The 117,152-nt window shown below is 37.5% G+C and overlaps 2 protein-coding genes across 6 annotated transcripts; one reads left to right on the top strand and one right to left on the bottom strand.

Moving 5' to 3' along the window:
* Positions 1–15,394: 15,394 nt before the first annotated feature.
* On the top strand, positions 15,395–52,648 carry CERKL (CERK like autophagy regulator). 4 transcript variants are annotated; one of them, XM_034428783.3, is made up of 13 exons: positions 15,395–15,863; positions 23,484–23,726; positions 31,938–32,069; positions 36,015–36,078; positions 38,151–38,293; positions 42,335–42,409; positions 42,853–43,030; positions 45,557–45,625; positions 46,081–46,106; positions 46,181–46,289; positions 47,950–48,046; positions 49,432–49,604; positions 51,004–52,648. In XM_034428783.3, exons 1-13 carry the CDS (start codon positions 15,605–15,607, stop codon positions 51,083–51,085), a joined length of 1,650 nt encoding a protein of 549 aa, XP_034284674.2. In that variant the 5' UTR covers positions 15,395–15,604; the 3' UTR covers positions 51,086–52,648. The 4 variants fall into 4 exon arrangements, with proteins under 4 accessions (XP_034284674.2, XP_087738195.1, XP_087738196.1 ...); XM_087882070.1 differs by having other exon boundaries at positions 15,434–16,208; XM_087882068.1 differs by having other exon boundaries at positions 15,497–15,863; positions 46,084–46,106.
* Positions 52,649–55,079: 2,431 nt separating this feature from the next.
* ITGA4 (integrin subunit alpha 4) lies at positions 55,080–107,723 on the bottom strand. Of its 2 annotated transcripts, none has more exons than XM_034428772.3 (28): positions 106,744–107,723; positions 105,610–105,731; positions 97,145–97,251; positions 96,761–96,887; positions 95,497–95,564; positions 94,188–94,317; positions 92,669–92,754; positions 88,666–88,728; positions 88,435–88,572; positions 86,768–86,879; positions 85,778–85,872; positions 84,577–84,667; positions 81,251–81,296; positions 79,553–79,707; positions 77,467–77,624; positions 75,528–75,677; positions 73,979–74,055; positions 69,270–69,420; positions 67,089–67,187; positions 65,767–65,846; positions 64,886–64,975; positions 62,645–62,735; positions 61,620–61,727; positions 60,122–60,241; positions 58,190–58,309; positions 57,812–57,910; positions 57,221–57,340; positions 55,080–56,558 (listed from the first exon to the last, which is right to left on the bottom strand). In XM_034428772.3, the coding sequence occupies exons 1-28, from the start codon at positions 106,929–106,931 to the stop codon at positions 56,457–56,459; spliced, it is 3,093 nt and encodes a 1,030-aa protein (XP_034284663.2). In that variant the 5' UTR covers positions 106,932–107,723; the 3' UTR covers positions 55,080–56,456. The 2 variants fall into 2 exon arrangements, with proteins under 2 accessions (XP_034284663.2, XP_087738193.1); XM_087882067.1 differs by having other exon boundaries at positions 107,177–107,424.
* Positions 107,724–117,152: the final 9,429 nt, after the last annotated feature.

Genomic DNA, 117,152 nt, shown 5'->3' with positions numbered 1-117,152 from the left:
GGAGCAACCCAAGAGCCCTGCACCGGCTTATCTCAGGGCCCCACAATCAGGCCACCCACGTCCTGTCATCTGCCTTGCCTCATGGCAGCGGCTCTGGCAGTCCCATCCAGAAGGGCCCCGTATGGCCCACTTCTTCTGCTTGCTCGTGGCTGCAACAGAGCAGGCGGCCGAGCGACGTGCCAGTGCCATTGCCACGAGGTGAGGTGGGGGAGTGGAGCTGCCCCATGTGCCCCCCACCAGCTTACCTCAGGACCCCCACAGCCAGGCTATCCAAACCAGGGGTGAAATCTAAAATTTGTTACTACCGGTTCTGTGGGCGTGGCTTGGTGGGGGGGGTTAATGTGACTGGGTGGGCGTGGCCAACTTTTTTTTTAACTTTTAAAAGCATTTTTTCTACAACTTTAAGAGGTTGCAGAAAAAAATGCTTTTAGAAGCCTCTGACGATCAGGCAAGTCAGCTGGGATTGCCAGAGGCTTTTAAAGGCATTTTTTTTTCCTACAACCTCTTCAGCTGAAGAGGTTGCAGAAAAAAAATGCTTTTAGAAGCTTCTGATGATCAGGCAACTCAGCTGGGATCACCAGAGGCTTTTATAGGCATTTTTTTTTCTACAGCCTCTTCGGCCAAAGTGGTTGCAGAAAAAAATCACTCAGATTCGGACTGGGTTGGACTCCGACTGGACAGAGTCCACTGAGGAGACTGGGGCTAGTCTTGATGGGGACATCTGGGTTTGAGCCTGTTTCATTGGATGACATGGACAGGATTATGGGTAGGCTGGGGTCCTCCACATGTTTATTGGACCCTTGTCCCTCCTGGCTAGTTTCTGCAGCCAGAGAGGTGACTGGAGACTGGATCCAGGCTGTTGTCAACGCTTCATTAAAGGAAGGGGTCTTCCCCGCTGCACTCAAAGAGGCAGTGGTTCGACCCCTCCTTAAGAAGCCTAGCCTGGATCCTGACATTCTTAACAACTATCATCCAGTCTCCAACCTTCGCTTTTTAGCGAAGGTTGTTGAGTCCGTGGTGGCGCAGCAATTCCCTCAATTCCTGGAGGAAACAGACTACCTCGATCCTTACCAATCTGGTTTCAGGCGTGGTCACAGCATGGAAACGACATTGGTCGCCCTAGTAAATGATCTCTGGCGGGCCAGGGATGGGGGTTGTTCCTCCATCCTGGTCCTTTTTGACCTCTCAGTGGCTTTCGATACCATCGACCATGGTATCCTGCTGCAGTGGCTCAGGGGGTTAGGGATAGGAGGCACTGTTTTACAGTGGTTCTCCTCCTACTTCTCTGGTCACTTGCAGTCTGTTTGGGCGGGGGGTCAGGGATCCTCCCAGAGGCCCCTCACTTGTGGGGTGCCTCAGGGATCGGTTCTCTCCCCTCTGCTCTTTAACATATACATGAAACCGCTGGGTGAGGTCATTCATGGTTTGGGGTGAGGTATCATCAATATGCTGATGATACCCAGCTTTACATCTCCACCCCTGACCACCCTAGGGATGCCCTTTCCGTGATGTCCCACTGTCTGGAAGCGGTGTGGGTTTGGATGAGGAGGAACAGACTCAAGACTCAACCCTTCCAAGACTGAGTGGCTGTGGATGCCACTGGGATCTGGAGGTTCCATCTTTAGTGATCAGGGAGAGACCCTTACTCCCTCTGATAGGGTCCGCAACTTGGGTGTCCTCCTGGATTCTCGGCTGTCCTTGGATGATCATCTGACAGCCATAACCAGGGGGGCCTTTGCACAGGTGTATCTTGTGTGCCAGTTGCACCCTTTTCTAGACCGGGATGCTCTCGCCACAGTCACTCATGCCCTTGTTATCTCTAGGTTGGACTACTGTAACACCCTCTACATGGGGCTGCCCTTGAGATGTGTCCGGAGGCTCCAGCTAGTCCAGAATGCAGCCACACAGGTAATTATGGGGGCTTCTCGATACTCCCGTGTAACACCTCTCCTGCGTGAGCTGCATTGGCTGCCGGTGGTGTTCCGGATTCGTTTCAAGGTGTTGGTGCTTACCTATAAAGCCCTTCATGGCTTAGGCCCGGGGTACTCGCAGGACCATTTCCTGCCGCTCTCCCATTGTCCCGTGCGTGCTCACAGAGTGGGCCTCCTCAGGGTGCCGTTGGCCAAACAATGTCGGCTGACAGTCCCCAGGAGGAGAGCGTTCTCTGTGGGAGCCCCGAACCTCTGGAATGGATTGCCCACCGAGCTCAGGACAGCCCCCGACCTCCTTTCCTTCCGTCGCAAGCTGAAGACGTGGCTCTTCTGTCAACTCAACTGATCTGTTTGGATGTTCATTGTTATAATTTTAAACTGTTTTAATTGGGGTGTTGATTTTAATTTTATTTTATTGTGATTTGTTTTGGAAATTGTCATTTTGTAAGCCTCCTTGAGTCCCTCGGGAGAAAGGCGGCATATAAATTGCAATAATAAATAAATAAATAAATAAATAAATAAATAAATAAATAAATAAAAGCCTCTGATGATCCCAGCTGAGCCGCGTTATCATCAGAGGCTTTTTTTTTTTACTTTTAAAAGCATTTTTTCAGCCAAAGAGGTTGTAGAAAAAATGCTTTTAAAAGTAAAAAAAACAGCCTCTGATGATCACGTGGCTCAGCTGGGCATGGGGGGGGGGCGCAGGGATTTTTGCTACTGGTTCTCCAAACCACCTGCCGCCATCGCTACCATATCGGGCGATCCAGTCCAAACCGGGAGCATTTCACCTCTGATCCAAACCCTGACATCTGCCTCACCTCGTGGCCATGGCACCAGCATACCACTTGGCCTCCTGCTCAGTTTGCAGCCACAAGCAAGCAGAAGAAGTGGGCCAGTGGCCATTTGGGCTCCTGCTGCACATGGCTATTGATACTGCCACCACAAGGCAGGTGTCAGAGTGTGGGTGGCTTGGCTGCAGGGACCCTGAAGTAAGCCAGTGCGAGATGCATGGGGCAGCTCCACTCCCCACGCCTTGCCTCATGGCAGCAGCAACCAGACGGAATGGGTGGGCAGCCAGCTGCAGAGGCTCTTAAGTAGGGCTTCTTTGGGGGGTAGGGCTTATATTAGGTACACATGGAAAACATGCTAGGTCTTATTTTCGGGATAGGTCTTATTTTCAGGGAAACAGGATATTACTGCATGTTGATTGGAGCCTTTTAGGCCCAGTGAATGTGGAGGCATCAACTTTTAATTATTTGTTTATTCATCACATTTATATAGCTGCCCATCTTACATACGTGACTCTGATTGGTATACAATAAAAGTGCACATTGATAGCACTTTGATGGTGCCATCGATGTTGCAGTTAATTTCTAGTTGTTCTATCTTGTACATTTGTTTTTGCTACTGATAGAATATAGGGTTATAATTAATGGATGCCAAAGCAAAATCATAGTTCCTCACCTGAGTTTATGACTCATGGGGGCTTTGAATCAAACTCATTATTTTAGTATTACATGAGTGAAGATATGAAAAAAGAGCAGTAATAATATATAGAAGGCAAATTAGATAAAATGATAAATTATTATTACAAATGAAGGCAAATATATATGTCCCAGGATAATGTTGCGGATTCAATCTGGGTTGGTCATTGTCTTCTGAGCTTTTGGATTTATGCTAGAGCCCATCCTCAAGGAACTTCTCTCTCACCAGAATGTGTGCTTTGGACTATTCTATTGTTGCTTGGGGTGTTGATGGCCGGTTATTAAGTTGTTGGCTGTTATTTCCTTCTAGTCCTTGGTTCCTAAATACCTGACAAACTGGTGGTAAATCAGCACTCCTGTTGACTGATAAGGGGCCTGTTTCCCAGGCTTCAATCATTTCCCTGGCTATTTTTGTACCTGCTCAGCCAACAATTTTAGTAGTTAAGAAATTGAATATATGTCCTTGTTCATTGCAATGTGAGGCTACCAATGAGTTCAGGTCTCCTTGTCTGACTGCTCACTTGTGTTCAAACCACCAGATTGCAAGAACACAAGCACACACTTCTTTGGAAGTGTGGAGAACAGATGAGGTTGCAGTATGCTATGATAATTTCTGAAGATCTAACCCAACTGGCAATGGAAATTGATTGTTTTTGGCAGCTGCTTCTTCTAGATTTGTGATGGTGTAAATATGTTATTCTCCATGCACATCTGAAATATTTAAGACAAGCTTAATGAAAGCAAATAAGATACTGAAGATTTCCAGTACTGTAGGTAAAAATAAAACAAACAAGAACCAGAATAAAGTAAGTCGCAGAAACAAGTTAAATATTGCAGTTGCCTAATTTAGCTATCCCAGAGTTCCTTCTTTTATTATCATTGCAGATGGTAAACACATCTAAGATGAAACTCATTTCTGTCCCAGTAGTTACATGGACTTGTCTATATGCAGTAGTTGCTAGGAGTCAAGATTGACTGAATGTCACATATATGGCGCTTGGATTTAGCAAAGAAAGTGTAAGGAGACCTGTATCAAGGTTCATTCACTGAAAAGGGAAGATCCCATTTCTCAATTCTTATCAGGATGACATGTAAATTGAATGTACAAGATTTGAATGTAAATTAGCAATCTGAAGGTTCATAGCTAAATGTCTATGGAGATTCTCAGTCATCCAGGTCATAGTTGTCCCAAAGGTGTTTTTTCAGAGCTGAAGAAGTTTCTTGGATGGGAAGCGAAACATCTTCAAAGAAAAACCAGAAAGTCCAATTGCCTCTTGAAAAGGTACCTTTGGGACAATCTGAAGGTCCTACATCTACTTACTCCATGACAGCTCTTATAAGTATCTAAGGGCTTTGGAAGAGGAAACAATAAGAGAAAATTGCCTTAATATAGTAGCAGGAATATGTAGCCTTATATCTACTTTTCACGCATATCTCATCTTTATTCTACGAATTTCAAAGAGTTGTATGGAAAGTTCCCAGAAATAAAAAGAAAAGCCTAATGTAGCAGACAAGGCATATACATATATACATATTCTATAGACACATGTATGTGCATATTTAAATGATTTATTAATTATTTATTAGGTTTTCATCCTACTTTTATTATACATAACTCAAGGCAATGAACATATTCAACACAACTTGCTCCTATTTTCCCCAAAACAACAACACTGTGAAGTGAGTTGGGCTGAGAGAGAGAGATTGATTGGCCCAAAGTCACCAAGCTGGCTTTCATGCCTAAGGTGGGTCTATTCATAACTCATAGACTCCTGGTTTCTAGGATAGCACCTTAACAACCACATCAAATGTGCCATTAAGTTGGTGATGACTATTCATTTTATCCATTTGTATATTAAGAAAATTTATATGACTGCCCAACTTACTCATAGTGACTCTCACAAAAGTAAAACCCAAATACAAAACCCAAGGAACCTCCACTCCCATGGTGACAACAATCAAACCATTTGATCTGCTCTGTATCACTCTGGGATCACCAAAGAGATAGAAACACACATACTAAGCATAGAAGCATCTCGCTTAATGGTGACTCTAAGTGGCTTGCAATTAATAGAAGAATAAGATAAAACATTAAAACAATGAACATTAACACTAGAAAAATCATCTTATACCTATGTGTAGGAGTATACATACATCAGAGGTGGTATTCAGCTGGTTCGCATCAGTTCGTGTGAACGGTTGGCCAAGGTCACCAAACTGGTAGCGCTGGCTGGCTGGCCACACCCCCGAACTGGTCCCCCAGTCACTGCTCGCTCGCGCATGTTTGTCACCACGTTCTTCATGCACGCACATCCCATTACCTTGTAAGTCCAATGGGATGCACATGCGCGAAGAACATGGCAGCTACGACAGCAGCTTTTTCCGCAACCTCTGGTACTTTTCAGTGGCATGGGAGGCTTCTTTGCCAGCCGCTTTCCAGCAGTGCCGGCTGGCTGGGGGCCACCGAAAACTCCAGTCAGCTTGCCTTCCAGACTCTGGACCAGCTGCCGCAGAAGGTAAGCAGCCCGAACAAAGAGGCGGTGATGGGGGAGGAAGTGGGGCTAGGGCTGGGGCTGCTAAAGAAGAGGAAACGGGGGTGATTGGTGAAGGGAGAGTGGGGGTAGATAGGTGGAAATTCCAAAAATTTTCCTACCTTTTCCTATAGGCATGTTTAGGTGGGGGGGGTGTCATGTGACTGAGTGGGCATGGGCATGGGCATGAGTTATGTCACATAGGCCATGCCCACTCAGTCACATGGCCCCCTCAGCTACACCCACCGAACTGGTAGCAAAAATATTTGAAACCCACCACTGACATATATACACCTCTACATACAGGTATAGAATGAGAACAACATGGATCTGGTGTAGAGATGATGTAGTTTTGGGAAAAAATGTCTTAAGAATAACTTTGGGCACCATGGCCTAGCTGTTCGATCACCATCTTATTCTGTTGTGAAATTCTCCTTAGTTTTATTTCTAGAACTAAGTCCTGTCTCAGAACCATTTGAGCTAAACATTAATAGGCTTTAAAAAAAAAAAAAAAAAAAAAACCTATACAAACTGTATTTCACGGGTCAGAACCTGTATTCAGATGAAGATTCTGAGTCCTCCACCCCACCACTGCAAAAGAATGAAATGTAGTAGCTGGAGAAAAGTTTGACCTCACCATTTTATATCCACATCTATATCCATATCCATAATCATTTGATAACAGGGGTGGAGGGAGTCCCCTGCTCAGTGCAGGAATCCAAATTAAAGCTTGCCAGACAGACGGATGTTTAGCTTCTACCTGATCACATCCCATGAAGAGGAACCACCAACTCCCTGGCTAATTGGTTCCACTATTGAACTAATCTTATAGTCAGTGAGTTTATTTTTTAAAACACTTTATCAATATCTCCCTCCCAATAATATGAAACACTTTTTACATTTCATTATGTTATTTGTCAGATTTTTCTAACCTGAGATTATTTTCATATTTATTTCTGTTTTCTATAGTATTTGACTAACCCATCCAATTCTGTATTATCCATAAATTTGAGATGCATGCTGCCCACCTTCTCATCCAAATCATTAATAAAAATGTTAAAGGGGACCCAAAACAGAACCCAAAAGAGCTTTAGATCAATATGTCTCAAACTTGGCAACTTTAAGATGTGTGGACTTCAACCCCTAGAATTCCCTATTCAACATATGATTCTATTCTGGGAGTTGAAGTTCTCGCATCTTAACATTGCCATGTTTGGGAAATACTGGCTTAGATGCTTTTCTTCCTCTCCGCTTTTTATATTCTGCCTAAGCTATGGCTGGGAACCAAAGATGCACACAAGTAATTTGCTACACCACAAAGAATTCTGCAGCTGTGCTTCTCCAAAAGCAGCCATCTTGCATGGCAACTAGTTGTTTAACTGGTGGGGACCCTCAAAAGCAGTTTGTGATGTAGTACAAGAGATAAAATGAATAAAATAAAATAAAACCCAGGACTGTGTCTAAAACAGTGGTTTGGAACCAAGCCTATCTATTAACCACAAATTATATATGAAAGATAATTGATAGCTAATTATACAAATACAGTTGCAAAAAGCATAGTGTCCCTCACTCCTTTAAATTGCAAGATAGAAATTTGCAACAGAGCAGAGAGCATTTATGGTTCATTTTTAACTTGTTCCAAAGAGTTACTCATAAATGGGGAAAAGTGGAATAATTTTTGACCGAGGGGAACATTGTTTGTGTTTTATTCTTTTGCAGGAAGTGATTTTATTACAAATAGAAGGATTCTTCTAAAAAAAAAAAAAAAGAAGAAGAAGAAAGAAATGAAGACATAGGGGAAGAAAGACAAAATACCAGAAAGAAGACCACGAAGAACAATGCTTAAAAATGATATGTATATGTTGTATGTTATGTGAATATCATATATGTGTTATAATAAAATTACAAATTTAAAAAAAAGAAGAAAGATTCTTCTAGCCAGTCAAGGGGCAACTCACATGCCACCATCTTTTATTCAAAGGCAGGCACAGATGTTCCTACTGCAGGGGAGATTTTAATTTATGAAAATGATATTTTTTATGCATGAATGCACCCTACATAACACACACAGCTTTCATCTGATGAGAGAAAACTGCAGAACCAGTGCCAATGTCAGGAACAGATTCTGCAAATTTAGTTGCTTAAATGTTTAATGAATATTTGGAAGGAATTGGGGAAAAATAGCTTTTCAATTATCTTGTCCTTTTTTTGAAGCTAATCATTTTCACTCTTCTATCCAATGTAATTGACTTTAAAGTCTTGTCAAATGTTTGTGCTTGCAGTATTTCAAAAGAAATAGTGATCAAGAGAACAAACAAGCAAAATTACATGGTAAGGAGGTATTTGGGTTGAGGGAAATCAATTTTATGTTTTCCAGAACTTTTTTTTCAAACCAGTTTTTTTTTCTTTAGGAAGAATTTATTTTCCGTTCTATCATAACACTGATAATAACTATGTATCAGTGGCAACAGCAATATCAGTAATGATATACAATTGTGCTGAAATATTTGATGCTACTTTTGCTAACATGTTTATACACTACCTTTAAAAATATTATTATTTTAAGAGCCGTGGTGGCGTAGTGGTTAGAGTGCAGTACTACAGGCTACTTCTGCTGATTGCCGTCTGCCTGTGATTTGGCAGATCGAATCTCACCAGGCTCATGGTTGACTCAGCCTTCCATCCTTCTGAGGTTGGTAAAATGAGGACCCAGATTGTTGGGGGCAATAGGCTGACTCTGTAAACTGCTTAAAGAGGGCTGTAAAGCACTATGAAGTTGTATATAAGTCTATGTGCTATTGCTATTATTAGAAGGCGTTTCTTTGATTTTCAGATTGGTATCTTGTATTTTGACAAAATGCATTTTCCAGTAGCTGTGGCATAAACCCTATCTATGTTCCTTAGACAATTCAGTTTTTGCTAAACCCAAACTAAAACATCATTTGTCCCAAATGCCTTATGTCCCATGTAAGATCATTTGGTTTGATCGATCTTGACTGATTATAGGCCATTGAGCTGGTGCTGATTTTTAGCAATAGCACAGATAAAGCTTCTCCAGGATGTCCTGTTCCCAACCTGGTTCTTCAAGGTCTTCCAATGGTGCATCCATTTCTGTTGTAATGAAGTCCATCCATATCAGTGCTGGTTACTGTCTTCTTTCCTTTCCTTCTACTTTCCTAGCATTATGGACTTCTCAGGGAGTCTTCATATAATGTCTCTCAAGTACAATTAGAATCTGATAATTTGAGCATCATGTCAGGAATTGATTTGTTCAATTATCTATTTGTTGGCTATCCATAGCGTCTTCAGGAGTGTTCTCCAACACCAAATTTCAATATTTTTTCTGTCCCACTTTTTGAAAATCCAGCGATTGCTTCTATGGTGTGTCACTGGACAAAACATTGCCTGCCATTCTCATTTTGTAAGTTTACACATCTTATAACACCTGAACATCTTTTTCAGGATCTTCAATGCTATCTTATAGAGTGCTGGTCTGTGGCATATTTGTTAATTGAAATTTGATCCTAAAAGATAAAATTTATCCACCATTTCTTTGTGAATTCTAAGACTAGTTGCCATACCCAATGGCATTAATTTGGTTTCTTTACATTTAATCATAGTTCTATTTTTTTCAAACGGGCTTCTTGGTTTTCATTACTAGAGGTTGCAGATAATTTTCATTTATGTATTTAGCAGAAAGGTTGGATAAATGAGGAGAGAATATATAGTCTTGCCTCATCCTTTGCCACCTAGAACCAATCGGCGTTACCATATTCCATCAGGACTGTGGCTTTCTGTCCTCTGTAAAGGTTTTGCATGAGGACAATGAGATATTCTGGGATTCCCATTTTCCTGAGGACATTCTACATTTGACATGTTGATGCAGTTAAAGGCTCCTCCATAAGCCGTGAAGCATACATTGTCTTCTTATGGGGATTCTTTGGCTTTCTAAATTACCCAGTATGTATCAGCAATAATGTATGTTATTCTTCTGACTTTTCTAAAGCTATCTTGAATATATAGCATTGCCTCCTACATGTGGGGCTCTAATCTGCCTTTGATGATTTTAAGCATTAATCTGCTGGCATGGAAATTACCTTCCGACTCTGAGTCACTGCCCAATTACTTTAGGGGTTTTTCCCCCTCTACAGATCACCTGAATCTGGACAATGGAGGATCCTTAGAACAGGAATGTTCTAGGATCAGATTACTTCCAGGGTTGGCTAATTCCAGAAGACTTTAGGATTTAAATGGCTGTGAAGTGAGAGGTTACACCTATTAACATGAATAAGGCCATCAAGCTAGGCAGTGGAGAATAAATTAAAAGGACTGGATGAACATACAGAACAATATAAGGTACAATATATACAGAAAAAGGAGAAGAAAAGGTGAGCTTTCTTCTGTCCAAGCACCAAGGTGTGAGGCAACAATATACTCTAATTTATGAAGCTCAAATTCTATGTTTAAGTAGAGTTCTTTTTACAGAGGGTTTCTATAAAACATGTGTCTATACTGTTTATTGTTAATATTACAGTATAGATATAAAATTGTTAGTTCAATTTGGATTTTGAAAATATTGATTCTCGTTGAATGCAATAGGCTATTAATGACAGAGGCAAATTTCCAACTGACCTTTATGAAACAGAGTTTCCCCTACTGTGTGTGTAAATGTCATTATTAATCCTCCGAGAGAGAGAAAAGAAAGGGATATGTTTCTCCTTATTTTAATATGCAAAGTTTATTGTACCTTCAAAAAATGTAATAGCCTTCACTAGTTGTTGACTGACATCTTAAGAAAATATACTTAATGATCTCTATATTGATTACTTGAATATTTTAAACTAGAAAGATTAGGCAAAAGTGCCAAGACTTCAGTATAGGGTAAGGAATTATTTATAGACTACGGCGTGCCAGATTGTAAATGTAATGTCATTTAAAATCATTTGTACTTTAACTTTCTCAGTCAGGCTCACAAACTCTCCCATGAGAACCATCTTCTGCTTGCAGAAATACTGTCAGTAGGGAGAGAGAAGAGTATGGGGAGAATGCTATAGGAACAAATAAAGCCTTTTCCCCATTATCTCTAAATAGAGACGCCACATATAAGAAAAGCTAGGTAATAAATTAATAATGCTGTCTGGATATTCTAGGACAGAAACATGACCAATGAACATGCTAAAAGATTATACCAAAAATAAAGCCCCTTTGTTGGTGCAAAAAATATAGCCAGATAAGGCAAAAGCATTCAGTAAATCAGTAAGAAATGGACACATGCTACACATGTTTGCAAATACTGGAACCATTCTAATGCTGGCATCGGATCCAAAGATCACTGCTGAACAATTGTTTTCTTTGCATGTTGGCCTACTTTGCCCATTGTGAGCAGAATGATTCTACAACAGGCCAAAATACTGGCTTCTCTGTTCAGTGCAACCTGCAGAGAGATACTAACAAAGGACTGGGCATTTCTACCTCCCTTATCCCCATCTTGGAGCTTTTAAAATCCCCCCAGCTGAACATAACACTGTAAAGCTTGATGGAGAGAGACTCAGGAATGTCACAATTGTAAGCATACATGGGGCTAGAAGGAAGATTGACATTTTTACCTCCCCAGGTGAGAGATGGAAAATGGATTGAGAGAGGAGATCCAGGTGAGGACTAGGAGGATGGCTAGCTGCCAACTAATATTTCTAAATTAATTGTCAGGAATCCCCTGTTGCCTCTGTGAAATGGAGTTCTGTTTAGCCTTGTATGTAATTATTTCTGTTTTAGGCTTTATTTTCCCTTTGGTTTTGAGCTGTTAGATTAGGTTATTTATTTATAGTGTTTAATATTGTTTGATAAATATATTAATGATACTTAATATTAATTCTACTTATAATTTTTCCTTTTCAATTATTCAATTTATTGCTGTTCTTCTGATGTTTTGAGGCATTTCGGGCAGTATCTACAGTAGTAGGACTTTTTTTTCAATTGAACTATTGAGCAGTATATATTTTAAATGAATATTAATATTATGTCATGTATATTTTTATTGTTAATTGGATCCTGATATATACAAATAAAAAGAAGTCTTCTATTTGTGCAATTCTGGGAGCTTTTGTTTATGAGTCACTGTGTGATACTATACAGGTAGTGGTGGATTAATTAGGATAAACATTCTGGGGTGAGGTTTTGGCCAAACCTAGACTCATGGACAGTTGTACTTCTTATATAAAAAAAGAAACAGATTTGGATTTGTTTTATTGTGGACTATCTTCCCCTGGTTCACGGGTGTCAAACTCGATCGCGTCACATGATGTATTGCAATGTTTTTTCCCTTTGTGGAGCCGAGGTGGGCGTGGCCTGCACATGTTGCATCCGGCCCATGGGCTGCCAGTTTGACACCCCTGTCAGCGGGCCTAGTTATATGCTGTATGGATCTAGATAAAGCTCACATAGAACTTAAGTGGAAATTTTTGGGTCTTGATGTTCAACCAGGTAGTTCCACACAGAAAGGTACATTAGTCTGATTTCATGCTTTGCTCCTTCCTCACTAGAGGAATATATAGTATTACAATATTATTTTTATAGGATCATCCTTGTGTAGATTCAAACACCTAGGCCAAGTCTCTGGCAAGTGTTAGATTGCTCCTTATAGTATATCACACCTTGTATTGTGATCTCAACCATCCACTTATTAGCAAGCTTTCTTACAGATCACAATCAGTAATTACAAATCAGCTGCTGCAAGATCACCACACTGAAACTTCTAACAGACAGACCACAAAGTTCTTAGCTGCAGCTATGATAATTAGAAACTGATGAGGTCCTTCTATAACCCGTTAAGTGGATGTAAATAAAAGGTTCTCAGCTGCAGCAGTGACAATCAAATTGGGAATTTATACAATTTGTTCTTTGTTTAAAATCAGGGCATACAATTATTGGTGCAAAAACCATACCCCAAAATGACTGTTAAAACAGAAAAAAAAATCAATAACAGACTTCTTGGATTGTATAATTGACAAATAATATCACAAACTGTGCTTTCCCTGTTTCTTTTCAATTGCCTCTGGAGCACAAAAAATCCTGGACATTGAAGCTCAGAGAAATATAGTCATCCTGGCCTATTGACATAGATGAGCTCCTAGAACAGTATGTTCCAGATTATCAAGTATTTAAAGACAGAAATATCTAAACACCTTGGGGAAGGGGGGAAGATATTTATTCAAACAGGATTTGGACACAATGGTTAACTATGAAAAATTTACCCAAGTCCTTTATAATGAATCTACTTGAATTTGCAAAGCTATTGAGTTAGAAAACATATTATTTGAATGACAATCATATAAGAAAGAGAAAATCTTGACTGCACAGTAGATGAACACCTATTGGAATAATCAAAAAGCATTTTTTGTGCATGTACAGAATCTAACAAATTATATATATTACAATCCTTTATTTGAACAAAACAGTACAATTGAGAACTGCATATGTGGAACTGATTGAGCCAAATTGTAAGGGTGACAAAGACATAATTTCCATTTTCTTTATTGATTTCTTTTCTACTTTTAGCATATGATGTTATTAATGTTCTGTGTTTTATATTTTGTTTACTGTGATATGGCCTAATGGCTACTTAATAAAGTATTGCCATGTTTTTCACAATTATTGAGTGTCTTATTCCATGTCATCCCACCATTCTGTGCACAGTGTAAAATTCAAATACCTTTTGTAACATTTTGTTCCTTGCCAATTTGACTTACTCATTGTGCTGACTTTTGTTATGGCTATATACTGTTGTTTGTATATTTTAGCTTCTTTTAATTATTGTAAATCTTACTACTTTTCCCTCCCCTTCTCCTGCAGTCCATGGCTATTTACAAAATAAATAAATATTGTTTCTAAGAATGCCTCTAGGCCACATTGGGATTAAGAAACTATTTTACTCACAACAATGACACTCAGAATGGGTCCCTTGCTTTGTAGCTTCTGCTTTGCTTCTGCTTTTTTCTAAAGTATTTACAAAAAAATCAAGCCAGTTGTAATACCATCTCTAAAAGCACATCCTCTCCCTCTCTCTCTCTCTCTCTCTCTCTCTCTGTCTGTCTCTGTCTCTCATCTATGCCTGTGGATACTGTCTCTGCATTAAACAAGAATGACTTCTATAAATTAAACAGAAGTGTTTCTCTACTCCCAATAAAAATATGGAGAAATGTTTTAAGAAGAAAAATGTTCCATTTGTAATTTTTATATGTTTAGAATATATGTGAATTTCTTTAAGTGACACTTTTCAATTATTTGCGATTACAGTATTCAGTACTGAGGACAATTTTTCTGCTTTGTTTGCTTTTCACAGAACATTTCTTTCCATTCTCTACTACAAAAACCTGAAGTAGCTAGTGGAAAAATAGATGTATTTGATGCCAGAACAAATCAAGTATTGATTGTATTTATTCTCACAAGAATTACTTTTTTGTAGGATATTAAACAGCTGGGCTTATTCTTTAGTGTACAGGTTTACAGATAAGCCTGCATTTTCAGATACTTTTCCCCAGATAACCAGAAATGAAAATACTATGAAGTACTACCAGTCCCATGCATAGGAAGTACCTGATATGACACACAGGATGACACACAGGATATGTCTTTTCATGGGAATGTACCAGTGACCTTGCACTTCACCACTACATCCTTGGTGGGGCAGCAGACTAAAGCACTGTTAAATAACACCAGCTGCCTGCAATTACTGCAAGTTCAAATCTCACCAGGCTCAAGGTTGACTCAGCCTTCCATCCTTTCGAGGTAGGTAAAATGAGGACCCGGATTGTGGGGGCAATAAGCTGACTTTGTATAAATATAGAAAAGTATGAAGGCTATTGCTTAACGCATTGTAAGCCACCCTGAGTCTCCGGAAAAGGCGGCGTATAAATCGAACCAATAAATAAATAAATAAATCCTTTTGCGATCTGGCCTCAATTACCGTTGTTAACCGAAGTCTACAGATGAAATTGAGAGAGCAACATCTGCAGATCCTCACCTGCGTCCTGTCATAAACTCAATCCACCCTACCTGAAGCCAGGCTTTTGACATTTACTCCGAAAGAAGTACTCAGCACAACAACCCACTATTTAGTTGGAGGGAGGGAGGGGGCTGAAGAAGCTTCTTGGATGAGAAGCGAAACGACTTCAGAGAAAAACCAGAAAGTCCAGTTGCCTCTTGAAGAAAAAAAAAAAAAGCACCCTTGGGACAACTATTTGTTTGGCAACCGGAGAAAGAGCGGCGTTCCGCTTTTGTCCTGCTTTTCGCGGGCTTGACCACGTTGCCACGAAACGAGCTTTTTATTCGCCGTTTTGCTGGCATTTGGTTTCCATCCCTCCTCCGGCCCTCAGAGATCAATCTGAATTCAGCCTCCTCCCCTCACCCTCACACACACACAGTTACACACCCCGCGCGCTCTGCAAGCGCCAGAAAACTTTTCTCTCCCTGCTGGCGAGGCTGGGGCGTCGGTCGCGCGCCTACTCAGGCACAGGGAACGCGCCTTTAGGCCTCTCTTTCGGCTCCCCTCCCCGCCCCCTTCCGAAGAGGAGGAGGAAAGCAGCTCGATCCCTTGGCAGCGGCCGCCGGGACGCTTCTGCCTCCCCCCCACCCTTTTGTTCGGAGGAAGGGGACGGGCGAGATGCCCCAACTGCACAGGTCGAGGAGAATAGGCTGCGCCGAGAGCCCCCCGGAGGTCTCTGAGGGATCCGAAGGAGGCGCCGGGCACGTCAACCCCGGCTACTCCAGCGAGGATGAAAAAGGGAACGACGCGGCGACAGGGGACGTAGAGGACCAGCCGCTGCTGAGGGGAATTTTTGAGGTCAAGAAGAAGAGCTGCGACGTGGTGCTGAGCGCCCAGAGGCTTAGCTGGAGCCCTATCACGCCTGAGAGCCCCCTAGGTGAGGGCTGCGCCTCTTCTGTGAGGGTGTCAGTGAAAGAGGGAGAGTGTATAATGTCCCCTCCCTCCCTCTCCATTTCCCCATCCCACCTGGGACAAGATTTATCAGAGACTAGATTTATCCCTACGTAAGTTATGTGATCATATTCGCTGACTTTAATGAAAGTTGAACTCCCTGCCTCAGAAGTACAGGTAGTCCTCAACTTACGACCGTTCGTGCCACACCCTTGCTAAGGGGATCCCTGCAGCTGTTAAATTTTAGCCACGTGGCTGTTAAATGAATCTGGTTTCACCATCGACTTTGAAGTTCACCAAAGGCGATTGGGACGCTGCGACCATCATACATGTGAGTCGCTCAATCAAGCATCCGAATGTAAATCACGTGAATGCTACAACGGTCGTTAAGTGTGCAAAACGGTCCTAAGTTGCCTTTTTTTCCAGTGATGTAACTTCGAACAGTCACTGAGTGACTGTTATAAGTGGACTACCTTGTAGACATTGTTCTGTTTTAGTTTTCTCTCCAGCCCCTTTTCACTGAATGGGGAGGTCAAGGGGGGGAGTTGTGTGGGGTGGGTGGTAGGAGCAGCAAAGCTGAAAGAAAGTTTGGTTAACACGAGTTTGCCAATGATGGGCTATCTAGAATGTAAAGTTGGGTATAGAACAGGGTACTCTCAAAGAGTGAGAATCTTGGTTTGTTTCGCCTCTCTTTTCTATCTGCAAAGGGATATTTGTGGGGGGAGGGGCTCCTGCTTTCAAACTGCATTTTTACCTAAAGAACACCTTGCTTCCAATGCAAGGTTCAGAAGAAATACAGGCATTTTTACTGAAGGTTAAGTTGCAACCACTTTTGCCTATTTTATTGCAAAAAGGAAAAAAAAACTACTCTGAAAACCTATTAAAATCAGGTGTGTCTTTCCATAGTAAGGCTAAAAAGTGCCTTTTGGAAAGAATCCTGGTTTGAGTTAAATTAGTTTACCCAATGAAGCCTTGCAGTCTTGTATGACATGCAACTCCCTCTCATGCAATCTCACCAGCAAAGGAAATATTATTTTACTTGTAAAGGCTGACATTTCCCTTTTCTGCTTTCCAATTGAGCTTCTTTTTCTTAATCTTAACCCTGCTTAAACCTTAAAAAGAAAATAGGATGGCAGACTAGTGGCTGAAAGAAAAAACATTGCTCCATTTTTCTATCGAGGGAATAGCTGTCCCTTGTATTTGCTGTGGTAGGCAAGTTTTACGCAAATCATACTGTTCTTGCCTAATGCCAAGGTCGGTGTGGTTGGAGCTGATCATGAAATGCAGTGTTTTCTCCAGGAATAGGAAAATGTAAATTTTCATCACCACTTGGAGCTTTTCAATAGGGCATGGTTTATTAGGGTATTGCTTATTTATTTTACAGCATTTCTAAGCCACCCAGTTCCCAATGGGTGTTGGGAGGCAAATAAAACAGCAGTTCAATACACTAAAAATATAGTGGAAAAAAGAAAACATCATGGCACCCCACTTCAGTTCAGAACAGAGTTTGTGGCAATCCTCAATCTTGTGTTTCTTAGTAGCTTGGTGAGGGGGAAAGGTTTGGTAACCTAATTCCCAGAATATGCCTGCATAGGACTGAGATAAGTAATAGAGTGGTCATTATGGGAAACTGCCAACTTATTCTGCAGGGCTGATAGGGTACTAGAGGAAAGCCCATGGAGACATGCTACATGATGCCCTTAGGCTTAGCCAGAGGAGGGAATTCAGGGAGTTGATGAAATCAAAGCAAATCAGGCTCTTAACTACAAGCTCCACCCCTAACAATGGAGTGACTATGTACTATTCAAAGTAAATGAATAGGGCTCTGCATGTAAGGAATTACACATGGAAGTCTGCATGCAATCCACAATCTTGTGTTACTAAGATTCTGTTAGAATTCCTGTCATGTGAGAGGACTTCCATTTGCATGATGAAGGCTTTTTTCTCCATTATTGTTGATAAACAATTAACATCACAATATAGAGTAAACTTGTATCTTTAAATTTTAAAAATAATAGCAGATTCATTTTCATGGAAATAAATGTTCTTAATGGTTCTTCCCATTAAGGATACTTTAGAATATTAAAATATTTAAAATATGCCCCTGATTATCTTGCATTGTGGTTGTTGGACCATATTTTATTTGTGTTAATGTCCTATCCAAAATATTGCAATGTAAAAAGCCTATATATTAAAATTAAAATAGTAAAATGACAGTTATCTTTGTTGACTTGGTCAGCATAGCAACTTATAGGCAAATCAATTTGTTCTATTTTTATTTATATCGGAACTTTAATCAGTGTATTATTTACAGAAAACGTGAATCCTGTGAAATATAGCTTACATAATTTAAAATGTGCTGAACTTTTTATGTATCCTTAGCTTTTGCTGAATAAATTCTGGTAGTCTTTTGAGTTATTTTTATGTTCTTATGACAATGTTCTGTTGAAACAAATGTGTTACATTACCTCTATGTTTGATACATACATTACCCCTCTACCATAAGGGTCTGCCATTATGTTAGACACCAGCTGATTTTATGATAGTATCAGATTTCTTTCACATATGTTTGTTTTGTCCAGATGAACTCAAAGAACATCTGTTACTTTTGTGGTGGTATCTGCTGCTTCCTTTCAGTATTTGACCTTTTGGTTAATTATAGCTAACAATCTGCAAAATGTTTAGTATTTTTCTCCTATGAGTTTCTTTGGAGGGCGGCAGAAATGAATTTTACTAACCTTAAAGTAACATTTGCATATTTAATACTTAATCATTCAGGTTTTTTTAACTGAAAATATCCAAAGTATCAGAAATTAGGATTGTGTACACTTCAGAATAAATTAGGAAGAAGCTTTTCAGACCTACCATGAGCATAGCATTCATTAAAGTAGCCCACAGTTTGAATGGTGTTTGTGTAACCTTAAAATAGATGCAGATGCTTTAAAAAGCTGACTCATTAAAGGTAAAGGAAACTCTTAAAGCAGTATTATTTTTTTTCAAGTTTGCATAGAAATCTGATACTTGGCTACTTTGCTGAATAGAAAAAGGTAGCCTGAAATATTTTTAAATAATTTTTGGACTGTATGCAGCTTTAATGAAAAGAGAATATTATACTTTTTTCCATTTTTAAAATAACTGTAAGACTATAAACATTCATAAAATTCCCAAAACTATAATAAAATATTTCAAATATTTTAAAATTATAATTATAAAATTATAAATTTTAAAAAATCAGAGGTACTAATAATAATTGGATCAGACTATAATGATACAATCAGAAAAATTCTGTATTAATGTGATATTTCAGGGCATTCAAATTTACCAATAGTAGGGAGGCCATGATAGTTTTTATAAACTAGTATTTGATACTTGGAGGGTGAAGATTTTCAGGAAATCTAAACTCGTAAAAACATACTATGATAATTAACATAATTATGCAGTATGCAAGCACAATTTCTATTTGCCTTGAACCATGAGATGGGTGGCATATACATTTAATAAATAAATGTAATAAATAAAATTATTATTTCTGAGCTCCAATGAGTTTCAAAAATTTAATTCATGCTTTTATGTACTGTTTAATACAGTATTATTGTTTTATTTTTTTTAAGGTAAAACTGATCTTAAAAATTACAAATTACTCCCATGCTTACTGCGTGTGTAATTATACCAATATATATTTTTTTAAAAAAATAAATGGAAATTGATAATGTGGGGTTTTTTTAATGGTAGCGTTGAAATTAGTTTGCTATATTCACTAAGTGGTGATAGCATCTGTGGTGCAAAAGAAAGTATGCTTAGATTACTTTGCAGACCTTTTAATCTCTGAAACAACAGATGTTAGTCCTATCTAGCAATGTGTATCATGGAAACAGTGATTTTTTTTCAGGGAAATAATTGATGAAGAAATGACATAATTACTGAACCCAAGAATATATATTTGTTATTTGTTGACTGATATATTTTGGTTATGATGATATTTTTGGAAAACAATATTATGTAAAATATGAAACGAAATACTGGAAAAGAAATGGGTTATAACAAATGCATATTTTGTCCCTCCTCCCTAGTTTTCTGATATTTCTGTGCTAATGATTATGGACTGGAGCCTAATGTTCATACACAAATGTTAATAAGATAAAGCCAAATTTTATGGCTAATTTTATTCTTAATGAATCTTTTTGTAATATTGCAAGTATCTTGCAGTGGGACATAATATGGAAGACTGTAGGGAAAAGAACACAAAATTTAAACTGAAATATTTTTTTGTTGTCTGAATAATAGTAGTACACATTATTTTGTGATATTTGATGTCCAGTACTGTACAAGATATAGTTTTTAAAAATTAAGTTCATAAATTGTGCTTGATCTAAGAAAAGTAAACACCAAATTCTCCTGCATCTTACCTCTAACACAAACCAAAGTGTATGTATCCTGTACATATGTATTGCATATGTAATACATACTGCATTCTCTAAATGTATGTAAAGCAGCTCACATTCTAGGATAAAAATGGTGACATTAGTTTTCTTTTACCAATTCTGTCATACAGTTAGGAGATACCAGGTAATGTGCATAATCAGTGAATAAGTATCTTTGCTTAGTTTACTTTTAATGCTACATAGTTTGAAACATTATTAGATTTTGCACTAGTTCCACTAGCAATAGTTCTTTCTATATTCTTTCTATAGAAGATACTGTGAGAGGAAACATTCATTCTTTTGTACAGAGAACATTATTGTGGAATTCTGAATGGTATCAGTACTACAGTTTCTTGCTATGAATGTCAAGAGACAGTAGCTTTAGATGCTTTAGATGGATATGGCTATCTGATTTCTCTATAAAATGTTTGACATGCATTTGATTCATATGCAAGTATAAATTTACAGGTTTCAGATATTAAAAAGATCAAAGTCAATTTATTCAAATCCTTAAATAGCATAAAGTATAAAGTAACACAAAATTAATTCCATAATTAATGTTTTATCTATATTTATAGGTGTTACTAATCTAAATTTCTCTAATTCAAAGTAAGAGAATCCATTTCTCAGCAACTATGATTTGTGTCTTGTTAACAATACCAGTTAGTAATCAACTAATAAGTAGGTTCCTGTAGGTTGTTGAAATATTTTCATATATCCAAATATACAGCCCAATACAATGGAAGGTATTGATTTTAATGGATTGCCCAATCGAATGTCCATTTGTTTGCGCAATCTACTAAAAATAGTACAGTGCCAACAAACTGCATTGGATTATGTATTCGGTTTAGGTTTGTTCACTTTTATAAGAACATAGTTCTTGAAGAATGTACATTCAGAATTATATTTCTTCCTATCTCTACCACCACATGTCTCAAAAAGTGTAGAATACAACCACCACTCTTAATATTTTTCAGAATTCATGTAGCTTTGTTGATTCTTTTGTTGCCTGGCAGAGGTGATACTTGTAAATATTTGCCAACTTGTATAGTCTTTTTGAAACCAAAAAGAAGCTGTCTCTGTGCCATGTTGGCCGAAGCTAAGCTTCTCCACCCACAGATCCAACATATATTAAACCATGAAGAAAGAAAATTTATCTATCTTTATAAATGGTCCTTGGAGTTAATTTCTTTCAGATGATATTTACCTAAAATGATTCTCTTCTGATCAGTTTCCTTCCTTCTGTCCAATTTTTGCATCCTAAATTTTAAAAGCAAAATAATAAGAATAAAAAATATCTCCTTCCCCTTTTATCTCAGAGAGCAAATCTCAGAGAAGTAAAATATGACTTGTCAAATAAGTTTGGTTAATAAATAAAATTAAAAATTTGAAATGTTTGAAAAGGTTCAGGTACTTATGAATGATATGCTTAACTAAAGTACCTAACACATGCTAATAGAAATTAATATCATAGCCAACCTTATTTTTGTATTATATTTGAAGAAGTGGACATGTGCAGAAACTGTGAGTACAATTAATGTCAAGCAGATAAATCCACCTCTAATCCTGTTTATGCTCTACATCAGGCAGATGTGCCAAAATTGATGTAGACAAGCTCTTGGCTTACAGTAATATTTTAAAGAGCTACTGTATGTAGTATTGTTTTTGCTGGGGCTTTTCTTAATGTTAAGTGTGGTTAAAAAGAGAAGAAAACCTAACAATGTAAGCTACTTTAGGAAGGTTTGTGGCCTGCTCTTATGGTGACAACAACAATAGCAGGGAAGACTATCTTTGTTCCTTGTAATTAAATTGATTTTAAAAATACAGTGGGAAGTGAGCGCTGAATCAAGTAAATAGCATGATATCTAATGTGTACTTAAATCCCCTGTAAGAACAGATGGCACCCTATATCCTACTAGGTAATATGAGAGGAGAGTTAATGTTTTGAAACAGCTAGCAATAATCAGTATCATACTAATGAATGGACAATTCTTGAATGGAAAAGAAAAGTTTGCAGTATAAATTTATAAGCCAGTTTTAATTAAAAATTTAAAAGTTTTCATTTTTTTAACTGAATGAGAATTTGATGGTGAAAGTCCATTCTTTCAGGTGAAGTTAAAATTTTTGTAATTTCCTTCTAATTGAAATTGTTTATAACTGTTTAAAATAACTGTGTAGCCATTTGAAATTGGGTCTAACACTATGATATCCTTGTTTATAGAAAAGTTGTAGAACTGCCAATTCCAGATAGTAGTCTCCATAAGACCAATTACATTGGAACTTCAAGAGGTGTTTGTAATACACTAACCATGATCAGCATTCTATTATTTTAATCACTGAAAAACAAGATCACTACATTTTTTTGGATGTGGCAGCAATACAAAACAACACAAGAGACATTCAGTGTTTCTATGAACTTCATGTAGTAAGGAGATTTTTTTAAAAAAATCTCTTCCTATCATGATTTTGTTGGCTGTAAACCTTTGGCTATGTCATTCAACCTGCAGTTAGATGAGTCTTAATGGCTAAAAAGATGTGTGAAAATCAGATTATTTAGGGCTGTGTTTCTATAGATACTGTTCATTTGTGAGAAACTTGGACATGTGCAAAATTTACTGATTTGGGAACTTAATGTTCAGGAAAATTTTGTTCTGAATGAGGTTGAACCCTCTTTATTAAGAAGTAAATCCTTTGAACGAGAATCAGTTTGTGATGTCCCAGATGCTTATTCCTGAATTAATGAGGTTTATATTGTTTGCAGTTACTTCCAGTTCTTCATTACTTGATGGAGATCATTTCACAAGGATTGTCTGTCAGTAACTGTCCCAAAGAGGCTTTTTCCAAAAGGCAACTGGACTTTCTTGATTTTTTTTTCCTGAACTGAAATTTCAGAACTGAAGAAGCTTGGATGGGAAATGAAATGTTTTCAAAGGAATAAACCAAGAAAGTCCAGCTGCTTTTTGGAAAAAGCACCTTACCTGCATAATTGAGAATTTCCATAGACTGTCAGTAACTACTTATTGTAAACTTATGCTTGTTTCATCATGAGAATAAATAGCCCCCTAATGTTTCTAGTAAGCAATCCAATTGTGTGTGTATGTGTACAAATACATAATACTCTCTCACACTTATATATTAAGAACTATACATGATTAAGATGTATTCATTATTTTCCTTTTTTGCAGGAGGTTTCAGTATTGGTTTACAGCGTAAGGAAAAATCTGTTGAAATGAAAGATGTATTTTCCATAAAATTGAAACGGCGTCGTTTTGCTGGGCAAGAAAAAGGAGGCATATTATTAGGAATTACTATTTTTGTGTGTTTAAAAAAAGAAGGCAATAAACTTAAAGATGCCACCATCAATCTAGGTAACATGAGTGAAGACCATTGTTACTTATGGTATAGGTCTTTGAAGACCATTTTGACAGGTAAGTAATTTTCATATTTTCAAAAGGTTTTGTGATAAAAGATATAACAGCAGTATTATTGTTTTATCAAACAATACATTCTACTGTCTATAGAGATTCTCAGTCATCCAGGTCATGGTTGTCCCAAAGGTGCTTTTTCAAGAGGCAACTGGACTTTCTGGTTTTTCTTTGAAGACGTTTCGCTTCTCATCCAAGAAGCTTCTTCAGCTCTGACTGGATGGTGAAGAATGGAATCCTTCCATTTCCCACCATCCAATCAGAACTGAAGAAGCTTCTTGGATGAGAGCGAAACATCTTCGAAAAAACCCCCAGAAATTCCAGTTGCCTCTTGAAAAAAGCACTTTTGGGACAATACATTCTACTGACTTTAGAAGAGTTTATGTCCAGGTAAGGATAATTAAGATTTACATAATTTTCTTAGCCATACATTATATCTCCTATAACTTATTTGATTCATGTTGATATGGTTATTATGATTTTTATTATTACTGTTATTGTTTCCTTGATATACATTTCACATGGTGAAATTACACAGATTTTATTTTGTATATTTGGTTCATAGGTAATACTAAACTCCTAATTTGTGTGCATGAAACTCAGCTCTTTTCTCTGTCCCTGTGTTCAACAGGAGATGAGAAACCTTTCCTTCTCTTTCATTACCTGCAATTACTTATTATTTCTGAATCCTGTAAAATTATATCATCTTCAGGTCATGCATTATATTCCTGGCTTGTTTTCCTAACCCATGGGTGACCAACCTTTTTACTCCATTAAATTTTATTTGCATTGATTAGTAAAATACTAGTTGTGACAATTGATGTGTTCACACCTGATGGGATTTAGGTTTCTTCTCAAAGTTTACTGTGCCTCTACCTGCCTATCTATAATTTTGACCTTACAAATACAAGTAGATTCTCATTCTCCCTTGGACGTGCACTACAGCTCTACTTTTGCTTCAAATTGATTGGTACTTGGGAGGAGAAGGCATGTGGTTGAATAAATTTGTTCTTGTTATACATCTCCCCTTCTGCCTAAGCAATACATACTACCATCAGTTAGCAGAACTCTTCCATAATTTTTGTACCAGTCTGATGGGCAGAAACAATTTGCTTAGGAAAGGGACCTGCAAGCTGCATCCAGAATTCATTGTTTTCAGATTAAATAGAATGAACAATTTATAGTGGAAAAACTTCCAGTCTCCTTACAGCCATACTAGTAGGATGAGAGGTGACTTCTCACCACTCTAGTCCCATAGTGTTAAGTTATAGTTTAGCAGTAATGATAAATTGCAGTTTAATGATAATGAACTGTGTTCATATTATCAGGCCATATCAAATTAATCCAATATATGCAAAAATCTTTTGTCCTTGCACACAGTCACTTTATCTCAAACTATCTTGGCTTCCTCTAAAATTGGTACTCATGGTTTATCGATTATCATTTAATGGATGTTCACAAAAAAGGCCTGCCAACCCAGGGAAAAAGATTAGATATAATTCTGTTGTTTTTGATGCCACTAGGTGGGCTTTTAGTGAATTCTATTTAGGTTCTGTGCTTTTGTAGCTTTTAAAATTTATTCCAATTATTTTTACATTTGTTTTATGCAACTGTTTTAGAATTAATTTTTTAAACTGTTTTAAAAATGGTTTAGCTGATTTGCAAACCCCCTTTCTGTTTTGAAAAAATGAATGTCTTACTTATTTTTAAATGATAAAGGAAATTGTATCTGACTTGAGCAACATTTTCTAAACCATGTTTCCCATGAATTAATTGCTACTGTGAAGCCATCCTTATAATAACTAGTTTTCTGTTATAACTGAGTTTGTGCAGTGTTGACTTATTTATTTACTTGTTCATCCATCCGATTTGGATGCTTCTTGACCCCAAGTGATTCCACATAGCTCAAAGAAAAAAAAACAGCCTGACAAAAACACAATAAATAGGAATAGAAGAAAAATAATTATTAAAAAAGATAACTATAACTACTGATCCAAAAATCCAAACCACACACCAATGTAAAAGGTAATGGTTCCCCTCACACATATGTGCTAGTCGTTCCCGACTCTAGGGGGTGGTGCGCATCTCTGTTTCTAAGCCGAAGAGCCAGCATTGTCCGAAGATTTTCTGTGGTCATGTGGCCAGCATGACTAAACGCCAAAGGTGCACAGAACGCTGTTACCGTCCCACCAAAGGTGCTCCCTATTTTTCTACTTGCATTTTTACGTGCTTTTGAACTGCTAGGTTGGCAGAAGCTGGGACAAGGAACGGAAGCTCCCTGTTACACGGCACTAGAGATTCGAACCGCTGAACTGCCGACCTTAGCCACTGAGCTACCGCGTCCCCCTGATATTACAACACCTCAAATAAGGAGTCTCCATCTCATCCATCCTAAGGTTTGGGAGAACAAGATTTTCAGGGTCTTCCAGAACAACATCAGGATTATTTTTGTTTGTTTCAGGGGTCTATTTCTTCATTGACATGACAGTTTCTTTATCTCTACATATGAGAAGTAAAGGAATTGGAGATGACTTTGTGGAATGACTGTCTTTCTCAAATGTTTCTCACTACTCCCATAAATCAAGATCTGTAATGCCATAAATATTTGCAGTAATTTGGTATCATAGAAAAAATTATGATAAACAATATTTTCATTATCTTTTGGTCCAAAGACCAAAAGCAAATTTAGGAATAAAATTAAGATAATATTAACATGAATAAGCAAAGTTTAAAATTATGTTGCAAATTATATACTATTAAAAGTCAGATAGAATTAAAATGTTTTACCTCCTTTTTTAAGCGATTAGGTTTACAGTCCTAAGGGAGGGAATTGTATGATTGGGAACTGTACCAAAAAGCCTCTTCAGCATCCTTGATCACTCCTGCCATTTCCTGATAGCATTTTGTGATTGTGGTACTTTGGTTGAACCTTATTAATCCTGCTTTAATACACAGGATTGTGTTCTCATTTATTGAGTTCTTTTTTTATGCTAATTTCTTTTCTCCATTTTTCAGTATTTCAAGTACTGAAATAGAATCATACATAGTTATATAAATAGGTACTTTATATTACCTGACCTTCAGTATCTCATTTTGTATCAAAAGACTGATTATTAATTTGATTGTTTATAATGTTCTTATTAAGTCCAAGCCTTCTAATGGCATTGTAAAAATAGATGTTACTATATCTGCATGTAATCAGATTGTTATAAATGTTGGTTTTATAGTAAAAAACATAAACATAAAAAAAGTTCTGTAGTTAAAATTGAATATTAAAGATTCTGATATTAAGGATTCTGTTATACCTCACAACCAGTTTCTTACAAAAAAATTAAGATATTTATCCTATCTTAAATATTCATTATATTGGTTTTGCACATGTCCCAAAATTGAAACTATACAGAGATAGCAATAATACTTTTGTTGATGAATAAAAGTCTACTTTGGTAATATTTCTTTTGTTTGTTTTAAGATAACAGGTTTTAATATATCAAAGATGATCGTGTTGAACTTTATTATGATTTAATGTTCATTGATTATGCTTTGATACTTACTGTAGTGCACATTGATATGTCCCATTAACAGTTTTCAAAACTTTTAAATTAAAACTAGGCTTTGCAGTTCACTGGGATACAATTCTAAAAATATTATGAAAGATAATGTTGCTTGTTTTATGAAATATTGCTATAAAACATTATAATCAGAATAGGGTAGTTTCAATACTTTCATTATATGTATGATGAGGGCTTCTAAGATGAAACTATATCATTTGTCCTATCTTTCAAAATCTGATTTCTAGAACAAGTTAGCTATATATATATATATATATATATATACACATACATACATACATACACACACACACACACACACACACACACACATATATCTAAAGTGGTCTTTTCAGAATAAAAGTAGAACGGTAATTGATATGAGTAAATGTTATTGAATCTCTTTTACAGGATGCCTCCCACACAAACTTTAATATGGGTGTCTAAAGCTTCATGCATGAAGTCTTAATTATCCTATTAATGTTATACATTAACAGTTGTAGCATCAACTATGTTTTATCTCTAGTTAGCATGAAAAATGTTTATTCGTGTCATTATTACTGTCTCTATGTAGCAATTTTCTTATTGCTGGTGGTATAAAAGATTAATAATATATATGACAGTGACATCATTTCGGGCTTCGAACTTTGGTAAACATAAACCTGCTGCCATAAAACTAAGTACTGAAAGCAGCACAGATGTGTGTCTGAGGGTAGCGTCCCTGCTGCCCTAGGAGTCTTTGTTTTCAGAACACCCTGATTAACCCCTACTTTTCATGGTTCATTGATTCATTCACTGATAGATCAAGTTTAAACTAGCGCATATTAGCACATTTGTTACCAGCAGAGGAACAGTTGGCTATTCTCTATAAAAGCACTACTTCAGTTTGGGGAAGAAAGCTACAATAAATTCTTAAATTAAATGTAGGTTATGATGCTGCCAAAGCTGTACAGTAGCCTCTATATGTTTATAGTGGGAGTTGAAACACTTAACGCTTAATATTTAAACATATTAAGTTGTTTATTAAAAGTTGGCTGAATAATCTCATTGGGGAAGAGGAAAATATGTTAGATGATTTTATGAGGTATGCCACCCAGAGCCACTTTTGAGATGGGCAGCTGTAGAAAGCAAATAAATTAGGAAATGCTTAGAGTATTATTGATACTTTGATAAGGTATTTGCTGATTTAAAGTTCAGTGCTATCAACCTTAGCTATTATGATTCATCAGACTAAGAATAAGCCTTGTGTCTGCAAAATCCTTCCCTGGCACTCCCTCCCTTGCCCTCCATTTAGGTTATTAAATGCAATGATTGAGGGAGCTTACAGAAGTAATGAGAAGGGCAGCCTTCTTTTCCTGTTTCCACACACTGATTATTGTGTTAGGACCTGAGTTCCCAAATCTAGAACTCCCTCTGTATGGTTGCTAATGTTCATTTGATTCGCGTCTACTCAGTCCTTCCCTGCTCATTTCCTTAACCCAAAATTTAGGTACTGCCTCAGATACACTTTTAAAAGTTATTTACAACCCACTTCATTTGTTGTGAAGAAAGACAATCATCCCACATTTAGAGATGCAGAGATGAGCATGAGAGCCTCACACATTGTAACACCCTCCATAAATGAGAGTGATTGTCTGTTGCAGAGGGCCTCTTCTATTTCTTTAATGAAAGCTCTTCAATATATTGTAAACTTTGCTTTTTCTAGAGTCTTTAATTGTATGACCACTTCAAGAGATAAAACAACCTGCCTGGTGCAGGCCATTATTTATGTAAGGCAGATAAAGGAGTAAAGTGGAACTCTCGGTGCTTTTCATAATACTGGAAGAGGCTTAATCAAGTTTGTCTGACTGGTTAATGCTTATCTGGAACGGGCAATTTTAGACTTGCAAACTGTATTTGGATTTGTTTTTTGTTTAATTGGAATAAATGACAGATTCTTCAGCTGGAGCTAGTCCAATGATGTAGACTTAAAATTCATCATCACTTCAAAAATTTATTCTGAAAAAATCCCAAAATAAAATAAAACTCCCAGTTTTTCAAAAACAGTTCTGTTCCTGATTATCTTGAGGTTTTCTTCATTTCTGAGTTCTATTTTAGAGTCCTTATATATGGAAGGAATGTTACTGAAGCTGTGAGATAATTGGAAATAAGTGATCTTTGCTTACTAAGCACAAATTATCCTGACAGCTATCAGTAAATTGAGAAATATTTTCTGCTTGTCCCACAAATGTATAGGCTTTAAGGGCCATCTGGATGTTAGGTTAAGAGAAGAAGAAATAACTGATCTAGCTGAATGCTTGAGGGAAGGGGACCAATACATTAAACAGTGATTTGGACTGCTTTATAAAAGAAAATTTAAATAAGCATTCAAGAATAAAATCAATTCACACTTGACAATTATGAATACATGTGGAAGGTTGGTAACCCAAACTTAATGTATGTGAGAAAAGAGAGACAGGATTCTTGGTAGAATGAATCATTTTCTGTGAAACACAGAAAATACATTTAACGTTAGGGAATTAAGAGCACTAGAACTTGTATTCTTGAACCTCATTGTCTGCAGCCTTCTCTTTAGAGAATAAATCTTGATGCACCACAAGCCATATCATCCTTAACAAAAGACCAAGAAGACCTAGTACAATCTGTTACAGTGTATAGGCAAAATCATCAAAGAAGCTTACAGGTAGTCCTTGACCTACAACCATTCATTTAGTGACTGTTTGAAGTTACAGTGGCACTGAAAATGTGTCTTACGACAGGTTTTCACACATATGACTGTTGCAGCATCTCCATGGTTATGTGATCAAAATTTGGTTGCTTAGCAACTGGCATGTATTTGTGACAGTTGCAACATCCCAGAGTGATGTAACTACCATTTCTAACTTCCCAGCCAGCTTCTGACAAACAAAATAAATGGGAGAAGCCAGGTTTGTTTATGACCATATGATCCCCTTAACAACTGCAGTGATTTGCTTAACAACTGTGGTAAAATGGGGCACAACTCACTTAACAACTGCCTTGCCTAGCAATGGAAATTTTGGGCTTAATTGTGGTTGTAAGTTGAGGACTACCTGTATTACTCTGATAATTTATCAGTATATTAATGATTGAACTAGAATTTCTTAAATTGCTTAGGTTACAATAGGTTCTCAAATTAGGATCGGTTTTCACCACATCCATCCAAATTGAAGAAGGGTGCAATTTTGATACTTTTAAACAAAAATTCAAACAAGAGATTAAAGAATTGGACACAATTGCAGGTAGCGGCTGCACACAAAAAAGACACAATATAGAACTCAAGTTAACTTTCAGTACTGGATTCAATTTCTTTGTCACATAATGCTAAGGCAACAGTTTCTTATACATCTATAACTTGTCCTGGCAATTAATAAAAGTGAAGGATGAACTTTGGATCACATAAACAGTAACTGGTATTTATACTGGATAGTTCAGTGCACTTAGCATTGTATCTTTTCAGATAAATGCTTGGAGAAGAACAGGAAGTCAGAACACACCAACATTTGTGTATAGAAGAAGAAACTATGCCAATTGCGTACCCTTGTCACAGTGTTTTTCAGTCTGGCTACCTTCTAGATATGTATGAACAGTCACTCCTAGATATTCCCAGCTAGCACAGCAGGCAGTGACAATTCTGGGAAAGTCTGTAGAACTGGAAGGCACAGTAGCAGGGAAAGATTGCTTTCTCAGAACTTACAAATCAACAATTTCAAGATTTTAAAAATGTGAATATGAACATTTCTATTCTACTCGGGCAACTTTTTTTTCATGACTCCCAATTTTACTTTAGTTGAACTGTAATAGTATTGTATTATTATAATTATAGTACAAAAGAGAAGAATTGAATTGTTTCATTATAGCTTCTATGTTTACTTCTCTGGGTTTTTTTCTTGCTCAGGATGGATAAATTGGAAAGTTAATTTTTATACTGCAGAAGAAATGCCCTTTTGCTTTTGTGAAATCCCACCAGAAATAAATATGAATAGAATTTGTGATGAATGAAATTAGTTTTGAGATAAAGATAATTAATAGTTTATTTTAAAAAATTAAATAGGAAAATAACCTCAAATTTTATTTCAAATGTGAATGAAATTGGTTTGATTTTTGCATATCCTTTCGCCCTGTGCCCTTTTAAAAAATCTTTTAATCAAGGGCAGATTTCTTTTGCACCTGCTCCTTCTGTGTGGCATGATACATAATCTGCAAATCCTGAAAATTGTAGTATCAAATCTCTACACCAACTGTGAAGGAGTACTATTATCAAATCCTTGCTGAGAGGCACTTCCTCCTATTCTCCCAGGAGACAATTCTCTTCTCAATTTATCACTCTCCCTCTTTCAGGTTGAACTGTGACCTAAAATCTTTTTTTATTATAGCTGCTGCATTGTGCTCTTGATGGTGACTCACTTAAAGTAGGTATTGTCAGCTATAAACACACAAGTGGGTCAGTGCTCTAGTTGTATCAGGATTATATTGAGAGTTGGATATAAGTAATGAGCATGCTGGTTCCCTCCCCTCACCTCCTGCCATGGTTACGAAGAACTCTAAAAGCTGTATGGTTCCAAAAATGCATAAATATCTGCCTGTTACCTATGAAACTGTACTTCCTGTTATCAAAGGTGCTGTGACATCTGTTTGTTTTTAGGGTTTCCAAATCGGCCAAAGTCATTAAAGGTATTTATCAATCCAACTAGCCATAAAAAAGAAGCTACTCGGATTTATTATGAGCAAGTTGCTCCCCTCTTCAAACTGGCTGACATCATGACTGACGTTACTGGTAAGATGCTTTAGTAGAGACTTCGGTTTAATCCATTAATACATTGCAAGACTCACTAATACTGGAGATATTTGTGTTTCAGTGGACAGGCTGACAAAATATGACCTACTGAATTTTCTAGAGCTTATTTTGGGAAAGGAGATGATAATACCAATAGTAGGAAAGCAGTCTGTCAATCCAGAGGCCTGTTTGCACAAGTTTGTCCCCCTATTGAGCAGAGCACATTGCTTATCAGAGATGGGACTGCCATTCTATGAAAGTTCCTTTGCCTATTTTTGTTTTAAATATTTTTATTTTGGAAATATGATGTTGGCTTTCAATATTTATTGAATATTGGACAAACCATGTCCCTTGGGTCATCAGAAATATTTCCTTACCTAAACAGAGAAGCAGAGTGACCACAGGTGGGTAAAAAAGCAGTGGGAGTGGAAGCAACTTCTGACTTCCTGCCACCTTCCCCATTGAATTGCCATGTAGGAAGCTGGCAGAGAGCATTGGAAATCTCCCTTCCCTTCCTCCCTCTGGGGGCAGTTGGGTGGATGACATACATTGGGAATGGTGTGCAGGGATTCCTTTCTCCCTCTTCCTCCCACCCTTCCCATCAGGAGAATAAGTGGCTGTAGTTGGATGGGGAGGAAGTGAGGGATTGTGTGGGGGGCTGGGAAATTGTTGTGGAACGTTGAAAATTATTACGTGACTACAGCAGCAGCCCAGCAGCACTGAAGCAGCCACATCTCATGCCCAAATTTCATTCCCTTGGGAGTCACGGGTCCTAGGTTACGGACACACAATTAATCCCTTTCAGGTACCTTGGTTTAAAAATGGTGTGCCCCATGTTACAGCTGGTTTAATCTATTGTGGTGGATAACATTAATTACTAGTTTTAAAGTAGAAGTGAATTAAATTTTTAAAACTGAGACGTTCACATTAAATATATGCCATATATTAAAATTTGGTGATATGTAATAATAATTCAAAGAATACTGCTGGGTTTATTGGCTAGCACTCCTCCTTCAGGAGAATTCAACAAATTACAAGGACTTCAGGTTTATTGAACTAGTTATTTTTGCAACAGTATAATTTGATAATCATACATTGACAATCACACAGGAATATATTATTCCAAAAAAAATAAACAGAATAGTGGACTACTTAAACATAATTTAAAATAATTCTTTTTTACATATTTGAGTGCATTGTACAATAAAAATAAGTTAACTAGACTACAATTATTATTTTTTGTAGTTTTAGGGTTAACTAGATTATAATGAATGTTTGTGGTTTAGAACTTTGTAAAGCATGCAACCATGGAAATAACTCAATTCTGAAGCTTTGTAGTCGAGGCAGTTTAGCTTTGGCAGACTTGATTACTTCTACTTCCTGGAGCTCCCCCTAGGATGAGTCATAATTAAAATTAACAATATTTCCTGCTTCATATGCAATAACAAAGCAGAGTTAGTTGAAAAAAGAACAAACACTTCATATCATCTTATTGAACTACTAAAATGGACTTGTATTTTAAAGTGCAGCAAAGCATCATGTTCCAGCATACCCTATCTCATTGCAGTCATAAACTCTGCTTTCTATTGCTTCTCTTTGATTCAGCAAGAGAAAAGGATGTATGCCTTTATTATATTAATTATTCAGTAGTCAATAGATTGGAATGTATCTATTGTACAGTCTATTGTATGCATTAAGTTCTGTTATCTAGGCAACTAAGCCAGTTTGATGTGATAGTTAAGGCACCAGGTTAGAATGGGTGAGTGACCTTGGGCCAATCCCTTTCTCTGGGCTCCAGGAAACAAGCAATGGCAAAAATCTTGCCAAGAACACTGCAGGGACTAGTCAAAGCAATTGCCAGGAACCAACACTTATTTGATTGTGCACACATACAGATAATTGGAAGGTTGGAGCTGAGCTATAAATATATCTTCCCAATGTTTATGTATCCCAGTGATACATAAAATCACTGTATTGTTATTTCAATGTTCTATCAACTCATCTGCTCAGCTTTGAAGTATGCACAGAGAATGATAGTGTCAAAGTGCTGCTTCTGGGCTTTGCACAGAATTACTCTGGCCTTTAAGGTTTGGATATGGTGTGACACATGCATAATTTAATTGATGTTATTTTATATAGTAATTTGTTTTCTCACCCTCAAGAACATTTTTACTTATTATAATGAATTAGGTGAGCTATAAAAATAAATCATATTCAATCATTAAATTTATTTAAAGTATAATAACTAAAAATATTAAAGCATATTAACATTGGGATTTTACAGTGATGCATCATTTATCCAGTGAATTTAAACATCTACAGAAGCACTGGAAATGATGTTACATACTACACCAAAGACAGCTAAGCATGAAATATTAATGTAATCTTGGATATAGTAATGTACATTGTTACACAAAAAAAAAAATCCATCTGGAATTGTCATATCAGTCACCAGAAACCTTTGATGAGTGGATACAGCTGGGCTGCCTCTTCTGGCAACCATGGCCCAGAAAATTGTACATGTGGTTATAATACTTTATACCATCTGCATTATGCCACTTTATTCTTTATTTGCTGGTGTTTATTGTACTGCACATAATAGCAACCAACAGCAGCAATATACATTTAAAAATTCATTTCCTCTGAGGCCACAGATTCTGATGTGTATGTGATCCATCAGCTTCTTATGTTATTTTATTTTGTTACTAGGTTCCCAGCTTTATTCTTTTCACACTTCATTTGTTCAAACTGAGGCAAAGATTTATATTTTATATACTAATAACTAAGATAATGGGATTATACGTAATAAAACTATTTCTATTAGAAATAACATCTATTTTTTCTTGTTATAAAAGAACTAATAAGTTCTCCATAAAAAAGAAGCAGGTTCAAAAAGTTGTATTTATCATGGAATCTTATAGTGCCTCAGGATTCTTTTAATTTAGAAATATGTTTTGTAATATATTACAAGACTTAAGTTGAGCTCATTACTCATTATCTGAGAAAGTTTGTCAGTTCAAATTTTCAACATTTCAGTAGCAAAATTCTAATAGATGAAACCATTTTGTAGTTGGAAGAAATCATATTGATTAGTTAAATAACTAAGTGTTAGAAATTCTTGCCAATAGGCTGTAGATCAACTTATCAATAATGGTACACAAAATGTTTTGAATTACGCATTTCCCATTTGAAACCATTGTTTCAAATTCAAAATAGTTGCTTGCATTTGAAAGAGGTGATTTTGATTGTTTTGATAATATTTTAAATATTATAATATTTTAAACTCTGAATATTTAAAATACCCCAACATGATTAAAATATCCCATCCTTAGTGTGAAACAGCTATTTCAAATGCTTTATATAAGAAAGAAACCACCAGGCAGACATTGCTGATGGGGAGGGGGGGCGTAATGGTCAAAAGGCTATTCTTTTGCAGAATTCTTGTCCTTAGCATGTAGCACTACTTCCAGCAGAGCATCTGATGATGGTTTGTTCAAGTCTGTGGGCATGCAGAAGCAAACAATATTTCAAAATTAAACTTGGTTGGAACTTGGAGACTCTTTTTCTAAGGAGTGGTGGAAGGAGGGAATTCACTGAGTACCCAACAATTCTCTGGAAAGCGATTCTAAGAATTGTGGATGAATATACATGTCCCAGGATAATGTTGCAGGATCCAATCTAGGTCAGTCACCAGGACCAGAGGTTTTGTCTTCCAAGCTTTCAGACTCATGCTGCAGCCCATCCTCAGGGAACTTCTCTATGTGCTCTGGGCTGCTTTGTGTGTGGTATTTATATGGTGGCTGTTGTGTGTAGCTTTTAAAATGTAGATTGTGTTTTATAGCCAGCCATCAATACCCCAATCTACATCTAAAAAGCTATGCTGTTTAAATGGGTATTAATTGTTTTAGTTTTACAATGAATTATGGGGTCTTTCTTTTTACATAGTTACTGAATATGAAGGTCATGCTCTTACACTGCTCAAGGAATGTGACCTAAATTCTTTCCATGGGTAAGATTTTTTAAACCTTCTTCTTCTTACTGTAAGGATGCTGTTACTTTGAGCAAAAGGCTGAAGAGCACCAGTCTTTTTTTTTATAATTTGTGGAATGTGTGCATTGTTTCTTTGCTTATACCCTGTCCAAATTACACAGACTCTGTGTAGCTCACGTAAAATTATACTACCATAGAGCAACAATTTAGTAAAGTGCAATAAAACCATAATTTAAAAGAACCTGCAAGAGAGACATCTCTCATCCTAAAGGAAGGAAAAGCCAATTTTTATAGCTTTCCTGATATTTGAAAGTATGGGGACAAGATAAATTGTTCCAGAGAGTCAGAGCACAGGAGGTTCCCACAGAGTTGGCCTGCTTTGGCTTATCATCCTCCTGACATTCCTAGGGGAGAAGCCACAGAGCATGCCTTCTTGGGCTAAGTACACAGGACAGAAACATTTCATTCAGAATGGACTTTTCATAGACATTGTGGATCCAACCTCTATAGGGCTTCATCAAAAACAATCAGCCATCAGAATTTTGGACCTGGGTTGTAAGTACCTTTTGGAAGGTCCGTCATAACTTGGAATGGTTGTTAAGAGACTAGTCGTAAGTCAAGGACTACCTATATTGGTAGTCTTCAGAAGCCGCCCCAAGTAATGCAGTCTTGAATTACTGAAGGGCTTGTTAGGGCCTTATCCTCCTCTAACAAAGACTGCAATTGATGTATCCATTGAAGCCTGGCAAAGAATCTATCCAATAATCAGGTAAGAGTATGAATTTGGGAGACCCTTAAGCTGTTGCTCTGCATGTTGAGAGAGAAAGCAATCCTATGTAGGACCAGCATCAGAGCTACTAGGGAGTTGGGATCATCTTAGCCATCTTTCTCCAATAGAATGATGCCCACCTTAAACAGAGGCACTAGATGACATTCTGCCAGCATGGTAAACATGGTAAACTTATCACTATAGTACAGGCCTTAACTTGGCTTTCAAGAGCAGTTCTCCCGAAGTAGTTTATAGTCATAAAATACAGTGCTAAAAACTCATGCAATAATAAAAGTGGGCTCAAAATGAATGTCCCTGTGTAGTCACCATTATAAGTCATAATTGATTAGAAACCAATTTTTGATATAGAAGTTCTAGTATGCAAAAAGAATTACATCAAATATTCTCCTGAGAAGAATTACAAAGTCTTTCAAACAATGTATTAGAGCAGCAGTCCCCAACCTTTGCGGCTTGGCAGCTTTGCTGAGGGGGTGGGGGGAAGGGGAACTGGGCTGTGTGAGTGGCAGGCCGGTGTGCATGCAGCCCTTGCGTGAGTGGTGGGCCGGCATAAGTGGCGGGCTGGCACGCATGCATGTGAGTGTGTATGGGCACGCTCCAGCCAGCTACTCATGCAGCCCAATTCCGAATACGCCACGGCTTGGTAGTGGACCCCTGTATTACAGCTTTTCACAAAAAAATGCAACAAGTGTCTGCAGAAGTGAAAGGCTAACAGAATCTGACTCCTTCTCATTTACATTATTATCTGCTTACATCTGCAAATGTTTTCAGTAGTATGCCATACAGTTTGCATGCCCTTTTGGCAAATTATTAAAAGGGAAAATGTTCCGGAAGTAAAAGAGGTCAGAAAGGTATCTTACTAAATAACTCTTGACTTTTATTTGATATATTGTCTAAGGCATTTCATCTGATAGAATTCATACAATATTTATACAAATATTTAATAATGATGAGTTTTTGAGAATTTAATTACTGTTACAAACGAGATGGCTTTTTAATTACAACGAGAACTGTATTTTATATAATTCAGTATTAGGATGCAATGCAGATTGATGGTGGGGAAAAATGGAAAAAAGGGATTGCAAAGGAGGAAACTGTGATTTTTTTTTTTAAGAAAAAGTGTATTGGGTGACCATTCTTATCAGACTTCACTAATAAAAAAAATGTCAAGGTGGAAGTTATTTTCTCTGTAGAGATAAAAATTAAACTTGGCTAATAAGCTACCTGAAAAAGTTAATAAATTTCTAATATCTAATGCTTGACTCTAAATCGTCTTACAGGAGTATTATTTAATTATTTTGTAGGGTGGTTTGTGTTGGTGGAGATGGCACTGCCAGTGAGACTGCTCATGGTCTTTTGGTTAGAGCCCAGATGGATGCTGGAAAGAACTGTGATAATGTACTTGTACCAGTCAAATCACAACTTCCACTTGGGATAATACCAGCAGGTGAGAGTACATACCAGTAGTTGTTAATATGAAGAAGGTTGCATGAATAAGAATCTCTACTAGATTTTATAATAGGTATTTTGATTTTTTAAAAATGCATATTGTTTTGCTATTACTTTCTTACCCTTTGCTTCCGATGAACCCATGATACATGGCTTATCTTGTTAATTTAGTAGTCTTTAGCTATGGGAATTATTTTCTTTGTCATTCTCACACAATTTTAAGTATGGCTCCTATAAAATCAGTCCTTGCCTTTAACTTAAGAACTATTTATGGAAGTACTGTATAGCAAATGTACTAGCCCCTATGTCACTTTATGAACAATGCTGAAAAGACAGCAAACCTGAATCATCTTGGTTAATTGTTGAGAGATCCATGTGCATAGAGATGGCAACTCTGAGTGAGAAGGTCCCTCTCTAGCAGTGGTGGGTTTCTACTGGTTCGCCCCGGTTCAGGCGAACCAGTAGTGGCAGTGGTGGGAGGCTCTGCCCACCCACCCAGACGTCATCAAAAACGCTCTGTGCATGCGCAGAAGCACCGCACGCTTGCAAGCATGCATGCCCGTGAACTACCGATAGTGAACCAGTAGTGCCGGGATTTGAATCCCACTACTGCTCTATAGCCTAATCTATCACTTGGGGTCACAGAGAAACATCACAGTCTAGTTCAGATGTATACATGTACATGGCGAAAAAAAAGAACCTTGAGAGTTTACAGGATGGGTGGCATAAGGAACAAAACTGTTACAGAATTTGGTAGTCCTGCTATAGATACTTTGAAACCTCCTCCCAGAGGGGAACAACAGAAAGAAACCATGAAGTGGGTGTGTGGGGCTCTAACAATACTTCCAGCTCTAAGCACATACTGTAGCACTTATAAGTAGTATCCTGAATAATGGGAAGCAAACTTCCTATAATCGTCTCAGCTGTTCTTACTACTCCCTATATCCATGATGGCGAACCTATGGCACGCATGCCACCTGTGACATGTGGAGCCATATCAGTGGGCACGCATGGATTGCCCTAGCTGAGCTCCAGCGTGAATGCGCGCGTTGGCCAGCTGGTTTTCGGGCCTTCTGGGCCCACCAGAAGTCAGGAAACAGGCCATTTCCGGCCTCCGGGGGGGGGGGGGGTGTTGCAGAAGGCTGTTTTTGCCCTCCCCAGGCTCCTAGAAAGCCTCTGGAGCCTGGGGAGGGTGAGAAACGGGCCCACTGTGCCATCACGTGCCAAAAGCAGGGGGAGCGCGGGGGGAGGGTCGCATGTGCGGGGGGGGCGCATTGAATTATGGTTGTGGGCATGCAAGTGCGCAACCCCCCAGTGCGACCCCCGCTTTTGGCACGTAACGGCAAAAAGGTTAGCCATCACTGCTCTATATGGACCTTTTATCTGAGTTTGAATGTTTGTTTCATATATTTATGCAAAACTTAAATGACTAAACCTGAGTTTAACTGTAAAAATAGAATTTTAAGGAAGGTGTTTTATGTGACCCATTTCCTAAATTTTAATAGGGCCTGTATGCTGTTGTTTCCCATATGTATATCCTCACATACATTATACTTCCTTGGGTAAACGTGTTTCTATATGAGTCTGAGATCTAAATTTATACTATAAATTTATAGTATACTATTTATGCTATAGACAAAATAAAAGAGATCAGATGAAGGATGGCTGTAATTATTATATTACAATAGTGTTTATTTCTCTAATTAGTTCCTTAGTTTTTATTCACATAAAATATGAATATGAATAATAGCTAAGGAACTCAATAGACTTATTTGAATAAGGAGTGAAAAAAAATAGAAAGACAAGGGAAAAGGAATGTCATTGCTATAAAACAAAAGAAATTTATATATTGACTATATAATCTTACAGCCTTAAATCAGTCATTTGCAATGTATTTCTGCTTCCAATTAATTTGTGGAGAGTAAAATATTGTTATGAGACTTAGCTTCCATTATGGCTTGGGCAAAGCATCACAGTGTTGGTGCAGTTTTCATGAGACTCTTAGATATGCATGACTAGGAAGTCATTACATCACATTTATCTATTTGGATGAGGGACACATTAACAGACTTATGAATATTCATGATGTCTGGTTAATTAAGTTAATTGTTCTGCAGGAGTGCTTATACTTCCAAGGACATTTCCCTTCAAAATTTCTGTCTGGTATCTTATCAGTCATGCTTTGCGTAAACTATAGATACTTTTGTCTTTATTCTTGCTGTTTGGTATTGGGAATGAAATATTAGTTAATATTAGTGTTAAGCAGAAAAGATTGTAGATTGTATCACTTCTTGGAATACGGTTTGGAACATGGTGTGAGAAAAAAATGCTGCAGTTTAAATATTTCTACGATAGCTATTAATAAGTAGTTCTTAATACTGCTACCCAGAGCCACCACTAGGGAAACAGGAAATTTTAATTCTCCAAAGGAGTAATAGCATAGCAATAGTATTTAGACTCACATACCACTTCACAGTGCTTTACAGCCCTCTCTAACCCGTTTACAGAGTCAGCATATTGCCCCCAACAATTTGGGTCCTCATTTTACCAACCTCGGAAGGTTGGAAGTCTGAGTCAACCTTGAGCCTGATGAGATTCGAACAGTCAAATTGCAGGCAGCCAGCAGTCAACAGAAGTAGCCTGCAGTACTGCAGTGTGATGCAGTGACACACTGTGTCACTGCATCACTGCGGCTCTTTACTTTCAGTTACCTGTCAAGCCTTTACTTTCAGTTTCCTGTCAAAACTTGCAACTGTAAATATTTGATCAATATTTATTATATATTAATATATTTTCAATACCAAATAAAAGTTAATCAAGAGAATAGTCATTGTAATGATAAATAAAACTGATGCACTACTAAAACTCTTGTTCCTGTAACCTTTAACTGTGTGAAATGGTGTATCATAAGGAAAGACAAGCTTTTCACAAGCAAAACAAATGGGGAAGCCGATAGGAATGGGAGGGAGGGAGGGAGGGAGGGAGGAAGGAAGGAAGGAAGGAAGGAAGGAAGGAAGGAAGGAAGGAAGGAAGGAAGGAAGGAAGGAAGGATTTCCAATGCTCCCTGCCAGCTTTCCACAAGGAAACTCAATGGAGAAGCAGGCAGGAAGGCGGAAGTCCCTTGGTTCCAACTGCTTTTTTGCCCACCTATGATCATTTTGTTTCTCTGTTAGGTAGGTTAGGCAATATCTCCAAAAAAATAACTCAATAGGGCAAGGAATATTTAGTAATGTATAATTCTCAAACTTTGCTGAGAGAAGAAAAATATGAAATAATTAGTTAGGGTTTGAACAAATACTTTTTTCATACATCGCAATATGGTGTTATTTGTTTAATTGGTGAACAATAGCTGCTTCACATAGTGCAATATGTCAAACCAATCATTAGGCCAAAATTGCTTAAATTGGGAATTCTGGGATCTTGCTAACATAGTTTACTGAATCCAAAACTCATTGGTTCAGTTAGTGCAGAAATGGAATAACAGTTCTTAATAGTGCCATCTGCAAAACCAAGATATAAATGAAGAGTGACTTCAGTGTTACCTTTTAAATAGTTGGATCAGGGATGGGTTCTACTCACCTTTACTACCGGTTCGCAACGGGGCCGCGCACGCATGTTTGCTTTGCTTGTGTGTTCACGCAATCTTCTGCGCATGCACAGAAGCTTTTGCACATGCGCAGAAGCGTTCTGATGATGTCGGGGTTGGTGGGTGGGGTCTCCCTCCAGTTTTACTACCGATTCTATAGAATCGGTCCGAACCGGGGGCAACCCACCACTGAGTTGGATCCTCACTTGAATTAAATGCTCAAGATTGAGAAAAGATATGGTCAATAAACTTGATCTGATTGTTGAGTTTACAACTGTGCCAGTATTGAAAATGTGTATTTACATACAGAAGCAAACCATGGTTTATTAAATCTTTCTTTACATTAATTTGGAGATCATTCTACATTTATAAATTTTGTATAACAATTCTTCATGTTGATTTAGAGAATTCATCCATGAATATTTTTAGTTATTTTCTCTTTAATATTTACAGGTTCCACCAATATTTTGGCACATACTCTGAATGGAATCCAACATACACGAACAGCAACATTGCACATAATATTGGGTAAGTATTGTACACCTGAAATTTTAGAAAGGAATAGAATAATAAATATCCAGTGGCCTTGTTTTTTTATACATGGAATAAACAGGCGTCTATCCAACATTTGTCAAAATTATGATTCAGATCTTCTGTGGGATGGAACATGCTTTCTGAAATTTATTTTTATTCATATTGCATGCTTTTAATTTATTGCAATGTGACAATTTTATTCGGTGCTGTTTTCGTTGACGGAGTATGTGTCCCATTTAAGTGCTGTCCCTTGGAGGCACACTCCTCTTGACTTATACACACACAGGAATGCACTCTTGTGTCTTGTACAAGATTCTAGGATTTTGATCCTCCTGCCCCTTTGCAATTAACATAGAATAGAGCTAGGAAATGAGTCCACTTATAAAATGTATGTATATATATGTATATGTGTGTTTGTATTAATGCTACAATATTAGGGCATCTAAAGTCAGTGGATATGTGCACCTTCAGTAGCCCTATCAAGCTACTTCGCTTTGGATTCTCTTCAATGTTTGGCTTTGGATCAAGGACTCTAGCTTTGGCTGAAAAGCATCGCTGGATTCCACCAAATCAGCGTAAAGATTTTGCTGTAATCAAGACCCTAGCAAGCCTCAGGTAAGATGAATTTGAAATCATTGTGGTATTATCGTAGGGACAGTTTTAAGTGAGTAATTATGCTATGCAAATTAGATTATTTGCATTCTAGTTTTAGCAATTCCCAAAAATCTAAAACAACAATTTTACATTGTGATGAAGAAAAAACAGCAGACCTCTTGTGAGGAAACCAGAGCACCAGAGCACGAGTGCCTAGAGATTCAGTGTCTGCTAAGCATAAGGCTGCTCTGAAGAAAACAGGGAGGGGGAGGATTGGAGAAGAAGAAGGTTGAGGGAGCTGGCAGATGCCAGAGGATGACAAAGAGAAGCCTACAGAGAAAGCACCTGCTGGATTATCGGGCCTCCATAAACAAACTCCCCCACCCTTCTGTGCTTCCTGGCTGGGACTCAGCCCACCACCCAGGCAGAGGGAAGAGGGCTGGTTCCTCATGCTGGAAAGCCTTACTTAGAGGGAAAGAAGGGACCAGAGACTGTTCCAATAATGGCACTGCTGGTGTGAGAGCAGGTGAACAATCCTCAAACTGCTGCTGTCAGATCCACTTAGTTTCTTGGTTAGATATTTTATTTTGACTGTTACTGTGAGTTATTGGTTTGGACTGATGAGGTTAGATCTCTCTATATTTTCAACCCCTTGAATGCTCAAGGGATTGGGAAGAATAAATGTCAGTATATGTTCTCTATATCTTGGAGAGTTTGTTACTCGCTAGTCAGTTCTTTAACTCTCTGTCTACAAGGGTCTCTGCCACATAGGTTAATGGCTAATGTTAAGGAGTAATTCTATACCCATCTGTCCATTCATGCCCATCACACTCTTCCTTTTCAGTAAGTGCAGTTATGTAGAGTGAGAAGTAGTGAGATAAAGAAATTAAAGGCATGAGTTAAGAAAAAAGAAAAGGAATTCTAACTAAATGTAGTTTACAGTACTATTTACTATATCACTCCATACTTTTCTCTGCAGCCCTTCCTTCCTTTCCCCACATTCAGAGAATGGTTGCCTTTTCTTCAATCCTCTCCTTCTCTCCCCTTAAAGGATCTTGTCAATTCCTATTTAATGACTTTTCTTCTTTCACCATGTACACTTTTTTATTGCCTATTTGCACCACATTGAGCTGATTTTTTAAAATGTTTTGTTCTGCCACGACCATTTTCTTTTACTTCTGTAGAACAAAGTAGACAGAAGCACATTTTTATATAAAGTCATTTTAGCCACTTTTAACAAATATTTATTCTATACACGAGAGCTTTGGTCTTTAGTTTATTCATTTTTATATTCATCACTCCTGATTGCATCATATAATCTGTCTAATATTTTCTGCAAATCATTTATGTTCCCAGCCCACAATTCAGCATCATCTTTATATCTTCATACACCCGATCAACAACATCTCTTAACATTAACACTCAGGTGTTTGTTGTACATTTGTCCATAAATACATTAAATAACAGATTATTCTGCATCCTTGTCTTGCTCTTTGCTCATTGTTGAATCATTCACTAAGCATTCCGTTTGTTCTCAAATATTTATTTATTTCCATTGTATACCGTTCTTGCAAAATATTGTATATTTCAAGACTATTCAGTTTACCATGTACTTTCTGTAAATTAGCAAACATACAAACTTCCCTTTTTAACATTCATACAGTATGTTTTTCAACGATTTGCTAAAATCATAAAGAACAAGAATTCCGGCCTGATGTATAACATAAAGGCACACTGCATTTCTGAAATTTTGCTCACTATCACACCTTGTACTTTTTCAATCAGAATTCTTCTAAATACTTTCTCGGGGACACTTAGCAAACAATCCTCCCATACTTTTTTTCCTGAAAACACTTGCTCTCTTTCATGTTGTATGAAAAACATTAATGCCTTATAATTTTTCAATGTATTGACAGTATTATTTCCTTTGTACCATTTTTTTTAGCATTAATGTAGCATTTATTTCAACCCCACTCTTCAGTATGTCACTTTCCTTCCTGTACAAATCTCTAAAATATTCCTTTGCCATTGCTTTACTTTAATTTCATTCTATTTAATCATTTTTAATATTTGTTTTACATTTACTCTGCCGAGGGCTCCTTGTTTAGCGCATTGAGATGCTTCCATTAAAAAGAATCAGAATTGTTCTGCATTTTTCTGTCTCTTTTAAAAATTTTTTTACTGTTCCTTGCTCTCTTTGACTCCATTCTCTTTCACTGTCTTTTGGAAGTGATTCTTACTTGCTTAATTTTTCATCCATAGCCTCTTTCATGTCTTTATTCTACCAAGCGTTGTTTTTCATATTTCTGTTCAGTAGTTCAGTCTACTCCATGGAACTTCAAGATCTTCTTTTCTTACATTCATTTTTCATTCATTCTGTTGAGGATTTAGTCTGTCTGTCTCTCAATACTTTATTGAAACAGGATTCATACTTTCTGTTCCTGCAGTTATTCTAGTATAAACTCTGTAATATACTGTTCAATATACAGCCTTGATATTCATTTTGTATATTTCTTTGTATGGAATTAAATCTTGTTCTGTCTGTAGACCAGAAGATTGTGAAATATCATTCCTCCCACTGAAGCATCTGCAGCAAAATGCACAAGAAAATGATAGGTAAGTAAACTAGTTAGAGGTTAATGAATGCCGAACTTCATTTTGTCCATAATATTAATTCTGATTAATTTAACTATGAGGGTTCATATCATTTAACTAATTTGCTAATGTTGGTTAGATTGCATTCTGCATTCAATGTTTTCCTAAAAGGGCCAATTTAATATACCTGAAAGAAATTTTAGGGAATCATGTTTCATTTAGATTTTGCTGTGCTGTAGGTAGTTTACCATTGGTATATTTTGTCTTAAAACATGAATAAAAAATAATCATGTTTACTTCAACAATGAAGTGTTCTCTCAAATTATGTGATTAATACAGGATTTAAAGCTTTTCTTTCATAAAGACATTTTTGCTTTAATTCAGTGTTAGATGTTTATTTTCACAACACCACAAGCAAGCTGTGTTTATTTATTTATTTTGTCATCCTTTAGTGACTTTTAATTTGTTATTTTTAGAAGGAAGGAAGGGAGTCTTAAACCAGGTAAGTCTGCAAGTTTAATCATTCATCAAACATAATTAGGGTTACTTGAAGTTAATACAGTATGTTATATTTAGACCTCACAGATGAGTGGCAGAGAATCGAGGGTCACTTCCTGAACGTGAGCATTATGGCAATCCCTTGTCTCTGTTCAGTGGCACCAAGAGGCTTGGCTCCTAATACCAGGTCAGTAAGGATTTGTGCAATTAAACTAATGTCCTTAACACCTTTTTGTAGAAGCTTGGCTTTCTCAGATTGCACGCAATCTAGAACCTCAGGGTTGGGAGAGCATGATGAAAAAAAAATTGAACAATGGTTGATTCTGCATCTTTGGGAATTGTAATCAGTTTTTGTTCAGGCAGATGCGGTCATCCAACTAGAATAATCATTGGATAATTATGGTGATTAAATTATTTTAGAAGTCTGATTTAAGTGGTAGTCACAAGTAATAATCTCCTTTGGGCTTTGTTAATGGGGAAATCTAGACCTTTGGTTTTCACTGATTAAATTCAGTTATTGTGAAAGCTAAATGTAAGTGCTAAAGGGAAAACCTGCATGCACAAGGAAAAGCAAAACGAACTGACAACGAAAGACCAGAATTTCATTTCAACCTTGTTATTTTTAGGATCTTTGACATTTGCCAAACATAGTTCAGCTGCTAGATTACTGTGACTCTTGTTAATTTTATGATTCACCAATACCTCAGCAGGCAGGGAGAATCTGTGGCCCTCTGGGCTTCGCTAAGTATAGCTTTTAGCAACTCCAAATGTCATAATCATAAGGGAAGAAGGCTCAAAATCATGAAAACTAGTTGAAACCTTCAAAAAATGAAATAAATAGAAACCTTTTAATGTTTCCACTTTGGAGTTACAAACCTTAGAGTTGTGTAACTTTGGGTTGGCTAAAAACTGCACCAGCCTTTGAATGTTATGGATGGGGATAACTGTGCAAAGGAAATTGGGATTACAGAAAAAAGTTTTAAAAACAGGTGAGGGAATAAATTTATTTTAATTAATTGTGTAGTAAAATATTTTTATTTTATTTATTTATTAAATTTAAATGCTGCCCATCTCTCAGTTTGAGGAAAATATGCCAGTTATGCTTATATAGTAGTTATCCACAACTCACATCTTTTTAAATTCCCTCATAAAAATATATGAGTAATATTACTACTAGTAATTATAATAAATATTCCATATATTCCGTACACTCACTGGCATTGTTTTGGCTGCAAAATCTGAAAGAATGGTTCAACTAATACCCTGGCAGACAATTTGTGATATCTTGTGATAGCTAAGACCACTAAAAATTGATAAAATGTGTAATATCAAGATTTTCCACAATTTATAGTTCCTTCTATAAATTCTAGTTCCTTCTAGAAACTGGGTGACTATGAGTTTTAGTCCCATCTTAAGCACAAAGCCCTAAGAAAGAGGCAATGGTAAACCAATTCTGAAAAATCTTGCTTAGAAATTGCAAGGCAATCTCTGAGAATTGGACACGATTGAACAGATGGGGGGGGGAATCTTACTGTTTCTACAAAGTTAAAAAAAACTAAGACCACACACACACATCTTAATTCCTACTAGTCACTGGCTATTGTTCCAATATGCCAATTGTCCAGAGAAAAGCTACAAATATTATCGTATGCAGATTCTATGCAGTTATTTTCTGGGAACATTAAGGTTGACAATGTCATGCATTGAATATTATTTTACTTTTAAAGACAAAGATGAATTACTTGGGTTATTAAGGTAGATTCCTGATTATACTATATCATCTTCTGATTAATTCGTTGTAAATTGCATTATTTAATTCATGCTTAACTGAATGTTGTCATTTCTAGATTGGATGATGGAAGCATAGCTCTTATAACTGTAAGGAATACTTCCCGGCAAGAATTCATTAAACATTTGAAAAGATATGCTAGTGTGAAAAACCAGGTAAAGGGTTTGCAACCTGATGTTATTTGATTTAAATTTTCTTAGCAATTGCATTCACCAAAAGTCAAAGAAAGAAATAGGAGGAGGAGGAAAAGTCGCATTTTAAAAGATAATATAATAAAACCAGACAAAGATTTAAGGTGAAAGATAATTCATGATATAAGATTTTAATGCTTTTGTAAAGAGACTTAAACTTCCTGTCAGAATACATTAGCCTACCTTTTTCTGATTTTGAAAATCACCAGACTAAGTCCGATTAGCCTATTTCTGTCCATCTGTTACAGTTTTATTATAAATGGTTCTTACATACATGAGGTACTACAGTACAAATCTGCTAAACTGATTTTTTTAAGAATCCCAAAATGCTATATTTAAATATAGACTGTGCTATATTTAGGGCAAGAGAAGGGTTGTTACATTTTGTAGATTTTTTAAAAATTTTTCCTACACAGTGTATAGCTCTTCCTGACAATGGAAGTGACTAGATAACCATTGTATTTCCTTCCATGGTTTTTTATTTTGATATCTGAACCAAGTACGGTACTTCAGTTTATCATTCTCACAATAAATCGCAACAGAAGCCTTGATTTGTACTTGGCTTCTGATTATTGGATTGCTTTAGCAGATAGCAGATAGTAGATAGCTATATTGTCATGAAAACAAGTTTGAGCTTCTATAGTTTTGAAGTTGCTGCTAGTGATAGGAAGAATCAAAAGAGAGACTCTCCGAGATTATGGTTTATTGCAATCCTGTAAACACCTTTCAGATAATTGATACAAAATATGATAACAAACACTTCTACCCAGCATTTATTCAACACAGTATATTTGGTTTGGATTGCAGGAGGAGAGGTGGAAAGAATCTGAGTCTATTTCCACAATGGGATGTATTATAGGACTTGGTTAATAAGTACCAAGGATCATTCCTTTATAGTTTGGAAAATATAGATCAGGATTTATGGGTATTCAGCATGGTTCACAATAATGCCACAATACTATAAGCCTGGTATCCAAGGATGAGCTAAGGATGAACTAAGGAAGGTCAATCATCCAATGCAGAATTAAGCATATACATGTTTTCCTAAGGTGTGTTTGGGTGAGAGTACCATTTAAGTTTTATTTCTTGATTTTACCAATGCTGCAGAATCAACAGAAAAAATAAAATCACATAGCAAAATGTAGAATAATTTTTTTAAAATTGAAACTTTGTTTTGCAAATTCCATTCTCCAAAGCCCATTCAAATTTTCTGTAAGAATGCTAAAATGTTCAGCTATATTATTTTGTCTTCTAGCATTAGTTTTCCACTCTATAATGGAAGCAGACATATGACAGATCTTTGCAGATACCTAATTTTTCAACTGTAGTGTTTATGCTTTGTATTTTAGTTCAGCTTTCCTTTTATTGATACTTACATTGTTGAAGAAGTAAAAGTCTGCCCAAGAATTGGAATGAAACATATCCCTGCAGATAATCTAAATTGTATAGATTCTGAAGAAAATACTTATCCCTGGAATATAGATGGAGATTTAGTGGAATCGGCAACAGAAGTTCATATCCGGTAGGATTACATTTTGTCATGTTTGAACAACAAGTGTTGGTAATTCCTTTTAGTTTAGCGTAAGCTTTGTGTGGTATATTTCCATATTCTATATTGGATAATGAGAAAATTCACAGTGAGCCAGTGTTTGGTTCTAATTTCTTGCAGAAAGATATTTGTCCTAAGATGATCTAGGAGTAATGAGAAAGTTGGAGTATTTAAGTGGCTTGTCCCTTTAAAGTTTCACCGCATTATATTTTTCTGTCCACTGCTGTATGATGGCCTACTTCTCTTCTTGGACCATAGCCAAATGTTACATTTGATGCAAAGAGCATCTCGTAATGGGAAAACATAATCATGCCTATCTCTACCTGACATTTATATGTCATATTTGCATATGAGCAGATACATCCAAACACAATCTGTAATCTATAGACTTGAATTTTAGAGTTTATGGTTTTTATTGTCTGATACCAGAATATCTAGCTGCAAAGTGTACAGGATTAGGCAAGACACTCTGGCATGCCAATCCTTTATGACACACATATTGAAAATGTCAGTTTAGAGCTTAATGTCAGGTAACAAATATCTCAGTACTATTTTCCAATCAGTAAGTTTTTTAAATCAAACGCTGTGTTTGTGTATATCCTTGCTTGTTGGAATCTGGAAGTATATCTGGAGGTAAGTATATTCTCCAGTTAGACTTTATGTATACAGGTAATCCTAGAATTATGACCACAATTGAGCCCAACATTTCTGTTCTTCAGTGAGACATTTGTTCAGTGAATTCTGCCCCATTTTGACCTTTCTTGCCTCAGTTTTAAATGAATCACTGCAGTTGATAATTTAGTAACCCAATTGTTAAATGAATCTGGCTTCCCCTTTGACTTTGCTTGTCAAAAGGTCACAAAAGGGGATCCCATGATCTTAGAACACAGCAATACATCGGTTGCCAAACAGCTGAATTTTGATCACATGACCATGGGGATGCTGCAAAGGTGGTAACTGAAAAACGGTCATAAGTCACTTTTTTCAGTACTGTTGTAGCTTCAAATGGTCACTGAATGAACTGTTGTAAGTCAAGGACCATCTGTACTTGCTGCATTCTGTTTAAAGTCTGTCAAAGTTGAGAAATGTGGCTGAAGCTAATTTGAGTTACAAGTTAAAATAAAAACACACAAAATAACAATCAAATTCTCAGCAATACATCCATGCTTTGGCGCCTTCAGTTCCATTTTCCTCAACTTATTTGTTATACAAATAAATTACAAATACTTCCCCAAATTGGATTCCCATTTGTGTGAAGAGGACTATTTCTTCTATTTTTTTCCTATACATCTACAATATTTTTTTCAAAAACACATAAACAAAAAGCAGTAATACGATTATAATTTTTTTTCTGTGTTTCTTTCATTTTCAGGGTACATCCCCAGTTGATTAATCTATATGGAGGAAATGTTGTTATTTTGGATGATCTGAAAGAATCCTGCAGTTGTATTTAGAAATAATCTATGAAAAACAGTTACCTACTTTCCACCAATCATATTGATATGATAAAAATTGCATATAGAATATGGAAGTCGGGATGATTCAAGTTAGAAGTATGCAGTGTACTGTATCTTAAGATTCAACTCAGAACAAAGTTCAGAATCATGGGAAATACCTACTTTCTTATCAGAACAAATGCTGTTGCTTTCACTTTCAGGTTGGATTGAGGCATATTTTGCAATTCCTGTTTTGGGTTTTGTACACAAATCACACCCCTGTAGCTTTGACAAATTTTCAGGAATATTTAATTAGGGAAGAATTGGGGGAAAATTTTAGAGAAATAACAGACTTTGGGGAAGTCGGCTCTTTCAGTTTTAAAATTATTTTAGGTTTGTGTGTGTAACTTCATTGTTTTCAGACAAAACTAGAGGGTATTTATCCCTAAAATCATAGTATCATTTTTTAAACAGCTAGGTCAAAGTGATGAGGAAAAAATTCACTGACTACCCCCAAGTGGATGGTGTCCTCTGCACAGGAAATGATCTTAAAACATCCTACCTGTACTATACCAGGGCTTTTCAAACTCTATTTTATGGAAGTCTAGCAATCTGCAAGAATGCGATATACCATAGTTCCACGAGAGAATTGGATAAGTGTTCCCCCCCACCCTTTGGGTAGTTACCCATAAACCCATAACCCAATCACAACAGGGACATTTAAATAAATTAAGAGGGTTTAACCTACATTGAGTAAAAAAAAAAAACCTTTATAGCAATAGCACTTATACTTATGTACCACTTCACAGTGCTTTACAGCCTTCTCTAAGTGGTTTACAGAATCAGCATATTGCCCCCAACAATTTGACTCCTCATTTTACCGACCTCGGAAGGTTGGAGGGCTGAGTCAACCTTGAGCCTGGTGGTATTTGAACTGCCAAATTGCAGGCAGCCGACAGTCAGCAGAAGTAGTCTGCAATACTGCACTCTAACCACTGCACCGCCGAGGCTCTTTATGATAAGCAGTTTTGAAGTAATAAAGGGAAACGTTTGGAAAGCATTGTACTGATGGCAAAACAAAAATTCATTTGAACACAGCCATTTTTCTATCACTGAGCTTTCCCTCTCGATCAGGAGTTTTGAATTTGGTTCAGGTCTTCTAAAACTTGATTATAATGAATGAACACATTACATTAAACTGGGCATTCACCTGACTTTTTAAGAATATCTTAAGGACTCTTTTCTAATAATTCACAAATTACAGGATGTTTGATGTGAGTTAATATATAAAATTACCCAGTTTTTAGTTGAAATAGAAATATATTTGCATACTGAGAACATTTTTCAATTTCTTTAAAGCAGAACAACTAAAATAACTAGCTATGAATTGAATTATGATTTTATATGAATGTTGAAGTTGGCATATCAATTAGACATGTCAACATAGTTTTAATGGTAATCATTTGGCAGATTTTGGCTGATTTTTGAAATAGAAATCAGTATATTTGTACATTGTGGCCTTATATTAAGCCTGTTCCTTATATAATTCATTCGTAAATAAAATCCAGCAAAAGCACCAAATAGCATTGTTTCATTTTGTAAAAAGTACACCTATTTGGAAGATGACCATATCTTGGAAACATAGTAAGGTTCTTCATTGCAAGTTCTTTTACTCATATATATTTTGATTATTACAACTATCTGGGCTACAAAGTCTATTCCCTGCTTGCTATATGGCTAGAATTTTTCTTCTGTTCAATTGTATCCAGTTTTTGGACTTTCCGGACAGTTTTCTTGGCAAGATTTTTCAGAAGAGGGTTGTCATTGCCTCCTTCCTAGGCTTTGTGCCCAAGGCAGGGCTAGGACCTGAGGTCTTTCAGTTTTTACCCTGGTGCCTTACCACTAAGCCAAACTGGCGCTCTGACTAACACAATTATTAACATCACTGGGGATGTGTAGATTCTTTGAAAGAGGGGTTCTGTAATAAATGGGACTGCATTCAATGCACTCCTTTTTAATGATTAACTCAGCTGCCTTTTTCATCCAGCTGCTCCCAGTTGTCTCTGTGCATAAACATCCATTTCATGCAAATGCAAAGTAAGATGGGATCAGCTTCTGAAAGACCTGCCTGCTTCAATAATTTCAAGATTGGATTTTCATGTATGGTTCCATTCACTGGGAAGACTTTCATAGATTTATCACAGCCCTAGTATTTATAAAATAACATAACATAAATGACTTAGATGAGGGAATAGAAGGGAACTCATCAAATTTGCAGATGACACTAAGCTGGCAGGAATATCCAATGCCCTGGAAGACAAACACAGGTTCCAAAAGGATCTTGACAGACTTGAACAATAGGCTCTATCCAACAAAATGAAATTTAATGTGGAGAAAAGCAAGGTTTTGCATTTAGACCGGAAAAACCAAAGGTACAAGTACAGATTAGGTGAAAAAAGAATAACAGACCTTGGAATCCTAGTGGACGATCACTTAAACAAGAGTCAGTTTTTTGGCAATAGCCAAAAAAGCTAATATAATCCTTGGTTGTATAAACAGAGGCATAGAATCAAAATCACATGAAGTATTAGTATCGTTTTATAAAGCCTTAGTAAGGCTACACCTGGAATACTGCATCCAGTTTTGGTCACATTACAAAAAAGATGTTGAGACTTTGGAAAAAGTGCAGAGAAGAGCAACTAGGATGATTAAAGGCCTGGAGACAAAAACATGAAGAATGGTTGCAGTATTTGGGTAAGAATAATCTAGAGAAAAGAAGGACTGGGGGGACATGAGAACAGTATTCCAGTATTTGAGGAGCTGCCACAAAGAATGGATCAACTTATTTTTCAAAGCACCTGCGGGCAGGACAAGAAACAATGGATGGAAACTACAATGGAGAGAAGCAACCTAAAACTGAGAAACTTCCTAATGGTGAGAGCAATTAAGCAGTTGAACAGCTTACCTTCCGAAGTTGTGGGTGCTTCATCACTAGAGGTTTTTAAGAAGAGACACAACAGCCACTTCTCTGGAATGGCATAGGATTTCCTACTTGAGCAGGGGGCTGGACTAGACAGCCTCAAAGATCCCTTCCAGCTCTATTCTGAATTGAAAATTGAATTATTTATTCAATTTGTATAGCTGCCCATCTCAAACCAGTGTCTCTGCATGGCAGACAATGATTAAAACACTGCCAGAAGAAATGAAATACAAATAGAAACCAAGGTATGATATACTGTCAGTGTCAACATTACCACACACTTGGGATCTGAGGCCCAGGCACATTGCTAGCTCTTCAAAGCCTTCCAGAAGGTCAGCAAGGTTGGGGCCATCCTAATCCAGAGGATAGGTGTTATGGCAGAAAAGGGACATCTCATGGTGACATTCCTTGGCTGACGGGACCCAGAGCATGCCGATCCTGCTGGATCAGATTGGTTGGGCGGAAACAAGGGGAGAAGACAGTACTTCAGTTAAATCTCATAAAGGCTTTAAAGGCAATAACCAGCACCTTGAATTCCACACAGAAGCATACTGGCAGTTCCCTGAAGCAATGGTGTCACATGTGCCAAATAGCCAACATCATTTACAACCTGTGTTTCTGCATTTTGTATCAGCTGAAGCTTCCAAGTGCTTCTCAAGGAGATCTTGAGCACATTGTAGTAGTTCCAGTAGGGCTTAATACTTTTTAAAGATGGAAAATACCATACAAACATTTATGTCTAATACAGAGGTTTGCAGCTTCTGTACGAAAGATTAGTAAGCAAATTACAGTGATAATTTACATTGTTAACATGGAGGGTATAGGAGAGATTGTCAGAAAATAAACTGTTCATTTTTAAATAAGACTCTCTCTTTCCAGAGAGTTAAATGAAAAGAACATTGTAAATACCAGTGTTCATAAGTAAATTATATAGGGAAAGTCTAATTGTTAATAATTTTGATGTTTGTACATATTCACTTTAAAAATGTCACAAAAATTGTATTTAGGAATTAATTCAAATATCTACAATTATTTGACAGCTTCATGTTCCATTTTATTTAATATTTTATTAGTTCAATGTTGGTGATTGTTCCTTTTTACAGTGTAGGGTATACAGTGATAGAACAGATTGGTTTTTTTAAAAATAAGAGTCTTTAATGCATTCATGCTTTCGAGCCTTTGAGGTACAAATGATGTTCAAATAATAATCATCTTGGGGTTAAAGTGCAGTACTTTACCATCTTCTTAAGTCTTATGCTAAACATTCTGAACCTGTATAATGTGTGCAAGAAAATACATTTGTCTAAAGATTAGACATTAGATATCAGGCAAAGATTCTATTTCTTCAAAATACAAAAATAAATAAAAAGATTGCATAAGAAGTGGTAACTGCCATTTCCCTGATTTTACACAATGGGAGGACTTCTCCAACCCAGCCAGGTAGAACCCTCAAAACATGGTTGAGAGTCACACAACAACAAAAATTTCATACAGACCTTGAGCCCAAAGCTCTATTATATCATTTGGGTTTTCAGTTCAAGATACATAGGAAGAGCTCACAAACCAAGTTAGTTTCTTCCTCTCCACTGACCTGACCACTCATTCCCTGCCAAGGAAGCCTTTTCTCTCAGTAGGGTCCCTACTAATAGAGAGTGCCAATATTCCAGGGTTAGTTGCATGGTAAGTCTGAACAGATACAATGGAGGGGACATCCAAGATCGCATGTTGTTCCCTTTTCATTAAAAAATTTCCTCCTTTCACTGGAGATCCTACATATAAGCATAGTTCTTCTTGAAATGTGTTTGAGTATTAGTAGCTTGGGTTGGTAATTAGGCTATTGGTTTGAGCTCCGAGCTTGACAATTTGGTTGCAAACATTTCATCACAATTCGAGGAGACATTGTGAGGGCGTTTTTGAATTGTTCTTTTTACCTGGACGTTCCCAATATTTCCAGAGCAACGTGGAGAAAGTAGAATAAAAATTGTCAGCAGCCACTAAATTTGCAAATCTAAAAAAACGATGTCACTGGTTTCATTTTAGGAACTAGAAGGGGAGAACCCGGGTCTACATTGTGTGGAGACTAAAACTGGTCTAATTTTGCATCCTCCTGAACACTGGAAAGTCTTGGGAAGCGAGGTTATACATTCGCGATTCAAGTATGATTAGTACAATACTCCTTCTCAAGTACTTTTTAAAAAGCAAGGAGCAATTCCTAGTGTTTCCTTGTTCTTGCATTTTGAATTTTTCTTTCCTTTTGATTAGAACTCTTGAAAATGTTTATCCTTCAGAGTTTTCTATGATTTGTGCTTTTGGAAGCCCGTTTTGATGGCTATTCCTTTCACATATGACATGGGGGCTTATGACTTAACAGTTCTTGTAGCAGATAGTTCTTAACTTCTACCAAACGTTCTACTCTGAGGCATTATTGTGAATATGTTTAAAAAACTCCAAACTTTCACTTCCATTTTTTTCCTCGGGAAAACGTTTGTATTTTCTTTTGAAGAATCCCATCTGGAATACACAGTTCCAAAAATAGTTACAAGGTTTGCAATTTCAAAGCACTAATATGTATGCATATTTATATTTTAGAAAAAGAACATTACCCATTGTTTTAATATACCAAGATTCAGCTATACTCAAAATACATCCCAAAGTTTAAACATCCTGAATACAAACTTATTTTTACATTTAAAAAAACAGACGTATTTCATCCAGCAGGAGGATCCCATGAACCAAGTAAAAAGCATTTTTCCTCTAATGTTTAAATCTGTATCATTTCCCAAATTGCAAAGTGTTTAAAATGAAACAAGAGCTCTTTATCTGGGAAGTGAGGTAACCTAAAATCTCTTGGGTTATATCTGATTACCACTTTCCCCCCATAAATTCCAAAGCCTCATTTCTCCTTCCCCTTTGTCATCTGTCCAAATGGCTATTGGAATTCTCTGCTCATTTTATGCTGTCAATTTCCCCAAATCACATTAAAGTGTAACAAGCTACATAAAAACCACATTTGTTCCCGAATGCCAAATAAAAATCATAGCAAAGGCTGTGTGTTCTAGAGTACACTGCAGATTTCTTTTAGTGTTTAGAAAAGCTATTTTTATCCTTTTGGATGGATATCTAGCCAACCCATTAAAATGCACCAATGTGTGGATTAATACTGAAATACATACCTTCCATAAAAATAATATAAGAAGCAAAAGCAAAAAAATTCCAAATAGGGAACCTATTGCAATAAGCAAGACACTGACGCTATGTTTTGTCTTCTGGTTATGACGTCCCTCCAAAATGACCTGTAGAAAATAAAACACACAGAGTTATTGCAGGTAGAAACAAGTATTTGGAATACTCTTTAGGAGACCTTTGTTTCACTTCTCACAGTAGTACAGTCTGGATTTGAGCTGTGACTTGTTTACCTTCAAGGTAGATATATAAAAGAGCTTTCATAGAAGTCAAATGCCACTGATTTCAGAGGTATGCTTTAATTCTGATTACAGCATAATTTCTGATGAAATAAACATGCAATAAAGATTCTGCACTTATGACACTGCAAATTAGGCTTTCTTGCAAATAGACGCAAACAACATAATGTGCTTCTTCACAACAGCCCTTGGTTTAGATCTAATAGAATAGGCATCAGATACTGAAATAATGCAAGAACTAATACCAAATGAATGATAAATCATGTTAGAAAATATATCCAAGTAGATCTGGGTTAATATTCAAGTTGTCCAGTGTTTCCTCCCCTTCACTGTCTTACTTACATGAGTGGTTTGTTTATTTTTGTGGAGTTCAATAACTTTGGGGTTTTGATCTGCTGAAACTTCTCCTTTTATCTCAAAGGTAAGCACTGAAGCTTCATCCTATTGTTAAGTTAAAAAAAACATTTTAAATGAGCTGCTCTTTAAGGGTTCAAATAAAACATAATATGAAATAAGTGAGGCTAAGGAGGTAAGGTGGAGTCTCTACATTGTACAAAGCCTATTCAAAATTATATGCTTTTCAACTGAGGGTATTCAGAGAAAGAACATTAAGCAACTAAATCTGATACTGAAATATGACACTTTGTCTGTGGTTCTCTGACACTTAAGAATATGATTACACAGCCTTCAGTATGATAGCACAAAGATTAAAATATTTACAATGCTTAATAGTGAAGGTGTTGCCTCAAGATGAATATGAACTGTCGATTCCTTTCCACTCTCCATGTCTCCAAATTTGCAAAATATTTGCAAACATAGTGGATCGTTCTTCATACAAAACTTTGGGAGAGAAAGAATATAGAGATGTATTATGCAGAGTAAAATGAGTGCAGCACACACAGATATATATGCAAAATATACATATACATATGTACAAAATGTACATATTCTGTACAATGGACAGAATATGATTTTTTATTTACTCCTTCCTCAATCCCCCACCTAACCTGTTGGCAGACTGCATGAAATGGCAAGTGGCTGAAGTCAATGCTATCTCCACTACTGCCAGCCTTATGGGATTTACCAGACAGGAAACCATGATCCGGGTGACCGGATTCTATTTTATTATAAGGTTACGTTAACATAATCTTGCAAGTCTGAAAGTGCTTCCCTCCCTCCATCTCCTTTACGGCTCCCAAATTAGGGAGGGTCTTTTCTAAGCCTCTTGCCCCACACATTCCTGCTGTGGGATAGGTTGTCTTTTATATGACTGTTCCAGGGGTGAAATCCAGCAGGTTCTGGAGAACCAATAGCGGAAATTTTGAGTAGTTCGGAGAACCGGCAAATACCACTTCTGGCTGGCCTCAGAGGGGGGGGGGGAAATGGAGATTTTGCAATATCCTTCCCCCAGCAGTGGGGAGGGAATGGGGATTTTGCAGTATCCTTCCCCTGCCACGCCCACCAAGCCACACCATACCCACCAAGCCACGCCCACAGAACCGGTAGTAAAAAAATTGGATTTCACCACTGGACTGTTCCATTGGTTAGGTCTCATTGTCTCCCAATTCATTCCTATGTACCATTACAGCTACCTATCAGAAGATAGGGATTTGGGGGTCAGAAGGACGGACGAGGAGCAATTGCTCCTGCTTTGGTGTGTTAAGAGATTTCATGAGTAATGTAGGAATTCAACATCATGGTTCACTCCAACTCATGAACTCTCACAAGTGCTCTAAGAAGTTGACAGGGGCAGACTAGCAAGGCACTACCTCACATTTCGCATGCTACCTGACAGCCCTCCCCATAGATGCTTTGCTTTGTTTTGCTGCAAATGTTACCCTAATACAGGGGTATCAAACTCGCATCGTCACGTGACGTATTGCGATGTTTGCCCCTCTGCTAAACCAGGCGTGGACATGGCCAGCGCATGACGCATCCGGCCGTGAGTTTGATAGCCCTGCCCTAATAGCTGTGATTGTGGTGGATGCAAGATAGTGACAGAGGCTTCTTCCCAGTAAAGCAGAGCTCTCCCTCTCAGCTGGTCAGGCTCTGACAAACTCATCAGCATTATAACCTTTGCCCCAGGGACAGCAATAGGTAGTTCTTGTTTTCCTTGGGCAGATAAACCTACCAACCCAGCACATTGTTTCTTAGGACAGTACCACTGAGACAGAAATAGTTTTGTTTGCGTAGACAGAACGTGTGTTTTGCTGAGCTACCTTGTGCCAATTCCTGTCTGGAAGAAAGCAAGTTAATCTGCCTCACATATAAGCATGGCATAAAGCCTTGATAGTAATGTATTTCTAATTCATGTCAGGAAAGACCTTTAGAAGGCGGCACTGGTTATCACTTGTCAACTGAAGCCTCAGCAAGGGTTATTGCCCTTTTCCTTAAGTCTTCGTAAGTTTGTTTCCAACTGTTGAATTCCTAGCAGCACAACCTGCCTATGTCTTGTGGTAAATAAATGCCCTTGGGTGTAAAGTGACTTGTTCCCAGATAGCTTAACACTGAAATGAGACATAAATTAAGTTATTTTAGCATAATCAAGCTGCTCTGTGGTTCTGAAAATCTGCTTATAAGGCAGAAATATGCAATAGGACGATATTACAGCTTTAATAAATCAGTAAAAAAAACAAAAAACAGTGAAATTACCAGTGGCCTATTGTCAAGTTTTGTGAGGAATGTAATAAGATCTTGCACCATATTTCCCTGTTCTTCTGGTAAAATACAGTCTCTCCTATGACTTTCATAGGTACATTGTCCATCAGTGGTCTGCAAATGAGCAAAATCATAATTGTCTTACATTTTGATATCAAAGAAATTTGTAGACATTGCATATAAGAACATAAACAAATCAGCTCAGTAAAAAATTACTGTTTTAATAAAACATTCTTAAATTAAAATAAAACAAATTGAAGTAATACTGGGAAGAGCAAGCTTATAGCTAAGATTTAATACTATCTAAATTTGACCCATACTTTAATCCATGTCTTTAAGAAAAGGGGATATAGTTTTATAACAGGACAGTTATTTTATATTTTTATTATTAAATTTATTTGCTGTCCATCTCACAATTTGAACTTTCAAGATTTCCTAAGGCATTTCATAGGATAGGAAAGCATGCAGTGATAACAAACACAATTCATAAGGACTCATAGTGCCTATAACAAGTCTTCATGCCCAAAATATGATTCTGTATGGGAAAAAGAACCCCAAATATTCTATGACCAACTGCACTTTATCGTTGATGCAGAATCACTGAATCTTTTCTCCTAATACGATCCATGAGAAAAGTTTCAAATTCCAAATATACTGTTCTGAGTTGGAACAGCTGTGTCACTTGTGCTGGGAGTATTTTGAGTGTGAAACCATTGCCCTGACCTCAGAACACTTCCAAAGTGACTGAAACAATGCAAACCAGCTGTTTTGAACTCAAAACGACTATTTGGGACTTACCTGTGTTTGAGAAGTTTTGAACCTCCCTGCCTAACCCTCTTTCCCTTTCTATGGAAGTTGTGTAAAAGTAAATCACATTACTTCCGTATTAAAATTATGTGCTGATCTTGAACAGGACAGCTCAAAGGCAGGATGCCAATTACAGTGTAAAAATCCACATCAGGGAGCCACAAACATTTCAGGCAAGGCAGCATCAATCTTGAGGCAAACGCCTCATCAGGAGCATCCATGGGATGTGTGTCAAAATGTGCGAGAAGACAGGTCATGAAACCAGACTTGTACTTTTTGTACGGTTTTTGTGACCTTGAGGCATGTACAAAAGGAATGTGTCTTGCATCATCCCTGCTATCTTGCAGATTGTGATTCCTTGTGTTGAAATTAAATTATTCACCTATTCTTATTTTTTTTTATAGTATTTTCTGATGATGTTTTCTGCAGGCAAAGCAACTCATCAATAAACAAAGATCCTTAAGCCCCCCCACCCCCCTTTGCCTGTTGTAACATACTCTCCCCTATGCTGCTTTACACCTTTTTCCATCATTGGCACTGCTGGTTTGTTCTTCCTCTTAGATCATAAACGTCAAAGATAGCATATCACAATCGTTCATAAAGATTGTGGGAAGCTAACAACTGCATAATTTGTTATGCTGTATCACATTTCATGTTCCAAATCCAGAAAATAAATTAAGCATACCTTGACATCCAGTATATTAAACAGCTTGGTATCTCTTGGTAGGAAAGAATTGGGTATCTGTATCAGCAGATTTACATCGGGAGCCAGACTCACTCCAGGATTACTGACCTTTGGTGTAAGGAGGGCCAGAGTTGAATTAGTATTTTATCTGAATTGGTATCAGAACTATTGCACCCTATCACCTTCCTCCAGTCAAAGCTTAAAACAATTGAAATTTTAGAAACCTTCACTTCCAAATGTTGAATTCTGAACAGATAGTTCCTGATGCTCGACTATACTGCAAGCTAAAGCGTCTATATATTTTAACATTTGCAGATTAGAACTTTGAATAACTTTATTGTCATTTTTAATGTACACTAATCGGCATATATTAAAATGAAATTCTCTTGCATACAGCTCTCAAAGGGTCACCACCTTCAGTATACACTACATAAACATGACAAAATAAATAAATACAAAATTATGCATATACCCACATATATTATATGACACGGAGAAAAAGATCTGTGTCCAAAGCATACTTAAGGTAGATGAAATGGCATTAAAGGACATTGCCAGACCACAGGAAAAACATAATAATTACATAATTAAAATGGTAGAAGAGACAAAAATAGCTCTTATTTGCCATTCCTCCAGCAAGAAAGTCTTTTTGAAACAATGAACATAGGGAGCAAAAATTAAACACCCATTTTTGAAAGGGGATATTTACATTATAATAAACTCGGCAATTCACAATGGCACTTATAATTCAAAAACTGAGATGACTTCCTTTTTTGTGAATGGAGAGTAGCTGTGACATAATGGGTAAAATTAAATGAATAGTGTTCAGAGAGTGATCAATGTGGACGGAGATTCAGTGGCTAAGAAAGCAGCTTTGTAGAAGGTTAGATGGTGAACTCAGATTGGGAAGACCTAGATTCAAATCTACCTCAGTCATGAGAAAGCATTTTTGTTTTTTTTAAAAAATTCTTTTCATTTAATTCATTTTTCCAAAAGACAATGAAAATAGAGAATAACATTCATACATAGAAAGTGATGTTGATTGTCTCCTCCATGCAAGAAACTGGTGAATTTTTTTCACTGGGTCCATAAATAAATGATGCTGGAGACGCAGACCTACAAAAAATGTTTTTTTCAAAATAAATAACAGAGAAAATCTTGATTAAAATGGAATTAATCATATGAGTTTCCTTGAGTACCATTTACCATACAGATCTAAAAACTTAGTTACATCCAATTAAACTCCCATAACTGGAGTTTAATTGTTTAAACTTCGGTTTAATTGTTGTCCTTCCTCCTGCTTTTCTATGTGGCCTCTAAACCTGAAGGTGACCTTCCAGAGCAGTTCTGAGAGGTGCAGGAGGGGTTAGAGGTGAAGATGAGATAGTTTTCCGGGACTGATTATCCTGGTGGAGTCAGTCACATATCCAGATTACTTGGGAATATCAAAAAAGAACTCACCTATTTTGGGATGACTGCTCTACCTCAGTGGTGAAATCTGAACTGGTTTACTACTGGTTCACTGGCTGTGCATGCACAGTGCGCACCGTGCACCAAATGCGAAGTGCACGTGCGCAGTTCATGCCAAAAGGAGGCATGCGGTAAGTAGAACAGCGTGCGAGGGCGGGTGATCAGCTGTGGCACGCAATCTTTTTTTTACTTTTAAAAGCATTGCTTTTAAAAGTAAAAAAAAAGCCTCTGATGATTGCGCTGGGATCGTCAGAGGCTTTTTTTACCTTTTATTTATTTATTTTTAAATAGTTTTTATTGATAGAAAATATACAAACAAACATAAATACATTAAGACAACGTACAAAACAAACCAACATCAATTCAGTCCCCTGACTGACTCTTAGTTTCTACATCGGTGGGTTATCAAGTTCTCTTATCTTTCTCTATTCATATCTATCTATATGTTCACATATTTACATAATTGTATATAGGACATTTTGTTGCCTCTTTAATTCTATACATTCCTATTGAATATTCAAAAATTGTTTTTATGTTTCTATTTTTCCCTCCAGCCAGCTGTACCAACTTTGCCACACTAAATAGTAATCAGTATCGTCCTTGTCTTGTAGTTCTTTTGTGAGCTTATCCATTTCTGCGCACTCAGTGATTTTGTCGATTAGTTTATCTTTTGTTGGTAACTGCTCAGATTTCCAATTTTGGGCAAATAGTATATGCGCTGCTGTGAGGATATGGATAATCAGATATTTTATTTCTTTGGTGTATTGTGCTGTGATCATTCCCAATAGGAAAATTTCCGGCTTCATTTCCAATTTTTGTTTTGTAATTTCTTCGATCATTATTCTAATTTCTTGCCAGTATTGTTTTGTTCGGCCAAAGAGGTTGTAAAAAAATGCTTTTAGAAGGCTCTGACGATCCCAGCTGAGTTGCCTGATCGTCAGAGGCTTTTTTTTTACTTTTAAAAGCATTTTTTCTACAACCTATTCAGCCGAAGAGGTTGTAGAAAAAATTATTTTAAAAGTAAAAAAAAAAAAGCCTCTGATGATCGCGCGGCTCAGCTGGGCATAGAGGGGGGGCAGGGATTTTTGCTACCAATTCTCTGAACCACCCGCTGCCATCGCTACTGGATCAGGCAATCCGGTCCGAACTAGGAGCATTTCACCCCTGCTCTACCTAGATGGGCATTGTTGATACGGTATTTCTCTCTACAGCATTTGCAACAAGAGTATTTTGCAGCCTTCTCTGAAGAAGTTAAGCATCTTTTAAATTCCAAATGCATACACTCTACCAAGTATATGTCACTTTTTAAAAAAATGCTGGTATCTCTTACTAGTCCTTGAGTTTTATACTATCATCCATATTCCTATATTTACATTTAATTGCAATTAAATACATATTTACAATTAAATTAAATACATACATAAATACATATTATACACAAAGATTTCAAAACTTTGTCATTTATTAAAAAGCTGTATGAGGATCAAGAGCTACTATGCACTTTAATATCTTTTTCAGAAATTGGGGCTTTTGTAGGTCAAATAAATCTCAGCTATCCATCTTTATAACATTAAGCCTCTATAAGGTTGAAAGCCCAAACACTGAATTTACCTGGTTATCCTGCTAAAACAGCATTTGTGAAGTTTTTATGCTGCCTTTCCATAAAAATGAGCAAAGCCTGAGCAATTAAAAGAACACACAAGAACATCCACAGGCTCAAAACCCTGAGAAATCAGCAGACCACTGCATGTTGCTTTGCAACAGCTCTATACACATTTCCAAATGCTTTCGCTTACCCATGAATGTGCAGTTCGACTTCGTGTTTCTGAGGCAAAGCTAAAATTACATTGTTATCGGACAGCAGGTCATGGTCTAATTCATTTTCACTAGAAGAAGGAAAGAAATGCATCACAATGTTTACTGACATCCCTGAGTACTGCTTGGTTTTCTTACACAGTACATTTGGCAATAGATCGCATGATTAAGTGCCAGCAAGCACATTTTCTATCATTTCGGTACAAGAGTTTTGCCCATTTGAGGACTGTATCCAGTGGTGAGTTGCTACCGGTTCTCCCCGGTTCTTGCGAATCGGTAGTGGAAATTTTGAGTAGTTCGGAGAACCGGTAAATACCACCTCTGCCTGGCCCCGCCCACAATCTATTTGCTGCCTCCCGAGTCACAGCTGATCAGCTAGAAGGAAAAAAACTGTTTAAACTCTTGCCGCAGCACTTCAAAGGGCTGCCCTACAGTTGATCAGCGGTAAAAGGCAGTGTGGTGGTAGACCAGTGCAAACAAATGGGTAGACCGGTGTGCTCCAAAAACAAATAGGTAGACCGGAACGCTCCAAAAACAAATGGGTAGACCGGTACGGCTCTGCAAGCGGTTAAAAGCCTGGTAGACCAGTACCTCTGCTAAATCCTAAGGAATTATCACATGACCATCAAACCATGCCCACAAAATAAGCCACCCCCACAGAACCGGTAGTAAAAAAAAATTAGAACCCACCCAACTGTATCCATAGCCTATTTACCCAACCCCAAAAAGAAACATTGTGCCCCCATTACATTAGACTTCTGTGAAATTTCTGCAAATTATGAAATGTATTTTTTATGCAGTTCTTTAGGTTTTTTTTCAAATATAGGTCTAAGGTAAACAGCCTGTAGTAAGCAACACTTACCAAGTTGCATTAATGCTGATGTGCAAGTCATCTTCTGCTCTGCTGAGTGAACTTGAATCCAATACAAAGCTAATGTCCACCTGAAAAAATGATTTTTTTTCAACTTGCATTAATTAATCCATATTCTATCAGAATGCATAATAGGCACTGTATTAAATAAATTAGCTGTAAGTGTATAGACTACTGAAGTCTATAACTATTCACTTATCAATGCAGCGTGAAGATTAACGATCAATACAGTTCTGTGCAGATCTGTGACTTAACCTAATTTAACTACTAAGCATCATAAGAATCCTGTCTATACTGATGTATCCCTGACCCTGTTTAATGACTAGCCATGCTCCATTTTCTTTTTTTTTTTCTAAAAAAGTTTTTTATTTTTCAATTACAAAGATAAACATTCCATCTTTCCTTAAGCAGTGTATTGTCTGGGTACAAGCATCTCTGTACAACTTCTTGCTCCATTTTCATGGTTTCCAAACATTTCACTGAACTGAACATGTAAACACCGACAGCAAATAAGCCCCAAAGTGTTACCGTATGTCCTACTATTGTTCTCATACTTAAGAAATGCTGCAGTTTGACATTTTAATCTGATCTATTTTTAATCTTTTTACCAATTATTAGAGATACTAGAAAATGCATATGGACACCATATTTTGTTAACAATTATTAATAATAATAATATATTTGAGGCGATATATCATAGTTCCTTGGTACTGTTGTGGCCCGCCAGCGTCCTGCATGGATCGTGGCTGATCCCGACGAGGAAGCTGGTGTGGGGTCGCGCCAGCAGCCTGCGCAGCCGGCGCTCGCACTGGACAGCGAGGAGGCTGAAGAGGATGTGATGCCAGAGGCAGAGACTCAGCCTGGGCCTTCAGAACTTCCAGAGGCTCCTTCAAGTGGAGAGAGCGAAGTGGAGGAGCCTCTCCTCAATGCTCGAGCACGCAGGGCTGCCAAAAGGCAGAAGTGGCTACTCAGGAGGAGGAGGTCTCCTTGAGAGTAAGGATTGAGGATAATTGGCCACTCCCTTAGCCTACTTAAGTCGCACACAGTTAGTAATTTCTTGCTGGAAACAACTTGTAATTATCATCAGAGCATTTTTGGAAAAGTCTTATCGTATCTTGTTTTCTGGGCTGGTTGCCAACCTTTGCCGGACTTTGGTTTATTCTTGCTACTTAATAAATTTGATAAGGACTGTTGGTGTGTGTCAATATCCTCGGGAATCCGGAGCTGGGGCAGAACAGGTATACAGATATGATAACAATGAACTATATAGTCTACTATATACTAATCAAGTCACTTTTCATATTTATTCTTACCTTTGAAAGATGATCAAAGTATAAATATCCAATGCTACAGGTAATTGTCACTCCATGACTTTCCTTTTCTGATATTTGAAAATGTATCTGTGTTTCTTCCTATTGTAAAAATGAACAATATATAAGAAGGCACAAGTAGATGAAAGTTTAGCAAAAAAAAAAAAAAAAACAATTTTTCAAATTGACAAGGCACCAAAAATCTCTATCTAGATCAGAGGCCCCCAACATTTATGGCTTAATAGCCCAGCTATTAAGAGGGAAGAGAGAGAGGAACTGGGTTGTGTGAGCAGTGGGCCAGTGCGCATGCGTGTGCATGCAGTTCTACTTCCTTGAGCAGTGAACCGGTGCACATGCACATGCATGCCAGCCCGCCACTTGCAGTAGTGGAGCTGTGTCACGGCTCGGTAGTGGACTGCGGCCCAGGAGTTGGGGACCCCTGATTTAGATGTTCTATGAGATTTTGATTATAAGGAAGACTGAAAACAGGGGATTCTATCTAACCTTTTCCCATTATGCTTCTTTCTTGACTAATTTCCCCCCAATTTTCTGAAAGGGTTTGCTTTGCTAGAAAGGGGTACTTGTGTGTATTCCCAAAAAGAAAATTGGGAAGGAAGGAAAAAAAAATCAGAAAATGATTTAGGGATAAAAGGCAGTGTGGTGACTCAATGGTAAAGACTCTGGGCTTATTCACTGAAAAGCCCAGGTTTGAGACCGGAGCACCATGCGATGGGGTGAGCTCCCATCGTCGCCCCAGCTCCTGCCAGACTAACACTTCAAAAGTATGCAAAACTAAGTAGATAAATAGGTATCGCTTCATGGAAAGGTAACAGCCCTCTGTGATGTCATACTGGCCACATGACTGTGGAAATGTCTCTGGATAGCATTAGCTCAATGGCCTTGAAACAGAAATAAGCACCATCCCCTATGGCTGGCAATGACTAGCAGAGTAAAATCTGCAGGGACTCCGGGGACTTTTTTAGGGAGAAAAAGTTAACAGCAGTCCCACTTCTCCAAATCAAAATCCTACATCCCAGTTGCTCTTTATTAAAAAATACAGAGGTATTTGGAAGATTGAATAAAACAAGAAAGTGGGATACATTTACCCAGAATGTCTGTAGTGGTAATCATTGTCATACTGCTTATGATCTTTGCAGGCCAATAATACCACCAGCACTAACCACTGATAAAAATCTGAAAGTTTAATTCACATCAATGTAAACCTCAGGTTTTTACAGAAAACACTGATTAGGCTTATCATTCAAAGAGTGAATTCTATCTTTCCAGTTACATTATGTCTACTGATAAGTTTCAAATCTTTCAAATTGTAAAGAAAATTTATGCTTTATGAAGTTGATGGGACATTGTTATTTTGGATAGAGAAAAGGGGAAAGGAAACGGACCATCATAAAGACGACACAATATTTTGTTGCATGAGTAATCGTAAGTCTGTAGCGTGGTCCAACAAAAGTGATTTCCACGAGGGATGATGGTGGTGATGCACCTGCTGGCTGCCAGCTCCTATAAACTTAATTCATTTTTTTTCTAAACAAATTGGAAGCTGTTTGAAGTCCTTACATTCAACACAGAGTAAATTACTTTGTGTTGTTCATGTATCACTGGCCACATGGAGGAGACAATTTATAGATCTAAAAAAAGTGTACAATGTTAAAATTCTGCTTTTAACCTTTTTGTTTTGGGCAAAAACATCTAGTTTGCTTGCTGCTTCATTAAATAATACTTGGACACTTTTCATTATAATTAAAGATACTTTGCCTTGCTAGAAAATTGTACCTGTTGTCTTCCCAAAGAAGAAAGGGAAATTTTGGAAGGAAAAATTATATGGTTTTATAAACAAGTTTTACTGTATAGTCCTTGACATATTTATTCTGCAGTAAGCCCCACTGATTTCTATGAAACTAAAAGTAAAACTTTTTGTTTTAATCTATTCATCTTTTTCTTCTTATTCAATGAGTGATATTAAGAGGACCAAACAGTCTGGAAGAATGACTGTAGTTTTGTACATTGGTTTAAATGAGTTGCACTGTTTTATTTCAGTTTGCTTTGTGAATTAAGTTTCAAATGTTTTAAAATGAAACATTTGTTTGTTTGTTTTTAGCCATGCGAATGAAAAAGTGTCTGGCAAATTATTTTATACAAAGATATATAAGATAGGTTTCTTACCTGTGCTACAAGTTTGGTGAAATAGAGACCTTTAGGCAGCTGGATATGAAGGCTGGTCTGATAAGCATCATCGCCAGCATTGTATAAGCTGATATTTAATATCAACTGTTTTACATTTCCCACTGACAGGTAAGGTTTCTTTTCATAAGGCCTATACAAAATGAGTAAGAATATACATCATTTTAATTTAAACCACTTCTTTTTGAACTGCAATTTTAATACAACAGAAAAGGAAACACTGTATTTAATTTTAGATTTCTTCTTTTGTCCTGCATCCTACGGTTAGGAGTTCAGACTTGGCTTTTCCACTGCAAAATTAAATATGTGCATCCTTTCATTAGAAAAACTGGAATTTGCTCTTAACTATGCTATCATTTTGGAAAGTACATACATTTCCGAAATGTATCTTTGATATGAAACACTGCCTGTAGACTATCAAAGTATACTACCCATATTTATATATTTCAGATGAATTCCTGCAAGCTGATTTGATCTCAGAATGAAGAGAAGCAGCCAACTGTCTAGTGATAATTTACCAAGTGAATATATTTGATCACTTAGTAAGCTGGTTGTTTATGTCCATCTTAAAGGGCAAAAAAAAATCTCACTTCAGGTGAATCACGTTCCAGGATAGACCAGCGATGTGATTCCGGAAAAAAGTGAGGAAATATCAAGCAGGTTCTGTGGATTTAGGGGCTTTACGTAAATTTATGTAATAGAGGAATACAAGAGCCAACTAGCTTCACAGATATCATAACAACATCAAATGTGTTTCTCTGGGTCAAAGGAAAACCCCTATGTGATTTAGATGAAGGATAAGATAAAATAGTTATAACCAAAAAAATTTTTCCCAGCTATATTTGGAGCCCACGTGTTGTATCTCCCAAAGCCATTAGTGTGGCTTCTACAGAAGTTCCTCCAGCAAATGTCATTGAACTGTAAATGTCAATGCAACAAAAAAGAAAAAAAAATGCACTGGGAATATGCATGTTAACTTTACTTAAAATAAATGCATTTTAATTAAACTCATATCAGATCCAATTTAGCTTTTATTCTGCTTTTAGGGAGGGTGGCCTTTGGGCTGAAAAAAGTGCATAAGATTCAGTTTCTGTACTAGGCATCAGTTGATGTCTTTGTAAGACAGAGTAGTTGCCTCTGTCTTTCTACCACGGTATGAAAAACTTTTTACTGCACATTTGAAGTAGTCAGCACACAACTGTTATCTATTTTCCTGCTAAATTGAGAATTTTTCCATTCCTCAGCTGATGTGTGTGATATAATTTTCCTTACCATTTAAGCAATGTATAATAGCAGATGATCCATAACCACATATCAAACACAACAAACTTTTGCTTGTCCTCATTCTCTACTCAAACACTGACTCTTTAGTTCTTTATCCTTTCTAGAAAATCTGTTTCCCTCTATATAACTGAAATTGCTCAGTTCCCAATAATTAACAAGACATACCTTCTATGTGTGCTACTTCCACTATCACTGTTGGTTAAATGTTTCCTTTTTAATGCAGCTGATGTATTATCTTATGTTGCACAAGAGCGCCTGTCATTTTACTCTCAATCAAGTTTAATGAAAGGCAGGACTTGTGCACACGAGTGAACATGTCTATCTTATGTTTCACCCAGTGTTTTCTAATCATGTTAACTAACAAAAAGTGGGGGGGGGGAAACACCTAAGAGGATTTGAAAATAAACTTCAATTTGACATTAAACTTTAATTAAGACTTGCAGAAGAGCTGCCTTGAAATAAGCATTTATCAAGCATTCTGGCTTGAGACCAATACATTAGTCATTTAATACCTTGGGGGAGAAAAGTTGGCACTTGGACAAGCAACAGAAGGTAAAAGTACTACATAAGCAGTAAGTTTCAAATGAAAATGTGAAATACAAATGGTAATATTTCAGTGGCTGGGCCTCTGGTTAATGGTATACTTGAAAGTTTCTTTAAATATAAATAATTGATATTCTTTCCTTTCCTGCTTTCTACTTCTATGGTATTTTGCTTTGTTAGCAGAGTGATGTGTAGATTATAAGCATCCATAGGGGCAAACTAACAGTTGTTCACTTTATTCAGAGTTTCTTGTTCTTCCTTTAACCCAGTGCACGCAATTTATATGAAATATATACCTGTCAACTCAAACTAATTAAGTTATCTGATTAAAGTAATTTAGAAAGGGCAAATGGGCAGATAAGGCATTAAGTATACACTAAGGTAAACCATAAATATTCTTACCTGGCTTTTTTAGGTAAGATGGTTGGAGGAGAGCCACGTTAGTGAAATGCAACAAAATGTCAGAAGAAATCTGATCGCAACTTTCTGACTGACAAATTTTATTAAAAGGCATAAGTTTTCACAAGCTGCAGCATCAAATGCATAGACCTGATCTTATGCATCTGGCAAGCAACTGCTTGCAAAAATGTATGCCTCCTAATGGCATTTGTTAGTCAAAAAAGACACCACCAGCTTCCTGATTGTAAGAAGTTAATAGCCTGGGGGGGGGGATGCTGTTCGCAGGTAAAGAATAAGTATCTGGAGAACATAATTTGGCATTTCACACCTTCTGGAAAGCAAAACAAGGGAGATGTGATAGCAGCAATCCTATTTGTTTACACCTCTGCCTGCCACTATTCAAGTTGGGGGCTTTTTTTTTTAACCAGCAAAAGATGACATGATTAGAATAGGTTTTTTTTTTCTTGTAGCTTTCATCTACTAAAAAAAAACTTCAGAGCAGGAAGAGGAATGGAAGTAAAAATAGGAAAGATGAGGAGATGTTCCCCCTCCCAACCATTTAGCCCTAAATTAAGCCTCCCTCCTTGCTTTATATATTTAAAGCTAAGCCTCCCTCCTTGCCTTATATATTTAAACAGATCTATCTCTCACTCTTAGGGTAGGTATGTTACTAATGAAAAGATGAATTAATGATTTTTTTAAAAAATGGCATTAATCTTCAGCCTATTCTATCCTAATCCTAAAAACTAGGATACACAGGAAAATTTGATGAATCCCAAATTGAGCTGATTTTGAAAACTCCAGGAGATTTTTGAGATGAAACAGAAGTCCTCTAAAACAGGCCAAATCATTATGAATTCCTGGATGGTTCAGAAGGGCATAAACAGGCTACAACTCATCTCTGTAGGAAACAGGTCCCTGGAGAGAAGGGAAAGAGAGGAACAGTAGGAATTGAATGAATGTTGGTTTCTAAGTAGGATTTAAAATGAATTATTTTGACGTCATGCAGAATAGCTGTGGCCCTGAAAGAAGACAATACAAATAGAAATGAAATCAGATTAGAAAAAAGTTTCTAAGCTAGGGGTTTGCTTGTTTCCTAAGGAGAGGAAAAAATTAATTCACCCCTGAAAAGAAGGCCAGGTAAATTCAGGAAATAGAAGAACAGATTATGCAACATTTGCCTTTATAAAAAGGTAATTTAAAAATTCTAGTCTTTGTAACCCATAAAAGCCATAATTTGCAGTTGAGCAGAACTTCAGCTTGAATGTGAAAAACAATTACTTTCCCTTTTAATTATGCACAATGATTGTGAAAATACTTTTTTTTTAACTGAAAACTAGGTTTGCAGATGGTATCACTGAAGCCTACGTATCTATTTACCCACATCATGATAGATAAGACTGGCCTGTGAGACTATTATATGCACAAAAATAGTAAGACTGTGAACTATCACAATGGAAGAACGGGTGGTGAAGATGACAGAAATAGCAGAGATGGCAAAATTAACTTATTTGATTAGAGAAAGATCAATGCCTACATTTATCAGTGACTGGAAACCACTTATGAGCCCCTTATAAACTCCTTGGAGTTCCCACAATCTGAATCAACTCTCATTAATGCCAGATCGCCAATTATTATTACAGGGTAGGAAGCAAAAGACAGCATGAGGTGACAGGTACAATTTTATAATAGAGGACATGCAAAGATCCAGGGAGAAAGGTGTACGCTTTCCACTAATAAATGCAAAGTCTGCGATGAATAAGTCTATGCTTTTTAGAGGGGAAAAAAAGGGAGAACATTCCTTCTCTGCCTAAAATAGCATGGGAAGATATTATAAACCTGTGCATATAAGTGGAATTTCATTGTTCTATCTAATCAGGTGGCAGCACCAAGGTGATCGTGCACCACCTGATCGAATGGTTTTGGGATTTTTATATGATCTAATATAAGGAAGTTGTTATGCTCTTTCAACAATGTACTCTTTTGTTAAATTATAGTGCAGGGGTCTATATGGACATTAATGCATTTGTTGCATTCACACATATTATCAAGCCAGGTTTTTTTAACTATTATTTGTTGAATGGGATAGATTGACCTGACTAAACAAATAACACTGCACTGGAAACAGTCTGCATATTGTGCTAAATAAAAAAAAGCAAACTAATGTATATAAAAGTTCAGTATATGTAAACAGACCAGTGAAATGTGTTTTGAAGATAGCAGAATAATTGCAGAATATAATCATATAAACATAGTTTCTCATACAGTGCCAGGGCTCCACATGTTTATTCAGCTCTTCTTTGTGTCAATTTACTCAGCTCCTCTATGACTCCACTCAGTCACGATTCTTTATGCCTTGCGGAACTTTCTGATATCTGATTCCATTCTTTCTAAAAAGAACTTTTTTAGATAGAAAGCTAAGTTCATGAACCTTGCTCACTTTCTCTCAATTATAATGGACTTACTTTGGAAATGTAAATTTTCCAGAAACTTGAAGGTTTGCAGAACAGTTTTCTTGAGTACAAAATCTTGCAAAGACAAACTTTGAAAGAAGAACAAAAATAACTTTTTAGAACAATTTTGAAGGTATATATTCAAAAATATTTTTACCATGAAATCCAAAATAACCAATAAGAAAACATCATCTGCCTTTCAAATTACATGAATTTGGCACCCTCCATTTCAATTCATGCCATTCTGTCTCATTTTAGGCAGCTTTTTAAATCAATGGCTATATTTTCTTTGGGGGGGGGAATAAAACACAAACCTGAAAAAGAGGCTCATAAAAAATGTTTTATAACTTTATGAAGTAAAATCCAAAAGCAAAACCAAGAAAATAAATAATTAAATTAAATAAATATAAAGGGCAGCTTTCTGAAATAAAAGACTGCCTTTTATAATCAAAGATATATAGTCACCGTACCAAAAGTTCAAAGCAGCCCTTATCACCACATAAAGCTTCAGACACACCACAACATCAAACACAGGGTGTTCTTGTAAGAATATCTAGTAAAAAAGCTGCAAAAGCCTTTTCCAACACATAAATATGTAAAGCTACCAAACCCTAGAAACAAGCAATTTGGGCATTTGCACCAGCAAACCCCAAAATATTTCTCCCATCTTGAGTAAAAAATACAACAATAAATTAAATAATTAGCCAGTTGTTGCCAATTCACAACAAAAATAATTAAAAACAATTTCTGGGACAGCCATATCACACTGCCTTATGACAAGATCCGCCAAAATTATGGGTAATGAGAAGAATACTTTTTTTAAATGAAATAGTTTCCAAAGCAAAGTGATGATAAAAGAACAGAAGGTGCTTCTCTTTTGACATTTTTGTTGGATGCCACTAGGAAAGTTCATGTGGAAACAAATCCCTTTGACCTTTCACAACAGTATCTAGAGAGCATGTTTAAATTTAGAGCAGTTGTTATGTTCAACTGCTTTTCTATCCTGTATATTGAAAAACTGTGTATCAGAAAATAAAAATATTTGCCTTGATCCAGAAAACTATGCCAGCAGCAGAGGTCCTACATTATGTTTGAACTACTGCCTGATGTTTTCTGGAGATTCAGGCAATAAGTCAGTCATTTGGCTTAATACGTAGAGACTTGGTTTACAGTTTGACATTTTTAGAGCCATCCAAAGTATACACAAGGCTATAGGGCTTCATCATGTCTCTGTTACATTAAAAGAATGGATGAATCACAACAGCAGATGATGAGCCAGGTTCCACATGGTTTTCATAGTTACAGAATTTAGCACAAACATGTGTTCTCCTTCCCTTCTGCATGAGAAAATGCTCTTTCAATAGTTTTATGTGTGATAATGTTATAAAGTCCATAATTTAGTATAGTTAATACTACTTCAAAGTCAGCCCCACCATCAAGTCCATATAAGTAGAAAACAATCCTTCAGATGAGGATCAGAAACAGAAAAGTAGCCCATTGCAACTGCTGTCCACCAGCTTGTTAGACTTCATTTACCATCGTACAAGCCAGCATGACATACCTTGCTGCGCACAATATTATCCTCCTTCCGTTGCTGAAGTACTGGCTGGAGTGGTTGGAGTTCATCAGCATTTCTCTTCTTCAAAACGTGGTGTCCCAGGTGATAGGTAGCTTCAACATGTATAGGAGTTTGAATATCCCTTACATCTTTCTAAGCATGGTGAAATCAAATAAATGAATTGCACAGAACTGAAAACAATATTTACCAATCAAAAATAGAAGCTATTTCTACGTTTCAGCATTTATCCTGAAACAACACACAAGGTTTTGCAAGGCAGCATACACCCCAAATTTGAATTCTCTCTTATAATGCTTCTAAGGAAATCCATTCAAAAGCAAACCCCAGACAACGGTATGTAAAAATGAAGCCCAAATAGTTTGAACCAGGGTAGATAAAAATCAATGATTTTTTTTAAAAAAATCAAAAAAATCGGATTTTTTTGATTTAAATCTAATTTATTTTAATAAAAAACTTTTGGGGTAAAAATCTATCGTAAGATAGTTTTCTATTTAAGATACATAAATAATTTAGTTTATTCAGCATGAAATGGAGCTTAGTTATGTAGCATGAGGCTGTATATTTTGCAACACTGGGACTATCGGTGAGTCAACAGTGGGTCAAAGGAGTAGCAGAGATGACAGTTGCTCTTTAAAAATTATGATTTAAATCGAGTTGATTTAAATCAAGCCTTTTTACTAGTGATTTAAATCATGATTTAAATTGTGATTTAAATCAACTCGATTTAAATCAAATCCACCCTGGTTTGAACATTGCATATTTAAGAATGTTTTATCATAATGTTTTATTTCTATGTTAAGATTCTTCATAACACAGAGCACATGAGATTTTATTACTCAAGAAAGATACCCTTCCCTCTATGGCCCACACTGATTACCCGATCAATTTATAAAGCTCACACTGAGTCGTATTTAAATGTTTTCAGTTCCTTGGATTTATTGTACTGTAATACAGATTGAAGTGCTGCCTATATTGAAGTACTAAGGAAGGACAGTGGAAAATGAGCATAAATCTTGAAACAGCAGTGAAGCTGATACTCCATTTCTCTCTTTGATTAATGGTGCAGTCCTGATTTTACTAGGATGTAAGTCCCATTGAGCATAATGGAAGTCATTCTTAACTAAACAGTAAATTTATGTTTAAGTTCAAGAAATGGAATCTTGTATGCTACAGTAATTACTACACTTTTATGCTGGAATAAGTACAATTTTTCTTTACATTTACACCTAAGTATGGAAGGTTTTATATTGTGTTTAACTCCTTGTGAAAATAAATCTATACAAAGTATCACAGATCATATTAAAGTTGATTAAATTATTCCCTTGTTGTGGGAGAACAAACCTGTGGCTTGTTCTTCCCACAGGTTCCCTGCCCTAATTTTCAATAACAAGTTTGTTTCGATCAGTTCATATGTGTTCCAATTCATTCTGATTTTCCACAAGGTTTCCTTGCATCTGCTATATATTATTTTCATTACACCAATTAGCTATTAATTATTTTCTCAGGTATTGGAAAAAGCATGATTTGAAAAATGAAAGTTTGATACCTGACACCAAATTCACTTAACCTCAGTGTCTTCTTACAAGTTCAAAAGTTGCAGGAGGAGAAAGAAAGAGCTGAAGAAGCTTCTTGGATGAGAAGCGAAATGTCTTCAAAGAAAACCCAGAAAGCCCAGTTGCCTCTTGAAAAAGCACCTTTGGGACAACCATGACCTGGATGACTGAGAACCTCCATAGTTGACTTGTGGTCGATGTGAAACATCAGAAGCGAAAGTGTCTATTTTCATGACTTGAATAAATCTTGACAAATGACCATGGTCAGAGTTTGCTGCAGGTTCCCTCAGAAGGAATCAGCTAGAGCTTTTTGGATAACCTTCCCAGTGAATACTTCCATCCCAACAACTCTACGAAGACAATCTTACCCTCATGAATGCCTGATGGGTTCTGCATGTAAAGTTGTTGTTGCTATAGATTCGGACACTTCCAGAGGTGACTTCAGAGGTTCCATTAGAGGAAAAATAAAACCTCGCTGCAGTATCTGGCCTTCTATTAATATCCAGGCTTAGATTATAAAGCAATACTGTAAAGATTAAAGAAAAAAAAAAGAATAAAATAAGAGGAAGGATTTAAAAAATCTTTAAAAAGATTTCCATATTCATTAAAGTGATGGTGAGCTACTACTTATGTTAACATAAACAAGGCAGCAAGTTGTAAGTGGTTTTACATTTTCAGGATTTACTGTCCAATCTTTGGAACATCACTTTTTATTATTAAATCTTAAAAGGAAAAAAAAATCAGAATGTGTATTCAGAATCTGGTATGTGCTTGTGCACGAGCATGTAAATAATGAGGACCTGTTAATGTCTTTTAGTGTGACACAGTTCTCTGCGTCATACAAATATAACACTGCTTAAAGAACATATAGCTTTTCTCCAGAGCATGCTCTAAATTTGTAATTTACCAAGATACAATAATATGCATAAAATAATATGTACTTAACCTTTTTATTCTGGTTTGAAAAGTTAATTATAGTACAAATGCCTACGCATATATTTTAGGGGAACATAGCCTGCAAGATTATGAGCAGAACGCTCTTTTTATTATCATAACCACTAAGGAGGAACATTGTGGGCTAATCATGTCAGGATAAATTACTTTCAAATTATTAACATAGTGTATGTTTGTGTGTGTGTGCATGCCCATGCTTTTGAGAGATATCTGGAGAATTCTATGCAGCATTCATGACAACGTTTTTGTAAATTTGTTTTGTAAATTAGTTTAGTTTCCTTTTTCTGAGAGAGAACAACTGGCTAAAGACTACCTTGCCTAAGGCAAGACCAGAATTCAGAATTTCCTGGTCTCTAACCTAATACCTTTAACTAATAAACTCAACTTGCTCTCTAGGACCATATTTATTTATTTATTTATTTATTTATTTACTTACTTACTTACTTACTTACTTACTTACTTACTTACTGGTTCGATTTATATGCCGCCCTTCTCCAGAGACTCAGGGCGGCTTACAATGCGTTAAGCAATAGCCTTCATACTTTTGAATATACCTGCTTAGTAGGGCTTTTGCCCCCTCCCTAAGCGGTGTTCTTTTTTATACAAAGTCAGCTTATTGCCCCCACAATCCGGGTCCTCAGTCCGGGTCATCTTAGATCACATTAACTCTTGTATTTTTTAAAAAAGTTGCACTATTCATCTCTTGGATTATATCTATATATTTATATATCTATAAGTGTGTGTGTGTGTGTGTGTGTGTGTGTGTGTGTAGTGCATATATTATACAAACTATAAGATTATAATATAAACTAATAATATAAACCATACACAAATTTTATATTATATAATATATAGTTTATATATAGAAATCAAGATTTGATGCAGAATTTTACAAGGCTTCATTTCTAAACTTAGGACAAGCAAGTAATTTTCAAGACAGAGACTGATATTGAAGGAACTGTTATTGCTTTTTTACTGACTTGGGTTTCTGCCGTTTTAATTCCTTGTAATCACTGGGTCTAATCCTTGCCAGACATTATCTTTTGCCAGAGTTAGGAACCTCCACCCTAAAGCAGACTTCTAGAAGTGAACTCTTTAACTCATATTCTTTGATTCTCTGTCTTTGTACCTTCTTGCCATATGAGCGCCTTCCCCTAAATGTTACCAGGCCAATTTGCTGCCAGAGATGAATGAATACCAAGATGTCTGCTATGGAAATTTGCCCCTTTTTTGAGGGGGGGGGTTTAATTTTAGCCACTTGGTGTGCCTTACTTTCTTGCTTTGACAAAAAAGGACAGGAAATCTTGCTGCCAGTTTTGGAGGCACAATTTCTAGGGAATTTAGAGATCATAGAACACTCATGTATTTTAAACTACTGATAAAATAGTAGCTAGTGGATAACCACTAGCTTTGATATATGGATCAGCTATCATTTGTCATAACCACCAGCAATTTTTTAAAATATTCAGTTATGAAAATGCTAAGCACATAGAGGCTTACCTATGTAACCTGGAATGGTTTGGCTAGTTGAGTTAAAACAAAGCATTAGATTAACACACACAGCTGGTTGTCCATTTCTCACACAGTCCAGAATGGTTCGGTTTACAGAGTTGGGGTGTTTTAAGGATGCTTCCACAATAATTACAGCCCTTGTCCTAAAAAGAGGAAATTTGTGATCACAAGATGTTCTATCAATATTAATAATGCCAGGCATTCCATTTTTAAAGACATACACAAGGATTTAGATTCTAACAGATCAAATGACATTAATTAAATAGCATGCATGTCTAACTTATTATTTAAAAGCAGACAAGATCAGAATTGTACCGAGCCGAAAACAGAGATTGACTTTTTCCTTCCTTGCTTGTCATTCCTGCTCAAAGTGCCATTTGCCTTTCTGTGTGATCATATAAAGAGGATTTATAGAAAGGCATAGATGGGGATGAAAGAATTGGGCTACTTCTGAAAGTTAAAATCTCTATCTGTATCAGAGTACCCATACTTTGAAAACAGATTGAGTTTTGTGCTATGTACAGATAAATATTTTAACTTGAGAAAGTTTGATGAAGAAATGCCACTTTTCCTTTTGCCTTCAAATCATCCTCTGATTGTTAATGAACACTTAATGGCAATATCTTACTTAGCAAGATGTGACTGTGAAATATATAAATTCTGAGGTTCCCATTGCTTGGTACATAACTCCTAATGGTCCCATATATTAAAGATTTAAGTGATATAACTAATACCATAGCTTAATGATTAACTTCAGAGTTTAATAAGAGAGTCTGATTAAATGTTTATATATACCGTATTTTTCGGAGTATAAGACGCATCTTTTTTTTCCCCAAAAAAGAGGGTGAAAATTTGGGTGCGTCTTATACTCCGAATGTAGCCCCACCCAGCTTCTCAAACTGAGGTTTCAGAGGCTGAAAAAAGCATCAGAAATGAAGCTTCAGAAAAGAAGCCCCCAAACAGAGCTTCAGAAAAAAGGCCTCCAAACAGAGCTTCAGAGGCTTTTTTCTGAAGCTGTTTTGGAGGCTTTCAGAGGCAGAAAAACAAAAACAAAAAAAAAGCAAGGCACAAAGCTCACAACCAATGAACCTGTTGCTAAAATTCATCTCTGGGAACAGCTGATTGGGGGTATTTTGGGAGGTGGATCCACCTGCCAATCATTTTTTCTTATTTTCCTCCCCAAAAGCCAAGGCGCGTCTTATTTTATTTATTTATTTATTTATTTTATTTAACTTATATGCCTTATATGCCGCCCTATCTCCAATGGACTCAGGGCGGCTCACAACAATAAAATCCACGATAACCACAGTACAAAGTTAAAATACCTAATTAAACCAGATAAAAGTTAAAAATCCATATAAAACCCCATCAGTCCAGGCCGGGGGACTTGAATAACCAAGTTTCTAATTAGCGGCGGAAAGTGCGAAGGGGGTCAGGGGCCAGCCGGAGCCCCAAGGGGAGTTGATTCCAGAGGGTGGGGCACGCCCACAGAGAAGGCTCTACCCCTGGGGGCCGCCAGCCGACATTGTCTTATACTCCGGTGCGTCTTATACTCCGAAAAATATGGTGTGTGTGTGTGTGTGTGTGTGTGTGTGTGTGTGTATACATACATATACATATACATATATATATATATATATATATATTAGTTCAGTTGCCTCTAACCCTAAAATGTGTTCGACCCACCTCAGTAATACAGCAGAATCTGACAAAAATGCACCAACTGCTACATCTGTAAAAATAAATAAATAAACAAATAAAGCAGGAATAGAGTTTGAGGACTGAGGCATTATAAATGTTCTCTTTGGCACTTCTCTTTTATTGCACATTCATCTCTGGACTACATCAAAGTGCTATTTGCACATCATTAATTACAGGAATAGGCTGATATATTAAGACATGTTTAATGATTAGAATGTCTGAAACATATTTATCAAAATATGCCTTCATTGTTTTAATTAATTTATTTACTTCTGCTCCAAATCCACAAGAAATCTGAAATGGAAGAAAGCAAATCGTAGAGTCCTCTAAATGGAAAAAGCATTTATTTATAGCAAAAAAATTAAACTCCTGCTCAAAATCTAAAGATAGTAATTTACAATTCCCTCTGCTTCTGCAGCCTTCTTTCCAATAATATGTTCATGGGAAAGGGGCCCCTGGACATAACCACCCCTGCCCTTCACATTTTGAAAAAGATTCTTCAGGTAGTTTGCCTCAGTGACATTTGTGGGATCTTACTGAATTTGTCAGAATGAGAAAAGCAGTGTTGTGGCATCATGGCACAAATTCCACTTCTTTGGGGCCTCTGTATGATACACTATCCAATATAGAAGAAGAGCAGGAATTGCATCATGATGCCATAGCACTGCTTTTATCAGTTTGACTCCTTCTCTTACACATGCTGCTGCTTCAAATTTCATATGCAATCAAGAACATATGGAAAAGTCAAGAAACCTTGAAGCATATCAATGGGCAAATAAAAAGCATTTTCCCTCTAGGGACGTGCGGATAAAGTTAGTGCATGCTTCCTAATTTCATCTGGCACCATAGACATACGGTCCCTCTGTCCTTCTGTTGGTTGCCTGAAGGGGTCTGATGCATCACTTGGGGAAACACTCAATTAACAAAGGAGTTATAACAAAATATTCTCATCAAAAAAGCACTTTCCACAATATTTGAGAGGAAGAATTGGAGGAGAATGATATACATTCTGGTTATGTGTAAATATAAGTGTCCAGTCCACTTTCTTATTTCTCTTTGCTTTCCTAGGAAATATTTACTAGAATTGTTGAAGGACTTTTTTCTGCCTGCAAATGTGATTGGATTAAAAACTACCCCTAACAATGTACAGGAAAAGGAGAATGTTGTCAACATCATTAGCATCTGTGTTGGTACAACACATCTAATCTTCACATCACACTTCCTAAAAGTCTAAGTTAGTAGTTAATATGAGTATTATAATAATGATTTCTTTATTTTCATTTCACTCTTCTTTTGAATCTTCTCTTTATAACTTCTCAAGTAAAATCCGGCATGTGGAGGCTATTTCCTCAATGTGACAAATCAGCTTGTTAAAATATCAGTGAATATGCCTGCATGCTTCTATTCTCAACACAAGATGCCAGGAACATTTGGTGAAACACTTCAGAGAGCATCTTCATGATTTTTTTTTTTTTTTGCTTCTCAAGGGTGGTGCTCATAGAAGCTTCCAGAGTGCAGAATTTATATTGCAGTAAATCATGAACAAAATTAAACAATGTTCTCGAAGCATAGAGAAGGAGCAATAGAACAAACAAGTCTTGTTCATCAATACCTAACACGTTTTTCATGATATGACCATCCTATTTATTTTCATGGCATTCTACTGGACCAGTGGACTCCACTGGACCCCACCGGTGAAGATTGTAGATTGGAGGCACTCTGTTACATTGGCTTTCTCCTTTCTGGTTCCGCCCTGGGAGACAAAACAGCTAAGCTCTGCTGTGGAGTGCAATAGGACTTGGTTCTCTCCCTTAAACAATATAACGTTTATATGATACCACTGGCGAAGTCAGTAGCCAGTCTAGGATGAAGGATACTGCACACTGCTAGTCCAGGCTGTATGAGGATACTGTGGAAATCCTTGTCCAATGTCTTGAAGCTGTGTAGTCAGCTGTGACCCTGTATGGTCAAAGTAAGTTCAAATTAAATCCTTGCAAGATGGAGCCATGATCATGCTGGCTCTATCCCAACTTCAGTGTTCACTGTAGACAGAGGTGCAATTCTCCCAAAGGAGTGCTTCATTATTTGGGATTCTTCCTGGAGTTGCCTGCTAGAGAAGCTAATGGAGGATTAGAGTTGGGAGGCTTTCCCCAACTTCAGTTGGCACATTAATTGAAAGACCAGGTCTTTCAACTTTTTTGATCGGGAAGTTTTGACAACTTGACTCATTCCCTTAGCACCCCAAACTTAAAGACTGCAATGCACTCTACATGATACTGCCTCTAAAGATAATTTGGAAACTACTACTCTTCTAAAATGTGGTGATCTGACTACTAACCTACTAAGTTGCTTCTGATTCCAATTCAAAGTGCTGGTTATAAACTAAAAAGCTTTATGTGGCGTATCTTCTAGGTCCCTCTAGAATTATCTTGCCCATGACTTCTGGGGAAGAAATGATGAACTAGAGACTGCTCCACTAAAAGTGGGGTTGACAATTGCAGTTGAATGATGAGTTGGCAAGTAGACCAACTCTCTCCAGACAAGGAGAGAACTTGAGATCCCCCACAAGTGCTCCTTACAGCTGCTCCTTACAGTGACAAGACAGTGATCTCTGGTGAGTTTAGAGCTTTAGGAGACAAGGGAGTAGTCATCTTTACTCAAATCATGGTTAGTACCTTTTCAAAGGACACAGAATTTTCATACTTAATTATAAGACTCCTTCCCATGAGAATATGCTGTTATTTTGAATTCTTAAAATGATAGGATGGAACTTTTGAAGGCTGAACATTAGAGGAACCAGAACAAACTAAAGATTACAATGAAAGGGGAATACTTAAATTTGATTTACTAATACAGAATGGAGCAAAATACTACTGTCACATGTAGGTATACTGCACTTACATTTGATCTTTTTACCCCACTACTAAAGACTTCTAATAAAATTACATGTCTGGTACTATTTTTCTATTTTCTTTTTTCCAAGTTGTCAAATTCCAGTACATTAGTTTGAAAAAAAAATTAGCATAGCAATGCTACAATTTTAAAGCATTGGAAAGGCCTGTTTATTTCAATAAGACTCAATGCTAAGTAGATGCATATGGGACCATGCATATTAATTCACTTACATATAAAAAGGCTGTCTTTAAATTGCTCTTTACAACTTGTGTGTTCCATGCCGGTTGTATTGTATTTTATTATTTGCTTCATAATGATTTTGATTTATTCATTTAGGTTTATGTCCCAGACAGGTGGGCAAGAAATGAAAAAACTTTGCCCAAGTGATTTAAAGCACACAAAGTACTTAAACTCACCTGAATACCCATTGCTGTCTACATCAATTCTCCCAGATATAGATTGACCAAACATGCGTAAACTGTTGCTGATTTGATGTCCTTGAATCCTCTAAAAATTATTATTAAAACAAAAATCAAAAAAGCTGCAGTAGAGAAATAACAGAAAATAAAATCATCCTTCCTTCATTGTGGGAGCTTTGTATTCAGTGCTAAGTATAAATGATGATATTTTCAATATTCCAAACACCTTTTTAGGATTAGCTAAACTGCTCTGAGAGCATCCTCAGATTGTCTATCAGGCCAAGACAAAATTGGCCATATTCTTAAAAGTTAAAGGGGGGGGGAACAGACGGAAAAAGTTGCACTGGTTTCATTCCATCTACATTTAAAGGAATGCATTCATAATTAATTATAATTACATTAGTTATAGGTAACATTAGTTACTTTGTCTTTTTTCTGCCATATTAAATATTACAATTTGGTAACAACTTTGGACAGGGATGGGATATGTAAAACATTTTCAACATCTACAGGTGGCTTTGGAACCACCATATGCATTTCTGTTTTACAAATACTTTTGTGCTGCTACCTTAAAATATTGTTAACATAAGCAGCTTGTTTCTACAACTGAGCTGGACTACTTGTGAACTGTTAAGCCTGATATTATGACTCACTTAGATTTGCCATTTAATACTAATAAAAAGGGTTGATACAAAGTGGTCTTTTTTCCATTAATGACTGATAGAGGAAAGGGCTGTTAAGCAAGTAGCAAAATACGGTTAGCATGCATAAAGGTTTCCCATAAGAGTCAACACTGACAGTACCAAGTAATTGGGACAATTTAGATCTTTGTTAGGTATTCCATCCTTCCTTTTCCTCTGCCCCAGCTCACTCCTTCTTTGCATGTATAACACAGAATTTGTTACTGGGGAACTATTGTGTCAATAAATTCCTACCATGCATGCTTTCCACTTCTATGTTCTGCTTAATATTAAAAAAATGTGAATATGAGAAACCAATTTATGCTAGCTTATCTAGTCCAAATTGGCAATTGTCTTCCAGGACTCCATGCTGCAGATTTTTCAAACCTATCTGGAAATACTGGACAACTGAACAGGGGTTCTTGACAATTGAGTCTGCTTAAACAAACAAAACAGTTAATTCTGTAACAGCGAGATATTAAAAATAGTAGACCCAAGGACAATTTAAAGAGACCTACTTGTGAAAAAGTTGGTGATATTCCGTCTTCTCTGCCATTGTATATATAAACCGAGCCTTCTAAATCATTTTCTTGTGGAGCTCCAATGGCTACATCTGTTAAAAAGCAATGGAAAATGAAATTAACCATGCATTAATTGCATTGTACAATTCTTTTTTTAAATAAAAAAACAATTATGACTGGCATAGATCCCTCCCTGCAATTTATTTTTTATAGAAGAATCACAAGATAAATGAGGAATTATCTTGATAGGAGTATTGGGGGGGGAAAGGCAGATCCGTATTAGGGGATAAATCCTCAGAGATAGTAATCAACTATTGGAGAACTTAAAAGATGTAGCAGAAATATATCATTTGCTCCATCTCTTTATAGAAATTATTAAGATGCTCTCATAGATCATATGGGGAAGTAGTAAAGCAGAGAAACTTCAACTGCTATACATTCTTACATAATTTGTTTCAGTCAATTATAAATTATACCAAGCAAAATCCAATGGGAAACAGATTTCTCTGGCAAAATAGACTTCCATTTCCTAAATAGGTCCCATGCTCCCTGAATATTCTCTAAAAGTATTCTCTAAAAGTTTAATCAGAATGAATTTGGGGGACATAAAGGAATGAAGGGGGAAAGGATGTTGCATGGAAACCCATACCCAGGCTCTTCTGTCAACATTATTTTTTAAAAATCAGAATTCATCATCTTGAAAGTTACATACAAAATTATATTAATAATTTGGAAAATCTTTTTCTCGAGGCAAAAAATGCTACAATTAAAGGGGGTGCTAGATGAGAACGCATCAGTTTTGATTAGCTGTATTGTAAATATTCTGCTAGACGTAAATGTGGAATCAAAGTTCTGCACTCTTAAAATAATTACATGTATCTCCAGGCATGGTTCAGAATAGCTGCATTTACAAGTAAATACTGAGCAATGCATCCTACTCTTCCTTTTACACTACTACAGATTTTTTTTAAAAAAAAAACGTAATACCTTCAAAGCCATCATTATCAATGTCTCCTAAATTGGCAATGGAATCACCGAACCTTGCTGCATACAAATCACTTCCAGCTAGTGCTGTCTGCAGCTCCATCATCTTTGCTCCCTATAAAAATAAGTTTGATTATCCCTGAGTTCCTAGGTAATATATTACAATCATGAGGGATTCTGTTTTACTTTTAGGTATATAATTTGTAAGTTGCAAACCGCATGCAGCTTCCATTAAATGTACCTCTCACAAATCTCCAGGTATGTTACCAAATTAAAATATTCTATGTATTGGAGTCATTCAGTCACACTTTCTATATGGCAATTACTAAGGCTTAAAACTGATTTAAGGAAGTCATACCTCATCCCACCCCAAATAATCACACAAGTAACTGACTAAATCTGCAACTGAAGAAAACAACTTTTGCATAGTAGAAATACATTTTAATGGTGCTGTACAAAGTTCTTCACTGCCATCTCCTTTACAGGATCATTTAACAAAGAAGAAAGCTAAATTAGAGACATTTAGTCTCTGTAAGTGACTTGGCTTCTGGATGAAAGGGTACTTTAGTAAATTGCAAGTATAAGATGAAAAAGCCTTTTCATTAAAAGTGTCTGTTTATATAACTTTGAAAAATCAAAGTCCATACCCAGAAGTTAAAAAGTAGAGTTCCTGTCAATCATTTTCAAAGTGGCACCATGCAAATGTTCAAACAACATTTGAAGGAAAAGAAGCCATCCATTGTACCTAACCATTTTCATTAAAAAGTTACATGCCCAGGCAGTTTCACTTCCATGAATGTTCTTTCAACAGCATTATAAAAACATAAAGAAGTAGCTGTACTTCCTAGCTTTTCGATATTATCTTCCAATTTTTTTTATTAAAAAGGGAGGGGGAGACACTGAAGAACTGTTTTGCATCACTCTAAGCTAGCCAGGTGCAAGACAGAAATTAGTCAGAAAAAGCTTAGGTGCCTCCAGAAGTAAAGGCTCCTTCTAACAGTCAGAACAGGACTTTTCTTTATAGATGTGTGGCAAAGAAGAAAAAAAATAGTATGGAAGAAGAGTTGAAATATTTGGACCACTGTAAAATTTTATAACTACAGTGTTTCCCCTAAAATAAACCATGTCTTATATTTTTTTGAACCCTGAAGTAAGCACTTGGTCTTATTTTCGGGAAGGTCTTATTATTTTGGGGTGCGTGGAGCAAGACGGGGCTCCTCTTGCTGTCTTCCCTGATTTCCAGCTCTGTCTCCCTAACCCTAACCAGAAGAAATGGCAGGGACCAGCTGCGCATGTGTTTAAATATTTTCGGGGAGGGCTTATTTTTGGGGGAGCTTATTTTAGTGCATGCACTCAAAAGCCCGATTGGGCTTATTATCCGGGGAGGTCTTATTTTCAGGGAAACAGGGTATATTCTGACAGTTTCACAATAGATGCTTTATCTAGAAATTTGTTGCATTTCCATATTAAACATGTTAATCATTTCTACATGCAAAGGAAGCTATCAAAATAATAATAATAATAATAATAATAATAATAATAATAATAATAATAATAATAATAATAATAATAATAATAAGCGTTATGAAAAAGCTGGGCCTAAAAATGGATCATTTATCTGTTTGAATCAACTCCACAACATTCTTCAACAAGAATGAAGGAATACTTACCGAACCTGAGTTGAGGTAAACATAAACCCTTCCTTCTTCTCTGACTTTACTATACATGGGTGCACCAACTAGTAAATCCGAAAGGCCATCACCATTGAGATCCACCGCACAAACAGTAGCTCCGAAGTAAGAACCAAACTATCCACATAGAAGAGACAATAGTTAGCCATAAAATCACTAAGATGTATGAATATATCGTGACATTTAACAAACTTTATAAATGTATATTACCTTTTTACCCCTTAATTCACTTAAAATTGATAGTTGTTTGGGTTCAATTTTAAAAATGTAAACCTGAAATAAACAACAAAGGTCAGCTGCATCAGAGGCCCTAAACAAACAAAAAAAAAACCCCCAACAAGTTGGGGTTTCTTTATCAGTAAAAGAAGCAGGGTAGATAAAAATCAATGATTTTTTTTTAAAAAATCAAAAAAATCAGATTTTTTAAATTTAAATAGAATTTTTTTTATTTAAATCGGATTTTTTTAAATAAAATGCTTTTTGAGGAAAATATATTACCATCCAAAGGTTATTCCATCATGAAATAAAGATTAGTTTTTTAATTATGTAGAATAAGGCTGTATACGTTTAATTTTTTTGGTAAATAAGTTCCATTAATCCATTCACAATGTCATGCTCTTCCAGAGGTTTTTGTAAGATTATTGGGGAGTTTCTCTGCCTACAAGATATTATCACAGATGCTTGGTTTACTTTTGCAGTTCTCAAAACTGAATTTGATTTAGCAGAGATCACATGCCTCTTCTTCACAGCAAAAATGTTATAACATGAACAGAGTTGAGAAAAAGACCTTAATCCTATTGTTCTACAAACCTATGAATACAGAATCAACCCCTTCAGTGCTAAGTTTCAAGAAGTTCAGTTAATAGAATAGAAACAATATTTTTCTGATTGTTTGGAGTGGAATAGATCTGCACAAGAAGAAAGTGAAATTAAGTGTGAGGAGGAAGGGGCAAGCAGACAAGCAGTACAAAATGAAAGTGAAACTTTCTGAGCACAATACTGCACAGCCACAGACAGACAAGTCTTTGGATCTTTTTGTGTGTATGACCTGAGGTTTATCACATTCTTTCCTTGGAGGAAAAAACCTATAATGGCAGCAGGCCGTAAAAGAGACCCAGTTTGGCAATATTTTAATGAAGTTCCTTTACCTATCGGTAAGGCAGGCATGCGTGCAAACTGCAAACACTGCAACAAAGAAATGCAAGGCCTGGTGGCCTGAATGAAGCAACATCATGAGAAGTGCTGTGATGAAGATGACCAAAGAAACACATTTGAACAGGCAGGATCTTCAGGTTGGTAAACATTTTTATTGAATCATATTTCTAAAGACTGCCTTGAACTGTCATATTTGAGCAAAATTATATTTCTTATTATTACTGCATGTTACTGTCATTTGGTACAGTTATGAAGAAAAGCAAATATTCCTTTTGGGGCAGTGCTGTGTACAATAAGCAGAAATTGTATAAACAATAAAATAACAGCATTGACTTTTTTGTTTAGGGGAATTCATGGATTCTGGAAACTATCCACCTTCAAGATCACCATCCTCCTGTTCTACAGTTTCAGAGTTATCCATCCAGGATAGTGCTTCATTAGCATCATCATCATCAGACACCCACAGCCACATATCACTATCACCTAAAAGAAAGAAAAAACCCTTCCCTCCTGGAACCACCATAGATAAGTTTGTGATAAAAACTAGCAGATTAGAAAAAGAGTTAATTGATGAAAAAATTGCCCAGTTTGTTTACGCAACGAACTCTTCTTTCCGTCTGACTGAGAACCCACATTTCATTAATATGGTTCAATCACTGAGACCAGGATACAGTCTACCCAGCAGAGCAGATGTTGCAGGGAAACTGCTGGATAAAGTGTATGACAGAGAAATGGAGCAATGTGCAACAGCTCTGGAGGGTAGAAAACCTAAGTATTGATGGGTGGAGCAATGTCCACAATCATCCTATTGTATGTGCTTGTATAACAACAGAAGAAGGGAAAGTCTTCCTTGCACAAACAATTGATATGTCAGGAAATGCACACACAGCAGAATACTTACAAGAAGTGGCAGTAAAAGCTATAACAACATGTGAACAAAAATTCAAATGTCTAGTACACAGTTTGGTCACAGACAATGCTGCAAATGTATCCAAGATGAGAAGAAATTTAGAAGACCAGGAAGGGAATACAAAGCTAATAACATCTGGTTGCAGTGCTCATTTGCTGCACCTCTTAGCCAAAGACTTAAGTGTTCCAGAAATAAAGACTAATGTTGTTGAAATTGCTAAATACTTCCGTAACAATCATTTTGCTGCAGCAACTCTGAAAAGGATGGGTGGAACCAAACTAACGCTCCCACAAGATGTTAGATGGAACTCTGTGGTGGACTGTTTTGAGCAGTATATCAAGAACTGGCCTATTCTGATGACAGTTTGTGAAGAAAATCGAGATAAAATAGATGGCACTGTCACGGCCAAAATCCTCAACATTGGACTTAAGAGAAATGTTGAACATATGCTGAGCATCCTGAAACCCATCTCTGAAGCTTTAAACAAAATACAGAAAAATAGCTGTTTTATTGCTGATGCTGTTGAAATTTGGAAGGAACTGAGTGAACACTTAAAAACAGAACTACACATGGACAGAATTAAATTACACGCATTAAAAAAACAAATGGGACAAGTACTGTCTCCAGCTCATTTTTTGGCAAATATTGTCAATATCCAGTATCAGGGTCAAAACTTAAGTGCTGAGGAAGAGGAGTTAGCTATGACATGGGTATCCAGCAATCATCCATCTGTAATGCCAACTATAATAAACTTCAAAGCTAAGGGGGAACCATTCAAGAAATATATGTTTGCTGAAGATATTTTAAAGAAAGTCACACCAGTGAACTGGTGGAAGTCACTTAAGCACTTGGATTTAGAGACTGTTCAAGTAATGATTTCACTTTTAACAGCAGTAGCTTCTTCTGCAGGCGTTGAAAGAATATTCTCTTCCTTTGGACTCATTCATTCTAAACTGAGAAATCGTTTGGGACCCGATAAAGCAGGAAAGCTTGTTTTTCTTTTCCAGATTATGAACAAAGAAGAAGATGAAGATGACAAGTGAGCTACAGAGGACAGTATTTAAGTTTTTCATGTGTAGGCTGGGCTGACAGTCTAAGTTTCTTAAAATATATATATTTTGTTTAGCCAAATTAGTTAACAAACATGGATGTTTGTTTAAGCAAATAACATATGCTGTAATGTTATTGTTTCAGTTGAATAAATCTATTTAAATTGTTATTATTAAGGTAATGATTATTTTTCTCCTTCCTAAGTACAACAGAAAAGTTGTCCAAATATGAATGATTAACCTATTAAACTGGGGATAAAAAAACTAATATGAAAAGTTGTTATTCTAAAAATCTTCATCTACTTGCATATTAAAGTTATACCAGCAAGAATTAGTCTTTATGTAGAAAACTATGATTTAAATCAAGCCTTACTAACTAGTGATTTAAATCGTGACTTAAATCAGTTTGATTTAAATCAAATCCACCCTGAAAAGAAGCTAACAAAATATAGTGTTTCTACAAGGTGAAAAATGAGAAATGGCCTGAATGGAGCAATTGCCTGAGGCAATGGGGTTTGCAGTAAGCCATAGCAGCTTTCATGAACTTCCTGTTCCTCTGTCAAAGTGATTATGTTGCAGAATTTGGCCTAACCTTGCTTACTGTCTTAGCTGAAATAGGAGAAGTTACTCCATCAGTTACAATGTAGGGTTCAACTACTGATCCAGCCAGCTTCTCTGCACAGATCAGTAGTAGGAAATCATTACTTCTTTGCTTCAAGCAGCAAAATGTCTTGGGTCATTCAAGTGCAACACTGATCAACTTAGGAACTTCTCTTGGCAATGGCCTGAATTGGACACTTCACTCTCTGATGTCTTCTAGCAATGAAAATACATTACTTCATGAACCTTCTATTAATACTTGGTGGATAAAAGTCTGAGGATCATTGACCATCTCTAGCACAAATACACATTGGCAGTTGCATCCACCGAAACAAGCAGCATATGTATCCTTGGAAAACATTTGTGGAAAAAAAATAGCCTCAGGTTATTTAGTTATCACCAAAGAACCTCTGACGGATAGTTCTTCCATGCAAGCTATTAATTTATTTTTACACAGAAGTATTTTCATAATCTACCACTTTAAAGAAAAAGCTCTTACTTTACCAGTCTGCTCCTGCTGGGGAGCACCTCCAATTACTTCTGAACTACTTGCAGAAAGGAAGTGACCTGCTCCAACAGAATAACCTATCCATAAAAGAACAGTGAATGGAAGCAGTGAGTTTTCAGATGCAGCATTCTGTTTCATTTCAAATAATCTGAAAGCTTAAATTAAAGGAATTCTTTATTTGAGCACTGATTCCCATAATTGGGAATAAGTGTGTTTGCAAACGAATAAACAGATTAATTCTGTGTCTGTGCTTATATGTCTAAAAGTTGGATATCCAATCCCTTTAACAATCTATTTAGGTACAACTATTAGGATACTTCAATAGAATGTGGACATACGCTTCTATAGAATAATTCCCATTTATACTGCCCAGAAGGCAATCAGGTGACTCTGTTGTTTATCTCGCAATACATGTGGCAATATATGCCACTATATGCTGAATTGGCCCATTCAACATACCTTGCTGAGCTACTCTGAACAAGGGGGAAAAATGCTCAAATGGTTGTTTACACCAAAGTTAAAACTGGTAAGTTTGACTATAAAACCAACTTCCTGGGTGTGTATATATATGCAGTGCAATCACTGAGAACTGCTTTGCATATGTCCTGTTGAAAATCTAAAAAGCGAATGATTTTTCTAAAGAAAATTAAACAAACGCTTTGAGTTAGAATCAATGCTCTCAAGACAAAGAAATAGATTGTCTACATAAAGAGTGCAATAAACTAACATATACTACACATTCTTGAGGAAAAAAGAAGAAACTTCAGTATCTTAATATCAGCTCTGGTGGAAACTGATTTGCAACTCTCATCACATAAACGAAATGCATAGCAGAAGAAATGTCTCACACTCAAAATATTTTGCATAACCCCACAAAATCCCATACATAAGGAAGGCAACAAAGTCCCTTAACATTTTCCTTTTCTAAGAATAGAATGAAGTCTATGGAGGGCTCAAAGTTGTTTCCGCCCCCCAATTTATCACAGTCTTAGACCAGAGAACAGAACAAATAAAAATGTAAATATACAATGAAAAATTCTAGTATAAAATAATAAATAACTAAAATCTATAATAAAATCCAGTCTGTCAATTATATATGGTCTAACTATACTACAATTACAATCCATAAACTGTGTGGCCTTTTGTAGGTTCAACGTTAAAAGGGAAAATCCCATAGGTCATGAAGGCAACAAAGTCCCTTAACATTTTCCTTTTCTAAGAATACAAATTAAGTCCATGGAGGGCTCAAAGTTAATGCCGATCATACTTGAGGCTTCTGCTTAGCTCCAAGCATGTTTGTTTCTTACTCACTTTGTATAGTGAAACATACAAGTTAAAATTAAACCAGGTAGGGCAAAATGCTTAAGGAAATAAGAAACAGGTCAGGAAATGCACTGCTCCCTACAGCATCACCATCTTCCTTTTTTTTTTGTCTGGGAAGCATACTGTCAAGGAGGTATGTTAAGCTGAATGTTCATATGCAAATATTAAATAAAAAAAAAACATTTACCTAAATAACTTCCATACTTTATCTGATGATTCACATCCAGATATGAAATAAATATGTTTGCTGTTTTATTGTACACAAAGATGGAGCCAGCCCAATAATCTGATCCTGGGGCTCCCATAATAATTAAATCCTAGAAGAAAACAAAAAGCTTAAACTTTTAATACATGGTTTGGAAGCTCCTGTAGCTATTCCATTACTAAATACATCCAAGCAGGCCAAATGAAAAAAGGCGTTTTGTGAGCAATACACTATACAATGTGTTTTCTCATGTAAAGCATAAAAAAGTTCAACCTCAGAGAGAAGGTGGTGAGTTTTATTATTGCTTTGCATGAATAATCCCAGATTGCATCATAATTTATGTTCTCTTAATTTCAAAATAGAAATGTTAGGCACATACAGGGCATTATATTTATTTTAAAACTTGTCATAGTCTTACTACGGTATCTTTGAAACAGCAGCCCAAGATCACAGATTGGTTTTGATTGAAACCAAACAACAATATTCCCTCTTTGCTTGGAATTAAAGCATGCCACTATGGCAACATCTGCCTCTCAGGAAGGCGATGCAGCTAGCAGTCTAGAATGGACAACCTGAAGCAACTTCTTTTCAACAACTCATTTCAATCACCTCTTGCCAAGGAAAGAGGTGATGGTTGGGGGGGGGGGAGAGAGAGAGAGAGAGAGAGAGAGAAAGAAAGAGAGAGAGAGAGAGAGCTCAGTCTTGAAGAGCATGAAGGAGAAACTCCAGTTTGCAGGTGGATGAAGCAGGCAGCTTCCCAGAAAGGTCTTGTTTCAGTCCTTTGAGTTAGTATGCAATAACTGCGAGTTTCCCAATACAGGAAGCCCTCAAATTATTATCACAATTGAGCCCCAAATTTATGCTGCTAAGTGAGAAATTTGTTAAGTGAGTTTTGCCTCATTTTACGACTTTTCTTGCCACATTTATTAAGTGAATCACTGCAGTTCTTAAATTAGTAACACAGTTGTTAATTGAATCTGGTTCTGACTTTGCTTGTCAGAAGGTCGCTAAAGAAAATCACATGATTTGCATGTGCAAAGGACATTGCAACCATAATAAATATGAGTCAGTTGCCATCCAAATGTAAATCATGTGATCATGGGGATGCTGTAAGGGCATTAGTGTGAAAAATGGTCATAGGCAACCTTTAAATGCTGTTGTAACTTCGAACGGTCACTAAATGAATTACTGTAAGCTGAGGACTACCTGTATATTACCAAACTAAATGTATTTTATTTCATGAGTAAAATAAATAGCTTCAACAGTGAAGTAATAATCTTAACTTACGTACCTCAGTGTAAAATGTTGATATCCCAGCTTGACAAGATCCATATTTTTCTCCATATTTTCTCCAAAAATCTGGATATTCACCATGTGATTCAGAAAAAGAACATATTAAGGCCAACAAACTAAAAGAAATAATTCTTCACGAATATCACATGCTTTCTACAGTTGTTTTGACAAGCAAATTGATATTAGTTAAACTATTACCTGACGGCAAGATATTATGCTTACTAATGCCGGAAGAATAAAGGTTTTTAAAAAGCCTTTTTTTTTTCAAAAGAAACCCTCACTGTCCAGTCTCATTTCCAGAATCCTAGTTTAAATGATTTAAATAATGAAGAGACTCATTATGGAAAATATTTTCCTAATAAATATGTATGCTATGTGGGTTTTTATTTGTTTATTTTACATTTTAGACTTTACTGACAAGAATTGTTTGAATTGCTGTTTTCTTCCATTCCCTTCCAGACACAATCTGGTGGAAAGAATATTAGAATGTTCCAGGTTGGTGAAGTTTTAAAAAATCCTGGAACCCCTAATCAAGAGGTAAAGATCTCATGACAGAAAACTGGTTCTGTTCAAGTGAATTTTTCTCTCTCTAAAACTCTATTTATTCTTCTTGAGGCCTTGGCTCTGCCTCAAACGAAGACAACCTTGCCTTGGTCCAACTAACTTCCACTTCTAGTCTAAATCAGCATGGGAAAGCTTGTCAGATAATCTAGCAAAGAGAAAACCAAAAGAATTTTTTAAAGTTATAATGGCCAATATCTTGAGGAATCCTGGAAAAACTAAGGGATCTGATGAAATTTTATTATTATTGTCATTTTTAAATAGGCTTTTGTCCATGATTGGAACCCAGCTGTATTGGGATGATACTCTAGCTATACTCTAGGGCTGAGTTCAATCTAAGTTCAAGGAACACTTAAGACCTTTTTTGTTTCATTACTATTCCTGTCTTCCTATGGATACACCAGGCAGGAAATACTGGAAGAGACACCAATCATGCTAGCTGTCTTTTAAACACAGCCTTAATATTTCTTTAATAAAATAATAAATAATTTTAATGCACATTTGCAGTCACACAGAGAGATGTACTATAAAATGCCTTTGCAGGATTTCCAAACTATTTTGTTAAATAAGATAAACATAACACTGCATTCAAAGCTGCCTCAAAATACACGAGGCTGAACATGAAGTCTTCCTGGTTGCCTCTTCTCCAAAATGTTTACAATTCTATTTTCTATTACTCAATAGCAAGATCTTTTACTTACCCTTATAGCAAGGGCATATTCTTTGACTTAACAAGGTTCGAAAATTGGGAGGTATCTCGTAACAAATGCCATGTGGAAGTTTGTGCTCTGAAATATAATATACATTTTTCCATCTATGTCCACAGACCTAGATAAAAACGAGACAGGAAAATAAGCATGGCGATTAAAAAAAAATAGCTTGACAAAGTATAAAACTACTTTCAGAGCCACAAAGTCAAGCCATTAATCCATCAATCAAATCCTACTATAGGATTTCAAAGAAAAATATTTCAGAAATGCAGTATTTTTGCCTGTAGAGCTACAGCCCTCTGGTTAATTTATTATCAAACCAGAGACCTTTCCCAAATACTTAACTTACACAGAGAAATGCAATATAATACTTACAACAATAGAGCCATTTTCTCCTGGCTGCCTTGCTAGGCTCACTCCCAACCACTGATTGTCTCTTTCTTCAGTGCAGGTTTTTCCACACCTTTCCCCTTTTGGATCACCTTTAATAAAAAAAAAAATTAAGATTTGTATAGGAACCTTTGAAAGTATTCAAAGCACAGTATCATTGTAGAGTTATTCTTAAATTGCAGGTAGTCTTTGAATTATGGTCCTAATTGGGATTGGAATTACCATAACTGAGCAAAGCAATTGTTAAATGAAATATCATGTGAACGCACCACTTAGCAATGGCAGTCTCAGCCATCCCAGTTGTAGTCATTAGGCCAGGACCTCATATTTCTCCTGCCCTGTGTGAACTGTCTCCATTCCAACTCTCTCTACATACCACGCTTGCTTCCCAACACATCTGTCCTTTTGGTTGCCCTGCATAGTAGTGCCAAAATGAAGAGGCAACCAGAAAGCGGTACCTTCCCACTGCTGTCTTCCCACTGCTCTCCCAGCTAACTTTCACAGTCTCCACCTCTCCTCACCTCCACTGGGCTTGCTGCTCCAGCTGGCCTCAAGCCCCACAGTCTGTGTGTGTGTGGGGGGGGGGTCCCTGGACTTGCCTCCACCATTCCCCCCCTGGCTGCTGCAAGGAGACTATGGTGGCAGAACAGAGACCTCTTCATTTTGGCCATGCTGTGCAGGACAGCCAAAAGGGCAGAGAGAGGGAGGAGACAGGTGAGGAGGGAGAGTTGAAGCAGGATGGAGCAATGGTCATAAATGCTGACTGGTTGCTAAGCACCCAAATGTAGATCATGTGACCACAGGGATGCTGCAATGCTCCCAAGTGCTAGGTTTTAAGTCCATTTTTTCAGTGCTGTCAGAACTTTGAACAGTCACTGAACAAACTACTTCTACATTGTCTATGTGAAAAGAAAATTATAATTAAACCAGTTAAGTTTCTATAACTCAAAATTACACCATAATGGAGACACCCTAAAAGAAAATGACATTGCTGAACTTTTTGCCATCATATGACCTTGTAATCTTAATTAATCTTAATCCTAAATATAATCTTTATGAACAAATCTCTCCTAAAAATCCAAACACCAAAATGGACACAAATGGAATGATGAAAACAATACAATGAAACCTTGGAAAAAATGGATTTATTGTAACAATGCAATTAAAAGGTTCTTTACACCTACCCAGGCTGCCTGCATCTTAGTTTATTATGCATTAGTACATGTGCATAAATAAAGTTTGAGTCAGTAAACATCATTCACCTAACATAGTCAATAGCTATAAATATAAAATCTATATAGTTAGATTTATCTCCATGTCCATATTACAGAAAACACATGTTTGGCAGCAGGTGACCCAGCAAAAGAGAAGTGAAAAAGGCAGGGTAGATGAGTTAAAACTTTCATTGTCCTCAGAATTCTTAGTTTCATAGCAAATCCAAGGCAAAAATCACATAAAACCTCACAACCAGAATAACAAAGGCGACTTTTAAGGTGTCTGTTACACCCAGCTGTAAATAAGAATTTGCATTTTCAGATAACCACGTTTCCACTTGCCACATATAACCACATGGGAGGCCACCAATTTCCTTTGTGTGATCTCGGGCTATGTGGTTATCAACTATTGCAGATGTACATTATTCTATCAAATGCTAAAATGCTCTTATCTGATAGCTTTTGTTTTTGAGGGCATATTTCATAGCTTCTTGTATTTTCATGCTGAAAAATAAGAATTCTACTTTTTAAACTTACATGACTTTGATGAATGTACATTGTACAGGTACACATATCTAAAACTGGATAGAAGTCACATCCAACATTGGGTTTAGCAACCTTTTTCAATCTCTCTCTTCACCCTTGCTCAGCATTTTAGAACTACCACTTGTCAAATTTGGAAAGATGCAGAAATCTGAAGAGAATTAGGTTGGAAAAAACTATGGTACATGCAAACAACCTTAATCATTGATTTCTCAAGACAATTCTTTCATAAAAGAGCTTGAAAATAATTTCTGCATGTCAATTCATAACTGCACTTGAAGTTCATGGGTGCTCTTATAAAAACTTAAGGAAAATCCATAACACCAGACTTTGATCTTTGTACAAAGTCTTTTTATAATAATGTTTCTCAGCCACATTCTATAATTCCAGCAGCATCATAAAATACAATAAATTACATTCCATGATTTGAAGATTACAACTGTTTATGATTATACTATGTATGACTGATTTTACAGTAAGATTAATGTATTTTATATTTGTATCGTATCGAATGAAGTTGGAAGTTGTTTTATTTCCCCTACACACTTTTTTGGAGTCCAAAGTTTGTGCTTTTTTGACTCCTTTTTCTAACTCCCATTTTTCTGTTTCTTTATATTTTATCCTTAAATTTAATAAAGTTTCTTTAAAAAACAAAGATTTCATTCTCAGTCCCAATAAGAACTGGGAATCTTAGGGAATGGAAAAGAGGTTCCACTGACAAAACTCCCATTTTGTCAACTCATAAGTGCACATAACAGAAGCAGATGTGTCCCCAAATACTGGTTAGACAGCATATTACTTCAAACCATCTGATCCAACCTGCTTAGCCCAATTCTATTAATGGTTGTATTTGGGATCAGAAGTATGATTTTTCTGGATTTTAAGCTTAGCCCCATTTGAATTATTTAGCTGTTCATAAGCTTTCTAAAACAATACACCAAATGTAAAAAGTAAAATACAGCATACCGTAAGGTACAGCTCATTTTCAAAATAAATATTCTAGATCTAGAAACATGTATGGTCTAATACAGGATAAGTCTTTTGTATTAAAACAAAAATGTCAATTCTTTGTAAAACCCTGGGATTGTATTTCCTAAATTAGGTAAAATGTTTATTTTGAAATACAAAACCATTCTAAAAGCAATTAGTATTCTTTTTTACTCCAATATATTTCCAGTTTGGCCAATATGCAAGATTTGCATTTGAGAGTTAATTATTTTAAAACAAAACTATATGTAACTATGTCAAAGGTTCTTCCTTTTTACAACTTGCACTGAAGAGTGAAAAACAGAAAAAATGGACACAAGTTTATGAGCAAGCATATAATGTTGTAAATGAAAATAAACAAAAATGCTTCAGAAAACCAAAAACAGCCTCATACGGATTAACTCTGAGAGGATAAACTTTTGAGAACTTCAAGACCATTTTCAAGAACCTGGAGAATTCAATCAGTCTTCTCTTCTCATGGCTAAACTACTCCAATTCTTTTAGCCTCTCCTGAGATAAAGTATTCAGTTCCTTCATTATCGTTGTTACTTTTGTCTAAATCAGTTCCAGTTTCTTTGAATGCTTCTTAAAGTGTTGTACTCAGAACTGAATATAATTGTTGGGGTGAGCCTAAACAATGCAGAATGTGGCAGACATATAACTTTCTATGATGTGGCAATTAAACTTTTGCTGATACAGCCTAAAATTGCATTTTTTGGTATTCACATTACATTGCTGATGCATACTCAGTGCCCAATTACTATTTTCTAAGATCTTCCTGACAAACAGTATTATTAAACCAGATAAGCATCATCCAATATTTAGTTCTGTTTTGTAGGAGAAGAATTTTACTTTTATGCAAAATTTAATTCTGTTGATTGCTATAACCTAATCTAAACCTATATAAACCTAATTCCTACTAACTTCTCCTATTGGTATCTTATGATGTATCACTTGTTTGTATCTTATGATTTATAATCTATGATTTACTACTTTGTTTTATGTACGTGCACTGACAGCTTATGCACCAGAGACAAATACCTTGTTTGTCCAATCACACATGGCTAATAAAGAATATTCCTATCAACATTGAATTTTTTTAGATTTTACCCCCCTTTTTTCCCCATTTACAACTGAAGGTAGTGAACATACCAATCCACCTTCTTCCTCCAATTTCCCTTATAACAACCACTCTGTGAGGTGAGTTGGACTAAGAGAGAGTGACTGGCCTAAAGTTACTCAGACCATTTTTCATCCTAGCACAGAATTAGAACTCATAGTCTCCAGATTTCTAGGCCAACACCTTAACCACACCACTATTTCTCTCTTTTTTAATCTGATTTCTGCCTTCTGGAGTAATAAATATCCCACCCAATTATGCATCATTGCAAATTTGGTATTTTTCCACCTCTTCAAATTTCTAACAGAAATATTAACAAATACAAGGCCTAGGACTGAAATTTATGGGAGCCCCTCAAAACCACACTGCAGTGAAAAGCATTCTATGAGCATATTTCAGTATAACTATCCTTCTTCTGCTTAGGATATTCAGTCACAGAAAAACAATCATTCTTCATATCAGATCATAACCCTCTCCCTCATTCTAGCTCAAGGGTCCCCAACCCCCAGTACTACTGGTACGTGGCATGGCAGAAGTCAGGCCGCACAAACAAAGCCCCTCCACAGGATGCACGTGAAACCACACCCCCTCCGGTCTGCAGAAAAACTCTGCAGAACCAGTGCCCAAAAAGTTGGGGGCCACTGTTCTAGCTCATCTAGCAAGTGGGACTGCAATTCATTGGAAAGGCACATGCTGTATACCTAGCAGGTCGAAATCTAACCATGGCACTCTCTAGTATGGCTAATATTGCTCTGCCTGATACTTGGGAAAGATTTCACCAGCGGCCCAATTTAAACCTCCTGGTGTTATAGGTCTTATTTTATTTATTTATTAAATTTATATGATGCCCATCTCTCAACCAAGGAACTCTGTGTGGCTTAAAATACCATAAATAACAGAATAAAACAATTGCAGGATTAAAAATTAAAATATCAGACAACAGATATTAGAACATTAAAATTGTTTGCCACATTCCATAAATTATTATGAACATGAGAAAGGGTGAGTTTTAATAGAAGAAAGACTCTTATTTGTAAAGAGTGAAGCAATGGGAAGCTGGATTTGTATACTAGTTCCAACTGCTCCCCTAAAAGAAATACGAATAGCAAGTTCTAATCCACCTTAAAACTAATTTCATTTCTTCATGTTTCTTAGTTTTTAATAGTGGTCCTAAGAAAGTTTATAACAAATCTATCAAATCAAAGGCAACAAATCCCCCTTGCAGTTAATCTGCTTGCTTCTGTATGCTACCAATCCATACTGTACATATTTTGACTTACTTCACTGTGCTGAGTTGAGCATCATAATAGCTTTTTTGTGCAACTGGTTTGGAAATGACTCTAGCCTCCATTTCTGAGTAATTGCTTCTGTACTTAACAGACAACCCCAATTCCACTGTTGAGAACAAATTCTAAGCAGTCAATTTATTTAATTCACTGCTAAAAACCATAAGATTTATCTATAAAATAGAGAGTAATAAATGATAAATCTTACCGGTTGTCGTGATTCATTCTGAAAGTACTTTTCAAATGCCATGACCTGTCTGATGACATACCAATCTGAAAGTGCATCTTTGCTGAAAGTGCAAAGTGCATATCTTTCCTCGATGTGAAAATCAATTTATTCAAAGTTGTATTTTTAGTTCCAGGCTGATAGACTTGGAAGTTTAGTTTCGGGTTGAGTTATGCTGCACCTGGATGCAAGACTTCAATGTTTAAGTGAATTTACTAGATGGCAATGAGATAATTGTTTTCAAATTAAGAAAACCAATAAAGGTCTATTTTTTCAATATCTTGGTGATTTTAATGGAATTGTTACTATCCAAAGTTAAATGATAATTCTTCATGAAACTCTTTACTTTATTATACTGTATAAATCTTCCACGGACTGTTTGAACATAGTTTGCTAGGGAAAGGAAGCCATAACTAAAAAAACAATAATACATCTCTTCTTTCCTATAATCAACAGGCAACTTATTTTATTAAATTACATTATATGTAGGGACACGATGGCTCAGTGGCTAAGACACTGAGCTTGTCGATCAGAAGGTCGGCAGTTCAGCAGTTCAAATCCCTAGTGCCGCGTAACGGGGTGAGCTCCCGTTACTTGTCCCAGCTTCTGCCAACCTAGCAGTTCGAAAGCATGTAAAAAATACAAGTAGAAAAATAGGGACCACCTTTGGTGGGAAGGTATCAGCGTTCCGTGCGCCTTTGGCATTTAGTCATGCCGGCCACATGACCACGGAGACGTCTTTGGACAGCGCTGGCTCTTCGGCTTTGAAATGGAGATGAGCACCGCCCCCTAGAGTCGGGAACGACTAGCACATATGTGCGAGGTGAACCTTTAGCTATATCATACAATATAGTGTATATTATACTATAACATACACTTACAATCACAAGACCTATAACATATCCACCCAAAATCATACATACTACATTGCAATCAGGGGTGGGTTTCACATATTCTTACCACTGGTTCATCCCACGTGTGCCTTCCGCGCATGCGCCCAGCCTGACATGAATCAACTTGTCAACTTAATCAACTTTTGCAGTACAAAAATTTGCAAATAATAAAACCAAGTGATCTGTGACTTATTCAGCAAGTAAATCATGATTTTGAATGATTTGTGAATCAATTATTGAGTGATATTAAGATATTTCCTAAGGTAGTAAAATAATGCAACAACTTTCTTTGGCCCAATCCCTTCATACATACTGTAATGTAAATACTGCCATTTGAAGTTGCAGCTATGAAGTAATGAGCACAGATATATGATCCAGTCCACAGGAATCCTTAAGATTTAAAGAAAAGAGTTGATCTTTCACCTTGTCTTCAATGCATCAACACAGAGATTTTACTGTGTTCCGAAAAAGCCTACAGGGAATATATAGCACTCACTATGACCCTTTTCCTTGAATGGTTGTATTTTACATAAAGCTATACATTATGGCAGACAGATGCTCAGTGCTGAGAGCATTCCTTTGCCAATTTATCATGAGGTCTTCTAGTTACAGCATCTACTCATTGAGTAAAATACATTTCAGTAACCGAAATGAAAATCAATGTCCACTTAACCTAATTTTAAAATTCTAGAGATTGTTCTCCTCTTTTTGTTTACTGGCTAAAATTAAAACTTAACTTTGTCTCTGAAATTCATACACTCTTATTTCTGTAAATCTTTAAGAGTTCTCATAACCGTAAGCCATAAGCTTCTGAATAAATTATTCCACAAACTTTGTCTGTAAGAAGAAATTGAGACTACACGAGAGAACAGTTTTAGCTTCAAGAACTAATTCAGTGTCAACAGCTAAGAGATTTTAATCTGCAAATTGCTTTGAATCTTAATTATGTTGGAAGTTAACATCTTGTATGCTTTAACTATATTCTTAAAGTGTATGAATACCCTTCAAAGAGGTGCAAGCCATTAACAGAGCTACGTAGATATGCAGAAATTATTTGCTGTTTATGGGCCTCTAACGCCATATCAATTTATGAAGCTTTTATTTTGTTTGTGAATATTAATATACCCAGTCAACTAAGATCCAAAAAATGTATTGCTTTCTGATTTCAGTGCGTTTTTAAAATAAGCACTTGGTAAAAGAAACTGAACTATACTTTTGACAAAATCTACAATTTGGAATGCAAATTTTCCAAATTTAATTTGTAACTAACAAAACATGCTGCTTTGGATGTCTTGTTGAAGAAACTATATTTAAGTATTATATATTATATTTATTTATATTATATAAATATATATTATATTTCAGTAAATACTAATATATATTGTAATGAAATAAAGAAAAAAAACTCCAAGGTTGAAGCATCAGCGAGCACATGTTTACATATTTACCACGGGAAGCACTACCTATAAAGCTAATAAATCTTTTTCTTTCAGAATAATCAACTTTTATGTCCTGACCTTAATCTTTTATCATTTCATTTTATGAAAGCCATTACAAGAGTGGCACCAGGAAATTACCGTTTCCCCCAAAATAAGACATCCCCTGATAATAAGTCCAATTGGGCTTTTGAGTCCATGGCAATAAGGCCAAGCACTTATTTCAGGGTTCAAAAAAATGTAAGACAGGGTCTTATTTTCGGGAAAACATGGTACTAAAGGACAACTTGATTTGGTATATAAATGTTATAATGAAATACAGTGATGCAGAACATTCTTGTAAAGTGTTTATCTAATATATTTGATCAACTGATTGTGATTGAAGCATTTCAAAGAACTTCTATTTTCAGGTCAGCAGCACTGACCATCAGTGCAAGAGAGGATTCTACATTAATATGGCTAATAATCAAAATCCCCAAGGACAGAGAAGAGTGTTTATCCTTACAGTGAAAGCACAGGAGGAAGATAGGCAGAATCTTACACTGAATTGCTTATATATAGGTTCTGTTTTCTGGAAGCAAAGTTACGTGCTTGAATACTCGTATTAGCAACAAATTTTCCTAATAAAGCTTATTAAATCTGAGCTAGAGAGAAGTCTTTCTTTACTCTTCTTCTCCAGGCCTGATTGTTGCTTAAGGTGGTCTGACAACCAACAAGGCGAGATCAAATTTTCAGTTCCACTCACCCACTTGGAGAATCTCACAATCTCTTTTAGGATTATTTCCAATTTGGCATCTGAATATTGCCCCTGGATTCACCACAGAGCTATTACTGGGCCAGCTGGCTTTAGGGGCTCCGGCTATAAGCCTGAAGGAAGAAAGAGAGAGATTTAAAACACACAGACACACACACAAAGCTGTCCAGACTTGAGTAACCAAGCATTCATTCAGTGACTAGGACTCACAGAGATACCAAGAAAGAAACAGAAATGAATGCTTCCACTTATAAAACTGGAAGACTCCCCTCCTCTGCATTAATAGCTAGCTTGTGGTAAGTATGGAAGGGACAGCACATGAGGAAGAACACAAGCCATAATCCAAATTTGAGGTGAGGAAGTAACTGTCTTCCAGCTGGTATCCTCTAGATTATGGTGACCTTATTTTCTTGGAACAATTAATGGCTAAATCTGAAAAAGGGGAAAATCTGAAAGAGGTTCGTAAGGATAAAACATTTTATGTTTATAACTTTGCTTTGCAAAAGAAAATTCAAGGACAAAAAGCAAGAAAACCTTTACAAAAAGACACGTTCGAACACAAATATCTAACAGTGTCAGTAAATTTATTTTAAAAAGTTAATTCAGCTTCCAGGTTTTTCACAGCAACGTGCATTTTGTATATCCTATAAAAGATAAACGCCGGTATGATAGGACAAAAAGCCAATTTTTGAACAGTAAAGACCTCCCCAAGGACAGCTTTTCTTCCAGCCATAAAAAAGTTGTTCCAAATGTGTGCAGAGATCACAAGGGATTGCAATTCCAAGTCATCTCAAGGCACACCAGGGTTTTGGGAAGGCTGCGATGCCAACGCTCTCCACCAAACTTTGCTGGAAACAAAAAAAAAAAAAAAAACTTTCCCAGATCTGGAGGCAGCGCCCACTTTTGACTTAGCCTGACTCAGAACAAGAGGTCTCACCTCCTGCTTTGAAACAGCCGTTGAATAAAACCGTAACCGTCCAAGGCAAGGCATACTCAAAGAGATGCGCTTGGGGTGGGGGCTGAATGGCGGGGGACAGAGGGGGGGGGACCAAAATCCTCCGTTCCCCCCGGGACAAGCGAGCAGCCTCGAGGGAAAAGCCCCCCCCCTCCTCCTCCTTTACTCACCACCGGCTGGTGCCAAAGCTGTGCAGCAGCACCGAATAGCCGAACCACGTCCCATTGAGCCCTTCGAAGACCAGGGGGCTCCGAGTATCTAGATTGTAAGGGCGGCAAGCCGTCGGGCAACAGCTTAGGAAGAACAGCAGCTGGGTGGAGGAAAATCCCATCTTCGGCTTGTCCCAGGCAGCCCACATCACTAACTTGGGGTTTTTGGAGGGAGGGAAGGGGTGGGCGAGTGGAATGAGGTGGGGTCAAACTATATAAGCAGAAAACAAAAAAAAAGTTGGTCGCCTCCCGCTGCTTCGCTCCGTTAAGACTGGACGAGACGGAGCCCCGGCGACAGGGACTGGGGGGAGGAGGTGAGGGGGGATGAGATACTCCCGCCGCCGTTACCGCCGCTACTCAAAACGCCAAGTTGGGATGGCTTCTCATGACTTACTATTGCTGACGCTGCGCTTTAGCCGCCCTCGCCCTCCTCCACCACCACCGCCGCCCCCCGCCCCCCGCCCCCCTTTTCGAGCCGCGGGGTGGGCTTTGCGGCCGACTCCCGACGAGTTTCCGGGGGCGCTTCGCTTCGCAAACCCTTTTCACACAGCGCCAAGTTGACTCCCGGAGGGCGGGAGTCCGAGCTCTCGGGGGCCGCCGCAGCTGCTCTCAATTTGGAGCTGATGCCTGCCTGACTCTGCGGATGTCAACGAGGCGGGCGGGGGGGAGAGGGAGGGTTATGTATGTATGAAAACTTCCTTGGGTTGCCCCGGAGAATGACCTGGCGGCGCCGGGCGGGAAAAGTCTGCGGTCTTGGGAACTGGCGGCAGATTAAACTGAAGGGAAAATCTTCTCCAGAAGTACCTGGAGGCAACTCTACACGTGGCATCCTCCTCTCTCTCTCTCTCTCTCTCTCTCTCTCTTTCTCTTTCTCCCCCCCCCCCCATATTTACCCCGCAGGTAGACTGGGACGCCACCCGGGGAAAGCTCCTTCAGCCCACGGACTTCCCCAAATCACGTGCCAAGCAGAGGCCACGAAAAGCGGCTAACGGGGTTCCAAATTCTCTCGGGCGACGTTTAAGTTCCAAAGTCGTGAGTCAGCGTCTGCGAACAAATTATTTCTCCCTTATTATCCCAAAGGCGTCCATCGGTCCGGAGCGAATTTAAACCCTCAGCAAAGAGGTTGGAGGACCCAGAAGTCTGGCTGTTGGTAACATGCTCTTGGCTGTTTCTAATTGAGATTATTGCTCCCCCCACTTCTCCCCCATTGAGGATTTGGGGAATGGTGTAAAAATAAAATGGAGTTAAGTGCTTGTAAAATAAAACTGAGGCGGAACCAACTGGGTATTTTTTGAGATGAATGAGAACAATCCTTATGAATGAAAGTCTTTCCGTGGTAGACTTTTACTATCCCCTTAACTTAAGGGAAGCCACCCAGGACAGGGCAGAATTGTTAATTGCTTTGAAATGAAGTGACATAAAATTCTCAGTACATACCGTCATAAACATATCTCCATCACTCTGCTAAACAAATAATTCCCTCAACGCTGTCAAACTATTTACTAAGTCTGCACTACCGTGTTTCCTGGAAAATAAGACCCTGTCTTATATTTTTTTGAACCCTGAAATAAGCATTTGGCCTTATTGCCATGCCCTCAAAAGGCTTATTATCAGGGGATGTCTTATTTTGGGGAAAACAGGGTACCATTAATCTTCTCATCGTTCCCACCACCCATCTCCTTCCACTTCTGACTGTATGACTGTAACTTTGTTGCTTGTATCCTTACGATTTATATTGATATTGTTTCCTGATTGCTTATTTGTACCCTATGACTATCATTAAGTGTTGTACCTTACTGTATGATTCTTGATGAACGTATCTTTTCTTTTATGTACACTGAGAGCATATGCACCAAGACAAATTCCTTGTGTGTCCAATCACACTTGGCCAATAAAAAATTCTATTCTGTTCTGTTCTATTCTATTCTATTCTATTCTATTCTATTCTATTCTATTCTATTCTATTCTATTCTATTCTATTCTATTCTATTCTATTCTATTCTATTCTATTCTATTCTATTCTATTCTATTTCTATTCCTATTCTATTCCTATTCTATTCCTACTCCTACTCCTACTCCTATTCCTACTCCTATTCTAAACACTCCCAAAGGTTGCCAGACTGATGAAGGCTAATTTGGTGTGTGACTCCAACCTTTATTTAACAATGAGGCTTCACATATGTGAAGAAGTATAGTATTTAAAAGGCTGTCAGCTCATACTGTTATCCAAATATTGCTAATGTGGTATAAAAAGCAATTAGATTAGGATTAGAATGTCTATATCAATATTCCTTAACCCTAGCAACTTCCAGATGTGCGGATTTCATTGCTGAAAATTGTAGAAGTTCTACAATTTTCAGCAATGGTCCTATTTGGTGGAAAATTTTGGGAGCTGAAGTTACCAGGTTTGTGAACACACTGGTTAGTGTGGAGTGAGCACAGTGGAATTACTGTGGAGTGAGCACAGAAGAGTGTGGTGTTTACTAACAATCCTCACCAGTCAGAGTCTGAAATCATAAAACATACATTAGATTACAATGTTACTATGTTCTGCTAACTTAATATTATAATATACATGAAATGTATATATCATATATATTTATGATTTGGTTGTGCCAATCCAGACAATTGTGCTAATGATCCAATAATTCTATCCAATAGTTCTATCAACCAGATGATGATTGTTTAAATTTATTATAGCCACCCATTCCTATATCCTCTACAAACGCACAACACTAAACAGCATTAAAAACATACAATCGCACAGGCAGCCCAGACTAAATCAAACAATTAGAAATCAAGCTTTGCTGTCTGTCTTTCAAGTCAAGGAACCAATAAATGTTTTTGTTGTATGCATCTTTTTCACAATGCACCAAGCAAGCTGGTTCCAGGAACAGAACAAAATAAAAAAATTGTCTAATAAAAAAAAGTCCTTGTTAGTGGTCTGCTCTCCCCAACTCCAATTCATTCTATCTACGCTGAAGGAATTAAGAAGCACTGTGTTCAGATTTCTGAATGATTACAGGAATCTGGTACATTGCAGAACCAAACTTTTTGCATCAGGGAAAGACAAGAAAAATAATAGACTTTCTACTGGATGATATCCATAATCAGGACCACTAGAGAATGTAATATAAATCATCCAATTAATACAGTGAAATGAACACTTCGGACAACCTCAAATGTGGAAAAAAACAACAACTCCCAAGATGTAGAATTCAGAGTTCATAGATATACAGGTACTTACCATTCTGGACAGCTAACTATTTAGGAGGCTAAACAGTGCAGCAGCATGTTGTAAGCAGATTTTATTTATTAATATGTTTATATATTATTTATCTGGAGAGCGAGATGGGCTACATATAAATTTAAATAAATACGTATTTAAATAATACATATTTATCTTGCCTTTATTATCTTTTATATAGAATTCAACAGGATGAACATACCTAATATTCCTTCCTCCTCCTCCCTTCCGCAAAGCAACCGTTTAAACTTTCGGCTAAAGTTAAACGTTGGGCTATGAGAGAGTGACTGGCCCAGAACCAGCTTTTATGCCTAAATTCAATTTTATGCCTAAATACGCTCACAGTCTCCAATTTCTACCCTGGTGCCTTACTCACTAAACCAAACTGGTTCTCAGAATTCAATGAGAAGGATGTTACGGTTTTCCTACATCTATCTATTTCTGGGTGCAGATGTATGGCATTACACGCATATTATGCACAATAAATCATCATTTGTTTGTAGTTACTCGATCTGTCATCTTTCTATTACATTGTAAGTTTCCATGATCCTAACTGAATGCTGCAATTCTTAGTGCTATGCGCCTTTTGAGTGCAAAACTTCATGAAACTGCAAAATCTTCCATTTCAGGTATGAGACCAGTTGTATCCAGCATAGAAAATCACTTTCTGAGCATTTCAGAAGTGTTCCAAACTTAAAATATTTTGTGCTTGAATTAGAGGTGTTTTGACCTTAAAATGCTTCCCAAATGTAAGTAGCCCATTCACGTTTGAAACTGTTGTTTTACATGCAAAATGGAAAAATTCACAAAGTTTTACATGCAAAGCAGTTTGAATCAAAACATTTTGGATACCTTTATTCTTAATTAATCTGTAATTAATCTAGGGACTTTCCTAAATTGGAGCTTATTTCTTCTTTCCCATCAACTGGAGGAATGTGATTTGGATGGAGGCAAGATAATGTGACAAATAGCAAGACAAACAGAAACAAAACTTAGGTGAGAAGAAATTCTGTGGCTTCCTGATACTAGTGGGAAGATGTCAGGGGGCAGTTATTTTGCAGAACATTTTTGGTTTGAAAGTTTAGTAGTTGGGGGGGTGTCCTCTTTTTTTTCCTTTCTGATTGGGAAGGTGTTTTGGTCAAATGAGTCCTAGCTGCCCCTGATAGGAGGGGAAGTAGCCTTGTAGTTTGGGCTGAGGGCTATACGGCTGGAGGGATCAGATTGGCTGTTCCAGGGAAAGGGAGCTCTGTCCACTTCTAACCTGCCAACCCCATCCTGCGAACCAGGTGGTCAGTTGTGGGTGCCATAAGTGGTTGATAGTTAATGCTAGATATGTCTGCAATAAGATTATTCTCATCCATCATTTGGTATTGGATGAGGCAATGAAACTTAGGTGAGATGAAATTCTGTGGCTTCCTGATACTAGTGGGAAGATGTATTACCTGGCATGTATTATCAAATCCTAGCTGGGTGATGATGTTGCCATTGATGGGGATTACCCAGCTAGCTAACAAATCCTTCAACACAGTGGTGAAATCCAATTTTTTTTACTACCGTTTCGGTGGGTGTGGCTTGGTAGGCGTGGTGTGGCTTGGTGGGCATGGTGTGGCTTAGTGGGCATGGCAGGGGAAGAATACTGCAAAATCCCCATTCCCTCCCCACTCCTGGGGGAAGGATATTGCAAAATCTCCATTCCCACCCCACTCTGGGGCCAGCCAGAAGTGGTATTTGCTGGTTCTCTGAACTGCTCAAAATTTCCTCTACCAGTTCTCCAGAACCTGTCAGAACCTGCTGGATTTCACCTCTGCTTCAACATCAGTACCATGGCTAGAGAAAGGAGTGTGGTGTCTCTTAATTGTAAAGGATGTCTTATCTGTGACAAGAATGCTGCTGTAGAGATAGCAGAAGGTGAAAATCTGTTTATCCTATTAGGCTGGTATGTCAGTTGTAATTCCATCCAGGGTAGGAGGATGTACCTATAGCAATTAATACAGTTATCAGGTTGGATCACTGTAACATGCTATGTGGTATTTGGGACTGTTAAAAACTGCTCTGAATATACCCCAAAAGGTTTTTTTTCAAAAGGCAACTGGATTTTGTTTTTCCTTGAAGACATTTGCTTCTCATCCAAGAAGCTTCTTCAGTTCTGATTCTGAAGCTTCTTGGATGAGAAGCGAAATGTCTTCAAGGAAAAACAAAGGAAGTCCAGTTGCCTTTGGAACAACTATTACCTGGATGACAGAGAATCTCTGTAGATGTTTTGCTCTGAATCTATAATTGGTTCAAAAGACAGTGTTCAGCTCCTACTTCCCAGCTCCTATTGTTGAGAGTTTATAATCCATTTTAATGGAACCTGCATTGTTTGACAGCTGGTTTTGGGATACAGTTTAAGGTCTGGTTTTGACTTAAAAAGCTCTTTATGGCTTAGTGTCTGAATATCTGCTGGACCACTTACTCCAACCAATATTGGCCCAACCAATTTTATTCAATGGAAAGTGTTACTGATCCTACATTTTCAAAAATGGAATAACTGTGAAAAAAGGAACAGCAGAGAATAAGACTCTAACCTAGGATTAGATTGATTAACATTTTTAGATCATTACCATTTGTTGCTTCCATAGTATTTGTAGAGAAATATAGTGCTATTTCATCACTTTTACTTTATATAACATACATATCAAGCTCTGCCACTACCATCTTTGTGTACATTAAGAACATCTATGTAAGTTTGCTTCCTGGTCCAATTCAAGGGGTTGGTTCTTACCTTTACCTTCATGGCATGGGTCCGGGTTATATAATAATAATAATAATAATAATAATAATAATAATAATAATAATAATAATAATAATAATAATAATAATAATAATAATAATAATAATAATAATAATAATTTTATTTCTATACCGCCCTTCTCCCGAAGGACTCAGGGCGGTGTACAGCCAATTTAAAAACACAAGACACAACAATGATTAAAAATTAAAATAATTAAATAGATTTGGCCGATTTAAAACCCCAAAAATTTAAAATACCCCAATTTAAAATTATTATGTTGATAGCCCGGCCTGGCGGAACAACAGGGTTTTCAATGCGCAACAAAACACCCGGAGGTCGGAGATCTTACGTTTTTCCGTGGGCTGTTCATTCCACAGGGCTGGGGCTCCCACAGAGAAGGCCCTCCCGCTGGGTGTCACCAGCCGACATAACTTTGCTGATGGCACCCTGAGGAGACCCTCTCTGTGGGAGCGGACTGGTCGGTGGGAGGCTATTGGTGGCAGAAGACGGTCTCGAAGGTACCCGGGTCCTATGCCATGGAGCGCTTTAAAGGTGGTAACCAACACCTTGAATTGCACCCGGAAGACCACTGGGAGCCAGTGCAGCTCGCGCAGGAGGGGTGTCATGCGGGCACAACGAGTTGCACCCATAACCACCCGCGCGGCCGCATTCTGGACCAGTTGGAGCCTCCGAGTGCTCTTCAAGGGGAGCCCCATGTAGAGAGCATTACAATAGTCCAGCCGGGAGGTGACAAGGGCATGAGTGACTGTGCGCAAGGCGTCCCGGTCCAGAAAGGGCTGCAACTGGCGGATCAGGCGAACCTGATAAAAGGCCCCCCTGGCCATGGCCGTCATATGCTCTTCTAAAGACAGCCGTGCGTCCAGGAGGACACCCAGATTGCGAGCCCTCTCTGTGGGAGGCAAAGATTCACCCCCAATAGTCAGCGATGGCACCTGCTGACTATATCGGGACGCCGGCAGCCACAGCCACTCGGTCTTGGACGGGTTGAGTCTGAGCCTGTTCCTCCCCATCCAGACCCGCACGGCCTCCAGGCAGTGAGACATCACATCAAGGGCATCGTTGGGGTGGTCTGGGGTGGAGATGTACAGCAGAGTATCATCAGCGTACAGATGACACTTCACCCCAAAACCACGGATGATCTCACCCAGTGGCTTCACATAAATGTTGAACAGAAGGGGCGAGAGGACCGACCCTTGTGGCACTCCCCATGCGAGACACCTCGAGGTCGACCTCTGCCCCCCTGCCAACACGAACTGCGAGTGGTCGGAGAGGAAGGAGGAGAACCATTGCAGAATGGTGCCCCCTATTCCTAACCCTCTCAACCGCCGCAGCATGATACCATGGTCGATGGTATCAAAAGCCGCTGAGAGATCTAATAGGACTAGGACAGAGGAGCAACCCCTGTCCCGAGCCCTCCAGAGATCATCCACCAACGTGACCAATGCCGTTTCTGTGCTGTGCCCCTGCCTGAAGCCCGACTGGCACGGATCTAGATAGATAGCTTCATCCAGGTGCCCGGGCAGTTGTCGTGCCACCACACTCTCAACAACCTTCGCCACAAAACGAAGGTTGGAGACCAGACGGTAGTTAGCTAATTCAGCCGGGTCCAGGGAAGGCTTCTTGAGGAGGGGCGTCACCTCCGCCTCTTTCAAGGCGGCGGGAAAGGCACCCTCACTCAGAGAAGCAGTTATAATCCCCTGGAGCCAGCCTCGTGTAACCTCCCGGGAGGCCAGTACCAACCAGGAGGGACACAGGTCCAATAAACATATGGCGGCACTAATCCTACCCAGAACCCTGTCTACATCCTCGGGAGCCACAGGATCAAACTCCTCCCAGATAATATTCTCAAGACCTGCCCCTTTCTCCTCCCCTGGACTCATCCAATCGGAGTCCAAGCCATCCCGAATCCGAGCGACTTTATCATGCAGAAATTGCACAAAATCCTCAGCGCGGCCCTGCAAGGGATCTTCCCGCACTCCCCCCCCGAAGAAGGGAGTGGGTCACCCTAAACGGTGGCTGGGCGGTTCTCTGCAGATGCGATAAGAGCGGAGAAATGGTTAGATTTCGCCGCTTTTATCGCCACTAGGTAGGTCTTGATATAAGACCTCACCTGTGTCCGGTCGGAATCGGATTGACTAGTCCTCCAAATGCTCTCTAGGCGTCTTTTCCGACGCTTCATCTCTCTCAGCTCCTTGGAGAACCAAGGAGCCAATTGAGATCGGCATTGGGTCAGAGGCCGCAAAGGCACGACGCGGTCCAAAGCTCCAGCGGCTGCACTCTCCCAGGCGGCCACCAGCTCTTCAGTTGAGTCGTGTGCCAGAGTCTCAGGAAACGGCCCAAGCTCCGTCAGGAACCTTTCGGGGTCCATCAGGCGTCTGGGACGGAACCATTTGGTCGGTTCCGTCTCCCTGCGGCGGGGGAAAGCGGTAGGAAAGTCTAAGTGAAGGAGCGAATGATCTGTCCATGACAAGGGTTTGATATCTAGGTCCCCTCTACCAAGATCATTCAACCACTGACCAGAGACAAAAATCAGGTCCAGAGTGTGTCCCCCTATGTGAGTTGGGCCTTGAACTAACTGGGTCAGGTCCATGGCCGTCATGGAAGCCATGAACTCCTGAGCCGCCTCTGACGCCTCACCCGCAGACGGAAGGTTGAAATCCCCCATGACAATAAGTCTGGGGGTGTCAACCGCCACCCCGGCAATGACGTCGAGTAGCTCGGGCAGGGTCGCTGCCACGTGGCAGGGAGCCAGGTACGCAGTCAGCAAACCCATCTGCACCCCACGGCCCCACTTCACAAAGAAGGACTCACATCCAGCTATCTGAGGAACAGTGGTCTCCCTCGGAGAAAGACTCTCCCTAATAATCACCGCCACTCCCCCACCTCTCCCCTGGGCCCTTGGCTGATGAAATGCACGGAAACCTGGTGGGCACATTTCAAAGAGGGGAACCCCCCCCCTCTTGGCCCAACCAGGTCTCCGTAATACCTGCCAGGTCCGCACCCCCCTCTAAAATAAGATCACAAATGAGGGGGGCTTTATTAACGACCGACCTGGCATTACACAACATCAGCCGCGGACCCTGGGCCTGAGACTCTGCACAACCCAGGACACGAGTCGCGCATTGGGGGCCGGGGTGCGTAATTCTCGTAAACAGAGTGTGCGCATCCCCAGCACATGATATGGCCCCCTGCGCCCGTCATACCTGCCCCTCCCACTCATTGTTTCAATTACACAGCCCTTCCTATCGTCCCCCTGCTCCCCGGTTAAATTTCCTTTCACAACCCCTCTGTTGCAGCCAATCGACCCATCACCCCGCTCAGTTGCTATCTGAAACCCCCCCCCCGGGTCCACTTTTACACCCCCTCCCTTCCTCCCGGGTCCCCTTAAAATTTTGGTTAAAAATTTAGCTGAAAAACCCCTCAACCCCCTTCTCGCACCATGCCACCTCTCGGGGTTCCAAAGCCCGTCATTAAGGTAGGCCCTCGATAGAGTGGAGGGCCAAACCTGCGAGGGGGGAGTCTCGCAGTGCACATAGCTCCGCCGCCGAGTACATCAAATAAGATCAGAATGGGAAGGCAGTTTGGTAGGGTCCACAGAGTCCTAGGACAGAAGGTCTTTATATAAGCAGCAACCCGGAATCCCCTGCTCTCTCACAGCAGCGGAAGGAGTTGGTTTATACAGTCAGCGGGAGAAAAGTTTTTCCCAGCCACCCTCTCACAGTGGCCGGCCAGATGTCCAAAGGCAAGGAATTTGATGATATCATCCCTTCTGATAAAAGATGGTTCAAACAGCCAACTTCCCTCAGGGTCCACAAAATACTGTCCAAGTCCCCATCTGCCGGGAGTTTCGATGGAAATTATTCAATTAGATTTAATATGATTTGATTTGAAGCGGGGTACAAACAAAGCTGCCCAGTAGTTGCCCAGTAATTCCGTAGGAGGATAGATGTATACCCAAGGGAGAGGAGAGGGTGAGGGGGGGGAGGAAGGCTTACTCCCAGGCCGATAACAGGGCCAGAAAGGGGGGGAGGAGGGGGAGGAGAGGCCACCCATGGAGGCCCCATCCCAGAGCCATCCACCGGACTCTCCAACCCCAGATCTTTCCATCCCCTCTCGTCATTTCAGCCATATCATGCCTCCGTTGGCGACCTCCACTTCGCCTCTCCGCCAGCATCGAACATCCAACAACTTCCACCTCACCCTTTTTCGCAGCCATCTTTATCCAGCTAAACATCCCCTCCCAATCGCTGCGCAGCAGCTGCCATTGCCGCCACAACTCCACTGCCAGTGCCAGAATGCCCTCAGTCCACCGTCGGCACCATTGGTCCT

The sequence above is a fragment of the Pantherophis guttatus genome, chromosome 1 (assembly GCF_059756535.1).
Source record: "Pantherophis guttatus breed Tessera chromosome 1, ASM5975653v1, whole genome shotgun sequence".
Lineage (NCBI taxonomy): Eukaryota > Metazoa > Chordata > Lepidosauria > Squamata > Colubridae > Pantherophis > Pantherophis guttatus.
Note: the sequence above shows the minus strand (reverse complement) of the source record. Positions and strands in the feature narration are given on the sequence as shown.

Bases quoted from the DNA above. Each gene is read 5' to 3' on its own strand.
- CERKL (XM_034428783.3), top strand. From the start codon at position 15,605: ATGCCCCAACTGCACAGGTCGAGGAGAATAGGCTGCGCCGAGAGCCCC. The intron at 43,031-45,556 runs GTAAGATGAATT...TTCTGTCTGTAG, and splicing joins AAGACCCTAGCAAGCCTCAG to ACCAGAAGATTGTGAAATAT. The intron at 48,047-49,431 runs GTAAAGGGTTTG...TTTGTATTTTAG, and splicing joins ATGCTAGTGTGAAAAACCAG to TTCAGCTTTCCTTTTATTGA.
- ITGA4 (XM_034428772.3), bottom strand. From the start codon at position 106,931: ATGTGGGCTGCCTGGGACAAGCCGAAGATGGGATTTTCCTCCACCCAG. The intron at 77,625-79,552 runs GTAAGCCTCTAT...TAATCTTTACAG, and splicing joins AACCATTCCAGGTTACATAG to TATTGCTTTATAATCTAAGC. The intron at 64,976-65,766 runs GTAAGTGTTGCT...TCCTTCTTCTAG, and splicing joins ATCAGCATTAATGCAACTTG to TGAAAATGAATTAGACCATG.